Genomic DNA, 132,992 nt, shown 5'->3' on the forward strand with positions numbered 1-132,992 from the left:
CTCCCTCTCCCTAACTCTCTCCCTCTCTCCCTCTCTGCCTCTCCCTGACTCTCTCCCTCTCTTCCTAACTGTCTCCCTCTCTCCCTCTCCCTAACTCTCTCCCTCTCCCTAACTCTCTCCCTCTCCCTCCCTCTCTCCCCCTCTCCTTCTCTCTCCTTCTCTCTCCCTCCATCTCCCTCTCTGTCCCTCTGTCCCTCTCCCTCTCTCTCTCCCTGTCTCTCCCATCCTCACTATGTGACATGCCTGCTCCCCTTTGCCTTCTGCCATGATCAGAAGCTCCCTGAGGCCTCCCCAGAAGCAGATGCCACCATGCTTCCAGTACAGCCTGCAGAACTGTGAGCCAATTAAGCCTCTTTTCTTACAAATTACCCAGCCTTGGGTATTACTCTACAGCCATGCGAGAATGGCCTAACACAGGTGGTAAGAGAAGTCCGTGTGGGGGTGTCGGGAGGCTGGGAACAGCGGCACCCCTGGATGGTTCGATGGGCCGGTGCGTCCTGGGAGGTCCTGAGCCATCTGACTATGGAGTCAGTGATGGAAACCACGGGGGAAAGGAAAGGTCAGAGTGAGCCCGCAGAAGGGAGAGCCTCTTCATGACAGGTCCGTGAGGTGACTCAGATGCACAGGGGTAGGACACGGGATTCTCTTCAGTGAAAACTACTTTGTGAGGCCTTAACGCCATTTCTCTGGTACAGATGGGGGTCTGAGGAACCAAGTGCTCCGCCTGAACGAGGACGACCTGGAGAGGTCTGTTGCCTGAATGAGAGTCACTGAGTTTACACTGCAGGAGAGCAGCTCCCAAGACCAAGGCCCTGCGATTCCCAGAGGCCGTTGGACTGCCGCATCCCTTGGCGTGAACGGTGGGCGTGGAGAAGGACCCAGAGTCTGGAGCCTACATCCTGGAGGACTGTGTATCTTGGGAGGGGCCTGGGCTTGTTTGTACTTTCGTTGTTTGACTTGCTGCTTGCTTAATGGTAGTTTCCTGAACAAGGTCCTGTTTTACCCCAAGGGCCCTGAACTTTGGTTAAACACAAACAAGCCCCAAGAAAAGGGAAAGCGAAAACCAGAGGCACTGGAGGAATCACAACAAAAAGCACCTTGAGAAGCACCTACAAGACAGCAGCGCAGCGTGGCCAGCTCCCTGCCTCAAGCACCAGGCAGGCTAACCCAGGTTCCGAGAGGGGGCAGGTCAACACTGGATAAAATAAACTCCAGGAGGCCGGGCATAGTGGCTTACGCCTGTAATCCCAGCACTTTGGGAGGCTGAGGCGGGTGGATCACTCAAGGTCAGGAGTTCAAGACCAGCCTGGCCAACATGGTGAAACCCCATCTCTACTAAAATACAAAAATTAGCCAGGTGTGGTGGTGGGCACCTGTAATCCCAGCTACTCGGGAGACTGAGGCAGGAGAATCACCTGAACCCAGGAGGCAGAGGTTGCAGTGAGCCGAGATCGTACCATTGCACTCTAGCCTAGGTGACAGAGCAAGACTCCATCTCAAAAAAAAAAAAAAAAAGGAAACTCAAGGAAAGGAAATGCAAAGGGTGGAGAGAGGAAGAAAAATGTTGTTTACCAAACCAAGGCTGGTTCCAGAACTCCAGCTGATATAGCCCAGACTTCTAATCCAAAAGGAAGACCATTCTGGCCAGACAGGTGGTCACCATTAGATTCTTACTGCTTGACCCAACAGGTGCAGAGGCGTGTCTGTGTCTGTCTGTGTAAGAACACGTTTGAATGCTGTACAAGGCACATATGTGAACATTGTACCACATGTACAGCTTTCAAACATGCTCTTATATTCTCCCAGCCCTTTAGGGGGAATGTCTCCTACATACATTTATGCTTTGTGCCTTCCTACTTATGAAATTAACCCATCATTGTCACACTTGCTGATATGCATGCTGTATGCCCATAGCATGCCAGGGTCTGTATACAGTGCAACCTTGTAGTTTCAATGCAGTGATAACATATCCCTCACATTTGTAATCATGGGTTATTCCTTGATTACAAGGATTAATTCCAAGATTCCAAGATTTTCAAGGTTGAAAGGCCTGTGTCAAACAGTTCCTGAGTCACGCATGTTCCTTCAAGGGCATCCTATCTGCCAGAGGTGTCCGGTCGAATGGGACAACAGTGGTGTGTACCAGGGGAATACACAGAAGGTCAGGGCTCGAATTCCAGTCCTACGGTGCACCAGCTCCATGATCATGAACGCGGCTCCAGCTCCGTGATCGTGAACGCTGCACCAGCTCCGTGATCGTGAACGTGAACGTTGCCCACTGGTGACAAAGGTGAAACTCTTGGCCAATCCAATGGTTTTGTGTCAGTCAGTGCTCTGGGTTACATCAGAGCTGACCAGTCCTTAACGAGGACCAGAAAGTGTTTCAAATGGGGCGGCTGGGCCTCTGATTCTAAGAAACAATCTTGAGAGGGCTGGCATGAGAACCCTGGGGTGCAGTGGGGCGCAGCAGGCTTTGTTTGAATCCCAAAGGCCCACATCACGTGGACAGGACTGACCGGTTCCTGCGTGGCATTCTCCTTTTCAGGTTGAAGGCTGGGGCTCTGATCTTCCCGTTTAACATTCTCTGTGGGAGATGCTGAGTCTCCGCTTGATCAGGAATGGCTTCATGAGAGGGATGGACTTCAGGTGAGGTTTTAGGGCAAGTGCAGATGCAACTTCCACACACTCCATGCTCAAGAACAAAGGTGCCTGAACATGTACTAATGAATACACTCAAAGTTACTCATGCTAGACAAACATTTTGGCTCTTGCTAAATGACATAGTGGTTCTGGCCAACCATGATGAAATTTGAATGACTTATTAGAACAGTCAAAACTGCCAGATTGGCCACTTTTAATTGGCCATTTTTCACCATTTAAACACAACCCAGGTCTAGTTGAATGGCAAATGCAGTGAGTCACCTAATCCCAGTCTGTGTGATGGAAAGTGGATGTCAGCCCATGGAGACGGTAGCTCAGTCTTCTGCTTATGATGTTGACTGAGCCCAATCTACAGGGCAAGAGCAAGTCATTCCTGCCCCTGCCGCTTCAGAGAAGAGTGCCCCACAAAGCTTCCCTCTGCTTAGCAGAGAGGAGTCAGGAAGGTCCATCACTCCTTGGTGTCTTGTCCTGTTGTGGACACCTCTTCCCTGCGGGAAACGTCCTGCCTCAAAAGGGTGACACTTCTGTTCAGTACCAAGTGTCACTGACTCCAGGGTGCAATTGCAGGGTGGGGAATCGGAAGCTGCAACCCCCCAAATGGAACAGCCCAACGGGTTCACCTTGCCCACTGCCAAATTACCAAGACAGCATAATTGCAGTAGAGAAAGAGTAATTTACGCAGAGCTTGTGTGCGGAAGACTGGAGTTTTATTATTCAAATCAGTCTCCCTGAAAACTTGAGGATCAGAGTTTTTAAGGATAATTTGGTGAGTAGAGGCTCGGGAAGTGGGGAGTGTTGATTGGTCGGGTTGGAGATGGAATCAGAGGGGGTCGAAGTGGGGTTTTCTTGCTGTCTTCTGTTCCTGGGTGGGATCGCAGAACTGGTTGAGACAAATACCAGTCTGGGAGGTGTCAGCTGGTACATCAGAATTCAGGGTCTGCAATATCTCAAGCACTGATCCCAGATTTTACAACAGTGATGTTATTCCCAGGAGCAACGTGGGGAGGTTTAGAATCTTGCAGCCTCCAGCTGCATGACTCCTAAATCATAATTCTAATCTTGTGGCTAATTTGTTAGTCCCCAGGCAGGAAGGGGGTTTGTTTTGGGAAAGGACTGTTATCATCTCTGTTTCAAAGCTAAACCATAAACTAAGTTACTCCTAGAGTTAGTCTGGCCTACGGCCAGGAATGAACAAGGACAGCTTGGAGGTTAGAAACAAGATGGAGTCAGTTAGGTCAAATCTCTTTCACTGTAATAATTGTCTCAGTTATAATCTTTGCAAAGGTGGTTTTAAAAATATTGCTCCTAGACCCCAAATGTCTGAAGAATTGGCCTTAGCATGTTACTATATTATCAATATTTTGCCAGTCAGCAGAAAACAAAAAGGGGAGTGGAAGTCTGGACCGTCCATCTTGGGTGGTGTTAGTGTTGGTGTCGGTAGTGGTGGTGGTGTCGGTAGTGGTGGTGGTGGAAGTGGAGGTGATGGTAGGAATGATTGTTACAGTGGTGTTGATGTTGAAGGTGTCAGTGTTGGTGGTGGAATGGTGGTGATCATGGTGGCAGTGATGGGGTGGCAACAGTGGTGGTTGGGGTGATGGTGGTAATCATGGTGACTATGTATGGTATTGGTGGTGGTAGTAAAAGTGATGCTGGAGGTCGTGGTGGTAGTATTGATATTGGCAGTGTTAGTTGTGGTTATTATGGTGCTGCTGAAGGTGGTGATAGAGATGGTGATAGTGGTGATGGTGATTGTGATGGTGGTGGTATTGACATTGGCAGTATTGCTGATGGTGATGCTGGTGGTGATGATGGTAGAGATGATGGTGATTTCCATGGTGGATGTGTTGATGAAGGTGGTGACTGTTGTGGTGGTGGTACTGATATTGATATTGTGTTGGTGGTGGTGGTATTGATATTGACAGTAATCCTGATGGTGGTACTGATGGTGATGGGAAAGGTGGTGGTGATTTTGACAGTGGATGTGTTGTTGAAGAAAGTGGTGATTGATACGGTGATGGTAGTGGTTACTGCGGTGGTGCTGGAGGGCAGTTGTAGAGATGATGTTAAAGGTGGTGATGGCAATGGTGGTGAAGCTGGTGGTGACACAGATGGTCATGGTGGTAGTGGTGGAGCTGGTGGTGATGGAAGTGGTCGTGGTGGTTGATATGGTTTGGATCTGTGTCCCCACCCAAATCTTACGTGGAATTGAAATCCCCAGTGTTGGAGGTGGGGCCTGGTGGGAGGTAATTGAATCATGGGGGCAGATTTCCCCCTTTGGTGCTGTTCTCATGATAGAGTTCTCATGAGATCTGGTTGTTTAAAAGTGTGTAGCACCTCCTGCTTCTCTCTCTCTTCCTCCTGCTCTGGCCATGTAAGATGTGCCTGCTTCCGAACTTCACCTTCCACCGTAATTGTAAATTTCCTGAGGCCTCTCCAGCCATGTTTCCTGTACAGCCTACAGAACCATCAGCCAATTAAACCTCTTTTTTTTATAAATTACTCAGTCTCAGGGGTTTATGGCAGTGCAAGAATGGACTAATACAGTGGTGGTGGTGGAGGTGGAAGTGGAGGTGTTAGTGGTGATGAAGCTAGTGGTGGCAGAGATGGTGACAGTGGTGGTCATGGTGGTGGAGGTGGAGCTGGTGATGATGGAGGTGGAGGTGTTAGTGGTGGTGACGCTGGTGGTGGTAGAGGTGGTTGTGGTGGTGGGGGTGTTTGTGGTGATGAAGCTGGTGGTGGTGGAGGTGGTTGTGGTGGTGCAGGTGTTAGTGGTGATGAAGCTGGTGGTGGTGGAGGTGGTTGTGGTGGTGCAGGTGTTAGTGGTGATGAAGCTGGTGGTGGTGGAGGTTGTGGTGGTGCAGGTGTTAGTGGTGGTGAAGCTGGTGGTGGTGGAGGTGGTTATGGTGGTGGTGGAAGTGGAGCTGTTAGTGGTGATGAAGCTGCTGGTGGTGGTGGAGGTGGTTATGATGGTGGTGGGGGTGTTAGTGGGATGAAGCTGGTGGTGGTGGTGGAGGTGGTTACGGTGGTGGTGGGGGTGTTAGTGGTGATGAAGCTGGTGGTGGTGGTGGAGGTGGTTACGGTGGTGGTGGGGGTGTTAGTGGTGATGAAGCTGGTGGTGGTGGTGGAGGTGGTTACGGTGGTGGTGGAGGTGGAGCTGTTAGTGATGGTAAAGCTGGTGGTGGTGGTGGAGGTGGTTATGGTGGTGGTGGTGGAGGTGGAGCTGTTAGTGGTGGTAAAGCTGGTGGTGGTGGAGGTGGTTACGATGGTGGCGGAGGTGTTAGTGATGGTAAAGCTGGTGGTGGTGGAGGTGGTTACGATGGTGGCGGAGGTGTTAGTGATGGTAAAGCTGGTGGTGGTGGAGGTGGTTATGATGGTGGTGGAGGTGTTAGTGATGGTAAAGCTGGTGGTGGTGGAGGTGGTTATGGTGGTGGTGGTGGAGGTGGAGCTGTTAGTGGTGGTAAAGCTGGTGGTGGTGGAGGTGGTTATGGTGGTGGTGGGGGTGTTAGTGGTGATGAAGCTGGTGGTGGTGGAGATGGTTATGGAGGTGGAGATGTTAGTGGTGGTGACGCTGGTGGTGGTGGAGGTGGTTGTGGTGGTGGAGGTGTTAGTGATGGTAAAGCTGGTGATGGTGGAGGTGGTTATGGTGGTGGTGGGGGTGTTAGTGGTGATGAAGCTGGTAGAGGTGGTTATGGTGGTGGTTGTGGTGGCGGAGGTGTTAGTGGTGATGAAGCTGGTGGTGGAGTGGTTACGGTGGTGGTGGGGTGTTAGTGGTGATGAAGTTGGTGGTGGAGGTGGTTATGGTGGTGGTGGTGGAGGTGGAGCTGTTAGTGATGGTAAAGCTGGTGGTGGTGGAGGTGGTTACGGTGGTGGTTGGGGTGTTAGTGGTGATGAAGCTGGTGGTGGAGGTGGTTATGGTGGTGGTGGTGGAGGTGGAGCTGTTAGTGATGGTAAAGCTGGTGGTGGTGGAGGTGGTAGTAGAGGTGATGGTGGTTATGGTGATGGTGGTGGAGGTGGTAGTAGAGGTGGTGACGGTTACGGTGATGGTGGTGGGGGTGGTAGAGGTGGTGACGGTGGTGGTGGAGGTGGTAGTAGAGGTGGTGACAGTGGTTACGGTGGTGGTGATGGAGGTGGTAGTAGAGGTGGTGACGGTGGTGGAGGTGGTAGTAGAGGTGGTGACGGTGGTTATGGTGGTGGTAGTAGAGGTGGTGACGGTGGTTATGGTCGTGGTGGTGGAGGTGGTAGTAGAGGTGGTGACGGTGGTTACGGTGATGGTGGAGGTGGTAGTAGAGGTGGTGACGGTGGTTACGGTGATGGTGGTGGAGGTGGTAGTAGAGGTGACAGTGGTGACGGTGGTGGTGGTGGTGGAGGTGGTAGAGGTGGTGACGGTGGTGACGGTGGTGGTGGTGGTGGAGGTGGTAGTAGAGGTGGTGACGGTGGTGACGGTGGTGGTGGTGGTGGAGGTGGTAGTAGAGGTGGTGATGGTGGTTACGGTGGTGGTGGTGGAGGTGGTAGTAGAGGTGGTGACGGTGGTGACGGTGGTGGTGGTGGTGGAGGTGGTAGTAGAGGTGGTGACGGTGGTGACGGTGGTGGTGGTGGTGGAGGTGGTAGTAGAGGTGGTGACGGTGGTTACGGTGGTGGTGGTGGAGGTGGTAGTAGAGGTGGTGATGGTGGTTACGGTGGTGGTGGTGGAGGTGGTGGTGGAGGTGGTAGTAGAGGTGGTGATGGTGGTGACGGTGGTGGTGGTGGTGGTGGAGGTGGTAGTAGAGGTGGTGACAGTGGTGACGGTGGTGGTGGTGGTGGAGGTGGTAGTAGAGGTGGTGACGGTGGTTACGGTGGTGGTGGTGGAGGTGGTAGTAGAGGTGATGACGGTGGTGACGGTGGTGGTGGTGGTGGAGGTGGTAGTAGAGGTGGTGACGGTGGTGACGGTGGTGGTGGTGGAGGTGGTAGTAGAGGTGGTGACGGTGGTTACGGTGATGGTGGTGGAGGTGGTAGTAGAGGTGGTGACGGTGGTGATGGTGATGGTGGTGGAGGTGGTAGTAGAGGTGGTGACGGTGGTTACGGTGATGGTGGTGGAGGTGGTAGTAGAGGTGGTGACGGTGGTGACGGTGATGGTGGTGGAGGTGGTAGTAGAGGTGGTGACGGTGGTTATGGTGATGGTGGTGGAGGTGGTAGTAGAGGTGATGGTGGTTATGGTGATGGTGGAGGTGGTAGTAGAGGTGGTGATGGTGGTTATGGTGGTGGTGGTGGAGGTGGTAGTAGAGGTGGTGATGGTGGTTATGGTGGTGGTGGTGGAGGTGGTAGAGGTGGTGATGGTAGTTGTGGTGGTGGTGGTGGAGGTGGTAGTAGAGGTGGTGATGGTAGTTATGGTGGTGGTGGTGGAGGTGGTAGTAGAGGTGGTGATGGTGGTTATGGTGATGGTGGTGAAGTTGTAACAGAGGTGGAGCTGGTGGTGATGGAAGTGTCAGTGGTGGTGATGCTTCTGTCTGCACACCCCCTTTCCCATTTAGGCAAACAGCACTGCCATTTTTATCTGTGGGACTTCTGCCCTTGAACCCTTTTCCCTCAGGACAGGCCGCCTGGTAAAAGCTCATGGCATATGCAGGCCAGCAAATGCTCTCTCCCTAGGATGTGAGTCATGCATGGAGTGACACAGGAGGAGATGACCAGAGCTGCCTCAGGCCTGCAGCAGCACCCGGGCCTACCTGTATTAGTTCGTTCTCACACTGCTATAAAGAAATACCCGAGACTGGGTAATCTATAAAGAAAAGAGGTTTAATTGACCAGCAGTTCCTCAGGCTATACAGGAAGCAAGGTGGCCTGTGCTTCTGGGGAGGCCTCGGGAAACTTATAATCATGGCGGGAGATGAAGGGGGAGCAGGCACGTCTTACGTGGCTGGAGCAGGAGGAAAAGAGAGACAGGGGAGGTGCCACACACTTTAAAACAACCAGATCTCACAAGAACTCACTGCTGCCAAGACCACACCAAGGGGGATGGTGTTAAACCATGATAAACCACCTGCACGATCCAGTCACTTCCCACCAGGTCCCACCTCCAACAGTGGGGATTGTAATTCAACATGAGATTTGGGTGGGGACACAGATCCAAACCGCGTCACTGCCAATGAGTGCCGAGGCCTGAGTCCCATGCTCAGGTCTGCATCTGCATCTTTTCCTGACTCTGGGGGCTCCCTACCTTCCAATAAAGTCTTTTGTGGGCCCAGTTGCCAGACCCTTTCAGTCACCTGCATTGAGAGACTTGGTGACCTATGTAAGTCGGCAGGCCTCAGTCTTACTGTTATTAATAAACAGTCCAGCCATTGGTCATAAGAAAAATATCTAATTCCATAAAGCACTGACTAGGTGCCAGTGATTATGACAATAGTTAGGCGCCATTCTCATTCGCATTCCACACATGAGGAGACCAAGGCTGAGGTCTAAATCATCTTCCCAAGACCCCCACAGCCAGTAAGTGCTGGGTTCAGGGTTCAAATCCACTCGGTCTCACTCCAGAGTTCAAGGTCCCATTCTTGCCATCCCAATTCACCGAATTCTCCATTTGTGGATTCTATTAGCCTGAAGCCAGCACTTCTGAGGCCTCCTAACCCTAGCTGGGAGGGCAGCCAGCCCACTCAGCGGGGAGGTGACTGGCTATTATTCAGGGTGTGGGTGCAGAGGTGTCTGGCATCCGAGACATTTTGTTGCTTCTTTTACTGAGGCAGAGGGAGGGAGAAGCAACATGTGATAATCTCACCTCACCAGCATTGCAACTTAGCAAAAGTCATACTCTCCCGGCACACTGGTTAATGAATCTGCTGGAAGACATCTTATTCTATGGGACTTTCTCAGAATGTTCTAGACGGTACTCACAGGTCTCCCGGCAAAGCAATAGAAAAACCAAGCCAGAGTCTTGGGAGTTGCCCCCACTCCTGGCCATTCACACCAACATCTGTGCCTCCCCAGGGGGCTGGCCACTGCCCAGTTCACTCCATGCCTGCTATACCCACAAGCCACTAAGCCTGAGGAGGAGAACATCTGGCCTGCCTGGAAGCAGGCTCTTCCCCAGACCAGGGGCAAACACCGTGGAGCTTCCCGTCAGCTCTCCAGCCAGCTCTGCTCTCAGCGGGTTGGAGGCAACAACCTGTGGCCGGAACATGGCCTGATGTGCCAGCCTCCCAAGTAGCTGGGACTACAGGCATGTGCCACCACACCCAGCTAATTTTTGTATTTTTTTTGTAGAGATGCGGTTTCACCACATTGCCCAGGCTGGTAACTTCTGAGCTCTAGCAATCTGCCTGTCTTGGCCTCCCAAAGTGCTGGGATTATAGAAACGCGCCACCGCACTGGCCTATTATTTATATTTGATATAGCATTTAACAGAAATTTGTTATGTGATAATTTTTCACCTTTTGCTAAGTTGAAATGTTTTATTTTATTTTTTTGAGATGGAGTCTTGCTCCGCCACCCAGGCTGGAGTGCGGTGGCACAATCTCGGCTCACTGCAAGCTCCGCCTCCCGGGTTCACTCCATTCTCCTGCCTCAGTCTCCCAAGTAGCTGGGACTACAGGCGCCCGCCACCAAGCCCTGCTAATTTTTTTGTATTTTTAGTAGAGATGGGGTTTCACCATGTTAGCCAGGATGGTCTCTATCTCCTGACCTCATGATCCGCCCGCCCTCGGCCTCCCAAAGTGCTAGGATTACAGGCATGAGCTACCGCGCCCAGCCAAAATGTTTTATTTTTAAAACAATCTGTTAGAGACACAAACTAAGGTATTTGTGGGTCAAATTAGGTAAAGTCTGGGATTTGCTATAAAATATTCTAGCAACAAAAACAACAAAAGGTGAAGATCAATGAGATTGGTTGTACTATTTTCTCTAATTTTAAAAATATATTTAAACATAAGCCAGGCACGGTGGCTCACGCTTGTAATCCCAGCACTTTGGGAGGCCGAGGTGGGTGGACCATGTGAGTCCATGAATTTGAACCAGCCTGGGCAACGTGGCAAAACCCTGACCAAAAAATACAAAAATTAGCCGGGTGTGGTGACACGCACCTATAGTCCCAGCCACCTGGGAGGCTAAGGCAGGAGGATCACTTGAGTCCAGGAAGCCAAGGCTGCAGTGGGCTGAGATCACGCCACTGCACTGGATGACAGAGCAAGACCCTGTCTCAAAAAAAACACTAATTTTTCTGAATACAAGATCAACATAGATTTTTAACTTTTCTAGGCTGGGCGCAGTGGCTCATACCTGTAATCCTAGCACTTTGGGAGACCAAGGTGGGAGGATCACTTGAGCCCAGGAGCTCAAGACCAGCCTGGGCAACATGATGAAAACCCATCTCTATAAGAAGTACAGGCCAGGTGCAGTGGCTCACACCTGTAATCCCAACACTTTGGGAGCCTGAGGCGGGTGGATTACATAAGGTCAGGAGTTCAAGACCAGCCTGACCAATATGGTGAAACCCCCGTCTCTACTAAAACAAATACAAAAATTAGCCAGGCATGGTGGTGTGCGCCTGCAGTCCCAGCTACTTGGGAGGCTGAGACAGGAGAATCACTTGAACCCATGAGGCAGAGGTTGCAGTGAGCTGAGATCACGCCACTGCACTCTGGCCTGGGGTGACAGAGCAAGACTTCGTCTCAAAAAAACCAAAAAAGTATAAAAATTAGGCCGGGCTCAATGGCTCACACTTGTAATCCTAGCACTTTGGGAGGCCGTGGCAGGTGGATCACCTGAGGTCAGGAGTTTGAGACCAGCCTGAACAACCTGGTGAAACCCTGTTTCTACAAAAAATACAAAAATTAGCCAGGTGTGGTGGCGCATACCTGTAATCTCAGCTACCCAGGAGGCTGAGGCAGGAGAATCACTGGAATCCAGGAGGCGGAGGCTGCAGTGAGCTGAGATCACACCATTGCCCTCCAGCCTGGGCAACACAGTGAGACCCTATCTAAAAAAAAAAAAAAATTAACTTTTCTATTCCCTAGCAATAACTAGTTAGATAACACAAGAGTAAAAAAAAAATTCCATTAACAATGGCAAAAAAAATTGATTGTTACATGCTTAGTAATAAACATTACAAAGAATACGAAGACATTTATGAGAAAAAAGAAAACTTCCATGAAGCACATCTTTTTTTTTTTTTTTTGAGACGGAGTCTCACTCTGTCACCCAGGCTGGAGTGCAGTGGCGCGATCTCAGCTCACTGCAAGCTCCGCCTCCTGGGTTCACTCCATTCTCCTGCCTCAGCCTCCCGAGTAGCTGGGACTACAGGCGCCCGCTACCATGCCCGGCTAATTTTTTGTATTTTTAGTAGAGACGAGGTTTCACCGTGTTAGCCAGGATGGTCTCGATCTCCTGACCTCGTGATCCGCCCACCTCGGCCTCCCAAAGTGCTGGGATTACAGGCGTGAGCCACAGCGCCCAGCCGAAGCACATCTTTTTAAAAAAACTAATTAAAGAGATGCCATGCTCATGGCTGGGAAGTTAATGTAAAAACCATCCTCCTCCCCCTCATTAGTTATAACTTTAATGTAATCTCAATCAAAATTGCATGGGATTTTCTAGAACTTGGTAAACTAAAATTCATATGGGGGAGAAGGCAATCATCCTAAAAGTTTTAAAAGCTTACACGATATTTAAAGATCACCCTAAGACTCAGAGAAGATGAAATATCCAGGGAGGGAAGTCAATGTTGGGGCCACTTTTGTCCAAGGTGGTGTTTCCTGGCCTCGACGGTGACCCTGAGAGACTGCGTATGGGGAACGAAGGAGTTGGAGTGTGGAGCTCTCGTGGGCAGGGGTGGAACAGTCCCTGCAAACCTGCCCCATGTGAACTTCAGCCTGGCTTCAAGCCATCCCAATGCTCCCAGAACCCCAAACCCTGAAATTACAGTCAGGCGATTGCAACATTAAAACATGTTTATCTTCTTTAGACAAAATACTCTAAACTGAGATTCTTTAGTTAATAGGTGTGAACATTTTTATGACAACGGATATGTATCAATATGTATTTCAGTGTCATCATGTACTAATGTAAACCAGTTTAATGCTGCCCCAAAACAATCTATACCAATTACACCATCATTTTCCAGAAGTGGGGATTACACTTTTAAAAAACTGCTTTAGTAATTGAAAATAGTAACTGCAGCCTCAGACTCCTGGGCTCAAGAGATCCTTCTGCCCCTGCCCCCCAAGTAGCTGGGACTACAGGTGCACACCATGCCTGGGACAGGTGCACACCATGCCTGGCTTCTCATTTCTGTGCTAATTACATTTGTCAGTTGGCCTGTGAGTGTCCTGACAGTACTGGCTCCAGCAGCAGCTTCTGTTCCTGGCTTCTCAGGTAAGTTCTGATTCTCTGCATTCACCTGTCTCTCCAGTTTTCAGGATAGCAGTTTGCCCCATGACCTCATTTCTCTGATGGATCTGAGAAGAGTTGTTGATTTTCCATTTGCTGAGCTTTTTTCTTGTTGTGGGGACAGCAGTGATAACTTCCAAGCTCTTTACCTGTCAAATCATTATCTTTTGATATTTGAATGGTTTTAGTTTTACATGTGGATTTGTATTCCATCTGGAATATTTCTTTTATGCATTACATAAGGTAGAGAACTAACTTTTCTTAGTGAAAATCTGTCATTCCCCATTTATTTGGGATGGCTCTTCATTATACACAAATATCCCACATAAGTGTGTGTGCTCTGTGCTTCTCGTTCTCTTCCGTTGGCCTATTTGCCTATTCCTAACCACTTCCATACCGTAGCTTTTTAATACACCCTTCAATACTGGGTAGCGCAAACCCCCTCTGATTCTTCCTGGCGATTCTCTCGTGTTGCCTCTCCTCTGTGTTGGAACACATTCCCTCCCTCCTGTCAGATGTTAATTACTTGTGTTCTTTTTCTTTTCTCTGCCAGACTTTCTAGAAGTTTTCTAGTTGTTTTACTCATTTATTTTATCATATCTTTGGGAGTTTTTTTAAATTCATAAATGTATCCTCACATATTTACTCATTTGTTCCCTTTTTAGTTTTCTATTTCTTGCTTCTTGAATTAAATGCTCAATTCTTCTTTATTATACAAATAATACTACTGCATTCTCATTTGGAAAATGTTCAGTCTGTACAGAAACACACAGAGGAAAATGTGAGAGTTCCTTTACTTGCACCCCCACTTCCCAGTCCTCTCCCAGAAGTAAGAACCATCAGCAGTTTTACCCAAACACGCTGCTTACGCTCAAATGTCATTTTTAAAATAAATGACATCATACTCTTTGTACTGTTTTGACTTGCTTTTTTAAAAATTTTACTTTGCATATGACTTAGAGATATTTTTGTATCAGTATAGATATGTTTGCCTCATTTCAGGTAAAGGTTACATAATATTCCCTAGTACAGACAGGCTGTGTTTAAATGATATACTCCATTATTGAAGGATATTTAGCTAGCTTTCCAACAGAAACTCTTCAGATACCTGAAAAACAGTATCTACAAGAAACAACCTTAGCCAGCATGCGGACACATGGACACTTCAGTTGCTGAAACACCGGAATGCTTCCCGATCCATCGGTTGGTAGCAGGCCCCCAATATTCATATTTGACGACAATATGGTTCTCAACTTGGTACACACATCCCGTAAAAGTTCAAACACAAAACACACATGCAAAAAGTGGTGGCTTTCGTGCACCCCAGGAATTACCAATGAAAATGCAGTATGAAAAACCACAAAGTGAGAATCGGAGCTGATTATCTCTACTCCACCCCTCTGTGCAGACACTGTTCTAAAAGGTTTACTCAAGCATTAATTCACTTACTATTCGCAGCAACCCAAGGAGGATGTTCCATTATTATCTCCACTTCACAAACCGGCCCATAGTCACATCTCTACTGAGTGGGAGAGCCAGCAAGGTTGCCAGACAGCCCGGCTCCCGCAGATCTGTCTTCTGCATTGAAAACATCATATTTACAGCAGCTACCATATTCTGAGGCATGTTCCTAATGCCAAATGTGTAAGACGGAGGAAATCACATTCACTTAAGGGCATTATTTACTGGTGTTTGATAACCTCTCCCAAATCCACCCTTGGATGACACCCACAAAGCCCTAGGCCAGGAGTCTGCCAGGACTCAGGCGGCAGGTCTCTCTTAGCCCACGAGGTCTGGGCCTCACTGGGATGGCAGTGGGAAACCTGGCATTCAGGGTAATGTGTCATGGGCACCCAGAAGACGCTCCCACTATAAAACTTTGGGAAATAAAGCAGTGAGGAGATAGCCATCCCCAACAGGTACCCCAGTGCTCACTCCCCATGGGCAGCAGGTGCTGCGAACACTGAAGAAACGGTGCCTGATTCAACAAGGACAGAAAGACCCTGGAGCGCAGAGACCAGGCATCATTGCTAACCACTAAAGCAACGAGGGCACTGCCAGCTGACAACCAAGAGGAACTATGGGAGTCTCCACCTGGAGCACAGAGACCAGGCATCACCGCTAACCACTAAAGCAACGAGGGCACTGCCAGCTGACAACCAAGAGGAACTATGGGAGTCTCCACCCGGAGCACAGAGACCAGGCATCACCGCTAACCACTGAAGCAACGAGGGCACTGCCAGCTGACAACTAAGAGGACCCACAGGAGTCTCCAGGGGTTACTCACCAGCCCCAGGGCCGAGAACCTAAACAGCCAGGCAGTCTACCACATGCTTACCTGGTCAATATAACCAGAGCAACTCCAGGCCTAGCAAGTGAGGTCTCACTTAGGCCTAACAATGAAGTTACAGCTTCTCACCCATTTCCTAAGGAATCATCCAACACACAGAGCCTGGGGCTTCAGGAAGGATACAGATCATTTCACCAGCACGCGCTCTTTTAACTCCCTTCTCTTTCCCAAAGGGTCTGTGGCCATTTGCCAGAGAGCCTGGGCCTGGGAAGGCTGGCGTGAAGGGTGTCAGGGAATCTAGGACAAAGACCAGACTAATTCTAGCCCCTGCGAGGCAGGACACCGCAATGTCCTCCGGTCACAGTGGGCCTCCAAGCCTATGCTACATTATTTCTCAGGCACCCAGGTGTGTGGCTGGAATATTAACCCTCAATACTGTGCAGAACTACCTCTCAGTTCCCCAATAGGAGGAACACCTATTCAGGCATGAAGAGCAAGGTGACGTCTTAGAGCTCTCCCTCCTTACTTAAATATTAAATCAAAAGCAAGACCATGGATAAGCAATCTGTGGTATATTTTAAAAATGGAATATTGCTCTATAATGAAAAGAAACGAATTACTAATGCGTGCAACAAATGGGTGAATCTTAACAGTAGTGTGCTGGGTGAGGGAAGCAGACACGAGTGCCTACTGTGCGCTTCCCTCACGAAGCCCGAGAACAGACAGAGCCACCTCATGGAGACAGAAACCTGAATACTGTGCGTCGCATGGGAAAGGGCAGGCGAGTGCTTCCTGGCGTGGCAGAAACGTTCCCCAGCTTGACTGGAGCACCGGTCATGTGGTTGAACACACTGTTCAAACTCATCAAACTGTGCTTAATATCAGTGTATTTTGTAGTGTAAATTTCTATTCAAGTGACGTCAATTTTTCTGGTATTTCAGAAATTTGCACACCACAATGACTGAACGCTGCCAGTGGGGATTCCTGTCACCGGCCTGGCCCCAGTGTATCTTCAAGAATGACTCGTCTGGCACAGCGGGAGCAGGTGGTGGATACGGGGGCCACTGTTCCTCCAGTCTGGGATTCTTACCGGACAAATTAACACAGTACAGTCCCTGGTATGAGGCTTGTACCTAAGAATCTAACAAATTGTCTTTTCTATCCCAATTAAGAGAAAGCACTAGAAACTACTCCTTTTCTCAGCAGAGTCATGGTGCAGACTGCAGCTTTGTCTCAGGCTATGACACTCCGGCTTACTGTCAGGACTCAAACCAAACAGGACGCCTGGTCAGGCCTCCCTCTCCTCAACTTCCTCTCTCAGCATCGAAATCGCAGCGCACCTCTCCCACCCTCAGGGGCCCACTGCCCAGTGACACCTGCCCAGCCTCCTCCTGGTGGCTGAGGGGCACCGCCTCAGCACCCACCTCAGCACCCCCAGGTCTGCCCCTCTTTGGGCAGGTCTCTGCCTCCTCCTCTGCCCCACACCCACCTGCTCCATCCCCGCCCCACCCCAGTTCCCGTATGGCGGATGCTGTCCTGCAGCTCAGAGCCCAGCTCACCCTGAAAATCTCCAAGGCCCAGCCAGGGGTCTGGCCCAGGCTTGCAGCCCACCCGGAGGAGCCCAGGGGACCTCTCGCCTCTGCCTGAGCCACGCAGGCTTCATCTTCCGTGGATGAAGAGCTCAGCCTGGCCAGAGCCTCCCCATGCTCCGCACTAAGACGTGCTTCTGAGACACCATCCGGCAGGACAGGCTTTCAGTTGCCAAGGGCCCCACAGGCTGTCCCTGCTTCTGGAACTCTCTTCCCCTGGCCGGCCCCTCGTCCTTCAGCAGGAGGAAAACACTCTTTCACACGAGCCCTCCTTATCTACCAGCCTGGGCTGCACCCGCAAAGGGTCTGTGTTTCGGGTTCCAGTGTGTGGCGGCGTGTGGTGATGTGTGGTGGCATGTGGTGATGTGTGGCGGCGTGTGGTGATGTGTGGCAGCATGTCACAGTGCTCCAAGCTGTGAGTCGGGCGGCAGCGTGTGGTGATGTGTGGCGGCGTGTGGTGATGTGTGGCGGCGTGTGGTGATGTGTGGCGGCGTGTGGTGATGTGTGGCGGCGTGTGGTGATGTGTGGCGGCGTGTCACAGTGCTCCAAGCTGTGAGTCGGGCGGCAGCGTGTGGTGATGTGTGGCAGCGTGTGGTGATGTGTGGCAGCGTGTGGTGATGTGTGGCGGCGTGTCACAGTGCTCCAAGCTGTGAGTCGGGCGGCAGCGTGTGGTGATGTGTGGCGGCGTGTGGTGATGTGTGGCGGCGTGTGGTGATGTGTGGCGGCGTGTGGTGATGTGTGGCGGCGTGTGGTGATGTGTGGCGGCGTGTGGTGATGTGTGGCGGCGTGTGGTGATGTGTGGCGGCGTGTGGTGATGTGTGGCGGCGTGTGGTGATGTGTGGTGGCGTGTCACAGTGCTCCAAGCTGTGAGTCGGGCGGCAGCGTGTGGTGATGTGTGGCAGCGTGTGGTGATGTGTGGCAGCGTGTGGTGATGTGTGGCGGCGTGTCACAGTGCTCCAAGCTGTGAGTCGGGCGGCAGCGTGTGGTGATGTGTGGCGGCGTGTGGTGATGTGTGGCGGCGTGTGGTGATGTGTGGCGGCGTGTGGTGATGTGTGGCGGCGTGTGGTGATGTGTGGCGGCGTGTCACAGTGCTCCAAGCTGTGAGTCGGGCGGCAGCGTGTGGTGATGTGTGGCAGCGTGTGGTGATGTGTGGTGGCATGTGGTGATGTGTGGCGGCGTGTGGTGATGTGTGGCGGCGTGTGGTGATGTGTGGCGGCGTGTGGTGATGTGTGGCGGCGTGTCACAGTGCTCCAAGCTGTGAGTCGGGCGGCAGCGTGTGGTGATGTGTGGCGGCATGTGGTGATGTGTGGCGGCGTGTGGTGATGTGTGGCGGCGTGTGGTGATGTGTGGCGGCGTGTGGTGATGTGTGGCGGCGTGTCACAGTGCTCCAAGCTGTGAGTCGGGCGGCAGCGTGTGGTGATGTGTGGCAGCGTGTGGTGATGTGTGGCAGCGTGTGGTGATGTGTGGCGGCGTGTCACAGTGCTCCAAGCTGTGAGTCGGGCGGCAGCGTGTGGTGATGTGTGGCGGCGTGTGGTGATGTGTGGCGGCGTGTGGTGATGTGTGGCGGCGTGTGGTGATGTGTGGCGGCGTGTGGTGATGTGTGGCGGCGTGTGGTGATGTGTGGCGGCGTGTGGTGATGTGTGGCGGCGTGTGGTGATGTGTGGCGGCGTGTCACAGTGCTCCAAGCTGTGAGTCGGGCGGCAGCGTGTGGTGATGTGTGGCAGCGTGTGGTGATGTGTGGCGGCGTGTGGTGATGTGTGGCGGCGTGTGGTGATGTGTGGCGGCGTGTGGTGATGTGTGGCGGCGTGTGGTGATGTCTGGCGGCGTGTGGTGATGTGTGGCGGCGTGTCACAGTGCTCCAAGCTGTGAGTTGGGCGGCAGCGTGTGGTGATGTGTGGCAGCGTGTGGTGATGTGTGGCGGCGTGTGGTGATGTGTGGCGGCGTGTGGTGATGTGTGGCGGCGTGTGGTGATGTGTGGCGGCGTGTGGTGATGTGTGGCGGCGTGTGGTGATGTGTGGCGGCGTGTGGTGATGTGTGGCGGCGTGTGGTGATGTGTGGCGGCGTGTGGTGATGTGTGGCGGCGTGTGGTGATGTGTGGCGGCGTGTGGTGATGTGTGGCGGCGTGTCACAGTGCTCCAAGCTGTGAGTCGGGCGCCTTCCCTGGTGCTGCTCTCTCGGAAAGCTCTTCCTGCATTTCCTGCAGTCCAGGAAGTTCTCATCGGGACTGGCAGGGAGTTTGGAATTTTGAGTTTTTAAGAATCAGTTAGACATTTATGCAGCCAAAAGACATATGAAAAAATGCTCATCATCACTGGCCATCAGAGAAATGCAAATCAAAACCACAATGAGATACCATCTCACACCAGTTAGAATGGCAATCATTAAAAAGTCAGGAAACAACAGGTGCTGGAGAGGATGTGGAGAAATAGGAACACTTTTGCACTGTTGGTGGGACTGTAAACTAGTTCAACCCTTGTGGAAGACAGTGTGGCGATTCCTCAGGGATCTAGAACTAGAAATACCATTTGACCCAGCCATCCCATTACTGGGTATATACCCAAAGGATTATAAATCATGCTGCTATAAGGACACATGCACACGTATGTTTATTGCGGCCCTATTCACAATAGCAAAGACTTGGAACCAACCCAAATGTCCAACAATGATAGACTAGATTAAGAAAATGTGGCACATATACACCATGGAATACTATGCAGCCATAAAAAATGATGAGTTCATGTCCTTTGTAGGGACATGGATGAAATTGGAAATCATCATTCTCAGTAAACTATCGCAAGGACGAAAAACCAAACACCGCATGTTCTCACTCATAGATGGGAACTGAACAATGAGAACACATGGACACAGGAAGGGGAACATCACACTCTGGGGACTGTTGTGGGGTGGGGGGAGGGAATAGCATTAGGAGATATGCCTAATGCTAAATGATGAGTTAATGGGTGCAGCACACCAGCATGGCACATGTATACCTATGTAACTAACCTGCACATTGTGCACATGTACCCTAAAACTTAAAGTATAATAATAATTAAAAAAAAAAAAAAAGAATGTCAGGGAGATGGAAGTCACAGTATTTTGTAAGTTGATCTTAGAAGTGATTTCTGGCTGGTCACAGTGGCTCACGCCTGTAATCCTTGCACTTTGGGAGGCTGAGGTGGAAGAATCACTTGAAGCCAGGAGTTCAAGACCAGGCTGGGCAATACAGCAAGACCGTATCTCTACAAAAGATAAGAAAATTAGCCAAGCATGGTAGCACATGCCTGTAGTACTAGCTACTCTGGGGACTGAGGTGAGAGGACAGCTTGAGCCCAGGAGTTTGAGGTAACAGTGAGCTATGATGGTGCCACTGCACCCCAGCCTGGGTGACAGAGCAAAGCCCTGTCTCTAATAAATAAACAAATAATTTTAAAAAGAAAAAAAAAAGAATCAGTTACCAACATATAAAATTCAGAGGATTTCAAACAAAACTTAAGGCTTCTGTCTTCTCTTGGAACATAAGCCCATCATCTGGAGCCCACACTGTCTGCCCCTCAGAGGGCTGGGGACCCCCACTCACCCTACCTGGCCAGCTGTACCCCAAGTACCAGCTGGGACCCAGGTTCCTCCTAGTGCAGAAATAATGGGGAGCTGATTAAACCGTTCAGCAGAAGCTCCAGCCACTCAGTGTTTTCTCAGAATCACTGCACTTGTAAAAGGAGACCTAGGAGAGACAGCCATGCTTAGATTGGAGCAATACGTTGCTAACAAAGAATTTCAGGCATTGGCAAGAGAGCAATTGTGGGACAGGGAGTCTTTCTGAGCCTTTGAAAATGCTGCCTCCTCCTCCTTTAAGGCCAGAATGTGCTGTAAACCCAGGTAATTAGTGAGGCAACATTGCATAGCGCTCTCTCCAGCCTGAAGCCTCCTAGCACTCTGAACCTTTTCCTGGCTGGAGTTTCCAGACACAGAATAAAGGCCATCACTGTGTTGCCATCTTTCACCCGTGACGTTTGTGCAGACATCTCAACGATCCCAGGAGGTGCCTGTTGATGGCACCTGCACCTCTGAGCCTGCAAACACAAGGCTTCCTCTAGGCTTTCCTGCAGAAAATATCACATTTAATTTTAAAATCATGATTTTCAAAACAATGACCTTCCTCCAAAGACAGGAACCACACACCTGGCTGGTTTGGGCCAGGTGGCAGCTCTGAGCTCAGCCAGGTGGCCCGTGGGTCGGCATTGACTTTGTGGACTGTTGTGGGATCCCGCTGGTGAGAAAGGTGCTGAGCACCTAAGTGCCATCGACAGGTTTCTCATTAGTCCTGAGCAGCGAATGCAAGCCAGCCCCAGGCAGTGAGACCAAAGACTCTGTCTCTGCTGCAGAACGTCCCTTTTGTGAGGCAGGGCTGGCCTCAGAGGCAGCATTGTGTAGTCAGAGGCTTCTCTCCTATGAACCCCCATGAAGAGCCCCCTTGGGTTCCCAGGCCCCAGGTGGGTTGGCATCCATGAAGTTCTGAGAGTCAGCAATCAAGGTTCTGGTCCACAGAGCAGGTCAGGAAGGTAAGGTGATGGAGGATGGAGCAGGAAAGGGGAGAGGCAGCAGAGACGTAGAAGGAGACTGACTGAGGACACGTGGGCCCAAGACACCCAGTGCTGGCTTCCCACTCAGAAGCCAGGTGGGAGGAAAGTGGACCAGGGCAGCCCGCTAGCGCCAGTGGCCTCCAGCTCCACCCGGAGATGAACGCCAAGCTGAAGTACTGCTGATCAGCCCAGGCCGGCGGGAGGAAAGTGCCAGTGGCTTCGTCCCTCCTAGATGGTGCGGCAGGCACGAGATGCCCAGCCTTGATGCACCTGCCCCGGACGCTCAACACTTTCAGCAAACCTCCCGCTGCTCATGGGGAAAGTGCTGGCTCGCAGAGGCGTAGGATCTTCCAGATGCCGACCCTCACCCTCCACCCTTCCACCCGCAGATGAGTTCCTGGGATGGGAAGAATCACCCATGGTCTTCCAAAAGTGGCTCGCAGACCCCCGGGTGTCTCCACAACACCTTCAGGGGTTCCCAAAGTAGAAACTGCCTTCACAATTATTGTAATGCATTGTCTGCTCTTTACTGGGTTGCATTTGTGGCAATGGAGGGACCTAGCAGGGTGGGAGCTGGGAGCAAGAGCAACCGCACCTACGGGCATCCTGTTCCCCATGGCCCTTGCCACAGAAAACACAAGGTCAGTTTGGCTTAAGCATATCTTTGATGAGGAAATAAAATTATCAACTTACTAAAGCTTGACCCTGAGTGCACGTCTTTTTGGTTATCAAGGAAGGACGTACGAAATTCCTCTGCTGTAACTGAAGGAAGGAATTTGTCCCAAGAAGATTCCTACCATAATCTGGATGATGTGCGTTGTGGCTGAACCCACCACTTTTCATGGGCTGCCACGTTCCCTGCAAGGGTGCTGGAAGGTGATCTGCAGCTATTCATAGGTGGCATTTGGCACTTAAAAAAAATCAGGTCTGGGCACAGTGGCTCACGCCTGTAATCCCACTACTTTGGGAAGCCAAAGTGGGCAGATCACTTGAGCCCAGGAGTTCAAGACCAGCCTGGGCAACATGGCAAAAACCCATCTCTAAAAAAAATACAAACATTAGCCAGGTGTGGTGGCACGTGCCTGTAGTCCCAGCTACTCTGGAGGTTGAGGCGGGAGGATCGCTTGAGCTCAGGAGGTCCAGGCCGCAGTAAGCAGCCGTGATCGCACCACTGCACTCCAGCCTGTGCGACACAGCAAGACTCTGTCTCAAAACAAACAAACAAAAAACAACTCCTTCAGTTCAAGAACAAGTGACAGTATCTGTTGCTAATGATAACACTGAGCTTTCCAGCAAAAACTGGAATTTTGGAAAACATGTATTGATGATGTGAGCTTGATAGATTTCCAAAACTTAAAGACTTTTCTGAGATCAGTGGTGATATTAACAAATGTAATTTTAAAAAATTTTATAACAAAATGTGTCAACATTTGGGAGAGCTGCATAACTCAGGCAACCAATACTTCCCCAATGAACAGTTACAGAACCACGAACAGTAAAATATCTATGTGAAGTGCAGGTCCACCAACAGATCTTAGGGGCACAGACGGTGGCGATTTTATTGATGGTTTCACATTCCACACTGAACTAACTTTAAGGAATCCCCAATGCCAACACATAATGTAGCATCAAAGAAGAATATCCACAATTATCTAAAAGGCTAATAAATACTTCTGCACTCTCCAAATATACATCTGTGTGAGGCGGGATTTTCTTCATAAACTTCAACCAAAACAATAAATCACAATAGAGTGAATGTAGAAACAGATGTGAGAATTAAGCTGAAATTTGAAAATATGTAAGACAATAACCCTGCTCACTAGCTACTTTTGTTTGGGAAAATACAGTTTTGAAAAATAACACATATTCATAAAGAATGTTAGCAAGGGCTGGGGATGGTGGCTCACATCTATAGTTCCGGATACTCAGGAGGGTGAGGCACCAGGCACTCCAGGCTAAGCCACACAACAAGACCCTGTCCATAAACAAAAAATAATATTAGCAGGTAATAGATTTATTGTTTTTTAATAAATGTTTTAAATATCTCAGCTTTAATTTCTAATACATTAAATATTGATTGATGCAAACCACAGAAACAAACTCTTTGGGGTTTTCAATGCTTCTAGACTACAAAGGGGTGTGCAATGGTTACTTTTTTGTGAATATGACCGGTCCACAAGGTACTCAGATCAAACATGATTCTGGGAGTGTTTGTGACAGGCATGTGTCTGAGCGTGGGGAAATGTCTCTGTGAGAGGCATGTGTCTGTGAGTGGGGAGTGCGTGTGTGTGTGTGGGGGGGTGTCTGTGAGGGGGAATGTGTGAGGAGGGAGTTTGAGGAGAGAGTGTGTGTGAAGGAGGACTGTGTGTGAGGAGGAAGTGTGTGGGGGGAGTGTTTCTGAGGAGGGAGTGTGGGGGGGGAATGTGTATTAGGAGGAAGCGCATGTGAGGGGGGAGTGTTTGTGAGGAGGAAGTGTGAGGACAGAATATGTGTGAGGAGGAGTGTGTGTGAGCGGGAGTTTGTATGAGGGGGAGTGTGCATGAGGGGGAGTGTGCGTGGGGGGGAGTGTGCATGAGGGGGAGTGTGAGTGGCAGCGTGTATAAGGGGGGAGTGCGTGTGAGGGGGAGTGTGCATGAGGGGGACTGTACATGGGGGCGAGTGTGCATGAGGGGGAGTGTGCATGGGGGGAGTGTGTATGAGGGGGAGTGTGTGTGAGGGGGAGTGTGTAGGAGTGTGTATAAGGGGGGAGTGTGTGTGAGGGGGAGTGTGTATGAGGGGGAGTGTGAGTGGAAGCGTGTATAAGGGGGGAGTGTGTGTGAGTGGGAGCATGTGTGAGGGGGAGTGTGTGTGAGGGGAAATGTGAGGATGTGTTCAGGCGGAAGTATGTGAGTATAGTGGCTGAGGGGGAGTGTGTGTGAGGAGTGTGAGGAGGGAGTGTGTGAGGGGGGAGTGTGAGGATGTGTTGAGATGGAAGTGTGAGTAGTGTGGGTGAGGGTGTGAGGGGGTGTGTGTGAAAGGGAGTGTTTGTGAGGGGGAGTGTGCGAGGCGGAGTGTGAGGAGGGAGTGTGAGGAGGGTGTGAGGGAGGAGTGTGAGGGGGAGTGTGTGTGAGGCAGAGTGTGAGGGAGTGTGGGTGAGGGGGTGTGTGTGTGAGGGAGGAGTGTGAGGGGGGAGTGTGTGTGAGGCAGTGTGAGGAGGGAGTGTGGGTGAGGGAGTGTGTGTGTGTGAGGGAGGAGTGTGAGGGGGAGTGTGTGTGAGGCAGTGTGAGGGAGTGTGGGTGAGGGGGTGTGTGTGTGAGGGAGGAGTGTGAGGGGGGAGTGTGTGTGAGGAGTGTGAGGAGGGAGTGTGTGAGGGGGGAGTGTGAGGATGTGAGGAGGGAGTGTGAGGGGGAGTGTGTGTGAGGCAGAGTGTGAGGGAGTGTGGGTGAGGGGGTGTGTGTGTGAGGGAGGAGTGTGAGGGGGAGTGTGTGTGAGGCAGTGTGAGGGAGTGTGGGTGAGGGGGTGTGTGTGTGAGGGAGGAGTGTGAGGGGGGAGTGTGTGTGAGGAGTGTGAGGAGGGAGTGTGTGAGGGGGGAGTGTGAGGATGTGTTGAGACGGAAGTGTGAGTAGTGTGGGTGAGGGTGTGAGAGGGAGTGTGTGAAAGGGAGTGTTTGTGAGGGGGAGTGTGCAAAGCGGAGTGTGAGGGGGGAGTGTGAGGGTGTGAGGAGGGAGTGTGAGGGGGAGTGTGTGTGAGGCAGAGTGTGAGGGAGTGTGGGTGAGGGGGTGTGTGTGTGAGGGAGGAGTGTGAGGGGGGAGTGTGTGAGGCAGAGGAGGGAGTGTGGGTGAGGGAGAGTGTGTGTGTGAGGGAGGAGTGTGAGGGGGAGTGTGTGTGAGGCAGAGTGTGAGGGAGTGTGGGTGAGGGGGTGTGTGTGTGAGGGAGGAGTGTGAGGGGGGAGTGTGTGTGAGGCAGTGTGAGGAGGGAGTGTGGGTGAGGGAGTGTGTGTGTGTGAGGGAGGAGTGTGAGGGGGAGTGTGTGTGAGGCAGTGTGAGGGAGTGTGGGTGAGGGGGTGTGTGTGTGAGGGAGGAGTGTGAGGGGGGAGTGTGTGTGAGGAGTGTGAGGAGGGAGTGTGTGAGGGGGGAGTGTGAGGATGTGAGGAGGGAGTGTGAGGGGGAGTGTGTGTGAGGCAGAGTGTGAGGGAGTGTGGGTGAGGGGGTGTGTGTGTGAGGGAGGAGTGTGAGGGGGAGTGTGTGTGAGGCAGTGTGAGGGAGTGTGGGTGAGGGGGTGTGTGTGTGAGGGAGGAGTGTGAGGGGGGAGTGTGTGTGAGGAGTGTGAGGAGGGAGTGTGTGAGGGGGGAGTGTGAGGATGTGTTGAGACGGAAGTGTGAGTAGTGTGGGTGAGGGTGTGAGAGGGAGTGTGTGAAAGGGAGTGTTTGTGAGGGGGAGTGTGCAAAGCGGAGTGTGAGGGGGGAGTGTGAGGGTGTGAGGAGGGAGTGTGAGGGGGAGTGTGTGTGAGGCAGAGTGTGAGGGAGTGTGGGTGAGGGGGTGTGTGTGTGAGGGAGGAGTGTGAGGGGGGAGTGTGTGAGGCAGAGGAGGGAGTGTGGGTGAGGGAGAGTGTGTGTGTGAGGGAGGAGTGTGAGGGGGAGTGTGTGTGAGGCAGAGTGTGAGGGAGTGTGGGTGAGGGGGTGTGTGTGTGAGGGAGGAGTGTGAGGGGGGAGTGTGTGTGAGGCAGTGTGAGGAGGGAGTGTGGGTGAGGAGGGAGTGTGGGTGAGGGGGAGTGTGTGTGTAAGGGGGGAGTGTGAGGAGGGAGTGTGTGAGGGAGGAGTGTGAGGGGGAGTGTGTGTGAGGAAGGAGTGTTTGTGGGGGGAGTGTGTGTGAGGCAGTGTGAGGAGGGAGTGTGGGTGAGGGGGTGTGTGTGTGAGGGGGAGTGTGAGGGGGAGTGTGTGAGGAAGGAGTGTTTGTGAGGGGGAGTGTGTGTGAGGCAGAGTGTGAGGAGGTAGTATGTGTGAGGGGGAGTGTGTGTGAGGAGGGAGTGTTGGGAATGTGTGAGGGGGACTGTCAGTAAGTGGGGGGGTGTGAGAGGTTACTGTGTGACGGGAGTGTCTGTGAGGGGACAATGCGTGTAAAGGGGGAGTGTTTTTAGTGGGGAGTGTGTCTTAGGGGCAAGTGTCAGCGAGTGGTTTGTGTCTTTGTGGTAATTTCCGTAAGGGATCAGCATTTGAACTGGGAGACTCAGAAAAGCAGATGTCCTGCCCAATATTCGTGCCTCTCATCCAATTCTTGAAGGCCTGAATAGAAAAAAAGGCAGCAGAAGGTTCAATTCTACCTCTCTGCCTGACTGCTGACCTGGGACATCTGTCGTCTTCTGCTATTGGTTGCCTCTGGTTTCAAGCCTTCAGGCTCAGAGTGAAATCTACACCAGCAACTTTCCCTGGGTCTGTAATTTGTAGAAAGAAGACCATGGGATTCAGCCTTCATAACTGCAGGGACCCGCTCCTCTTTTTGTTTCGTTTTATTTTGTTTTGTTTTGTTTGAGATGGATTTTCACTTTTGTTGCCCAAGCTGGAGTGCAGTGGTGCAACTCGGCTCACCACAACCTCCACCTCTTGAATTCAAGCAATTCTCCTGCCTCAGTCTCCAGAGTAGCTGGGATTACAGGCGCGCACCACCACGCCTGGCTAATTTTTTGTATTTTTAGTAGAGACGGGGTTTCACCATGTTGGCCAGGCTGGTTTCGAACTCCTGACCTCAGGTGATCCATCCACCTCGGCCTCCCAAAGTGTTGGGATTACAGGCGTGAGCCACCACACCCAGCCCAGTTCACTTTATACACACACACTCACACACAACCTTGCCTTCTGGTTTCTCTGCAGAACCCTAATACAAGTATCACACACACACACACACACACACACACACACACACACACACACACCCTTCCTACTGGTTTCTCTGCAGAACCCTAATACAGGGTATGAGACCAAAACTTTTGGAAATCACTGCTTCACGAATACTGAATTCTGATTTTTCTTAGATTCATACGTTTTCAATCCATTCCCTTTACAGAATAAGAAACCCACAGGGCAGTTAGGAAGCATGCCCAGCATTAGCCTGACAGCTGTAACAGAAACAGCAAGTGTACCCCCTTTGCTGAGACCCACAGATGAACACGTGCATGGACACACATGTCCCCTGTTTGCACTGAGATACTTCCAACAGCTAGTTTTCAGAAAGATTGGGGTGGGGTGGGAAAAGTAATCTTATTCCAGGGCCTGGAAGGCAGGAGCAAAAGTTGAGTTGCTGTTTTCCCTCCCATGCACCAAAGATAAATTTGTTAACACTGTAGCTCAATAGGATGTCAGTGTTCTTCAGCCTCAAGTTGAGGAGACAGAAAGGCTGGGTTATGGCCTTAGGGAGCTACATTGTGATTTTTCACTTTCCTTATTCAATAGGAAGCAACCCTCTGCACCAACATGGACATCCTTGCTGACTTCATCACATGAAAACACAGTCGGCGCTTCATCAGCAGTAATTTAAAGCAGATCCAAGGAGGCTTTTAATAAGTTAAAGGGCTCCTGACATGCAAGAAGCCATTAAATGTAAGTCAGAGGTACTTCTTTTCTCTTTCTATAAAAAATGTGTACTAAAAAATGTCTATAAAAAATATTTCCAGGGAAAACCAATTCCAATTCTATCCAAAAAAGTTATTTTACTCACAGCTTCTTTGCATGGCCCTGGTAAGGGAACTGGCTGTGAGAATGCAGCATTGCTGCCACGACTCAGCCCTTTCCCAGGATGCACCTGCTGACGCTCACCACAGACACTGTTTCCTCCCGAACGTGATGACAGTGGCTGCCACCTAGGCATCTGCATCGCTGTCTTCAAGACTTTGGAGTTCTCAAAGGTACAGGGGGGAGGAGGGGTATACCAGCCGCTTCCATATTCAACTTCCAAAAGCTAGAGATGTCAGTTAAATAACCCCACACGTGCTGACAAGGTTCTGTCGAGGACCCCAGGCTTTCTGTCATAGTAGGCCAATCTCATTTCAAAAGCGGTAGCAAAACCACACCTATTCCTAACAACAGCAGAGCACAGAACTGAATTAAGGATGCTGATTATCAGCTAAAAGGTTCCAAGAGAAAGACCGAACCTGGGGCTTTCCTGACAACCCACTCATTTACTAAGCATCTTCTACAGCATACACGGACACAAGCCCCTTAAAATCAGAGTACGTGAGAATACTTTTCATTTGGAAATAAATCCCATGATACACCCGTATAGAGTACACCGACTATACTTAAACACTTTAAGCTTCATCACCATGTGGGACACTATGGAATTAGCTAAATCCGTTCTTGAAGGTTAGTTTCCCTATGGAAAAATGCTCTCTTCAGGGAAAAAAACTTGGGCGGAATACATTACTGAGATGTTACCAAATCAAAAAAAGTGAAGGGTACATGTGACAATATCAGATAAGGTAGCATAAAAATATCACTACGCCATGTTACATAATCTCGAAAGGATATACACACATAAGATCAATGAGGCTAAGTTAAAATATTGTCGTTATGATTAAGGTAACTTATCTCTACAAAACACACATCTCAACAAGGAAAATAAAGAAAAATGGATATGGTGAGATTTTACAACTTCTTCATGCTACTTTTCTGACTCAAAGAAAGGGCAACGCTGCAGTGACTCCCACAGGATGAGGCTCACCTGGGATGTGACAACACACTGGGCTGTGGGGGTCTCCGTGGGAGGCTACTGCCTGGGAAAGTCCCAGGCAACATGAAGTTGATGTCTCCCAGCACAAAAAACACCCTGAAGCACCCCCAAAATGTACTCAACCCAGTCCCAAGTAGAAGAATCCACACAAACCAGGAACTTTGCTCATGCTGAAGCCACGTGCTCTGGAATTGATTTGTGTTGACTGCCACAATTGATTCAAGTGAAATTGATTCACAACTTGAAGCAGAGGAAAAAACTAAAAGCAGTGCCCCTTTCAAACAGCAGTGCCCACCACAACTGTTACTCCAAGTTCTGAACTGTGCTGTGGAGGACCTGGAAGTGGGTTTTCTCCCCCTTAATCATGAAAATAGCTGACGTTTGTGGTGGCTTTCAGCACAGAAGTTCCTTTTGGATTCTTACTAAAGATGGGTAGATCGAACATAAGCATTTACCTCTGCTACCTGCAAAACCCAGTAAGACACGAAATGCTTTTTTAAAAAGGCATAGACCTGCAAGAACAAAGTGGGAGAACAGATACTAGCACTCATATTATAAAAGGGGAAATCAGAAAGAGCAGTCTCTGTCTCTGCATACTCAAGGAAAGCCAAACCCTAAGCTGGGGGAGCAATCCCACAAGGAAAAACACATCCAACTGTCCCCAGGCCCAGGGACAGATGTGGGTAGCACCAGCTAGGCTGAGAATGGTGGTAAATAAGGGAAAATCACTGAGTCTGTTCAACTACGCTGAGAATGGTGGTGAATAAGGAAAATCACTGAGTCTGTTCAGCTACGCTGAGAATGGTGGTAAATAAGGAAAATCACTGAGTTTGTTCAAAAAGCAGTTTGACTCATTCATCATGAAATGCAAATTAAAACTACACTGAGATACCATTTCTCACCTATCAGATTGGCAAAAATCCAAAATCTCAATGACATACTCTGTTGGCCAAGCTGAGGGAAACAGGCTTCTCATGCATGGCTGATGAGAGGCAAAATGGTGCAACCTCTAGAGACAGGAACTAGGCAATTATGCAAAAAAATCACAAATCCACTCCCTTTCCTCTAGCAATCTCTTTCATTACTCTATCCCAATTATATACCAGTGAAGGCCTGAGAAGAAATACACACAAGGCTGTTCATTGTGGTACTATGGCAAAAGCAAAAGTGAAAACACCCAAAGTCTCCGCAAGGCACTGGTTAGATAAATTGCTTCATGCACATAAGGGAGCACCAGTCTGCTGTGAAAAAAAATGAGAGCTCCATGTTATGTTACAGGTTGAAGAGGTTTCCAGAATATATTAAGCTAAAAACTAAAAAAAAAAAAAAAAAAAAAGGTAAAATACAATGTATCTGGTATGTTTCCATTTGTCTAAGAAAGGATGTTAGTATAACAGGCCTCGCTCTGTCACCCAGGCTGGAGTACAGTGGCACCATCATGGCTCACTGCAGCCTCAACCTCCCGGGATCAACTGATCCTCCCACCTCAGCCTCCGAAGTAGCTGCAATTATAGGTGCGTGCCACCACACCTGGCTAATTTTCGCACTTTTGTATTTTTTTGTAGAGATGGGTTTTGCCATGCTGCCCAGGCTGGTCTTGAACTCCTGGCTTCAGCGATCCACTCGCCTCGGTCTCCCAAAGTGCAGGATTACAGCTGTGAGCCACTGTGACTGGGTGGAGTACAGTGGCGCAATCTCAGCTCACTGCAACCTCTGCCTCCCAGGTTCCAAGCGATTCTCCTGTCTCAGCCTCCAGCGTAGCTGGGATTACAGGCATGTACCACCATGCCGGGCTAATTCTGTATTTTTAGTAGAGATGGGGTTTCACCATGTTGTCCAGGCTGGTCTCGAATTCCTGACCTCAGGTGATCCACCCGCCTCGGCCTCCCATAGTGCTAGGATTACAGGCGTGAGCCACCACGCCCGGCTGGCCTGCTTATTTTTTAATAGAAGAATAAACCATACATTTTTTAAAAACATTACCTATTTTGGAAATTCAGAAATATGTATTATTTGAATATACCTTTTTGAAAACTTGATGTTTGGTACCATATAAATATAAAAATATAGACAGATTTTAAAAACAACACCTACAAATTGGTGGTAAAACTAAACAAATATATCTGATTATGTATCCAGCTGGGGGCAGAACAGCCATACAGAAAGAGCTGTGTTTGTGTTCCCTAAGGGGATATACCCCTAAGGTCAAAAGAACTGCAAAAAAATCTTAAACTGTTTCAAGAATCACATTGATGGTGGCAGTGTTTGCAATGTTACTCTTAGACTACAGTGAGTGTATTGCTGAACCGAATGAGTAATCACATTGGTGTCACTGAGAACTCAGACTTTTGGCTCAGTTAAAAGGATATAAACAGCTAAGACCAATGAGGTTAAGTTAAAATTCTCAAGTCCTAAATTTGAACTGGAATGATCAGTATGAACTCACATGTTTATCCCCAAAAATTTCATATAACTATATTATCATAAAAATAATTCATGCATACAATTATATGCATAATTTTATATATGTATACTTTTTAAATGTATACTTATATAATCTTCTAGCTCTGATTACTGAAAAGCACTAGAAACAACGGTCAATGACCAACCCGTTAGCAATAACACTCCTAGAGGCCAGATCATGGTCTCCAACTGCCATTTTCCACTCAAACCATAAGTCCTCGGAGAAACAGTTGATTCTAGGTCTAGTGCACGAAATGTACAAGAGGAGCCTGGACTACTCAACACATCAGGAAGCAGGGAGGCTCCCAAAAACTGCTTGGGTCACATTATGAGGACTACAGGCCAAACTGAATGAGCTCTCACTGGCCAGAAAATATGGGCTCCAATAAGGACAATAACTACGATGGACTGAAACTCATCAAATGACACTAATTTTAACAATTCTCATTCGTCGCTTTTTGAAGATGCTCACTATTTTTGAATACTGGTAAATAATTCCCCTCCTTTCCTATACAATCTATACAAGGGGGCAAGCAAACCAAATATTCCAGCTGATAAAAAAGAAATATAATTCTCAGAGTATGACTTTTTGCAAACTTTTATGAATTAACAGATCAAGGTAATTATCATCAATAGCTAATAACATCACAAAAAGAGAGGCTATTGTGAGGTAGGTACATCCTAAGGGAGGAGCCAATATTCCCTATGAGGAACCCTGTCAAACAAAAACAAACCTGAATTTAATCAAATTGAGAAGTACAAACTATGATAAAGATTTAACGACAACTCTCAGGAAAAACAGAGACAGAGTAACATGTTAAATGATGCTGCAAGGATGCAATCAGCACCTCTGCAAGCCCACAGGACAAACACAAGTGTACAAAACAAGTACCAGCTGTATTTTAAAACGACGGAGTGGAATCCACAAGAAACATAAGACACTTGGTATATAAACCTTATTTGGATCTCATTCAAGCTAGCAAACTGTAAGAACAGATATCTACTGAAGAATTTGAGATATGGGATGATCTTACACAATTTTTATCATAATTGCCTATTAACATAGTTAACATCTTACTTACATAACTGTTTTTAGATGTAATAACGGTACTGTGGCTGTGTTTTTATTTGATATCTGAGACTTGCTTCAAAATCAGCCAGTGGGTGGGCAGTGGATGAGGGTACAAATAAATCTGTCATGCAGCTGATAAATGTTCCACCGTAATAAAATTAAGAGAAAGTAAAGGTGTAAACAGAGCCTCAGATCCCCATGCCCTCTCTGGTAGGCAACTAGAGATTTATTTTCCAGGGCATATGAGATAGAGGCTCTCTGAACTGAGGGTGCAGCACCATACTGAAAACAGGGGGTTAGTAAACACTGACACTGTTGAATAAGAAGAGTCCGTACCTCTTTCCCCTCACTCTGCACCCAGAATACCGGCTGCTAGGTCGACACTTCACCAAGCAGGAGATTGGAACAAAAACAATCTGGCCAGCCCAAGAGAAAAGACTTAAAACTACGAACAGGAAGAGTTTTCTGATTAAAAGATCTAACCAGGCTACCCTATTATGACCATATAGTTGACATGGTCAAGAGTTTCATTCTGTTTTTTAGTGCCCTGATCTTAAAAATGAGCAAAGATGACAAGACATTCAAGGAACGCCTCTAATATGAAACAGAGAGATGAGATAATACAAGCTGGGAAAAGAGAACGTGGAAGCAACGAGACTACAACAGAAGTTCCAGATGGAGAGAAAAAACAGAAAGCAAGACGGTGGTAAGGAAATCAGACAAGTAATTTTAAAAAATTTCCTAGAATGCAAAGATGTGACAAAGGGCACTGAGTAACCTGCACAATGTTGAAAAACAGAATCACCTCAGGGTACATCCCAGGGAAATTCAGATCAGTGGGTACAAGAAACAGATTCTGAAAGTTCCAGATAAAGAGGTGGGGAAAAGACTAAGGATCAAAATGGCATTAAACTTCTCAGCTGTTGAAAGATAAAAGATAATAAAACAATGCCATCATAAGTAAGAGGAAAAATTATTTCCAACCTAGAATTCTATACTAAGATAAACTAGCAAGCAAGTATAATAGCATATTTTTTACATTAAAGATTTCCCAAAATTAACTTTCCATACAACCCATTTCTCAGGAAGCAATTGGACCATGTGCACCACCAAAACAAGGGAGTAAACCAAGAAGGCAAAAGAGATGCATCCAAGAAAGATAAACTAAACGAAAAGCAAATTCCACTTCTGTTCAAAATGGAGTAACAAGGATTGCATTTAACTTCCCACTGTAACCAACTACAAAAATGGACAAAACAAGGCCAGGCACGGTGGCTCATGCCTGTAATCCCAGCACTTTGGGAGGCCGAGGTGGGTGGATCATGAGGTCAGGAGTTTGAGACCAGCCTGGCCAAGAGACGGGCCTGGCCAATATGGTGAAACCCTGCCTCTACTAAAAATATAAAAATTAGACGGGGACGGTGGCGGGTGCGGCTGGGGCAGGAGAATTGCTTGAACCCGGGAGGTGGAGGTGGCAGTGAGACGAGATCATACCATTGCCCTCCAGCCTGGGCGACAGAGCAAGACTCCAACTCAAAAAAAAAGAAAAAAGAAAAATGGACAAAACAATTAAATAGCTGCTTTCAGACACTGGGTGCAAGCATGCAGGATTGTGAGCCCTGTGGTCACCCTGGCTTTCACCCAGAGGCATTTCTGGGCCATGAACACAGCGAGAAGGACCACACACAAAGCCCAGAGGTCTCATTAACTTGAGGAGATGGCGACCCAGGTTTGTGGGATGCGGAGGTGGCTGGAGCTGCAGAGGAGAAAGCTGGGGAGAAAAAGGGCTGAGGAATCTGAAAAGGGTAAGAGGCCATTCTTGTGTAAAAGCTAGATTTTAGAAAAACAAAACTATCAGGAAGTTGTAAGACAAACAGTTCTCAGAACTCACAGAAATATGCAGTGGTTCACGCCTGTAATCCCAGAACTTTGGGAGGCCAAGGCGGGTGGATCACCTGAGGTAAGCAGTTCAAGACCAGCTTGGCCAACATGGTGAAACCCCGTCTCTACTAAAAATACAAAAAATTAGCAGGACGTAGTGGCACACGCCTGTAATCTCAGCTACTCGGGAGGCTGAGGCAGGAAAATTGCTTGAACCCAGGCGGTGGGGGTTGCGGTGTGCCGAGATCACACCACTGCACTCCAGCCTGGGTGACAGAGTGAGACTCCATCTCAAAAAATAAAAATAAAGAATTCACAGAAATGTGAGACTCTAATCAGCCACAGCAATGTCCTTAGTCATTCCCCACGTCATTCAGCCAAGATCGTAGAGGGGCCTCACCTCAGTAGGAGAGCTGAACTTCTGGTGGAATAACGGCTGCTCTAGCCCTGACAGTTATGTTTAAAAACAGGCCTCAATACCACTTCACAAACATTGGGATGACTGTTATCAAAAACATAAAACAAAATCCCCAAAATAACTAATGTTAGCAAGAATATGGAGAAATTTAAACCCCTGTGCACTGCTAGTGGGAATGTAAAATGGTACAGCCACTGTGGAAAAGAGTATGGCAGATCCTCGAAAAATTAAAAACAGAACTACCATATGATCCAGTAATTCTACCTCTGGGTACATACCCCCCGAAATTTAAAGCACACCTCACAGAGACATGTCTCCACCCATGTTCACTGCAACATTATTCACAATAGCCAGGGAGTGGAAACAAATCAAGTGTCCATGGATGGATGACTGGATTAACAAAGTGTGGACCAGCCATACAATGAAATATTATTCAGCCCTAAAAAGGAAATGCTGACACATGCTACAGCAGATGAACCTTGAGGATATTACACTGAGTGAAATAAGCCAGCCACAAAAGAACTAATATTTTATGATTCCCCTTACATGAGGTGCCTGGGTAGTCGAATTCATGAAGACAGAAAGTAGAATGGTAGCTGCCAGGGGCTAGGGGACGGAGGATGGGAGCTAGTGTTTAGGGCCACAGAGTTTCCGTTTCAGAAGACGAAAAATTCTAGAGATGGATGGTGGTAATGGTGGTACAATAATGTGAATGTACTTAATGCCACTGAGCTGAAAGTGTAAAATAGCAAATTGTTATATATATTCTACCACATTTTAAAAATACTTTTTATTAATATGAAAAAACAGCCTCAAATGAACCAAACTGATTCATATGTAACTACCTGCCAAAACAAAGCCCATAGCTATTCAACAATGTAACATCCATAATGTTCTAATAAAAAATTACTAGAATTATCTACTTTCAAGATTTTTCCTCTTCACATCATGGTGAAGTAGCAAGGGAGTGAATTTACCCTCCAGCCTGACCAAACAATAAACCACACAAATGTGAAATGAGTTTTCTGACACTGGATAACAGGCAGCAGGACTCAGGTTCCTGAGGGGACGAAACAAACGAGGTAGGTCCTACGATCACATCAGGTACTCTCTGGAAGCCGTTTCTAGGCAGGGAGGAGACACACAGGGTCTGGTGGCCTCATTATGTTAAGAAGAGAGAGACAGAATGGAGTTTGGGAAGGTCAAGAGAGCTAAAATCTACAGTGTAGGATACCCAAGAAAGGGAGCTAAGAACCATCTAAAGATCTGCAGAGGGGTTCACTTGAGTCTTTGGCTGAGTTCTGAACTCTGCAAACAGGAGAGAAACAACTAGACCAGGGAAAGAATCACCAGGCTGGTGCAGACACAATAGTTCCTGTAGACCACACAGGGCTAAGAACAGTTTACATACCCACTAGCAAGACCAGAAGGACCTTGCAATGTATGGGAGAGTTGGCCAGTCTTTAGTACCCAGAAGGGTATTCCTTTACTACCCAGAGGGTATTGCTTTAGTAGTAGGAATAAGCTAGTCTTAGAGTAAAGGTTGCTCTATACCGACACTAACAAAGCTTAAAAGTAATCCTCAAAAGGATCCAACTGATTCCAGGTAACTTAACCATATGCCATAACAAACTCTAACACTGTTTAAAGCTATACAACAAAAGCCAGCAAACAATGATATAAAATTTATGATGTCCATCAACTATTCAAAAATCTATTCAAAAATGTCTAGTAATTCAAAAATTGCTAGAAACACAAAACAATAACAACGACAAAAAAGTAACCAATAGCTAGGAGAAACCAGAAAAGATATAGACCAGAAATGACTGAATGAACAGACAAGGACATTAAAACAGCTATTATAAATATGTAGTATATGGTTTAAAAAGGTAGAGAAAAAAATGAACTTAATGAGGAGCTACTAAAATGACTCAAAAGTAGCTCCTGGAAGTGAAAAACACACAGAGGAAAAAACTGGAGAGAAATAAAAAGAGCACGAAGAAGCCACGGAAAATACCAGGCAGGATAACGCACATGTAATTGGAGCTAGGAAAGGGGAAGGTAAGGGAAAGGTTGTTGAAGAAATAATGGAGGAAGATTTTTTTCTTTTTTTTTTTTTCTTTTTGCCATTCGGAGTCAACTTTTATTGAGCACCTCCTATATTCCAGAACCAAAAACATGTTTGTTCCTTACAAAATTCTCAAAGCCACCCTTTAAGGTAAGTAATAGTATGTTCTACTTAACAGATGAGAAAACTAAGAATCAGACTGATAGAACTTACAGAACTTCCTCAACATCATAGGCAGAAACATAATTATATTGACTGCCAATTTTAAGAAAACATCTATTTGTCACATTTGTGTCATTACTAAAGTCTCTGCTTTTACAGTTTTCTTAAAATCATGTGAATATAAACAGCATTTTTATTTACATTACCATCACTTCTCTTTCCTAAGAGAAATTCTTTGTCTCCCTAAGATCATGACCACTTATGTATCATTTCTTGCTTATAAATTTTAATAAAATATACATAAGTGGGAATGTACAGTATTAAGTATTACTCTATTATTCTGGAATTTAACAATGAATAAGCACATATTTTAAAGGCCACACCTACTAAGAAACAGATACAAACTGTGATTTCTAAAATATATTTAAAATTAACCTATTAAAATTTTTGGTTTATAAATATAACTCTGTAAATACAGAACGTTTAGCTCAGATGACTATGTACTTGATGGCTAGCCACATATAAGTTACCGAAATACATATTATTTCAAGTCTGAAGTACCTCTTCTAAGAACTGGGCTAATGGGTGGTTCCTTAGTTTAGTTCAACTGGAATAAAATTATAGAAGTTCTATCTTGGCCAGGCACAGTGGCTCACGTCTGTAATCCCGGCACTTTGGAAGGCCGAGGCAGGTGGATCACCTGGGGTCAGGAGTTCGAGACCAGCCTGGCCAACATGGTGAAACCCCGTTTCTACTGAAAATACAAAAATAAGCTGGATGTGGTGGTGTGCGCCTGTAATCCCTGCTACTCGGGAGGCTGAGGCAGGAGAATCACTTGAACCCGGGAGGCAGAGGCTGCAGTGAGCCGAGATCAGGCCACTGCACTCCAGCCTGGGTTACAGAACAAGACTCTATCTCAAAAAAAAAAAAAAGGTTTATCTTCCTTTCTATTACAGATAATATAACCGTAATATGTAACTACAGCCAAAAGGTCAAACACCACAGAATTCAATAAATATTGAAAATACATAGTTTAATATCATCAAATTCTAGCCAACTTCTAGTATTAAGTATATATTATCTTATAGAAAATGTGTTCTAATAGAAATATCTTAATAAAAAGGGAAGGAACTATAAAGAAGCAGACAATTAGAAATCTAGTAAGTGCTTATTTTACAAATTAGGGACTGAGGCACAATCATAAGTAACTTACCCAAGTCACATGCCAGTGGTAGAACCAGGACTGAATCCTGAACCTGACTTCTAGTCTGTGCTCTTTGAACACTTCTTTGTTTTCTCATGTTATAACTGAATCCTTTTATGTGCTAAATTTTAATTTGGAAAATTATCAAGTAATAAAACTGCTTTTCTCTCCAGCCCAACTCTCTGGTCTTTCTTAAATGAGCATTACAAGAATAGGATACAGTTCATAACTTCACAACACTCTCATAGGTTCATTAAGATGAGAACTTTATACAGGAAAAAGTTCACTTTACATGTAGTTTGGTTTGGCTGGAAAAAGCTTATTTAACAGCCATAGTTTTAAAACCTAGTTATTCTATATCATAGTGACTTCATATGTTGTAAAACGGTTTTCTATAATCTTGACATTTTCTTCAGATAGCCAGTTTTCCTGCTTTAGCTGCCTTATAAGAGCTTCCAAAGACTTCAATCTACCTAGAGTTTGTTGCTCTTTGAACTCTAGAAGAGTTATCTTTGAATGTAGCTTAGAGACTTTCTGCCAAAGATGCTCCTTATTTATATCTTGTCTGCAGTAAGAATGTTCGATTTGTAAAACTTCTGTCCCATAGTCTACATCCTTATACAAGGAGTCTTCGATGTCTATGTCTTCCACTTCCGTGGTTTCTTTTTGTGCAGATATAAAAGAATTAACTGAAGGTTTAGAATTTTTGGCAGGTACAAAAATGGCAATAACAGATTCTTTATTTGTGTTTAATTCTTCAACTGTTTGATTAATTGTGCTGAATAAGAATGGATTTTCCTGTGCTGACTTTATTTCCATAGAATTACTTGTAAAGTTTGGATTAGCAAGATAACTAGAAGTTACTTCAAGAACTTCTTGGGTTTCCAAAGATTGATGAATACTTTCTGAATTTGAAATTGTCAAAGTAATAGTTGTAGAATTTAGATTATAAAAACATGTGTGAAAACCACCTACACCTGTATCTTGGTTAATTGATGTTTCCAAGGTAGATTCTGGTTTCCCAGTATGTTGTTTAACTAGATTAAGAGTTAACATGTTATTTTGTATACTTCCTGTTTTGGGAGCTGGTGGCTTTACCAAGGAAGATGAATGAAGTAATTCTGGATGTTGAGGGAGCACATTTGTGTTAACTATATTTTTCTTTGTCTCATTTAATACAACTGATTCTTCTGACTTGGCTTTTGGGCATACTTCTTTCTCATCTTCCAAGTTTTTCTTCTGGGATTTTTTTTTAGAAGGGTCTTTTCCCTGATTGTCTTCAGGCAAAGAAAATATTGTTGGAACTGCACTTTGTTTTAAATATCGAATACCCCATCTGATGTCAAGAGAGTCAGGAGTAAAATGGTCACTACACAGAAACTGGTATTTACTGGGAACCCATGAATCTCGCTTCATATTGTTTAACCACTTTTCCAGTCTTTCTTTGTCATGTAGAGGAAATGGATAAAAACTCAGCTTCCGGTCTTTATTGTTTCATCCCCGGCAGTTCTTACAACAAATCGCCGCGCAATAGCGGGGCATCACTCGGGTGAGGCCCTGGGAGACCGGGGCCGGCGACGGGTGCAGGGTGGCCCTCCTCACTGAGGCTGCACCACAGGTCCAGAAGATTTTTCAAATTTGATAACTAAAACCCAACACATTCAAGAATTCTAATAAAACCTAAGCAGAAGAAACATGAGAACCACACCCAAATACATCATAATCAAATTGCTAAAAACCAGTGATAAGCCGAGTGTGTTAGCTCACGCCTATAATCCCAGCACTTTGGGAGACCGAGGCAGGTGGATCACTTGAGGTCAGGAGTTCAAGACCAGCCTGGACAACATGGTGAAACCCCGACTCTACTAAAAATACAAAAATTAGCTGGGCTTGGTGGTGCATGCCTGTAATCCCAGCTACTCAGGAGGATGAGGCAGGAGAATCACTTGAACCCGGGAGGCAGAGGTTGCAGTGAGCCAAGATCACGCCACTGCACTCCAGCCTGGGATGACAGAGCAAAACTCCGTCTCAAAACAAAACAAACAAACAAAAAAGTGATAAAGAGATCATGAAGGCAGACAGAGACACAAAGGTGGGACTGGCAGTAGGATGCTCATCAGTAACGAAATAAGCCACAGTAAAACATGCTTAAACTCCTGGGAGAAAAATATCAACGCAGGATTCTCTTTCTAGCAAAAATACCTCAGAAACCAACCTAGGCAAGATGGCAAACCCGTCTTTTTTTTTTTTTTTTTTGAGACAAAGTTTCGCTCTTGTCACTCAGGCTGGAGTGCAACGGAGCGATCTCGGCTCACTGCAACCTCCGCCTCCTGGGTTCAAGCGATTCTCCTGCCTCAGCCTCCCGGGTAGCTGGGATTACAGGCACCCGCCACCACACCTGGCTAATTTTTGTATTTTAGTAAAGACGAGGTTTCACCATGTTGACCAGGCTGGTCTTGAACTCCTGACCTCAGGTAATCCACCTGCCTTGGCCTCCTGAAGAGCTGGGATTACAGGCGTGAGCCACCACGCCCGGCCCAAATCCCTGTCTTTACCAAAAAAAAAAAAAAAAAAGCCAGATGTGGTGGTACATGCCAGTAGCTCCAGCTGCTTGGGAGGCTGAGGCAGGAGGACTACTTGAGCCCAGGAAGTCAAGGTTGCAGTGAGCCATGATTGAGCCTGGGTGACAGAGCAAGACACTGTCTCTAAAATTTTTTAAACCTTCAAAAATGAAGGCAAAATACTCTTCCAGATAATCAAAAGCCGAGAAAACTCATAACTAGCAGATATATGCTAAAGAGATATTAAAGAAAGCTCTTTAGAAGAAAGAAAATGACACCATATGGAAATCTGAAACTGCACAAAGGAAAGAACATTGCCAGAAATAGTGAATACGTGGATAAACTTAAAAGACAATTTTCTCTCATGTTTAAATCTTTTAAAAAGTTAATTAACAGTTTAAAACAAAAATAATGACAATGAATTTTGGGAATAACATATGTAGAAGTAAAACCTATGACAATGAGAGCACAGTGAGCAGAAGGTGGAGGTAGGCTGCTAAGTCTGTTGCAACTCATGAAGGGATACAATATTTTTTGAAGGTAGATATGTTAGTTAATAGATGTGGGCCAGGCGCGGTGGCTCATGCTGGTAATCCCAGCACTTTGGGAGGCCGAGGCAGGCGGATCATGAGGTCAGGAGTTCGAGACCAGCCTGGCCAAAATAGTGAAACCCATCTCTACTAAAAATACAAAAAAATTAGCCGGGCATGGTGGCAGGCAGCTGTAATCCCAGCTACTCGAGAGGTTGAGGCAAGAGAATCACTTGAACCCAGAAGGCGGAGGTTGCAGTGAGCCAAGATCACCCACTGCAATCCAGCCCAGACAACAGTGCGAGACTCCATCTCAAAAAAAAAAAAATGCATAAAAAGGATTTGACAAAATTTTAACACCTACTCACGGAAAAAAATTCTCAGAAAACTAGGAATAGAAAGGCACTTCCTCATCCCGATAAAATGCATCTATAAACAACCTACAGTTTATTGAGCTGTGGAAGACTGAATGCTGTGCTATGGAGACCAGAACAAGGCGAGAGTGCCTGCTCACACCACTTCCAGGCTACATTTTACTGGAGGTTCTCACCGGCACAAAAAGGAAAAGCAATAAAAGCATCCAGACTGGAAAGGAAGATGTAAATGGCATTTATTTTTAGATAACCTGATCGTCTGAGTAGAAAATATGACAGAGCCTATAAATAAACTACCACAAGTCATCAATGAGCTTAGAAAAGTAGAATACAAAGTCAACATACAAAAAGAAACTGCCTTCCTCTATTCCAGTATAAACAATTAGAAGTTGAAAATTTAAAAATACTACCATTTACAACAGCTCTATAAAACACAAAATACGTAGGGATAAATTTAATAAAACATATGGAAGACCTATATCATGAAAATGACAAAATATTGGGAGAAATTAAATGTCTGAAAAACTAGACAATGGTCATGGATCAGACGACTCAACACTGTTGAGTGTCAATTCTCCCTCTGCCCGAGCAGCTTAGCAGCCTAGCCTCAAACTGTGTTTCAAACTGTTTTTTCTTTTCCTTTTCCTCTTCCCCTTCCCAGTCTCAAGATAAAACTTTGAGACAAACTGCGTATGTGTTACCTTTCATCTTGAAATACAGCCTTGGAATGTGCCGCGAACCTCCACTCCCTTTCATTTTTATTTTTGGAAACAGTCTCGCTCTGTCGCCCAGGCTGGAGTACAGTGGTGCAATCTCCGCTCACTGCAACCACCACCCCCTGGGTTCCAGTGATTCTCCTGCCTCAGACTCCCAAGTAGCTGGGATTACAGGCGTGTGCCACCACGCCTGGCTAATTTTTTGTATTTTTAGTAGAGATGGGGTTTCACCATGTTGGCCAGGCTGGTCTGGAACTCCTGACCTCAGGCAATCCGCCCACCTCAGCCTCCCGAAGTGCTGGGATTACAGTCGTGAGCCACCGAACCCGGGCCCTCCACTCTTCTTTCTTTTCCCACTGTATGCTCCCATGCTTTATGCACATTTATTTACCCAGATACTAGTTAAGCACACACCATGATCTCTTATCTGGCCATTTATTTGCTTAGAAGCTTCAGGGGTCCGGTCCTAAAAGGGACTAGGCAACTCCGGAATTCTCTTTCCAACAAAAGATTATTTCAAGGCCAGAACCCTCTCCTGGCTGAAGAGTGACTACAAGACTGACTGTGATTAATTTATAACCTGGTAGGATGCACAATGGTGCCGGCCCCTTCACCAAATGGGACAATAATTCAAGAAGGGCCACTGAAGCAAGTCACGCCACCTGGCACCTCTTAGCCCCCCTTGCCTCTTCCGCATTCCAAACCCTTTCTGTAAAACCCTGCGTTCCCTCCACAAACTGAAGAGTGGAACTGCTCTTCCCCTTGCCTGCACAAATAATACAGGAATATCACTCTTTCTCATCGTAACTTATTATTTCGCCTTCTTTCCATAAGTGGCCGGACTCTTTTTGCAAGTTAATCCCCAGCTTGATCTGTAAATTTAGTGTAATCACAATCAGAATTGTACTGCATGTTTTCGTCTGTAGAAATTGACAAATTGATTCTACAATGTATATGAAAAGGCAAAGGAGCTAGAAAAGCCAAAACCACATCAAAAAACAGAGAGCCAATTGGGGACTTGCAATTCACAATTTTAAGACACAGGTACGGCTCAAATAAAAAGGACCCTGGGAATTGGCGTAAGGATGGCCATAGCTCAGTGCACAGAACAGACTCCAGAAAGAGCCCACACATGTATAGCCAACTGCATCTTGGCGAAGATGCAAGGTGATTTCATGGAGGAAGAAAGGGTGCAGGAACAACTGGATAATCATATGGGGAAAAACCAAAAACGACAAACTGAACTTGGACTCCACATCCAAGATTAACTTAAAATGGATTACACACCTAATCATAACAGCTAAAACATAAACGTACACAGCAGAGCTTCTCAACATCACACCATTGACCACTGGGCTGGAATGACTCTTTGTTGCAAGGGCTGTCTCGTGCCTCCTACCTGAGGCATTTTGTGGCAACCCAGCCCACCAAGACACCTGTGCCACTGACGGAAAGAGGGGCAAACTCATGCCCAGCTGAGCCCTGCTGGTCTAGATGAAGGGCAGGTCCAGAGATGTGTCATGGAGTTCCTTGATAAAAATATTACCTTCTAATGGTGCAGGGACTACTAGATATCCATATGGCATAAAGAAATAAATAAATCCTTACCTCATACCATACATAAACATTAATTCAAAATGGATCACAGACCTAAACACAAGAGCAGAGCTTTTAGGTTTCGATAAGGAGATAATAAAAGCAGCCACAGACACCAATGTAGAAATAACAGCAAGATTCTTATCAGTTAACTATGTAAGCCAAAATAAAACATGTTATTTCATACAGGACAACAAATAAACATGGTTTTTTACAAGTCTTTTTATATAGAACACAAAAAGCACAAACTACAAGAGTATAATTGATAAACAGGACTTCTTCAAAATTAAAATTTCCTATTTGAAAGACACCATTTTAAAAAATTAAAATAGGGCCAGGTGCGATGGCTCACACCTGTAATCCCAGCACAGAGGTCAGGAGTTTGAGACTAGCCTGGCCAACATGGTGAAACCCCATCTCTACTAAAAATACACACACACACAAAATTAGCCAGGCATGGTGACATGCACCTGTAATCCCAGCTATTCGGGAGGCTGAGACAGGAGGACTGCATGAACCCAGGAGGCAGAGGTTGCAGTGAGCCAAGATCGCACCATTGCACTCCAGCCTGGGTGACAGAGCGAGACTCAGTCTCAAAAATAAAATATAAAATAAAATAAAATAAAAATAGGAGCCACATACTGTAATACCCTACCCTAATAAAAGACTTGTATCCAGAACATCTAAAGAAGGCTTAAAACGCAACAAGACAAACAATGCAATAATACAACAAAAACAGATGAGAGACTTGAGCTGGTATTTCACCAACACAGATACATAAGTGAAGTGTGCAGCATCAGTCCTCGGGCAACACAAATTAAAGACACCATGAGTTACCACTACACAACCAACAGAATGAAGATAAAAACACTGAAAATAACCATTGTAAGGGACATGTGGAGGAACTGATAGGAATATAAAATGTTACAACAACTATGGAAAACAGTTTGTGAGATTTGTTTAAAGGTTAAATGTAGACTTAACATATTAACCAGAACTTCCACTCCAAGAAACTGACCCAGTGAAACAAGCCCACACAGACTTGTATACATGAAGGTTCCTAGCAACTTTATCTGCAATAGCCAAAGGACCATCAATAAACAGCCAAAGGGGAATCAATAGGTGAGTGGGTAAATAGCCAAACAACCATCAACAGGTGAATGGATAAACAGCCAAATGACCCTCAATAGGTGAATGGCTAAGCCACCACAGTGTGGATGAACCTCAAGACTGTGACAGTGTGGGGCCGGGTCCCAGCAGCCGTTGTAACAAACGACCCTCAATAGGTGAATGGCTAAGCCACCACAGTGTGGATGAACCTCAAGACTGTGACAGTGTGGGGCCAGGTCCCAGCAGCCGTTGTAACAAACGACCCTCAATAGGTGAATGGCTAAGCCACCACAGTGTGGATGAACCTCAAGACTGTGACAGTGTGGGGCCGGGTCCCAGCAGCCGTTGTAACAAACGACCCTCAATAGGTGAATGGCTAAGCCACCACAGTGTGGATGAACCTCAAGACTGTGACAGTGTGGGGCCGGGTCCCAGCAGCTGTTATAACAAACGACCCTCAATAGGTGAATGGCTAAGCCACCACAGTGTGGATGAACCTCAAGACTGTGACAGTGTGGGGCCGGGTCCCAGCAGCCGTTATAACAAACGACCCTCAATAGGTGAATGGCTAAGCCACCACAGTGTGGATGAACCTCAAGACTGTGACAGTGTGGGGCCGGGTCCCAGCAGCTGTTATAACAAACGACCCTCAATAGGTGAATGGCTAAGCCACCACACTGTGGATGAACCTCAAGACTGTGACAGTGTGGGGCCGGGTCCCAGCAGCCGTTGTAACAAACGACCCTCAATAGGTGAATGGCTAAGCCACCACACTGTGGATGAATCTCAAGACTGTGACAGTGTGGGGCCGGGTCCCAGCAGCCGTTGTAACAAATGACCCTCAATAGGTGAATGGTAAGCCACCATAATGTGGATGAATCTCAAGACTGTGACAGTGTGGGGCCGGGTCCCAGCAGCTGTTATAACAAACGACCCTCAATAGGTGAATGGCTAAGCCACCACAGTGTGGATGAATCTCAAGACTGTGACAGTGTGGGGCCAGGTCCCAGCAGCCGTTATAACAAACGACCCTCAATAGGTGAATGGCTAAGCCACCACAGTGTGGATGAATCTCAAGACTGTGACAGTGTGGGGCCGGGTCCCAGCAGCCGTTGTAACAAACGACCCTCAATAGGTGAATGGCTAAGCCACCACAGTGTGGATGAACCTCAAGACTGTGACAGTGTGGGGCCGGGTCCCAGCAGCCGTTATAACAAATGACCCTCAATAGGTGAATGGCTAAGCCACCACACTGTGGATGAACCTCAAGACTGTGACAGTGTGGGGCCAGGTCCCAGCAGCCGTTATAACAAACGACCCTCAATAGGTGAATGGCTAAGCCACCACAGTGTGGATGAATCTCAAGACTGTGACAGTGTGGGGCCAGGTCCCAGCAGCCGTTGTAACAAACGACCCTCAATAGGTGAATGGCTAAGCCACCACAGTGTGGATGAATCTCAGGACTGTGACAGTGTGGGGCCGGGTCCCAGCAGCCGTTGTAACAAACGACCCTCAATAGGTGAATGGCTAAGCCACCACAGTGTGGATGAATCTCAAGACTGTGACAGTGTGGGGCCGGGTCCCAGCAGCCGTTATAACAAACTTTAGATGTTTCTGATGCATATTAAAGCCTGAAAACCACTGATCTAGAAAATCAGAATAATTTAAATTACAATTATTACTGTCTTTGGCCACCCAACAGCTATTTATTTTTTTGTTCTGGGATCTCTCCCCTTGAGTCTTGGTGAGTGGTGAAGAATGTCTCCTGATGCAGGGAATATTTAAATGTTTAAAGTGGTGAGTACTTGCCTTCGCGGCCATGCGGCCAGGATTCTGCCAGTCTTTGGCTGAGGAGTGAGTGCCACAGCAGGGGTAGGGCAGCTCCCAACCTCTCCCTACCCCTCTAACTGGGTGCAGAAGTAACATTGGTGTTGGAACATTGCAGGTGAATTCTGGGAGCAGAAGTGCTAATTAAAATGTCAAGTGCCCGGTGGCAATCACAGGGATTCATCCTCAGACTAGCTTTGAGTTATGGCTTTCAACTGTCAAGACTGAGTTCTCCCAAAGACACTGGGGGCTTAAACAATGTCGGCTCAGGAATGTAGCTCAAAACTGTAGATCCTCACAGTCCAACATGGCAGTGAGAGCTCCATCCATCACAACCCCATTCCAGGCAGAATGTAAGAAAGGTAAAGATACACAGATAACTTTTAAGGTGCCCATGACAACTTCACTATTATCTTACTGGAAGCACCTGGACACATGCCCACATGTAGGTGCAAGCAATGTTGGTGAATGTGGTCTTTATTCAGGAGGGGCACGTACCCAGAGACAAAATCATAGATAGTATTTCTGTGGAAAAAGAGGAGAATGAATAACAGGGGAGAGACCAGCAATCTCTCCCTCACATACTCAAGTCGCCAGTCTTAGATCTGCACTAACCCTTCCAAATAAACGACTCTATCTGATAGAACTATATTTCCGTTATCAATGTCACTCACGAATTCAGAATACGGTTTAGTCAGCCAGGATGTCTAGAAAGTCATATTTTCAAAATTATCTGAATTAAGCTGTAATATTATTCCACTCCCCACCTTCCATTTCTCAGATCCCTTGGCAAAACCTTACCCTGAATGCTCATAACTACAGTAAGTAGTCCACTTCTTGTACCCTCTCAGAGAAATACAGGCACAGAAACACTGGCATTTCTTTACTTTTTTGCTCAGGGGCTGAGGACAGAACAAGCACAAAATTTAAGCTGCACTAATTTCCAACCAACTATGAGGTGGTCCACAAGGGCCCACAGGATCAACCGTGACACAGAATCTTTGACTAAGAGGGCCAGGAGCATGGGGCCATGAAACAACTGGCATCCACCAGGTGGGCGAGAGGTCAGGGCGGCATAGGAGGCTGTCAGCACCACTGCTACCAGAACAGGTCTCAGAAAGAAAAGACCAGAGTAACAGTGGTTTGCCTTTAGGCTGAGCTACTTGGTGTCTGTGCTGCTCACGTTCACAGCCACAGGACCCATCCCAATACCCATAGAGGCAACAGGAAGGTTGGACCCAGAGACTGCTGTGGGCCCTGCCCTGGGCTCTCCACTCAGGGAGTATCACAGCACCTCACTCCTGGCCATAAAGGTGGATTTTAATACTTTCTCTTTTTTTTTTTTTGAGACAGAGTCTTGCTCTGTCGCCCAGGCTGGGGTGCAGTGACGCGACGTCAGCTCACTGCAACCTCTGCTTCCTGAGTAGCTGGGATTACAGGCATTCACCACCACACCCAGCTAATTTTGTATTTTTGGTAGAGACGGGGTTTCACCATGTTGTCTAGGCTGGTCTTGAACTCCTGACCTCAAGTGATCTGCCTGCCTCAGCCTCCCAAAGTGCTGGGATTACAGGCGTGTGCCACTGCGCCGGGCCCCTAATACTTTCAAATAAACAAATGGATGTTGTCATTGCTTTATTACTCATAGTTTCCAAGCAATATTACATATATAAAAGTCATTTTAAAAACAACCAGGTTTGCTAGAAAAGTGTTTTTTCTTGGAATCATGGATTTCTACACCATTCATACCTGGAGTCCTTTATATTAAATATATTATTTACGCAGGCACTAGGCAAAATTGAAGAAGTTTTGAGTTATCTCCTCCATAACCCCCACCTTCCCACACTCCCACAAAAAAATCCCACCCTTTCCCTATTATATGGGTTATTAACATTAAAAACAATAGGAAAATACACAGGCATTTCAATTTGAATCACTTTTCCCTATTTTTACATGTCTGGAGATGTTGGCTTGGTTATGAATTCAAAAGTTCTCCCAGAGATCTTGATGATGATTCATAGAGAAATCTGAAACACAAATAAAGAAATATTTAGCTACAGAAAAAAGTGACCAAATTATCCAAATGTACATTTTCAAAAATATAATCTAAAAATGGTTTGCAACCGTGCATTTAAAAACAAAGTTGAAATAATCTATAGATGTTTCATTAATTGTTTCTTGTATGTAAAATGGAGTCAGAATCCCCACAGGAGTCAGGACACATGGCACTGGAGCACAGGCTTGGGTTGACGGTGGACCCCAAGCACTGCCAGGCAATGAAACGTGCTCACTGGGCAGTGTGCTATGCTGGTGAGCAAACAGGACGTGTGCTCTTCCTTTCCAGCACCCACAGTTCTGAGCCTATTTCTCTATTACACAAGAAAACAAGATAAATAAAAACTATGTGACCTACCAAGATACTCTACTACCATGACATTTACCTACTACCTCTAATAACCTGAAGCCTTTAGAAAAACCTCTTTCCCACTCCCCTGCCCTGCATCCCTGTCCCTCAAGGCGAGACTCTTCCTCCTCACGCCCTCCCCAGCCCCACCTAGGCCGCGGCTTTGGCTGAGAGCACTGAGTACTTTTCCGTGCCAGTCGTTGTCCTCACTTCCCTGGCAGTGTGCCTATTTTAAGAATCATTATTAGACAGGTAGCATATCACTGTCCCTTCAAATACACATATTTACAAAGTGCGTGGCTCACCATGGCTTCCCTTTTTACTGTCCCACAACTCCTGCATGGCTCCAATGCTTGTTCCATTACAGGGCACTCCAAAGCAGTCTCCTCAGAGAAGCAATAAAGAAAAGCTCATCTCTGAATTCCTCCTGGACACAAATATCTACCTTTCACTCCAAATGAATCTCAGCGAGATTTAAAACTCTTACAATCCTATTGTCTTCCTGTGTCCAGCACTGCAAGTGAGACTCATGTCTACCTGGTCTTCACCTTTGGAGACAGACTGCTGTCTACCACAGCCCCTGTAATGTCAATGCCAGTCACATGCATCATTTTACATTTTCCAGTAATCACATTGAAACAGGTCAAAGGGTACAATGGATCAAGACCTTGCTTCTTTTTATTTTTTTAAGCAAAATTCATCTTAATATATTTTATTTAACCCAACATATCCAAAATGCTTCAACTTGTAATCAATATAAAATTATTTATGACATAGTTCACATTCTCTTTTCCATACTGTCTTCCAAACCTGCTTGCACTTTCTATGAGGGCCACACTCAGCTTAGACTCACCAGGTTTCATGTGTTCAGCAGCCACTGTATTGGCCTGCATGAATCTAGAAAAATTTTAAGATTTTCTCTTTATTCCTGGAATTTAGGAATCTTATCCATAATTATTTAGCTGTGATTTTTTTTCCATCAATCCAGAATGTAGTGAAAGAAAAAAGGGAATCTGCATATATTTCTTTAAGCTCTGGGGAATTTTTTCCTATCGTTGTTGAATCACTGCTTCTCCTTGCTATTAGGTCTCTCGGGCCTTTTCCCCCAAGTCTATCCCCATCCTCGTGACCTCTCCTCGTGAGTATTTATGGTCTATGTTCTGAGACATCTCTCCAAATTGACCTTTCTGGAATTTGACTATCAACAGGGACCATCTCTGTAGTGTGTCTGTGACACCTGAGCTCTAGACTGTCCTTTCGGGGTTACAGTTGACTCTTCTTCAAAGACTTATTACTCACCCACCACTATCACTCTGGAAGCGCCTGGGCCACCCTCTGTGTGGTTATTTCTGCCTGTGTTGAACCAGGGGTGAGGGCACAGCTATGTGGAGGCCGCCATGCAGCGACACAGGAGACTCTGGGTGCCCCACAGCCCCTTCACTCTCCCAGCCTCGCTGGGCCTCTACTGGACCTGCTGCCTCAGGGTTTCCTGCCCATTCCCTGAGTCCCCCAAGGAGAAGAGAGTGCTCTCTGTCCACAGACCAGGTTCCGCCCACCTGTCAGCCCAGCAACTGCCTGGCTCAGCAGCAGTGCAGCCAGAGGCAAGACAGAGGGGAACAGGCCCAGGAAGTCATGAACCCTCCAAAATCTAAAATTAATTTTTTTTTTTTTTTGAGACAGGGTCACGCTCTGTCACCCAGGCTGAAGTGCAGCAGTGAGGTCACAGCTCACTGCAGGCTTGACCTCTCGGGCTCAAGCAATCCTCCCAGCTCACCCTCCCAAGTAGCTGGGACTATGGTGCACACCACCACACCCAGCAGATTTTTTTGTATTTTTTGTAGAGATGGGGTTTCACCATGTTACCCAGTCTGGTAGTGAACTCAGCTTAAGCAATCTGCCCGCCTCAGCCTCCCAAAGTGTTGGGATTACAGACACCATACCTGGCCTAAAATCAATTTTTAATTACTCAAAAATAATATTGTCTCCTTAAGTGAACATGAATTTAAAAATACTTTAGAGAAAAATGTTACATTAAAAGTACAGTTAACCCTCACTATCTGTGGGAGATGTGTTCCAGGACCCCCCAGATACTAAAATCCACAGATGTTCAAGTCCCTGGTGTAGTGTTTGCATATAGTCTACCCACATCCTCCTGTATGCTTTAAATCATCTCTAGACTACTTATAATACCTAATACAAGGTAAATGCTATGGTAATAATTGTTATACTATATTGTCTATATACTATATTGTCTATATTGTCATACTATACTAATAGTTGTTATACTATATACTATATTGTTTATCCTATACTGTTATATTAGGGAATAATGACAAGGAAAAGTCTGTTCATATTCAGTACAGCCACAACCATCCATTTTTGTCCCAAATACTGTCAAACTATGATTGGTTGGATTTACGAACGTGGAACCCGTGGATACGGAGGGCCAAGTGTTCTCATTTACCAGGTAGTAAAGAGCTACTTACACTGACCTAAGTCTAGACTGGCAACAAGAATGACTCTTTATCGTTATCCTGTAACAGATAAGCTAACTGAGGCAAAAGTGGTAAAGCAAACTGCCCATGACCACTCAGCTGGGAAGGGCAGTCTGGGTTTAAACCCAGGCCATTTTTCTCCTGCTACTGGAACACTACTGCAACACAAATTTACTCATTCTTCTATTACCTGAAGCAAGAATTGAACACACTATGTAAACCAGAGAAATAAGAACTACTAAAGAACAAATGAAGAAAACAAAATGAAGGAATTTTAAAGTTGGAAGGGACAGTGACAAAAAGCTTAGACAAAAAGCTCCCTGGGCCAGGGTTCTCCTGATGTGTAACAAGACACACAGACCAGACCATGTGCAAGTCCCCTCAGCACTAACGTCTGTAAAATATGTCAAACACGAGGACTCAAAACTTCGCCACCTTTCCTTCTATGTCAGGTTAGGATCACATGTTGGTGATCACAGCCACAAGAAACACAGCAGAATCAATTTTCTGAGAAAAACCGTAAGATAAAAAGACAGTGTCTGTATTTAATAAAGGGTGGTTTTATACATGAATACTTTTAAATTATCCACACCAATTTCATTGGGTATGGATGATGGAAGCATACCACTAAATAAGCTATAAAAAGCATCCAGCCTCAAATTCGTTTAAAAAAAAGACTGTTAAAATTAAAGCAGAATAAAATGAATTGATATTCATTTATCAATACCTGATAACAAAAGAGAGGCCATTTTCAGGGAGTACTCTTTCCCTTCAAGGTTTAATGTTGGCACCTACATTATTTTACTATTAACGTTGCCTGCAAGTAGAGGCACAATTAATATTGGCAAGTAATTTGCTTGTAATATGATTAGTGGGGAAAATTCATGAGGTAACACAAACCTTAAGAAATATATTATTTATATTTGTAATTTATTTCAAATTACAAATTTATTACTATCGATACAATTTATGAAAGCAATAAATTTAACATACTTGACATTTAAATGCACCAGTGCATGGGCAAATGCATGTTGTTTCTCCTCAGAAAATGTCCAGTTTACAATATGCTATATGGGATGAGGCAATTAAAATGCAATGAGATGCCGATTTTTATTTAGCACCCAAAAGACCAGTCAACAGAATACTAGCCCTGAAAACTAGATTAGTTGTTAAGAAAACGTGCACTTTTAAATCAAGCTCCACTGCCTAAAATATTAATTGGAGCAAGGGGTTCCCAGATTCTTAAAGATGTTTACTTGCTTTAATGTCTCTAGTCCAACGTTAAATCAATAATATTTTAAAATACAGTCTTAAATCTTAATTGTTTTCTTCCATTAGATTGATTTTTCTTGTTTCATCAATTTGTCAGATTGATTTTTTTAGACACTGGTTTTTCTATAGTTTGCTTCTTGCATATTTAAGTAAGAAGCCATTATTTCACAGTCCTGACCTATTTATTTTCTAGGATGTTTCCTTCTTAAAGGGAGGAGCTCTTTTTTTCATCTGTGTATCATCTTAGTAGAGAGGATGGCATGCAGGTGAATAATGGAGAAACAAAACGCTCCATCCCCAGTGTTCTGCTCATGTCCTTTTCCACATTGTAAGTTCTGAATTTCTCAGGTCTTTTCTTCTCTCAATGTAACTAACATAATTCAAGTAGTTAGCCTGAAACTAAGTATAAGTGGAAATGGAAGGCATTCCTAGTGAGAAACCAATGTTCCTCTTCCCTTTCATCTTCAGAATAGTATACACTATTCTATATCCAAATAAGCTTTCCTTGGCAACATTATTTCTTTTTTTCTTTTTTTTTTTTTTTTGAGATGGAGTTTCGCTCTTAATGCCCAGGCTGGAGTGCAATGGCTCGATCTGGGCTCACCGCAACCTCTGCCTTCCGGGTTCAAGTGATTCTCCTGCCTCAGCCTCCCAAGTAGCTGAGATTACAGGCATGTGCCACCATACCCAGCTAATTTTTGTACTTTTAGTAGAGACGGGGTTTCTCCATGTTGGTCAGGCTGGTCTTGAACTCCCGACCTCAGGTGATCTGCCTGCCTCAGCCTCCCAAAGTGCTGGGATTACAGGCATAAGCCACTGTGCCCGGCCAACATTATTTCTAATAAAGAAAAATGCTTAGACTTTTGAGGTTGTTACTACATCCTGTGAAAACAATTTAACATTCTTACAGTTGGCAATTCTGGTCATCTTGTTTAATATTTGTGCCTGATGAACCATTTACATCATTGCCACTTATTTTCTGAAATGGACAAGTGCTCCTCTGTCATCCCCAAATCAGACCACTGCCCTAAAAACAAGCTCCTAAGGCCAATAGTCTATTGGGTTTCCTCTTCTTCTTCTTCTTCTTCTTTTTTTTTTTTTTTTTTTTTGAGACGGAGCCCTGCTCTGTCACCCAGGCTGGAATGCAGTGGTGTGATCTTGGCTCACTGCAAGCTCCACCTCTTGGGTTCACGCCATTCTCCTGCCTCAGCCTCCCGAGCAGCTAGGACTATAGGCGCCCGCCATCATGCCCGGCTAATTTTTTATATTTTTAGTAGAGACGGGGTTTCACCGTGTTAGCCAGGATGGTCTCGATCTCCTGACCTCGTGATCCACCTGCCTTGGCCTCCCAAAGTGCTGAGAGGGTTTCTTCTTAAAATATAAAGTTGCAAAGTCTAACCTGATTAAAACTAGCATAGTGGACACTCAATCATTTTTAGAATAGAGTACATAATTGAATGCATTTCATTCACTCAGTCGCTAGGAGCCCAAACCCACCCACCTGCTTTAGTGCCCAGTTCAACGTCCCATCACCATGGGGTGCTGGAAGGTCACTGGGGAAGGAGGGGACTTTCTCCAGGTTTCCGTAAGGCCCCCCTTTCTCCAGCAGACTCTGACAGCACAAGCAGCACACCAGACAACTACCCCACAAGCCCCCACCCCATCCGAGCCACACACAGGAGCCTGCAGGACTCAAGAGAGTAGGCTTTCCAGCTCCGGCTCCAGCAGCTCCCCAGCACCTCCCCCGCGATGGCTCCACATCCCCCCGGCCCACCACCCACCCAGGTGAGTGGACATCCTCAGGTCCCACAGAAGGCCGCTAACAATTTCTTCCACGTAGGAAGCCAGGTCTCCCTGTCCGAGTGGGGGCTCCTTCCTTGGCGGCGCTCACCTAGGGTTGGAGGTGTTCTCTTCATCTGCTAGTCCTGTATTCTCTAGAGTTCTCTTTAACTCTCACTAGCCAATAACCCATCCTGCCAACTCCCTATAAAAATCCCTGACACTCCGCTGGGCACGGTGGCTCACCCCTGTAATCCCAGCACTTTGGGAGGCCGAGGCGGGCGGACCACTTGAGGCCAGGAGTTCAAGACCAGCCTCGCCAACATGGTGAAACTCCGTCTCTACTAAAAATACAAAAATTAGCCGGGCATGGTGGCGCATGCCTGTAATCCCAGCTACTCGGGAGGCTGATGCACAAGAATTACTTGAACCTGGGAGGCAAAGGTTGCAGTGAGCCAAGATCGCACCACTGCACTACAGCCTGCATAACAGAGGGAGACTCTTGTCTCAAAAACAAACAAAAAAATCCCTGACACTGAGCTTTCCCTATCCGAATCACTGCGTGGTTTTGGTCTTCTCCTGGAACCTGACAAACACACAGAAAAACATTGTTTTTTGTTTGTTTGCTTTTGAGACAAGTCTTGCTCTGTTGCCAAGACTGGAGTGCGGTGGCGCAATCTCGACCCACTGCAACCTCCACCTCAAGCAATCCTCCCACCTCAGCTGTCCATGTCGCTGGGACTATAGGCACATGCCACACACCTGTCTAATATTTGTATTTTTTGTAGAGATGAGGTCTCGCTGTGTTGCTCAAACTGGTCTTGAACCCCTGAGCTCAAGCAATCCACCCACCTTAGCCTCCCATAGTGTTGGGATTATAGACGCGAGCCACCATGCCCAGCCAACATTGTTATCTCAGTACCTGACAAAGTGGAGTAAAGAGAGACCCTTTATTAAAATAAAAGGGTCAATTAATCAAGAACATACAGCAGTTCTAAACTTATATGCACCTAATAACAGGGCCATAAAATATATAATGCAAAAGCAGTCCTAAATACGATACTTGGACAAATTCACAAGCATAATGAGAAATTTAACACAAGTCTCTGTAGAATAAGTAACAAAAAATCAGTAAAAACATAGAAAAGTTGAGGTAACACAATTAACGAACGTGAACTGATCAGGTGGCACTCCACCTCTCTAAAACACACACTCCAATGCACAAGCACTCACAAATGCTGTGTGTGAGCCACAGAGCCAGTCTCAGACGTACAATCAAAAAAGACAAAAAAGAAATGGTGTTAAAAGCCACAGTAAACATAAACCTCATATCAAGTATAAAACCACACACACTTTGCTCTTCATCCGGACAATGCCCAAAATTATACTGAGGTATTGGGGTGGGCTGATACCTTCAAACAGGGAGAGAGGGGCCATGTTCAGGAGGTGTATTCCTTGATTTAGGTGGTGACTGAATTTTTTTTTTTTAAGACAGGGTCTCACTCTGTCACCCAGGCTGGAATGCAGTGACGTGATCTCGGCTCACTGCAGCATCAACCTCCTGGGCTCAAGCGATCCTCCCACCTCAGCCTCTTGAGCAGCTGGGACCACAGGTGAGTGCCACAATGTCCAACTAATTTCTGTATTTTTTGTAGAGACAGGGTTTTGCCACATTGCCCAGGCTGGTTGCGAACTCCTAGACTCAAGCAATTCACCTGCCTTGGCCTCCCAAAGTGCTGGGATTACAGCTGTAAGCCACCGCACCTGGCCTGTGAGTGCATTTTATGACAATTAATTCAGTGGTACACATATTATTTACATTCTTTTCCATATGTATATCTCAATGAGTAAATTCTATTCTATTAAAATCAATAAACAAAAACCACAAGCCATTTTGTTAATAAATTTAAAAATCTAGACCAATGCAAGAAATTGTAAATTACCAAAATTTATTCAGGCAGTAATAGGAAATCAGACCCAACTACTAACATAGAAGAAACAGGGAAAAGTCGTCCCAGGTTTCTAGGGGTATGTTGTTCCACAGCATCAGACGTGATTTAAACTGCTCCGCAACACTGAGAAGGGAGAAGTTACCAACTAATGCTGAGAGCAACACTGGTAGAGGGCCTACTGAAGAAACAAAAACAAAACAACCAACGACCATTTAATCTTATTTCAGACCTAATGCAAACATTCTCAAATAAAACACTACAAAACAAAACAACCAACCACCATTTAATCTTATTTCAAACCTAATGCAAACATTCTCAAATAAAACACTACAAAACAAAACGACCAACGACCATTTAATCTTATTTCAGACCTAAGGCAAACATTCTCAAATAAAATATTAGCAAACAGAATTCAAAAGTGCGGCTGTTTTGATAGAACGAAATATCCAAGACCTGTGAGACAACTGTAAAAGGTGTTAACATGTATAATAAGAATTTCAGAAGAGAGAAAGGAACAGAAGAAATATTCAGACAATAATAACTGAGAATTTATCCATGAAGCTCATAGAATACTGAATAGAATAAATGCCAAAAAAAGAAAAAAAAGAAAAGAAAAGAAAACTACACCTAGGCATATCATATTCAACCTACAGAAAAATCAAAGAAAAAGTATTGAAAGAAACCAGATAGGGAAAAATACACCTTATCTACTGAGGAGCAAAAAAGAATTATATCCTATTTCTCAGATACTACACGAGCCAAGAGAGAGTATAGCGAAATGTTTAAAGTACAGAGAGTGGCCGGGCACGGGGAGTAATCCCAGCAATTTGGGAGGCTGAGGCGAGTAGATCACTTGAGATCAAGAATTCGAGACCAGCCTGGGCAACATGGTGAAGCCCTGTCTCCACTAATACAAAAATGAGCTGGGTGTGGCGGCGATGTGCCTGTATACCAGCTACTCAGCAGGCTGAGGTACAAGAATCGTCTGAACTTAGGAGGCGGAGGTTGCAGTGAACTGAGATCACACCACTGCGTTCCACCCTAGGCAACAGAGCAAGACTCTGTCTCAAAAAATAATAATAATAAATTAAATAAAGTACAGAGAGAAAAAAATTCATCAACCTAGAATTATAAACTACATAACATTATCCCTGCAAAGAAATAAAGTAGAAGTAAAAGACTCTCTGACAAACCAAAATTAAGAGAATTAGTTGCCAGTAGACATGCCTTGCAAGAAGCATTAAAAGAAGTTCTCTGGACGGAAGGAAAAGAATATAGGTCAGAATTTGGATCAACACAAACAAAGGAGAAGCATCAAAGAAGGAGTAAGTGAAGGTAAATAAAAACTTTTATTTTTCTTATTCTTAAATGACCTAAGATGTAGTTTGTTCAAAATAATAATAGCAACAATATATTCAATTATGTATGCTTATGTCTGCTTATACCTTAGCAAAATGAATGATAGCAATGATACAAGGAACGAGAGGCAAGGATTAGGATTATTTTGTTATTATAGGGTACTCACCCTACCTGCAAAGTGGTATGGTGTCATCTGAAAGCAAACGTGGATTAGCTATAAATGAAAACTCCAACTCTAAAGCAACCACTAAGAAAGATAAAAACAAATAAAAATTCCAACTCTAAAGAAACCACTAAGAAAGGTTTAAAAAAAAAAAGTAAAACTGATATGCTAGGAAAGAAAACGGCATCATAAAATGTTCAGTTAAAACCACAAAAGACAGAAAAGGAGTGGAAGACAGAAATAGGAACAAATAACAAGGGGAACAAATAGAAGACAATAACAAATATGGTGGATATTAATCCAACTATATCAATAATCACTTTGAATATGGTACATATGCACCAATTTTAAGACAGATTGTCAGAGAAGATCAAAAAACATGACCCATTTATATACTGTCTATAAAAAAAACCACTTTAAATATAAAGACGCATATAGATAAAAATTACATTAGCTGGGTCTGGTGGTGTGTGCCTGCAGTCCTAGCCAGTTGGGACTGAGGCAGAAGGATAGATTGAGTCCAGGAGTCCAGGAATTAGAGCCCAGCCTGGGCAACATAGCAAGTCCTCATATCTTGGGAAAAAAAAAAAAAAAGGAAATGAATGGAAAAAGATATACCATGCTTATTCTAATCAAAACAAAGCAGGAGTAGTAGTATTAATTTTAGGCAGAGCAGAATTCACAGTAAGAAGAATTATCAGAGATAAAGAAGAGCATTACATAATGAAAAGATGGTAACAATCATCAATGCTTGGACCTAACAACAGAGCATCAAACTGTGTGAGGCAAAAACTGACAGAACTGCAAAAAGTAATAGATAAGTCAGTTATTATAGTTGGAGACTATAACACCCTCTATCAGATCCAACAGGTAGAAAATTAGGAAGGACATAGTTCAACCCAACAACATTGTCAATTGGATATAACGGACGTCGACAGACTACTTCCTCCAGCAACAGTAGAATACACATTCTCCTCATGCTCACATGAACACTCACCAAGAGAGAACACATTCTGAGCCATAAGACACACCTTCACGACTTTAAAAGAACAGAAACAATACAATGTCTGCTCTCAGGCTACAATGGAATTAAAACAGAAATCAATAACAGAAAGCTGGAAAAATCCCCAAACACTTGGAGATTAAACAACGCAACTAAATAGGTCAAAGAGGAAATCACAAGAGAAATTTAAAAATATTTTGAACTAAATAAAAATGACAGCACAGTTTATCAAAAATTTGTGAGATGCATAAAAGGAAAGCAAGAATGATGGAAAGGCCAAACATGGTGGCTCACACTGGTAATCTCAGAACGTTAGGAGGCCACAAGAGGCTTGTTTGAGCCCAGGAGTTCAAGGACAGCTTGGGCAAACATAGTGAGACCACATCTCTGCAAAAAAATTTTTTTCATCAGCTGTGCATGGTGGCACACTTCTGTAGTTCTAGCTACTTGGGAGGCTGAGATGGGAGAATCACTGGAGCCTGGGAGGTTAAAGCTGTGATCGTGCCACTACACTCCAGCCTGGGTGACGAAGCAAGACTCCATCTCAAAACAAAAAACAAAACAAAATAAAAACTGATGGGAAGAAAAAGGACAAAAAGATAAATAGAAAAAAAAAGTTTTTTAATGCGGAATGAAGCAGTGCTTACAGGAAAATTTATAGCATTGAAAGTACATATTAGAAAAGAAGAAAAATCTAAAATCAATCATCTAAACTTCTACCTTCAGAAAACAGAAAAAGAAGAGCAAATTAAATCCTAAGTAAGAAAAACAGAAACAGTAAAATCTAGAGCATAAATTAATATACTTGAAAATAAGAAATCAACAGAAAAAATAAACGAAACCAAAAGCTAGTTCTCTGAAAATATCAGTAAAAATTGATAAACCTCTAGCCAGGCTAACTAAGCTCTTCAGCTTCCAGAGTAGCTGGGATTACAGAAGCCTGCCACCACACCCAGCTAATTATTTTATTTTTATTTTTTATTTTTATTTATTTTTTTCAAGACGGACTCTTGCTCTGTTGCCCAGGCTAGAGTGCAGTGGCGCAATCTCAGCTCACTGCAACCTCCACCTCCCAGGTTCAAGCAATTCTTCTGCTTCAGCCTCCCAAGTAGCTGGAATTACAGGCACCTGCCACCATGCCCAGCTAATTTTTGTAATTTTTAATAGAGACAGGGTTTCACCACGTTGGCCAGGCTGGTCTTGAACTCCCGACCTCAGGTGATCCACCCACCTCGGCCTCCCAAAGTGCTCGGATTACAGGCCTAATTTTTGTATTTTTAGTAGAGACAGGGTTTTACCATGTTGGCCAGGCTGGTCTCAAACTCCTAGCCTCCTGAGATCCGCCTGCCTTGGCCTCCCAAAGTGCTGGGACTATAGGCATGAGTCACTGTGCCCAGCCTAATTTTTGTATTTTTAGTAGAGATGGGGTTTTACCATGTTGGCCAGGCTGGTCTCGAACTCCTGGATTACAGGCGTGAGTTACCGCGCCCAGCCTACAAACCAAATTTTCTAGTGAAGTGAGCATTAAGTGTATTGTGTCTATAGAACAAGCCAACAGTCTATAAAAAGCCACGCTTTGGAAGTTTATTCACAAATTAGGAGTTTCTGATTTGGAAAACCTTTCTCCAGAGGAAGTAGCTACGGAGAGTGGTTTGTTTCCCCGGCAAAGGTGAATTTCCTAGTGCAGAGCTTTACAACGCTTCACCTATTTAGCTCATAAAATAGCAAGAAAAAATTCTTTGTGGTTGATCTAAAAGTCAAACACAACTCAAAACCGAGTCTATAGTAAAATGCAGAGCATACCAAACAGCACACAGCAGCAAAAGCACCCAGCTGCAAAGCAGCCCTACGAATACACTGGTAGCCTGCAGGCTGTGCGTAGCAATGGGCTGTCCAGCAAGGGGGAAATTATACACATCTCAGAGGCTCTGGAGGGACCGCACATCCCCATGTGGGTATTTGTCCGCTAGGTGTCTATCCTTGGGAAACGCCCATGGTTTCAAAAATGCAGCAACCACCAAAAATAATGTCTGATTTTAAAACCAAATAAAGTAAGTTTGTATGCCCTCACTTTTCTACAGTAGAATTTTGCAAATGACAGTTTTGTTTTGTTTTTGAAGACAGAATTAGTAAGTAAATTAAACGTAAGCTAAAGGTCTTTGCCAACAGAAACATTTCTCTCCTTACAGTCCCCAGTCTCCTAACCACCTGGGTGTAAGTAGCAGAAATGAAAACACAACCTCATGCAGATCCAAAGAAGAATGAGCAGTTTTAGATGATCACATCTGGTGAATATCTCTGCTTTACCTTTCAATGCTATCCTCTTCCAAAGTAATTTCCATGAATGTCTTTAGTTTTCTGTGAACAGTGGCTGCAACCTCCCTCACTTTTGAGCTTTTATGTTTACCTGGGAAAATTATATTAAAAGACAGAAAAGACTTTAACATCACTACACAAAGACAAACACTCTGGTACACATGTGGTACAACTTCCCTAAGCTGGGCCTCCCTATCCTTCCCTTTGAGGTAACCTACATACTGACCCGAGGAATAGTAATTCTTCCTTCTTTAGGGATGTTGTAAAGATCAAACAAACGTTTACTGGGAAGAAGACTTCAAATGGACCTCACCCCATGAAGCCACGAGAGGAAGGATTATGTCCATGCCAGCAAACCAATCCTGTTTCAGTCCTTCCCCGTTTAACTATCGCAGGTAGTTAAGGATGTATTAAGGGCAAGGCACCTGGCAGCATCCAACATCCATCCTCAACATCCTCCTGGTGGTGATCTCAATGCAGGGGAGTCCCTGAGGGAAGTCTTTTCTTATGGCCAACCTGGGTCAAACTAGTTAAGGAGTATTCTTATCAATCTGCAGATATCCTATCCATTTAGGCTTACAGGGAGAGTTTGTTTCAATAGAAGCACTCCCTATCTACAATGTATCATCTCTGAAAATAATTTCAACGTTAGTAAAACTGAGCAAATAATACAGAAAGGTAAAGGCAGTCACCCTGCAGGGATGTTACTACTTTTTATACTGAGCTGAGCATCTTATACATATCTCCAATTATTTTCCCAGTACTATTTGAACTGGTTGGGATATTCAGAATAGGCAAGGCTAAGGCTTACGAGAAATAGTAGATAGGTCAAATATTAACACCAAAATATCCGTCATCAACCAAAATAAATTCAGATTTTAAGATACAGGTAACACATCAAATCAACAGAAATTCAATGCCGAGGCACAGAGAGGAACACTTAAATGGACCTAGTGGCAACAGGTGAAAATGAACAGGACCTCCACCACTGAAGAGTGAGCAAGCTGATATAAAAACAGATGCAGGGTGGGCTAAGGAGAGGAAGCCCAGGTGGACAGCACTGTGTCCAGCACATGAGAAGGCAGGGAGTGGAAAGGCTGGGGGACACCTGAGCTGGCCAGGAGTAGCCGAGTGCACGGGCTGATCCCCAGAATCCCATGACAGCACCTGTGAGGTGCACCAGCCACCTTCCAGATGACGGAGGGGAATGTAACCAACCTGCATTAATAACCAGGATAATATGCACAGCAGCCGTGAGGCACACAATGCCTTCAATATCATTAGAAGCCACACATGCCTTTAATTCATCCAAAAATGACCTGCAAAAAAATCAACAATCATCAAAATTACTGTATCATATAGACCCTAATACATTATAGCAGAAGAAGTACAGCCAAGGTTCAACCACAACCACAAACCCCAGTTTGCAGGGGACATGGGAAGGTGACTGAACTCACCCCATGCTTTTCATGGAGAGTGTGCCAGATTGTACAGTGAGATATTAAAACCAGAGGATGCTGCTGGGAACAGGGATGCTGTGCTGAGTGAAAAAGGCTACTCTGTATACCCTCAATGCACACAAAAAAGATTTAATATGTTGTTGAAAGATGACTCATAGCTGCTAAAGATGGTGCTTTTAAAAGTTTTCATTGAATGTATCTGCTATTAAAATTCGACAGGTACCAGACATCTGCAAAGCAATTCCCTCTGTAACCTGTCAGCCCTGCATGCACCACAGCAAACCCTGTAATTCTGATCAAGTGACATATGGACTGGAAAATGAGTAGCAGCTGCGTATTCAACGAAAATGGCACCGGTATTTAACCTTGTCAAGTGTTTTGAAAGAACACTTGGTAAGAAGTATTTTACTAAACATTAACATTCTATATTCTTCCTGAACTGAATTTATGAGAAGCATAACTAACCAGAGACTATTTAGATGAATATTCTTTACAGAAAGTTAGAATTTTTCTCTGTGTAAGTTTAATGTAAATATTTCTAATTACTGATAAAATGGAGAAAAAATTATATGAAACATTTTTCTCATAGAAAAGAATGTAGCTTTGAAAAACTTGAGTGTAAAAGGAATAGAACAAAAGCTGCTGAGCACTTACAGCCACGATGAGCGTTTCAGGACAGTAAAGAGAAAGTGATTACCTGACCACATTCGAAGACTTTATTATTATTCCTATTAAACACCTTGAAAATGGTGGAAGATCCGAAAGATGCTCTGGAGGGGTAAGCTCTTCTACGCCAGAAACCTAAAAAAGTTCCACATCAGCAAGTTGTAAACAGAGACTAGGCTACTTGCTTGTAAATTACATTGCTTTGGGTTTTCTTCAACACCTAAGAAAAACTTTCTAGAAATTCAAAAGAATTATTTTTATTAACTGTTGAAATGTCTACAATAATTATGAATAATCTATTATTATAAACATAAGTGTGCTGGGCGTGGTGGTTCACACCTGTAATCCCAGCGCTCTGGGAGGCTGAGGCAAGAGGATTGCTTGAGGTCAAGAGTTCAAGATCAGGCTAGTCAACATGACAAGACCCTGCCTCTCTAACAAAATTTTAAAATTAGCTGGGCATGGTGGTGCATACCTGTAGTCCCAGCTACTTGGGAGACTGAGGCAGGAGGATCACTTCAGCCCAGGAATTTGAGGCTGTAGTGAGCCATGTATCATGGCACTCCAGCCTGGGTGACAGAGCCAGATCCTGTCTCAATATGACAAAAAAAAAAAAAAAAGATAAACGAAAGTGTTTATTCAGTGAGACAAAAATAAAGAAAAACAGACATATTACTCAATGAGTCTTTCATCAAAAAGTCTTTATCTTGTTATCATCTACTGCAAATAATGTGCTTTTATGCTAAATAAATTTAACATTGTACTCCTGTCTAAATCGGCGTTTCTCAATCTCAGCACTACTGACCTGACCAGCTCGTTCTTTGGGGGATTGGGAGGCTGTGCTAGGTGCTGTTGGAGGCTGAACAGCATCCCTGGCCTCCACCCACTCAATGCCTGGGGCACGTTGCCCACCCCCTCACCCAGTTGTGCCAAACAAACATGTTCCTACACATCACAGTGCCCCCTGCAGGGCAGAAGCCCACAGTGAAGTACTGCGAGTTTAGAGCCACGAGGGCACCTGCCCGGACCTGTGCTCTTAATTATCAGCCTTGTGAGCTTCGATGAGCCTTTCACCACGAATTCCACATGCTCCTCAGAAAGTCCAAGTGCAGAATTCCTGCTCCAGGTGGAAACTTATGCCTTGGTTTTCCACCTGTAATAGCGAGACATGAATATGCCTATCCTACCCCTGTATCTCTCCACCACTGTATCTCTCCACCACTGTGTTAGGCCCGATTCTTGGCTATCTTAGGAGATTTCATTTAGGCATGACTAAACAACACTGCTTTTTTTTTTTTTTTTAAGAGACATAGTCTCACTCTGTTGCCTAGGCTGGAGTGCAGTGGCACAATCACAAATCATAGCTCACTGCAGCCTTGAACTCCTGCCTCAGTCTCCCGAGCAGCCAAAACTACAGGCATGTACCACCATGCCCAGCTAATTTTTAAATATTTTTTAAAAGAGGCAGGGTCTCACCATGTTGCCTAGGTTGGCCTCGAACTCCTGGCCTCAAGCAATCCTCCTGCCTAGGCCTCCCAAAGTGTTGGGATTATGGTGTGAGCTACCGTGCCTGGCCTAGACAGCACTTCCAATAAGTCTTCCCACACTTCCTCTGCCAGGATTATAATACAAATTTGAATATTTAAGTCAATCATCACTATACATCAAATAGCACTGTTTCTCATTAAAATACTTTACATCTTAAAGTGATTGTTGTAAATGCATTTCTTAAACAGTGAGACAAAAGACTACTGACAGATTAAAATAAAAATAATAACAACAGCATAAGGGATAGGAGAACACAACTGGAGATTCCTACCATGCAATGGACAAGCATAATTTCTGAAGGTACTGAGATAAGTTAAACATGCGTGCTGAGATCTCTAGAGAAATCACTAAAAAAAAAAAAATTACACAAAAGATAATATAAAGTCAACAGAGATAAAATGGCGTAGTAAAAACACTTAATTCATCATAAAAGTGACAGGAAAGAAAAAAAAACAGAAAGACTAACAGAACAGACAGACTGATAGAAAAGAAACTTAACATTAACTTAAACCCAAACCTATCAATAAATTCATTAAAGTCAAATGGACTAAAAAAAAAAAAAAAAAGAATGGACTAGAACCACGCCAAATAAAAGTCAGAGGCTGTTGGACGAGATTTTTTAAACCCATGTGGGGGTGGGGTTTTAAAAGATACGCTATGCAAACACAAAGCACAAGAAAGCTGGTTTGGCTGTGAAAATATCAAAGTAGACTTCATGAGGAGTCAGAGCCAGAGATACTCCACAATAATAGGAGTCAATTCATCAAAAAGAAAAAGCTCCCAAATACAAGAAAATACATGAAAAGAAAATTGACAGAACAAATGAAAAAAGAGACAAACCCACAGTCACATATAAAATAAGTAGACAAAATCCATAAGGAAATACAACAGCTGTCAGCAAACTTTTTCTGTAAAGTAACAAAATAGTAAATATTTAAATAATATAGTAAATATTTTCACCTTTGTGGGCAGAGTTGCAATGGTCTCTATCATAATTACTCAACTCTGCACAAAAGTAGCCAGAAAAAACACAGCAAATGGGCACAGCTATGTTCCAATAAGACTTTACTGATAAAAAACAGATGGTGAGCCAGATGTGACTCACAGGTCAAACATTTTTTTAATCATTTTTAGCTACATAGCTCACCGGAATAAATAAATCCTAGTTTTTATTCTATTGTGTAATCTGGTAATTACTTTCCAAACCAAAATGATCTCCCTTCAAGCTTTAAGGAAGGCCTTAAATTCTATTTGATGTTTTAGAATTTAGTTAACATCTTTTTATTAGTCATGATTTTATATTACAAAATTTATGATTCACGTAAATATTAAAAATGCATATAATTCAATGACCTTCCCTGTCAGATTTTATCTTTTCATACAGAGAAGGTTTTTTCTCTATATGAAAACATGATTTTTTACTATTTTCTTAAGAGGTAAAGAGGAAAACAACACCCTGAATATTCCATGTGGGAAAACACCACTTTTTGTTTTGGCTTGAATTATCATCCTGATTATAACATCCTTTAACCAAATAGACTAATAACTTCTGTATTAATAATCATCTTCAATTCATCTACAGCTACTGGTAGGAAAATAAGATAGTCAGTAATAATGAATAAATTGTCTGTTTAAACTGATATTAGCTACATTTTTTTTTCTTTGAGATGGAGTCTCGCCCTGTTGCCCAGGCTGGAGTCCAATGGCGTGATCTCAGCTCACTGCAACCTCCGCCTCCCGGGTTCAAGACTGCCTCAGCCTCCGAGCAGCTGGGATTACAGGTGCGTGCCATCATGCCCAGCTAATTTTTTGTATCTTTAGTAGAGACAGAGTTTCATCATGTTGGCCAGGCTGGTCTCAAACTCCTGACCTCATGATCCACCTGCCTCCACCTCCCAAAGTGCTGGGATTACAGGCATGAGCCACTGCACCCAGTCTAAACTGACATTAGAAGGTTGAATATCCTAGCTTAGAAATGAAAAAAAGGTGGGGGAGGCTAATAATATAACATGCAAAGATATGTGAACTATTCCACAAAAGCAGTCCTAGAGTAGTCTTGTATTCTGCTCACCACTGATTACAACTACTTCTATCCTTTTAGGAGGGAAAATAACCTTAAGAAACTTATCAACTCATTTAAATCTCCTGAATGTAGCATAAAAGCATGTTCAAATGTAAGGACTATATTTCTGTTTTAATCAAGAGTGATAATATCCTTGGTATATGTTTCACAATAGTCACGAGTCTAAAATACTAACTAGCTATCAAACTCTGAGGTGTAGCTGCTAGGAAAGTGCACCACTCACTCAAGTTTGAAAATTCTTAAAAAATACTTTGAGAAATGTAGAGAATGTACTGCTAGTAGAAACACCATCGTGTGTCATCAATAAGAGGCACAGCAGTTTCAGGATTAAAGCACTTCACCTTCCGTAGCTGGTGACTTATCTCAACCACAGGCCCAGCGATCAGAGTAGAAAGTACACCCCGGTGCACAGGGGTGTCTGTGTGCCGAGACTGAACAGCAGTAATGAACTCATGAAGAGGCCTCTGAACAGAATAAAGCAGCTACAAGAAAACACATACGTCACTTTTAATGACTAAAAACCATGGTTTTGAAAAAAACAAAAAAACACTTTAAAATAAGTATTCTTACTATCCTCCCCCAGGACTCAAGGAGTCACTGATCTTGTTTGCCTGCTACCAGTGCCCACTACATTTCACTCCCAGGCTGACTCAAACCTCCTATGCACCACGGCCAGAAGATGATAGACGGGACCAAAGCCCACTGGAAACTGCCCTGATGATATTCTTTCCCCAAAGCCAAGAAAAACCCTCAGGAATAAGGAGGGAGAGAGGCAAAACATCAATACATTAAAATAAGGCATCAGCTATGAGGCAAGGTATTCTGACTAAAGCTACACAGGTCTGATGGGAAACCTAAAGGTTTTGGCACAAATTACATAAAAGATCACAGACACTTGAAACAAATTCATCAAAAACAGGAACATTTCAAATTAACTCAAATTGAACTAGACTAGAAAAAGTATGGCCAACAACCTTCAATGACCTCTATCAGCACAGGACACTGAGTCTTCAATATTTCATAAATAGCTTCCCATTTAAGCATTTTTTAAAGTCTTCATTAAAAAATAATAGCTCATTGATATTTTTAAGCTACTACCTAGAAAAAGTAATGGCTCTCTCTGATAACAACATCATGTGGCACGAGAACTGACATGACATTGTTTTTAGGATGAAGCAAATCTGGCAGACAGGTTTTTATATGAAGTGCTTATACAACATTCTCACTTCACATCAGCTTTCAACCAGCAAAGGGAAGCCACGGGCCCCTTCAAGGTCTGTGACTCTCGTTTCCAACCTGGAGAAGGTTAACATAGGACAGGGAGGTAACTCATGACAGAAATTAGCATTTCACCTGGCAAGATGTCTGTCACTCTACAAGTATCAAAATTAGCATCTTTCAAAAGAAAGGTATATTTTATTTGGAAAACTCTGTGAACTTAACAATTATGCGCTCAGAACCCAGAGCAATCAGTCCTCTGCTTCCTGTCCTGCCGTCTGGTCAACCTGAACTCTTGGGATCCTGTTCTAAGACCATTGGGTAGAATCTAACAGCTGGAGCTCCCGCCCTTCCTGCCTCCAGCCCATGCACAGGGGTCACCATCTCCCTCTCAGTGTATCCACCACGGGGGACTCCCACACGGACTCCATCTCTCTCAGTGCACCTCGCCAGCAGGGACCTCCCACACAACACTGCACGTCACCCGAGCGTGAACAGCACAGCCAGGGCTGACGCATCTGTGTAGGTGTACCCAGCCCTGAAAAGCCCATCTAGCGAACCCCGTCCTGGGGAGGTCTGAGTACCCGCAGGCCTTCTTCCGGCTGCTTCCTGAAGCTCCGTGCAATACATTCCAACATTTTCTGAAATACTTTCTGGACTGTGTCCAACAGCATTGCAACTTCTTCATCTGAATCTGTTTTCTGAATCAAGGAACTTCCAGTTATCTCTTTCAGAATGTCAAGAAGTAATGAAACATAAAAAAATCCCTTCACTAGAAAGAAAATTGGAATATATCAGTTTTCTAATCACACAAGTTTGTTGAAATCATTACACATTTCTCACTTAACAATGTATAAAATGGTAACAAAAAAGAGATTATTACACTTTGGTATTTGGTGAGCCAATACCAAAAGCCAGGTTGATCAGGTTAACCTAAATTCTAACCAAAATAAATAAATAAGTATGACGTTTGTCCAATTTAAGTTAAAACTGATATCTTCAATAACAGTAATAGTGTATTAGTCACTAAACTAAAAATTGTGTTCACTGCACATGTGAACATACAGAAGTTCAGCAGTGTGGCTCCCTCAACACCTGAATTAGAGAACAGTGTTGTTGGTTCTGTCTTATTTTTAAGAGAACAGATACAACTATACAATGAAACTGGCTACACTGGAGATCTAGAATTCTAATTATAATTAGCTCCTCCAAAAAGTAAAATTTTTAAATAATAAAAGTAGATTTGGTCCTTACGGGAAAATAATTCCTAAATGATAAGTGAAGTTTAAAAAATAAATAATTTTGACTGTTGCAATCATTAAGCTTAAGTATAAAATGCTGTTTTCACAACAGAAGTGAATTATAAAGAATTAAACAGGCTAGGTATGGTGGCTCACGCCTGTAATCCCAGCACCTTGAAAGGCCAAGGTGGGTGGATCACTTGAGTTTGAGACCAGCCTGGCCAAGACGGTGAAACCTCACCTCTACTAAAAATACAAAAATTAGCCAGGCACAGTGGTGGGCACCTGTAATCCCAGCTACTCGGGAGGCTGAGGCATGAGAATTGCTTGAACCTAGAGGTGGAGGTTGCAGTGAGCCAAGGTCGCACCACTGCATTCCACTCCAGCCTGGGCAACAGAGAAAGACTTGGTCTCAAAAAAAAAATTAAAAAAAAAATAATAATAATTAAACAAAAAAGCTGAAGCAAATAATATTGGTCTATTTAATATTTACTCTTAAACTTTAGATCTGTTAAACAAATGATGGATGATTTTGCTTATAATTAAAGATTAACTAAGACACTGCCCAGTATCCTGGCTCCAGTGTTCTCCTAGCATCTACTTCAGTTGCAACGTCATGAAGACAGATACACTGGGGGTGTCCACACACACAGACCCCTCTGGAATCTGCCATGAAGATATTTAAGGCTATGGGAAAGAGACTACAGATGGATCCACTAGAAATTGGACTACCAACTTAATCTAATTTTCAAAACTTAATGTTGAATTTACTAAATGTTATCATTTTCAATCTCTTCTAGCAAATAACTAGGCTTAAAGAAATGTCAACATCAAATGTTGAGGCTTTTACAGATCTCAGTGAGAATCAAATGCAGCACTGGGATATTGGGATACTACTTAAAAACCATCCGGAAACAGGTTTACACAGCAGTCAGCTACACCACAGAAGCGGCTGGGGGGGAGGCTGGCCGTTAGGGGTTAGGGAGTAGGGGCTAGGAGCTAGGGGCTAGGGGCTAGGGGTCAGGGGCCAGGGACCAGGGTCCCAGCTCAGCAGTACTCTTCTTTACCAGACTGTGATCAGAAGGCCAAGGAGATATGGAATGACCCCAGCTGCACTCCCCCTGGCCCCACACCCTTTCCCGTCATCATCTGATGTGATTCAAGGGCTGTCCTCTCACTCACTGTTGCCATGGGTCACCCTGTGCTAACCCTTTCCCTGTGGTAACAGCAACTTCCGGGGGTCCTGGTGGGGTACCACCCAATAATGCCTGACTCACGCCCCCATCCACAGGAGCACATGACCAGAGCAGAGCAAAAAGGTGATGGTTTCCCACACAGATGCCAGGAAACAGCCACTAGCCCAATCCACAGGGAAAGTCAGCCTGGCAACGAAGCTGACCACAAGGACAGGCAGAATCCCAAGGACCCTGTCACAAACTCTGGATGTAGTCATGTCTGACACAGAAACACCTCTGAATTTCCGGGCTGCACCACCTAACAAATCCCTTTTTTGGGATATGCCAGGTTGCATTATAATCAGTCACTTAAAAGTGAGAGTTCTGAGCTACACAGTAAAGGAGGGAGGGAGGGAAGGACTGGTTCTGAGTATTTATTGCTCTAAAACAGCCCTGACTGTACCTGTTTGCATGATTCCAAGACTCCGCTGTAAGAGTTGCATCTGAAACTGATGGTCACCAAGGCCTACCATAACAACATCTTTACACACAGTCAGGTAGGTCTGTAAGAGACAGACACAGCTTAGCAACAAAGGCCATTTTAAAAAAGGGAGTAAATCCAGCCTCACAAAGCTTCTCCTATCCATGTGCTAGTTATCTTATAAAGCAGATTTTTATAAAGATGTTTTATAAAGGAATTTTCATAAAGATACATTAATTCTTGTTTTTGTAAGAAATCTAGAGACATATTTTATGTAATTCCACAAACATAATCGAACACCTCTTATATGTAATGTATAAAATTACACTGAAAGTATGCAGTTTACGCTTTGCAAAAAGATAAACTAGAAAGTTAGATAAATGTCACTGTAAGTTTTTAAGAATAACACTAATGTCTAAAATTACCACTCTAAAGTAGAAAATGAAATCCTGAAACATAACAAACTTGGTAAAGAGAAAGGTTTCTGTGTCTTAAGACTTCTAACCTGGATAATTTGCTGATAAATGACCCTATGAAGCTTCAGGTAGTCTTCTTCTTGATCTTGAATAAAAGATAAAATTTTGCTTTCTAACCAAAAGCCAGTGTCTTCCAACATGGACAAATACACCTTTCCTTCTGAGCAGAACTGTCCAAAAACAAGAAGATAAATCAGTAACAAAAAGAGCACTGTGTATCATCCTAATAGAGGGCCAGGAGCAGGCGCACCTTGTGCTGAAGATGGATGCTCAGGCGACAGTGGAGACCAAAGGCTCGCAGGGCAGCCGCTTCACTGAAGCCACGAGGCTTCCCACCCGGTGTCTGCAGAAGTGACTCCAGATCTGCCTGTAATAGAAAAAACCCAAGGGCCACATGCTGACTGACAAGGCACCACCACACCCCGTACAGCAAGAACAATGGGAAGCACCTGATCCTCAGGCGAGCTGGAAAGACCCCCGCTCTGGTGAAGCCCAGTGTCTGCTGACTCTGCACCCGGACATGAGGTGCTGGGTGGCGTGGGAAAATGTACAGCCACGTGAGCAGCCTCAGCTCACCGTCCACAGCCCTTGCCCTGCACACAGCACCACCCGTCCCCTCCCTGCCTCATGACCAGGCCCTGTCCTCCCCATCTGCCTGGCTCCACTCTGCTGGGGCTTTGCTTCTGGTATAGTCACACTTGAGGGCAGCGTAACAGGGTGTTCAGAGGGCTGGCTCCTGGAGGAGAGGAAGACATGACGGCCTCCGTGGGACAGCTGGGAGCATGATGGGTTCCCAGGAAATGCTCTCCAAACATTCCCAGAAAAAACTGCCAAGGACTGCAGGGAGTGAGTGTCCACATGAAAGGGTATGTGACACATCTCCTGCAGAGGGTGTGTTCTGAGAAACTGGGGCCATCCTCCTGAGTCCTAGCGCCCTAGCAGGTGCAACACAAATGTGAGATTTCTGAACACGTGTCAACTGGGACTTGACTCCCAACCTTGCCCTGGCCAGGCTCCATGCCTTGTACCAACTGAATGAAGTGACATGATCACTCTCAATTCTGTTCCAGCCAGAACACTTGCATAGCACTGTAAATATGAAAGCTTCACACCTTGATTTGTCACCCCCACAATCATAGGAAACCACTCAACTCTCAGGGCACAGAGTTACCTTTGATGTTTCAAGGGCTTTCAAAAGATGGTTAAGTTTCTTCCGAGGAGCAGAGAGCAAGCACTCGCGGTTCTTTGGATGAGTCAGCAGATACTCAATGTAGACCAATGCCAATTCAGGTTTGACTGGGCGTGTATCATGGATCTGCACCCTACGTTTAGAAGCTGTGTTGCTCTGAAAGAAGAGAGAGAGAAACTGAGAATGAAAACACACGTCCCTAGAAAAGCATGTAATTTCTAATACACAGTTATCCTCACTCACCTAATTTTAAGGAAACATGATGTCAACCTACCTTGGCCTGGGCATGCTCTGTGGGCAGCCAGTTGTCAACAAGCTCCAGAATGTGCCCCACCTGCCCCCAGGAGCAGAGGCAATCCAACAAAGTGCAGTAGCTCTTGTCCACAGCGCCCTCCTCCCGGCTTCTCAGCGTGGAAATCACACCACAGCTGAAAATGTCAGACGGAAAATCGGACTGAGTATTTCAACAGAGACTCCCCGACTTTGTCAAAAGGTGAGGAAAACCAAGAAGCTAAAATCTGACGGTGCATAAGCCCTTGTTATTATATTAGCACTTCCATGCTCTCCAATGCAGGAATAAATACAGTTTCCCACAATTGCTGCTCAGCTGCATCCCACCACAAGACCTGAGACCAGCTCTGGACGCTGAAGAAGCAGGGCACAGCAGCCACACAAGCCCTCATCCTTCTGTTACTGTGCCATCTGTCAGATTCTAGAGCAAGAGTTTCTACTTTTGAAGAACAATTTTTGTTTAGCATCAAAATATTCCTTTTTCTTCCATAAATATGAATAAAAATTATTTTTACTGAGATAATCACCAACATTGTAGAGCTCTAATGAAAAATATGATGAGACACAAAAGCCACAAATGTAATTAAAAATTTTCTAGTACCCACATTTGAAAACACAAAGAGAAACAGGTAAAACTAATTTCAATAACATAATCTTATTTAATCCAGTCTATCCAAAATCATTTTAACATGTAATCAGTATTTCAGACTCTTCTTTTTGCCTCAAGGCTGACTCCATATGTATTTTGTACTCACAGCACATCTCAGCTCAGATAGCCAAAGCCCAGGTGCTCAGGGCCACATGTGACCAACGGTGACCTTGTGCTCCAGAACCTCCCACACCAGGTGCTAAGAGTAACCCCAGACTTAAAGTGGAGTAACAGTTTCAGTTCCATGCAGTCTCTTCTTTCATCACGTACCAACTTAGGGCCCATTGAAAATCACATCCTGATATCTTCCCTACCACAGGGAGAGGGAAGGGCAGAAGGAAGAGGCCACAGTGAGCTGAAAGCTAAATGTTATGGTCTGCTGACATGAATTAATAATTCAGCACAACAATGGACAGGATTCCTACTTTTCTACCGTACCAAAAAACAGACCAAATACCTGAATGGAGGGACAGCAGAGGCCGGCATAAAGGACATTAGCATGAATAAAGGGATCTTGCAGCGATCATCCTAAAAGCGAAAAAAGAAAAACAAAACAAAGCATATGTAAGCACTATAAATTCTGAAAGTCTCTCTACGTAAATTCCTGATAACTTACTACCAAAATTGCTCAAGAAGAACCATGGCAGTCCTTTCCACGTTCAGAGGGAAAACTTAAACCAGTCTCATGTTTGAGGAGCAGAGAAAATTACTTGGTGAGTGTTATGGAAGTTTTATATAACATTTTACTACTTTGCAAATATTTATTAAGCACTTGCTATGTACCCAGTACCAATCTAGACCCTGGGAATATGCCAGTAAGCAGGATAAACAAAATCATATGCTGTCATGAATTGAATCTACTTTAAAAAACAACACTGATGAAATGAAAAAAAATTAACTCTATACACTTGGTATCCTGAACACAAATCTCAAAAGAATGAAATTATTCAGAGAAAATGTTATAAAACAAAATCAGAATATCTTTAGGAAGACAGTATAGTTCAAGGGAAAATGCAGCGGGGCATAGTGGCTCATGCCTCTAATCCCAACGCTTTGTGAGCCTGAGGTGAGAGGACTGCATGAGGTCAACAGTTAGAGGCTACAGTAAGCATTCACTCCAGCCTGGGCAACAGGGCATTATATCTATTAAAAAAAAAAAAAAAAAAAAAAAGGCCAGACACAGTGGCTCACCCCTGTAATCCCAGCACTTTGGGAGGCTGAGGCAGCTGGATCACCTGAGGTTAGGAGTTCGAGAGCAGCCTGATCAACATGGTGAAACCCTATCCCTACTGAAAATTCAAAATTAGCCAGGCATGGTGGCTCACGCCTGTAATCCCAGCTACTCGGAAGGCTGGGGCAGAAGAATCGCCTGAACCCAGGAGGCAGAGGCTGCAGTGAGCCGAGATTGTGCCACTGCACTCCAGCCTGGGTGACAAGAGCAAGACTCTATCTCAGAAAAAAAAAAAAAAAAAGAAGAAAAAAAAAAAAAGTAAGCTTTGAGGCTACTGAACCAAATCTAGACCCAATCAGATTCTGTAGCCCAACAGCCGACATAGCACAGAGGAGAGGAGTTAAGCTCTCAGAGTCAGTTTCTCCCTTTGCAAAACGAACACAGGACTGTTGGAAGAACCAAAGTGAACTACACCACACAGAATCCCAGTACAGTATTTAGAGTGTCCTCAGTGCTTAGTAAATTGCAGCTAAATTATTATTACTAAAACAATAAGTAAAAGGGGGTACATCCACCCTTCCTCAAGAACACTCAATAAGAGATATTCTTGGCTGGGAGAATGAGGACATGGTGAATCCTAAAAAAATAACAATAATAATAATTTTCCTGAAAATACATATGAAACAGAAACAAACCAAAATCAAAATTCGATTAGGAATTAATTTGCATTCACAGTGACCCATGCTTACCCCCAACTAACAATATGGGAAGAAAATATCTTGTTAATGGCTGGGCACGGTGGCTCACGCCTGTAATCCCAGCACTCTGGGAGGCCGAGGCAGGCGGATCATGAGGTCAGGAGATCGAGACCACCCTGGCTAACACGGTGAAACCACGTCTCTACTAAAAATACAAAAATATTAGCCACGAATGGTGGCAGGCGCCTGTAGTCCCAGCTACTCGGGAGGCTGAGGCAGGAAAATGCCGTGAACCCGGGAGGCGGGGCTTGCAGTGAGCCAAGATCACTCCACTGCACTCCAGCCTGGGCGACAGAGCGAGAAAAAAAAAAAAAAAAAAGAAAATATCTCGTTAATGTTACAAGTATACTGATAATGATGGCCAATTCCATCTGTGTGGCTCACCCATCATCTCTTTACTTAGAGAAGGAAGCAATTTTCCTTAGTGGTGGAGAGACTTCTTATAGACATACTCAGAATTTACTGAATCCCAAGACCCTCTAAGGGTTTCAAATACCCCAAGGCCACAACTGCCCTGTCTGCCAACCTACCTGGTGTCCTATACGGGCTTCTGTTCATATTCTGAAATAATGCTGGTTTCTCAGTCCCAGGTCATTATTTCAGCTTTCTTTTTTTTTTTTTTTTTTAAAAAAGAGGCAGGGTCTCACTCTGTTGCCAGGGCTGGAGTGAGTGCAGTAGTATGATCACAGTTCACTGTAGTCTCAAACTCTGGGCTCAAGCAATCCTGCCTCAGCCTCCTGTATAGCTGGGACCAAAAGGCACAGGCCATCAAGCCCAGCTAATTTTTTAAATTTTGTAGAGATGAGGTCTCACTATGTTGCCCAGGCTAGTCTCAAACTCCCAGCCTGAAGCAATCCTCCTGCTTTGGCCTCGAAAAGTGCTGGGATTACAGGTGTGAACCACCATGCCCAGCTAATGAGCTTTACCATTTACTGGTAAATTATGGTTTGGCTGTGTCTCCACCCAAATGTCCTCCTGAATTGTAGCTCCCATAATTCCCACGTGTTACGGGAGGGACACGGTGGTAGATAACTGAATCCTAGGGGTGGTTTCTCCCATACTGTTCTTATGGTAGTAAGTCTCACGAGATCTGATGGTTCTCTAAGGGGTTTCCCTTTGTGCTTGGCTCTCATTTTCTCTCTGCCTGCCACCATGTAAGACGTGCCTTTTGCCTTCCGTCATTACTGTGAGGCCTCCCCAGCCACGTGGAACTGTGAGTCCATGAAACCTCTTTTTCTTCATAAATTACCCAGTCTCAGGTGTGTCTTCATCAGCAGCATGAAAACAGACTCATACAATTTTGGCAACTAATACAATCTGCTTTCACGTCAGAGGCAGAATGAAGCTCAGAGCCTTGAAAGGGTTAGAAAAGCTACATGGTCCAAAGTCACATAAGTAGGTAGAAAAAGAGGCAAGAGTAACATTTAGGAAGAGAAATGTGGTTCATAAGACCTACGATCTTTCTATATTTAAACCACACTTTCTTCAGAGTTAAGAATATATTTGCATTTTTACATGCTGTTGGCCTATTTTTAAATTTAGTTTTGAAATATAAACTTCCTTCAGAAGTAAAAAGTCAAGGAATGAGAAGGTCCTGCATGCAAATAGAAACCACGCACAGAGAAGAGTGGTGGGGGTGGGAAGGGTTAGCTAAAGGATTCAAAATGGCAGCTAGATCAGAGGAGTAAGTTCAAAAGATCTATCCTATAACATGGTGACTCCAGTTAATAACAATACAATATATTCTTGAAAATCACCACGAGCAGATTTTAAGCGTTCTCGCCACAGAAATGGTAAGTATGTGAGGTGACACTGGCCAAATGGTAAGTATGTGAGGCTCGATTTGGCCATTCCACAATGTGTACATATTTCAAAACATCATGTTGAACACAATAAAGTATATACAATTTTTGTCAATTCAAAATAAATTTTTTTAAAAAAGAAATCACACACACAACTGTTTGCCCCAACAACACACACAACTCAAATACTTCAGGGACATATTTGCTTACTGGGTGCCTTCGGGTACCTAACTGCCCACAGAACTTGAGTACTACTGTACCTCCATGTTCACGAAATTCTTTCTTAAACCCCTGCAAATCAAATTAGATTCTGAAATAATGTCGCTGACCATCGGAGGCAGAAGAATCATGTGCTTACCCAAGACGTTTCTCTGGGTGCTGAGGATATGGAAGCAGACAGAGACACAAGATCTCCACCCTCAAGAGGGGCAACAGAAAGAAACTATACTGCAAGGTAAACACTAATCCAACCCTCTCATTTTACAGATGAGAAAACAGATCCAGGGAGGTAAACATGTTTGAGAACTTTTGTTAAATTCTAAACAAACGTAACCTTAATATACCTTGCTTACAAGTATAGTTCAAGACTTACCTTAAATACTTTCAGATACTCTGGAAGCACAGAGGCAAACTTGTTAATCGTGTAAAGTTTGGCCTCTTTATTATTTTCCATACTTCTGTCAATACTTTTCCAGAGAATCACAATGATTTCTAGTAAACCTGCCATGCATGCAACATCGTTTACTGACAGTGTTTTGTCCAGAACCTAAGATAAAAATAATTTTATTGTGAAAGAATCTAATCATAGCAACTACTAAAAGGTAACAGCATCTCAGAATTAGAGCTCTAAAGCAAAAATGTAGAGAACATCGGTCTTACTTTCACGTCTTCTACTCTCCACTTTGGAATCTTCTAGGGAGGTAAATTTATTTTTAAATGCCCACCACGATATAAATTCCAAACTGACTCTACATCCTTTAAAGAAACAGTTTACATGAAGAAAACTCCTCTAAAAAGGAAAACGTATCAACTATTGTCTCCATCTGGGAACATAACACCCTATTAAAAAACATGCCTTTTCTTTCACTGTATCTTCCGCTTTATTGACATCACTTTTCACCACAAATCTCGATGCAGGGGGAGGGGAATGGTGAAGGCTGCTTTCCTCCAAGGTGACTGCTACTGAAACTCAGCCGCCAAAACCCAGCCTATCAGGTCACAGAAAGGACACAGTCTCTGGTTGGCCAACTCCACCCTACAGGCAGGCAGAACACAGCCTGAGAGGCTGGAATAATGACTATGATCATGGGCTTCTTTAGTTTGTTTTAAAATAAATAGACCTACTTACACTTTCCTGAACATATGCTGATAGTGCACAGTACTCACCTGAATGTTCACTGTAAACTATAAACACACTCTAACAAATTCCTCTTCTACCCAGAGCCAGCAGTCCCACGCCGTCAACGCTGCAAGCCACACGTAAGTGCATTGTGGCTGCATGCCAGTAAGCGGACATGCCCACTCACCAGCACAGACACACAGCCAGACCCACCAACAATCCCTGCTGTCGAGGCCTGTCACGCAACTCTAACATATACTGAGGGAGAAGCCCTGAGAGAAGAAACTCAAACTCCACCGACCAAGAGCAGAACCAGCTCTGAAGCTCTGAACACTGGCAGTGAGGGTGTAATGAGCCCAGGGAGGTGGCCTGCCCAACGGCTGTGAAGACGGAAGTGGCTCTCACTCTCACTGAACTCTTCTCTCTATTCCACATCTATCTCCTGTATGTTTTTGGTAAGTGCCTTCTGAACAATTTCAACCCAGCATAACTGACTGAGGGGCTGGGCTGGTGGCCCATCACGGTGTGGCGGGAGATGGAGGAGAAAGCACCATGGGGCATGAGCAGGGCCTGGGTGAGCCATCTGCTGCCCCCGCTAGGAAGGACACAGTGGGGTCAGACCCAGAAGCACTTGGCTCAGGACCAGCTGTTAGGGGAGCACACCAACACTGTGCCTTAGCACACGGCGAACTGTGTTTTGTGATTTCCTTTTAAAGTCTAGTTTCTTAATGTAGTGGGCATTGCAAAATGACCCCAAAATCTTACTTTAGACGTCCACAAGCACAGGAGTTTAGAAGCTTAAGATAATGCTTATAAGTAACAAGTTTGTCTAAGTCTTAAACGTTATTTTCTTCTAATATAATTGGTTGCTTTGGATTCTGAAGAAATTGTCCCTTTAATAAATTATACTTTCAAAAATATGGGAGTACCCAGAATCCAATCCAGCCATGCTACACCCAGGATTGAACTGAAATACACAGAGACATTTAAGGTAAAGAAAATCTGGGACAAGATGCGACTGGTAAGAATTTTTCTTCTGTATTAAGTCCTACCTGAGCTCCAAAATGAACTACAAAGGATATATAGCAATTCTTTCACAAATGTTATTTATGACCTTCCAAAATAACTTGTTTAATTAACAATACTGAAGGAACAAAGAAAACATAGGAATATTCCTAACATAATGGCCCATGGGAGTGATGCCACTGAGGCACTATCTGCCCGGCCTGGCCCTGTTCTACTCACAGTCACATTCTCCTTCTCCCTTCCGTCCTCTTCCTCCTCGTCCTCTGGAGGCTCTCTCACTGCCCTCTGCATACAGGCATTTAAGCAATGACGAATAACGTGAATCAGCTTTGCTGAAATGTTTAGGATAAACAAGAATTAATGGATGTGTTTCTTCTACAAAATTAACTATCTGATAGTGAAATTATAATCCCAATTAGTCAAAAGTACTATTTTAAGGGAAATCATTCAGAAATGCATTAAAGTATGAAGCTTATTAAACTGACAAATACTGAACTCTGTAATTTGTATTGTGCTTTTGGGGGAAAACATAACAAGAACTGAGAAATAACAGCACTCCCTACCTATGTTGGTGCAGGCGGTGTGTTCGTGGGCGTACTGATAGAACCTCCTGGCAGCGGCATGGTTCATCTGCACCAGGGTGACACAGCGCTCGCACCAGACCTCCTCCGGCTGATTCACAGGCAGGAAAGAATTAAAGATGAGGCTCACCAGGCGCCGAGACACAGGTCGAGAATCAGTTTCCAGACGAACCAGAATGTGCTCCATGGGGCATATTTTCCAAAACTGTGCAAAAAGCACATATGCAGAAGGAAATAATCAATTGTGCCTGTAACCCTGGAAACAGCTTAAGAAAAATTTCAAGCATAACCAAAAAAGGAACTAATTTTTATATTTAAAAAAATTCACTTCGAATGACTACACCAAAATCTGGGACTTTCTGTAGAGAAATTAGAATTAATAAATCTATATTTTTAAAAGTACTGTTATATAAGGCACCCAAGTATTAGGGTGCTAAGAGGGTTAATTAAAATTACTTAACACCATGATTAACATACAGGAAACTCTCCAATGATAGCTATGATTGTCAATTAATATTTTTTAATTTCTTAAAGTACCTTAACTTTTGGCCCATTAATGTGAAAAGTGAGTAAAAATATATACAACGTTTTTGACGTGGACACTCCATCTCCTATCTAAGAGGCTGGGGCATCACTCCTGAACCCCTGCGGCTGCCTGTCCCATCCACAGTGACTCCTTCTCTGACACAAGCCTGCCCAGATCATCATGGACGCCCACAGCCTAGTCTCATCTCCCCGCACCCATCTCACATGCAGCCTCCAGACAACCTGCAAAAATCAGAACTGATCATAGTGATAGCGTCCCTCTTCTCAAAAGCATTCGAACTACCTACAGAAAGCAAGCACCAATCTTCTGCACAAGAAATCCAAGACAAAAGAAAAATGCAGAACATGACAAAGCAAAACTGAATGGCACCACATCAAGCCCTGCCTCGGGCTCCTCACCTGCATGGTGGGCGAAACCCTCGACCTTGCATTTTTCTCAAGAACCTTGCTCCAAGTACCAATCCTTCTTTCTAGTATTTTCAATTGGATCTTTCTTCTTTACATCATTCCAACTCTTAGAACAAAAACCCACACACAAAACTCAACCTGAAGTTCCCATCTCCTGGCTCCCACCTTCCCTCCCCCTTGTCAGTCGACCTGCTCCTAAGTGTGCCTGCATCCCACCTCCACCTCCATATCTCACCTCCCAACCCCATCGACACTGAAGTCCACCCTCACTGAAGTTGTTCTTGCCAAGGTCATGATCTCATACTGCAAATTCAAATAGACATATGAACGCCCTCAACTCAGACAAAATCTGCAGCATCTGACACTGTCATTACTACCTCCTGAAGCGCCCCGGGGATACTTCCACTCAGGCACTTCTTGGTATTTCTGAAAAAGTTACTGTAGTAAGGACAATAAGCCCAAATCCCACACGGGGCAGTTTACTCACATTCTAGCATTGGAAAGACAGAGCATTACCCCAGTACTTCAAGCAGCCACAGGACAGTGGACAGGGCCAAGGTTCCCAGCTCTCACCTACAGCCACAGGGACAAGAATCTTCTGCCAAACCCGACTGAAGCCTTGGAAATTAAGGGACTGGAGATTTCTTACCTAAGGGTGAGAGGCTGTGCTGTCACGGTTTAAGAGGACAAGAAAGAGAAAAATACTAGGACTCATATTCTGACCAGAGAACAACTCTGTCCACCTCCACCCTGAGCCCCTTCTGCACGTCCCAACACACGAAAGCCTCCTGGCCACAGGCTCCAGCCCCAGCGGGTGGTTACTTCTGACAGCGAGGCATCAAGCCCTGAACACTGCACCAGCGGGCCTGCAGGTGACAGTGCTGCTGGCAACCAACCTGTCTGGAAATGCCTGAGGATGTCAAGCACAGAACCAAGTGCCTGAGCCACTATTTACTGTATTTTTGAAACCACCCCCAGCATAGATATTATTCCCACTTTATAGGTAAGAAGCAGGCTTAGAGTGATTAAGTACAAGATCATAGCACTTTTATCTAGTCTGCCACGCTGCCTTTCATTATCACACAAATGCACAGATCAGAGCTGCACGGGCCACACACTGCTGTAGAAATAGAAGTAGACTTATTGGCTGGGCACAGTGGCTCCCGCCTGTAGTCCCAGCAACTCAGGAGACCAAGGCAGGAGGATCGCTTGAGGCCAGGAATTTGACGCCACCCTGGGCAACACAGGGAAACCCCGTCTCAAAAAAACAATAAAATAAAAAAAATAAAAAGAAGACAATGCATTGAAGGGAGAGGGTTGACATCTCCTGGCCCACTGGGCTCAGCCCAGCAGCCCAGGCCTACCACAGCTAACAAAGGAAACAAAGAGAAAGTATAACTCTCAATCCTTCTAGAGCTGCATGTACAAGACCCTCCACTGGGCCAGCGCACCCATTACTGAGGTGTGCACGCCAGGCCCGGCAGCCTGGCTTCATGCTGCCAGGTTGTTCCTGCCCATAGACAATGCCCGCCAGTCAGCTCCAACAGCTGTCCTCTGGCCAGCCAGACTGCCTCTTATACTCATGTCATTCTGTAACCTTAACTTTCAAGGAAAATTAGCTTGCATGCTCGTCACAAACCTTTCCAGACACCTCACAACCAAATGGCTGTCTGCCTTGCACTTGCAAAGATAAGGACTGAAACGCAAACGTTCTGCCTTCTTCCTCTGCTCTGGCGCCCAAACTTCCTGGTGGGCCAGAGACCCTGTGTCCCTCCGCCTTCCTCAGAGACCCTGTGTCCCTTCCTCAGAGACCCTGTGTCCCTCCTTCTCCCTAAGAGACCCTGTGTCCTCCTCCTCCCTTACCCGCTACTGTGTCCCTCCGCCCTGCCCCTTATCCACTACTGGATCCCTCCGCCCCCCTTACCCACTACTGGATCCCTCCGCCTTCCTTACCCACTACTGGGTCCCTCCGCCCTGCCCCTTATCCACTACTGGGTCACTCCGCCCTGCCCCTTATCCACTACTGGGTCACTCCGCCCTGCCCCTTATCCACTACTGTGTCCCTCCGCCCTGCCCCTTATCCACTACTGGATCCCTCCGCCCCCCTTACCCACTACTGGATCCCTCCGCCTTCCTTACCCACTACTGGGTCCCTCCGCCCTGCCCCTTATCCACTACTGGGTCACTCCGCCCTGCCCCTTATCCACTACTGGGTCACTCCGCCCTGCCCCTTATCCACTACTGGATCCCTCCGTCCCCCTTATCCACTACTGGATCCCTCCGTCCCCCTTACCCACTACTGGGTCCCTCCGCCACCCTTACCCACTACTGGGTTCCTCCGCCCTCCTTACCTACCTTGTGTCCCTAGGCCCTCCCTTACCCACTACTGGGTCCCTCCGCCCTCCTTACCTATTACTGTTTTCTGTTTTGTTTTACTGAAGAGTTATTCTTTTTTTATAAAATAATGGTAGAGTGGTTTTTAAGTGCTTATCTTTTAGAGATACATTCTGAAATACAAAGAAAACAATATGATGTCTGGAATTTATTTCAAAATAGTCTGGCAGTGTGGCCTGGATACGGTTTAGATAAAACAAGATTGGACATAGCAATAATTGTTGAAGCTGGGTGATGGGTACATCTAATTCACTATATTAGTCTCTCTGCTTTTATATATGTTTGAAAATTCAAAATAAAAAATTTTAAAAAGTAAAAATATTCACAAAAAGTTGTTTTTCTCCAATAATTGCCTTAAAGTCTACTTTGTTTTCCGGGTTTTTTGGTCCAACTTTTAAGTTCAGGGGTACAAATGCAGGATGTGCAGGTTTGTTAAATTGGTAGACATGTGCCATGCTGGTTTGCTGCACAGATCATCCCATTACCTAGGTATCAAGCCCAGCATCCATTAGCCATTATTCCTGATGCTCTCCCTCCTCCTACCCTCCACCCTCCAACAGGCCCCAGTATGTGTTGTTCCCCACCATGTGTCCACGTGTTCTCATCATTTAGCTCTCATTTATAAGTGAGAACATGCGGTATTTGGTTTTCTGTTCCTGCGTTTGTTTGCTGAGGATAATAGCTTCCAGCTCCATCCATTCCCTGCAAAGAACATGATCTCATTCCTTTTTATGGCGGCATAGTATTCCATAGTATATATGTACCACATTTTCTTTATCCAGTCTATCATTGAAGGGCATTTAGGTTGGTTCCATGTCTTTGCTATTGTGAATAGTGCTTCAATGAACATACGCAAACATATATCTTTATAATAAAATGATTTATATTCCTTTAGGTATATACCCAGTAATGGGATTCCTGGGTCAAATGGTATTTCTGCCTCTAGGTCTCTGAAGAAATGCCACACTGTCTTCCACAATGGTTGAACTAATTTACACTCCCACCAACAGTGTAAAAGCACAGAACTACAGTTCTAACAGGCTGTTTTTAAAAATGCCATCAAAATTGCAGCCAGTATTTTTATTGAAATTGACATGCTTGGCCGGGCGCAGTGGCTCACGCCCATAATCCCAGCACTTTGGGAGGCCAAGACAGGTGGATCCCCTGAGGTCAGGAGTTCGAGACCAGCCTGGCCAACACGGTGAAACCCCATCTCTACTAAAACTAAAAAAAAAAAATTCACCGGGCATGGTGGCACGCGCCTGTAGTCCCAGCTACTCAGGAGGCTGAGGCAGGAGAATCACTTGAACCTGGGAGGCAGAGGTTGCAGTAAGGCAAGATTGTGCCGTTGCACCCCAGCCTGGGTGACAGAGCGAGACTCCATCTCAAAAAAAAAAAAAAAAAAAAAAAATGGACATGCTTACTGTACATTTTTTTAAGAGACAAGGTCTCACTATGCTGCCCAGGCTGGTCTCACACTTCTGAGCTTAAGTGATCCTCCCACCTCAGCCTCCCAAAGTGCTGGGATTACAGGCGTGAGCCACCTCACCCGGCTGTTACTCTAAAGTTTATATGAAATGCAAAGGACCTGAAGTAGCCAAAGAATTCTGAAGGAACAGCAAAGCTGGAGAATGTACACTGCAAGACTTACTGTAAGATCCACACAGAACAAACGGATCAACACAACAGGACAGAGTCCAGAAAAGGACCACACACATGGTCAACGATTTTCAACAGAAGCATCAAAGTAACTCAATTGGATATGACACTGGGTGTTAATACTACATTGGTCACTCAAAATATCCTTTGTTTTCTTCTAATATAAAAAAATTCACAGATGAAAACTCAAAACACACAAAGTAATATGTACTACATTCAGTGACAAGATCCCCATCATTGGCTGGGCACGGTGGCTCACACCTGTAATCCCAGCACTTTGGGAGGCCAAGGTGGGCAGATCGCTTGAGCCCAGGAGTTTGAGACCAGCCTGGGCAACGTGGGGAAACCTCATCCCTACAAAAACTACAAAAATCAGCCAGACATGGTGGCACACTCCTGTGCTCCTAGCCACTTGGGAGGCTCAGGAGGGATGATGGCTTGAGGTTGCAGTGAACCAAGATCACACCCCAGCACTCTAGCCTGGGCATCAGAGTGGGACCCTGTCTCCCCCTCACCTCATCACCCTAAGCAACTGACACTAAATTCTCGTTCTCTTCAAAGGATACTTTACCCATATCTGAGCAATATTTACTTATATATATGTCTCCATTTTATTCAGCTGGTAGCACACCAGGTCCACATCTACACTATGCTTCTATACTTCCATATCTTAGAGGCCTTTCCAAGGAAGCCCGACAAAAAGTTCCTCCTTGTTCTTTTCATGGCCACACGGCACCGCTTCTCTTATGAATACACAAATCTGTCTGGCTGACCCTACACTCTGGCATTATCAGTCTGTTTCTGGATCCTGTGCCATAGCAGAACAGCACTCAAAGTAAATTTCTGAGAAGCTACTGTGTGGAGAAAGTTCACAATGGTACCAAATAATAACGAAGTCAAGAACATTATAAGCAATATTCTTGGCAAAAAGCTGAAGAGAACTAGAGCTGAAAGAGAACAATCACTTCAGTAGTTTATAAAACATCAAAACGCACATCTCTCATAGAGCGGGTGTCTCCCTCCACTCTGTGTGGGGCAGGGGGGTGGGGTGGGGGGTGGCTCATACTAGACACTCTCCTCATAAAGCGGGTGTCTCCCTCCTTCACTCTGTGTGGGGTCGGGGGGTAGGGGTGGGGGGTGGCTCATACTAGACACTCTCCAGAAGTGCTCACCAGGTGCCAAGTATCCAAATATTACACCAAATATCTCACTGAAAACCTTCATACACGACGAAAATACAATGGAAGGCAGGGGTGCTTACATTAATGTCTTTCAAAAAGAAAACACATTGATAATATTTCTAGAACCTTTGATGAAAAACACAAAATAACATTTTTGACAGAGATAACTGGTCAAATCATATCAGTTAGCAGTTTAAAATGTGGAATTAAAACTACTTTCTTTCTGTTTGATAAACACATGTCCCTATTTCATGTCATAAGTAAAAAAGCCCTATTCATCCTACCTTAGCAGCCCTCACAGCTTTGATCTTCAACAGCATGTCCACAAAAGCTACCCTTACTTTCTCCGAATTGTCGTGGAGACTGTATCTGAGAGCTGGAAGGAGCTGCTCTAACAATGGGTGGCTCAGTTTGTTGTCCAAAATCATTGGCAGACACTGCAACAGAGAGAAAGATAAACAATTCAAAATCAGAACATGCCAATGAAAGGTTCAGGTAGGAAAACTTCATTAAAGAAAACATTTGGTTCCATCTTTACTAGAACTACTAGTGAAATAAATATACCTATGGAAAATACCACTTCTTCTAGAACTATTTCATATAAAAGGCATACTTTTAATGAACCAGTATAGGTCCAACCACTGCTATTTGGTCCATCCATTGTTTTGTTCAAATAAGATTAAAGCAATTATAAAAGAAATCTTTAATGCTCTCTCTCAGCTAAATTTTAGAGAATTTTTGAGTTGAAAGAAACACAGAATAACTACTGGTCACATGGTCTCCAAAGGCACCAAGTCCAAGAACTCTGCATTTCCTGACTCGATACTGCATGAGGATTGGAGGGAACAGAGCCAGCATGTGTGACTCGAACGCACTCTCGGCTGACTACAGTGCCCACGTAGCAGGTGGCACTCCTCCACAGGCCAAGGCTCAGTCTGGGCCCCCAAGCTCCGGCACTGCTTAAGCTCTACTGCCTTCTCCATCTAGTTTCAGGAGAAAGGACATTTTCACAGGTTTTTATTAAAAGTATATACGGTATTCCAAAAACGTGTATATATATATATATATATATATATATATTTTTTTTTTTTTTTTTTTTTTTTTTTTTTTTTTTGAGACGGAGTCTCACTCCGTTGCCCAGGCTGGAGTGCAGGGGCACAATCTTGGTTCACTGCAAGCTCTGCCTCCCGGGTTCATGCCATTCTCCTGCCTCAGCCCCCCAAGTAGCTGAGACTACAGGCGCCTGCCACCACGCCTGGCTAATTTTTGTATTTTTAGTAGAGACGGGGTTTTACCTTGTTAGCCAGGATGGTCTCGATCTCCTGACCTCATGATCTGCCCGCCTCGGCCTCCCAAAGTGCTGGGACTACAGGTGTGAGCCATCGCGCCTGGCCACATATATTTTAATGACAATAATTTTTTCAAAAAATTTCAAGTATACATAGCTCTTCTTCCAAAGCACTCAAGGGCAGACTGATTTGAATCATCTGCTCCACCTGCGTCCACAGCCTCCTCTTGATCCTGCCCTCCCACTGGACACCGGCCACCGGCTACCACCTACCTTGCCAGTTCCCCCAATCCCACAGCCCCTGTAGCCCCTGCCATAACACTGTATTCTCCTAATTCTCCTTCAACTTCTCTGGTCTTTCTTCTGTAGATTCTCTGCTGACTCTTCCTCTACTCCAGAGCCCACTCATCCCTCCTCACAGATGACCCATCTGGGCAAGGGAGGCATCTCAGAGTGGCCCTGCAAGGGTTTCCTCAGAAGCATGAAAGCACCAGACTGTGGTCAGAAGGTCAGGACCAAGAGAAGACCGGCCAGGGAGCTGCAGCCACTTTGGGTGACAGCAACAGGAAGGAGCAGGTGAACCTCAGATACCAGGAAGGGAAAGACAGGACTTGGGTGAAGGAGGAAGAAGCAAGAACAGCACGCAAGTGAGTGACTCAGCAGATGGCATCATCACTTCAAGGAGAAAGAGGAGCAAGGGGGAGAGAGGAAAATAAATAAAACTCTTGGATGGCAGCAGGTTTGGAAAAGATGGTCATCAACTCAGCAGTGGAGACAGGGTGGTTGCTATGACGTACAACCAAGGCCCCATCAGAAATGAAGCACTCACCCCAGCTGTCCTGGGGCTGCTGAGCTGTCCTCGCCATCAGCATGCTTGGGGATGGCCTCCTGAAGAAAATGCCTTCTTCCCGGGCAGCCAGTGTGCAATAGTGAATCAGCATGGGCCCAGTCTGAAGGGCTCTGCTGGCTCCAGAGCTGCCTGTGGGTCTGCACGAGGCTTTCCCAGGCTGTGTCATGGCTTAATGTCCCTTCCCTTCCACAGGTGTGCACCCCAGGAGCACTTCCTAATCTGCATGCTGTGGATAGTCTGAATCTCAGAGCTACCTGCTGGTCACCTGAGCAGAGCTCTCAAGAAGACGCTTGTCTGTAAACTGGGACCAGCCGCATGCAAACCACAGTCAGAGCAAGGCTGGAAACCGGATCGCCAGGGGGAGCCCGTCACAGTGCAAGAGGCGCACAGCTCCCTGGCTCCTCAGCCAGCACTTGAAGAGTAAGAGTATTCAACCAAAGACCAGGAGGAAGAAGAGGGACTGAGGTTTTACCACAACATCCAGAAGGACAAGGGAATGGTGTAGGAATGAATTCTGCTCAGAGGTCAAAAAAGTCTAGAGAAGCGGTCATGTGAAATTCACCTTGGCTAGAAATGCTTTACTGGAGTAGTGGACATAGAAGACGCTTTATAGTGGACTGGGGAGTGGCAGGAAATGGAGATAGACTATTTAGGTGACCACTAAACTAAGACTCTTTTGAGAGTAAGAAGGTTGCTCCTAACAATTACTGCAGAGCAACAGGCATGAGCCCAAATGTCTGATCACTCAACAAACACAGATATGCTCCTCAGAATATCTTTCTCTGCAATGAGGAGAGATGGGGGAGCCTCTGCCTCGGATGGAGATGTGAACATGCTTACAAACCTATAGGAAGGACACTGCTGAGAGGGAGAGGTTGAATATGCACAGAAAAAAAAAATTTTTTTTTTTTTTTGAGACAAGGTCTGGCTCTATCTATCACCCAAGCTGGAGTGCAGTGGCACAATCTTGGCTCACTGCAACCTCTGCTTCCCACGCTCAAGCCATCCTCCCACCTCTGCCTCTCAAGTAGCTGGGACTACAGGTACACACCACCATGCCCAGCTACTTTTTTTTGTACTTTTTGTAGAGACAGGGTTTCACCACTCCGCTCAGGCTGGTCTCGAGCTCGTGAACTCAAGCAATCCACCTGTCTTGGCCTCCCAAAGTGCTGGGATTATAGGTGTGAGCCACTGCACCTAGCCCAGAAAACTTTTCCAATACAGAAAATAAGCAAGCAGGTTCCTGAGAAGTGGGGAGGAAGATCCACAGAAGCCCCCACTAGGGCATGGCCGTGAGTCCCAAGAGCTGCTCTGAAAATGTCTGTTTTGCACATGAGGGAAGAGGAAGTCACCTGCTTTGTGCTCAGGGGAGTCAGAGCTTCTAAACAGTTGATTCCAGTAGCAGGAAAGTGAGATCAGTTCTTCTTAGGTCATCTCACAGTCCCTCAAGAAATTCTCTGAATTGGCCTCTCTGAGAGCTTTACAGATTCTCCAAACCCTCTCTCCAAGAGCATTTGTTTTTGCAGCCTGGGTAGCCCCCTCCCTCTGGTTCATTCCACACCTGGCCGTTTCACATTTTCTCACCAAAGTCAGGGGGAAAAAAGATCAGTGGCCACCCCACTACCATCTAACATACATATTACAATTTCTATAAACCTGAAGACAGTTCAGGTTGCTTAGAAAATAAAATGTGAGTTCTTCTTGCAAGGTTTGAGCTACGATTGGTGTTGGTGATAGGTGGGAGATACTAAAAAATTACTTAAGTGAATCCAAATATATTATATGTACAAGATTCTATGCAAAGCATATTTCTCCAAGACATTACACAAAGAGACAAAAGAGAATAAATTCAACAATACTGGGACCCCTTCCCCCCTTACACTAAAAACTACTATTAGTTCAAGTCATCATTTTTTGTAGAAAACACTTTTAATTTGGTTTTTAAAAACCTTACTTTGGATATACGACAGGTCAAAAATGTTATCTCTGTGGAGTAGGATTACAGGTATTATTTTAATCTTTTTCTTTTCCTGTTTTTCTAATTATTCTACAATAAATAAACATTACTTACATAATTTAAAAAATCTTACCTTAAAGACAGAACAACGAACATCAGCTGAGCTCGTGTCAAATGCCAGTTCCCCAGTCACCTTCTTCAGGAGGTCAATAAGAATGGTTGGGGGCATCATTTCCCAGTACTTAGAAGTTATTTTACAAACACCAAGGATCCCTGTGGAACGGACCATCGGGTAAGGATCTTCTAAAAGGCTCTATAAGTAGGAGGGGAGAAAGGCTTAAAAACCTTGACTTATTTCCCGAAATCAACATCTGCTTCACACATGAGCACTTCAGGGATTCGTAACTTAGAGAAACTTTGAGCATAGAAATACTGGACACATATGGATTCCTAGACCTGAGATTACTTGCTATCGCTTCTAAAGCAGAGTATTTAAGATCAAGCCAGAAACATGGGGTGCCTCATGTGCCACATCCCCTGACAGCAGGGCCTCAAAACCAGCTCTGTCATTCAGTGAGACCTGCACACTCAGCTGACCATGGCAGGTGTTCAGATTAGGCATGGCCCACATACACCATGCTTTTGAATTCTAAAATGCTGTAATGCATTTTAGAGCCCAGAATAAAATAATTCTACTTGTAATGAACTAATCCAGGCCATGATCGTCAGTGGTACTAAAAATTCAAAAACAGACAATGAGGCAATAAGTACCCCGATGGGAGTATTCGACATCAACAGGGAAATAATCTCACGAAACAAAATCCCAAATATATGAATCAGATCAACTCTCTCATTTAACTACCAATTTATAGGAAACACAAAGGGCAGAGGGACACACTAATGGCATCACAGGAATGGGTTCTATAAAATCCAGACTGCTGGAAACGTCATAGAATAATTTGGCTTCTTCAATGACAACAAAAACAGCAAGTTTTAAGAAAACAAAACACAAAAAGATTATGGCGAGAGAGCTCGTGGTCCAGGAGACTTAAGCAACATGTCAGTTAGTCATAGCACATGGGCCTTAGTTAGAGAAACATTCAAACAAAACGAGAAAATGAGAGCAACGAATGGGTACCCAAAGACACTAAGCAATCATCGTTAATTTATCTTTAGCTGTGATCATGGCATGCTTAAAAAAAAAAAAAGATTATCTTTTACCAATACCTTCTGACCCATTTAGAGCTGAAATGATATGATGTCCCAAATATGTTTCAAGACAGGGGAAGAAGAAATCAGATTGGGATTAGTCAGCAATGAGTAAAACTGTGTTGTGGGCACACAGGGGTTATTACTCCAGTCTCTTTTTTATTATGCATGACATTTTCTATTAGAAACGTTGAAAAACACAACAGAATTCTTACTACTTTAATTAGAAAAAAAGACTTCAAGTTAAAATTAAGCATTTACCCCATCTCCTCCCCAAAATTTGACCAAAATGATCAATTTCTATTAGCAATAATAGAAACAAAAAGACTGAGAAATTTCTGTAAGACAGGGAATAAGGAATAGATTCATGGAGAAAAGAGCATAAAAGGTTGTAACCTAGACATTCCTAGGTAAGGGTGCTCTAAAGACAGGAGGCTGTGACCTCAGAGAGCTCACATCAGCCCCGAACCCAGAGCCCAGGTTACAGAGAAGAGTTTGTGGCAAGGGCTGCAAACAACCCCTGATGAGGCATACAGGCCAGCAACAGTTCAGGGGCAAGGATGTGCTCCCCAGGATAAAGTCTTACAAATGGTTTCTAAACCACGTGTGTCATCTGCCAGGAAGAGATACTGGGCAACAGACAAAGAAGAACAAAAAAAGAGCCAGCAATAACTCTAAGCCTCCAGAAAGGCAAAAGAAGGAAGAGCAATGCCACCCAGAAGGAAAGGGCCCTTTGTACTTGGGTACCGAGGGGTCACCTGCCTGCCTGCTCTTCCTCCACAGAAACTAAGGGAAGCCCTCCTGCTGTTGCACTCTGCCCATCTGGGCAAACCTGAGACACAACTCTACACAACTAGACAAGAACACTTGCTAACTACCTTACCAACCCAATCCTTTATCCAAACATAAGAATGGAAAAGATGACCAGTCATTTAAGAAAAAGCAAATAGGAAGAAAAAAAGATGATAAAAATAAAGCAAAAAAAAAAAAAAAACGAAAAGAACTTTAGGAATCTGAAGGCCTGTCCTTGGGATTCAGAAGTTTTTATACATTTTGTTTTCTATTAATTACTTTCAATAATAATCTTTAAAAATAATAAAAATATATTCCAGACAATCACCTTACAACCACATCCTCTCTGGACTCAGTGTCCAGACCTGTTTGCAATTACACCATCACCAGAGAAGCACTCAAAATGACAGCACATGACTTGCAATGCTGTTTCTGTCGCATCTCTTCATTTAAAAACATTCAAAGAATCCTTTTCTTTTTTGAAACAGGGTCTTGCTCTGTCACCCAGGCTGGAGTATAGTGGCACAATGTCAGCTCACTGCAGCCTTGACCTTCCAGCCTCAAGTGATCCTCCCACCTCAGCCTCCCTAGTAGCTGAGACTATAGGCATGCACCACAGTGCCCAGCTGATTTTTTTTTTAATTGGTATAGATGGGGTTTCGCCATGTTGCCCAGGATTGCTCAAGCAATCCTTCTTCCTCGGCCTCTCAAAGTGCTGGGATTACAGGTGTGAACCACTGCACCTAGACCATTTTTTATTTAAAAAAAAAAAAGGTTCTCCATATTACTCAGGTTTAAGAAATACCAATAAAGCAAAAAGCATGAGAGAACAGTTAAGGTACACAGAGGATATAGGAAATAACCACTGCTCTTACTTATTTATCAGATCACCTCCTTTGTCTCCTCATGATAGAGCCTAATTTCCATCTAAAGGTTGAGTTAAAGCCTCAAGAGGTGCAGCACCAGGGACAGGAGCTCTCAGCCAGCTTTGGTGAACAATGCCGCAGGCCAGATCCAGCTGGTACCTGCTCCTACACAGCCCACAGTACTAAGAATGGTTCATATTTCTTAATGGTTGGAAAAAATGAACAAATTAACATTTTATGGCACGTGAAAATTACATGAGATTAAAATTTTGTTGTCCACAAAATTTTTTTCTTTTTTTAAAATAAGAGTCAGGCTCTCGCTCTATCGCCCAGGCTGGAGTGCAGTAGTATAATCATGGTTCACTGTAGCCTTGACCTCCTGGGTTCAAGCGATCCTCCCATTTGAGGCTGCAGTGAGTGATGATCACGCCACTGGACTCCAGGCTGGGAGACAGAGCACGACTCTGTCTCTAAAATAAAATAAAATAAAATAAAAATTTAAAAATAAAGACTCTTAAAAAAAAAAAAGGAATTGTAGATAAATATACATAATGTACACAGCAAAATACTAATGACTTCATTTAGGGATGTGTGTGTGTGCATGAAGAAGTATACAGATATTTATTACACTTTTTTTTCTTTTTATTTTTTGAGACAGGGTCTCACTCTGTCACCCAGGCTGGGGTGCAGTCGTGTGATCATGGCTCACTGTAGACTTGACCTCCTGGGCTGAAGCCTCCCAAGTAGTTGGGACCACAGGCGTGTGCCACCACACCGGGCTGTTTTTTTGTTTGTTGTTGTTGTTGTTGTTGTTAACTTTTTGTAGAGACGAGGTCTCACTATGTTGCCCAGACTGGTCTCAAATTCCTGGCCTCAAATAGTCCTCCTACCTTGCCCTCCCACAGCGCTGGGATTACAGGCGTAAGCCACTGTGCAGGCCTATTATACTATTACTTCAACTTTCTGCATGTCAGGTTTTCCATAAGTTAGAAAAGAAAAAGAAAAAAGGGAGCACTTCAGAAGCACCACAGGCGACAGCATTACAACAGCACTTTGTTGTCATTGTTTCCTAAAACTTTACTACTTAGGACAGTAGATAGTATGCACTGCTTAAGTAAGCTGTGTTAGGAAATACAGACTAAGTAGATGAAAAGAATCCACAATACTCCTTGGAAATAAATGCCGCATCTTAACATCCTAGCACCTCATCTGAAAAATCACCTGCCACAGGCATTATTTGTAGGCTTGCCCTGAAATATAACCAGTGTTTGCTCATTATGCTACCCAACACCTTTAGGATAGGCAATATTGCAACCACACTTACAGAGAAAGACACAGAGAAGTTAAGTGACTTGCCCAAAGCCACATACCTATTAAGTGAGAGTGGTGGACTCTGACCCCAGAGAGCAGGGGGCTGACACCAGAGCATGTGCTTTACCCACCATATGACACCACCTCTCCACTGGGGAAACAACAGGCATATGCATAAAATGTTTAAAACCACACATAGTAATAAATAATTAAACGTCCCAAAAGTAGAAAAAGATACCACAGGTCCACGCTGTTATAGAAGGCCCCAGGGAGAAGTGGCATCTCTCTGAAGAACAGTCCAGGTTTAGAAACCATGCCATCTGGGAGCAGAGCTCTGGCAGTTACAGGGGAAGTGGGGACACACACAAGCAGTACATGCCACAGCCTGGACAAAGCTGATATCTGTAAGAAGCTTGACCACCTGAAGTACGTACATAGAGCTCTTCAAACTGTTTCTGAATTTCACTATCCATTTCAATAGCATGAAGGTTTGGGTCCCTAATAGGAAATGCTTCAACAAACAACAATGCAGCATTTGATCGAACTTCAGAGTTTCTGGCCTATAATAATAAAAGAAGAGTATCTCAGAATCCCAAAGAGTTAACATACGAAGGCTTAAAGTGTTTCCAAAGTAACACTTTAATTATCTTGATACAGATTTATTTTCAAATTACAGACAATTATAACGTTTAAATTGACCAAACATTGCTCAGTTCAATGTCAACAGGTGCTATGAAAAGATAAAGCTTCCTCACTTCAAAGCCCACTTCATGGCACTAAGAAGTGGTCACCCCACATCCTCACTAAAGATACCAGGTTGTCTGCACTGAAAGTTATTGTGTGTTTGTTAGATCTCAAGGATCTGGACAGCCATGGACAGCCCAGGCCAGCGCGGCAAATCACCCACAGCCTCAGCTGGTTTGCTTTACGGCATGCCTCTAATCTCCTTCCCTAAACATGGTTACTTAAAAATAACTGTGTAGTTAGCACTAAACCAATCCAGATTTCCAGTTAAATGAAACCAAGAAATGCTTTTAATAAAAGAAAAAAACATTTGTTCAAAAATTTCACAAAGCATTCAGTCTTCAGCCTTATCTTTACTATTTTATTGTAATTTTGACTTAGAGTTTGCTAAATTCAAAAGCACAAGTAGTACATTTCAAACACGGATAAACTATTTGAAATGTATACCTTTAATCCTCTCCAAAGGATGGGCTTATATAATCTATAAAGCATCTCTTCCACTCCCTGCCGAACTTTCTTTTGATGGTGAAAGTAACTCAGAACCTAAGGACCAAAAAAAGGAAAAGGAAGGCATTAACAAAAAAATAAATAAATAAAATAAAATGGCATTTGGAAAGAGCAACAGGGAGAATTGTTCTCTCCACCACAAGTAGGCTCTGGCTGGCATCCACATGTCATGACAATTCTTCAGCAGGAGTAACTTCAATGGATATAGGACAGTAGTAAATGCAGTCAATCACAAGAAAGAATCTACGGCTGAAATAAAAAGATTAATGGCCTTGGGCTATAAAATGGTTTGGGTTCTAGTTTCTGCTATTCTGCCAACAGCCACATAACCTCAAAAAAAGACTCGTTTAAACCTCTGACCTTCAGGATAAAATGGAAAAGGGGAGATTTCTGAATGGTTCTAAGAGCTCACGCTTGTTCCAAAACACTAACTAAACCTCTTTATTATCAACATGTGGTAACTGTTTCATAACTTTGTAACAAGGAGGTGTCACACTTAGTGACCCCTCACTGTACGAGATTAATTTAGGTATCAAGTTCCTCCCAAAACTTATGAAAAAATCAGAAAATGATCATTCTTGTAGCTTTCATTCTTCTTTTCCTACCCACTTCTTTTCCAGTCAGAATCTTCCCAAAATTCTTTGTAGACTCATGTCCCTAACAATTAATTTTGCCTTACTTCTCTATTCACACCTTTTGGAGCTAAACTTTATTAGTGAAACATGAAAATTTTGAAAGATTAAACAGGCTGTAAAAGAACAGCCTACACTTTAAGTGAGCTTGTATCAACTTACCCTAGAAGAGCTGCAGTATGGGGATTATTTTTTTCTGATTATTATTTTGTAGTTTTTATTGATGGTGATAAGTGACATTAGTCTATAGTTTGCTTTTTGTGTATAATACTATCAAACTTTGATATCAACAGTATACTTGCTTCATAGAAAAATTTTCTAAACAGCTTAAGAATTAATTCACATGCCACAAAATCTACTGTTTTAAAGTATACAATTCAGTGGCTTTCAGTATATTTAGAGCTATGCTACCATTGTTACTGTCTAATTCTAGAACATTTTCATCAATAATATTGAGATTTTTAATTTCAAATGATGTCTGAAGCACTGCCTGAAACCTCTTTCAATATCAATAAAATGACATCAGATAAATTTAATAGTTATCAAATAAAAACAATTTGAGGAAGAAACTATAATGTGTTATAAGTTGTGACAAAAACAATTACTTGGAGTTGAGTAACACGTTTCACTTGAGTGAAATCTAATATTCTCCCTTTAAATTCTTTTTGTGCATTTTTCCATAAATTTACCAAATAGTGATATCTATACTTATAATATCTTAATTACTCAGACTACCACAGCAGAAAATAACATATGAAAACATACATAGTTTACATATAAACTACACATATAGTTTACATAAACATAAATATAGTTTACATAAATACATAGTTTAATGCAATTCTACTAAATAAAATTTGAAACACCAACTCATCTATGTGAAATAAATAACCCAAACTGACTACAACTAAATAAAGCCACACTGGGATGGGGGTGGGGGGTGGGTAGGACAGGGAGTTCATTGAATATATTTATCCTAAATATATGCAATCACAATTTTTAAATCCTCTGGAAAACTCAGTAGTCTAGATAAATCTCTGGGTTCTTTATCCTTGTGTAACTGAAATTAAATCATCAATAATGCAAAGAAACATTTTCTTATCCACTCAAAATTAATATAATTAGTATATTTACATTCTATAAATAGCAGTAGTTTCACTATACAACAAAACAAAGAAATGAGTAGTCTTTATTCACTTGGTTTCTTGACATATGGTTGCCAAAACTAACAGCAAGCAAACAAGGCATCCCATGGGTTAGAACACTGATCAACAGCAGCTGCTTAATTTAAATAAACACAGCAGACCAGATTTTCCCATTCCTCCTGCCAGGATCCTTAAGATCCATCAAACACCTATCAGTGTAGTAATGGCACTGATGATAGAATCTTATCTAGTCAGTCCATTTACAATTATTAATATAAAGGTAAAGTTCATATCTAAATTCTGAGATTAATCTAAATTCTGAGATTACCTTTACAGAACAAAATATCAAAAGAAATAATCAAAACATTTATTCATTTGGTTTGCAGAACAGCAAAATTGGAATTTAATAAGTAAAATAATAAAAATAATTTCAAATACCCTCTAGGATCTTTGAAAAAAATGATAGTGGCCATTAGAAACCAATAATTCTGGAAAATCTCAAGACAGAGAATTGAATTTAAGGTCATTCAAATACAATACTAACCATCTCAACAATACACCTTTGCTTTCCTCATTAAAACTTTGGTGGCAGGAATAAAACTGCCAGACATCAAATATCAAGGTTCTGAGAAATCCCCCTAACTGATGTCTGTGAAAGCTTAATTTTAAAATTTAACCAAAACAATTATCTAAAAACAAAACAGAGGAAACATTATTTCAAAAACAATCTGTTCACAATCTTACCTCCCGCACTTTGGAATGCACTGGAGACCTCCTCGGAAGGTGTATCCCGTGGAACATGAAGTCCTGGATGCAATCATTTTCAATCGCCTGAAATAACAAATGCAATGCAAAGCACTTGGTGTGTGTGTGTCCTACTGACGACCTGACAAGCAGTGCAGCATTTGAGTACAAAAAGAGTCTGACCTGTCCATCTTACATTTCATGAGAAAAAAACCTGGACCCTTTTGTCCAAGCTTTCTTATTTTAAGTCCATGCTTCTTAGAATCCCTTTGGTTTTCTTATATCAAGGAGAATGCTTTGCTTCTCTTTCATTTGATGAAATATCAAATCTGTGCCAAATGGCAAGGTAAGATTCCACCTACCACTCAAGGCTAGTTCAAATCAGACAAATTTCAGAGACTGAGTGCATGGTGTGGAGCCCCCTCTTCTGACTCATCACTGACCTGGACAACCTTCAGAAGACTGGATTTGTTCCAACAGCCTCCACAGAACAAAAACAGAACTACCTCTACGGTGGAAACTGTAAATAAGATATTTCAGGGCCACTGTTGACAAGGGCTGAGCAAGGAAGGTGTGGGAAGCCCTTCATCAGCCCCATGCACTAATGGTACTCAGAGTGCAGCAACTGGGAAAAGGCCTAGCCTCTAAGAGTAGCAAAAAACCCCAGTGGACCCTATGTCTGTACCTGCACTCTGTGCCCACCCTCACACATGAGCAGGATTTCTGTGGCTTTGAGGAAGGACCTAAGGAAACGCTCCTAGGGTTAATACTAATACAAACCAGAGTCTGCAGATGCTCAAGTTCCTCTTCCCCATTATATTTGAAAATATTTCCTTCACCTGAAGTCACTTAGCATCACTTAATGTGGGACAACCACACATTGTCTGACTTGCAATGAAAGATGAGATACACAGCACTACCTGGGAAGTTATTTGCACCATAAAAGTTGAATCCAAACCTTTAGAGCTAACTATCAGTATGCCGACATTCTACAGGACAACTGGTCCAGTTTCCTCACATGCCAATGGCATAGATTTTAAGAAAAGGAAAGGAGGGAGGAATGCTCTAGAATAAGCGATTTTAATGGTATAACAAGCAAATGCCATGTGGGCAACTTGTTGAGTCCTAATTCAAAAAAACTCTAAGGAGACATTTGAGATCACTGGAAAAATTTTAATGTGGCTTGATTATTTTTGAAAATACCAAGGATTTACTGTCACATTTTTAGGTCTTACAATGGCATTCCATAAGCACATTTTTGAGAGATGAATAAAGTAGTATGTAGAAATGAAATGTCAGGTCTGGAATTTGCCTGAAAAACTTAAAGAGAGGGAGGGCAGAGAGGAATGGAGTGAGACTGAGAAATACACATTGTTGATACCAATTCTGTATACATCTAGTCAAATAGTTTTTATTTTGTTTATTTTTCTGTAGAGACAGGGTCTCGCCATGTTGGCCAGGCTGGTCTCAAACTCCTGACCTCAGGTGATCCACCCTCCTCGGCCTCCCAAAGTGCTGGGATTACAGGTGTGAGCTACCACGCCCAGCCTATTTTTTATTTTCTAGAAGTCAGTGATAAACCTTGGCAATACAAATCAAGTGTAAGTTGTGCAGAGGAGCAGAGAGGATGGAAGTAAACTCCAGACATGGGGCAGCCTCTGTCCACCCTGCAGGTTCCTCCCTCTGCCCATCAGTGCAGGGCCTGCTCTCCAAAGAGGAATGAAAAGTCAGGATAGAACACAGGGTTGTGAGAGGCTCCTTTCTGACCTAGAGTAAAAATTTTATTCTCAGAGAAAAATAAAATGATTGAGAACCTGGTATAAGAAAAATATAAGGGAAAACAAAGACACTTTTTTGTCCAAAAGGGTATCTGGATGTTGAGTTGGGATTGTGGATTACATAGCCCTATCTTCATAACATAAATACTATGTATTCACCAGAGTTACCCATAATCAAAGAAAATACCTTCAAATTCTCAAAAATAATGTAACTAAAAGAGGTGACTTGAAGTCCCTGAACGGCACTATCCAATAGAAACTGAATGCAAGCCACAGATGCGATTTTAAATTTTCTAGTGGCTGCATTAAAAACAGACAAAAGAAACAGGTAAAATTACTTTAATATTACACAGTCATCCCTTGGTATCCATGGGGGATCAGTTCTAGGACCTCCCTCAGATACCAGAATCTGCGGATGCTCAAATTCCTCATATAAAGTGGAGTAGTATCTGCATATAACCTATGCACTCCTGCACACTTTAAATCATCTCTAGATTACTTATAATACTTAATACAATGTCAATGTTATAGAAATAGTTGTGACACTATATGTTTAGGGACTGATGACAAGAAAAAAAAAAGTCTGTACATGTTAAGTACAATGCATTTTTTTCCCAGATATTTTCGATCCTTGGTTGACTGAATCCATGGACGCGAAACCCACAAAGGGCCAACTACCACATTTCGCCTAATACATCCAAACCACTATCATTTCAACATTAACTCAACATTTTTAAAAAGTACTGAGATATTTTATATTCTCATTTCCATATGAAGTCTTTGAAATCTGATATGTTTCTTACACTTACAACACATCTTGATTCAGACTGGCCACGTTCCAAATGCCCAGTGAGCACATGGCTGGAAAGATCAGGGTCAGAGCTCCCTCCCAGCTGAAAGAGCACAGTCCTACCTCCCACAGACCACACATCTTAGCAAGTGACTGGACTGCCCATCAAATAGATTTTCATTATTTGGCTTTATTTTGACAGAGTGCATAAACATGGATCTTAAATAACCCTTCTTTGACTACTTATTTAGTAACTAAAATATAATAAAAATAAGTGTTAACATTTAAAAAAATGAAAATACCTCCAGTATTTTCCCTGAAGCCTTTTTCCAAGCTCTGAAATAAATTTCTGCAATGTATACCATCAAAGACCTATATAAAAAGATCAAAATAGTTTTAATGCAAATTTAAAGAATTATTCTTTCAACATGTATCATTTCAGCTACTCTCCAACCATAATGAAGAAGAAACTCAGTTTAAACTAGTGCTTTGCAAATCATCTATAGAAATAGGTTATCTACCTGTAGCAAAAAGTAGAAAACGGAGAAGGTTTTGGGAAAGGAAACTGAAGCGACGAACTATTTCATCCTTCTCAGTCAAGGCTTACCCAAAACTTTACTATTTTCTGTGAAACTATGAGTGCATAAGTCCAGAACAAAATTCTAAAGTCAAAAATATTTAAATATAAATAAATTGTCGACTTCGAGTCATGTTGGACTTTTCACGCTACCAATTCCTGAGGTACAAGAAGCCCTAAAATACCAGTACCAACTTAAGAATCATAAGCTTAGAAATCTATTAGTTCAACTGAAATATTCTGAAGATGAGGAAATATGAAAAAGCAATCTAGTATACAACAGGAGCTTTGCAATCAGAGATCCAGAATCAGATCCCAACTTGGTACTTATACAGTTGCCTGACACTGGGAAATTTAGAAAGCAAAGCCTATCTCAAAAGAGAGTTGTGAGGATTAAATTTTAAAATGCAGACTAAGTACTCAGCGCTGGAGCAAATGAAGCACTCTGCCTTGTGCCTGGCAAACGACAAGCACACACTTGACATCTCCATCACGCAGGGAGTGGCAGAGTCATGACTGCAACGTTCCCTGCTGCTCCTGCAGATTCCACAGGCTCTTCCGAGAAGCCACCCTGGCCAGGCCACGTTCAACCAAAAAGCACACATTGCATTCAAAGTACCATGGACATGGCTTTATTACGAGCGAGGCTAAGGTTCAACTGGAAACTATTTTAACTATTTAAAGAACTACCACAAATTAAAACCTTAATTTCAGTGGTCAATACTGGAAAAGAATGATTTCCTATAAAAGGAAAAGGCTACCCAGTGATCCAATGGTACATGATAAGTAACGTATTTCTAAAGCTTCTAATCCATTACTATAACTTAAGAAGTCAGACCAAATGGAATCTTTCAAAACCAGATTAAGACAGCACAAAATCTTCAGTACTTTTAACACTTACTTTTGTAATCCCTGTAACTGGTTTTTAATGGTCCCGTGGATCATTTTGATGAAGTTGATATTCCAGTTGAAGAGACAACTAAGAAATCTTCTTCCCTAGAAATAAAAAAGGATAGAATGTTTACATTGCAACCAAATAAAAAGTGCCAAATAACAAACAATTATTTGAACGTCTAGTAAGCTAAACATTGCTATTGCTAAAAAGGAGGCACATGTAATTATCACTAAGAGCACACGCACGAGTTGAGCTGTCTGCGGGGCCTGCACAGCCAGGAGCCACACAAGCCGCCTCCCCCAGGGCCAAGCAGCCACTACACTGAGCGCCTCTGTCCTCAAGGGCCACAGGTGCAGAGATGGAGACCACAGACAGTAACCATGGGTCCATAAACATCTCATTCTGGCTCTGTCATGGATGGTTCCATAGTCTCAAATGAAAGAAAGCTTTAAATCTAGCATAGGTGGGTGGGAATGGAGTTGAATATCCCAGTTCATTTCACCTTCTCATTTATAGATGAGAAAACTGAGGACTCATATAGTTAAAAGGCTAAGTGTTTGTCAAGCTAGAATTTCCAAATACACAGTCTTCAAGTCATAAATACATCATGTGATGATAATTTATATGCATGCTACTAGATCATATATCTGAACCTAAAAAGAATGAATACAATATTCATACTCTATAGAGTGCATAAAATACATCTATCTAGAATTCTCTCAGTGAATAGCACCTTTATCTCTTATCAGCACACCACTGCACAGAACTGGAATCCTACAGAAATGCAATACATTTTGATTCAAATGCAGGGTAACCATGCTCACAACAGGCAAGTTAAAAAAAAAAAAAAAACAGTAATATTCACTGGAAGTAATCTGTTAGTACAGTACAAGATGTTTATGGTTTACCCAGAATGACTGGAAACTGACCTGACCAAATTAATGATTGACTAGGAAACCACATTTAGATATCTTAAATTCAAAGGAGACATCAATTTTTTAAAAAGGGTAGGGGTTGTAACACATACATACATTTATGCCTGTTATATATCTGCACACATATATAAGTTAACAAGTACAATTCATCAACTCCTTATGTATAAGTCAACATAAAATAGTTTATTGTTTGAATCCATCATTAATTTCTTCACTCTCCCATTTCAGGACAATCCTGGAGACATGTGTGGGGCACAGGCTGTGTCCAACATCTTTGTAATAACGATGGTGCTGACACAGCAAGGATGGCAAAGGGCAGCCCTCCCCAAGGGTTCTTTTCCACCAGCGCCTAGGCTGCGGTTTGATACATATTACCTCATCTGTTCCTCACAACAATCCTATGAAACAGTAACTGTTGCTCCTATTTTACAGAAGAAAACTCTGAGGCTGAAAGGCCTGACCAAGGGCACCACCTATAAAGTGAACAAAGATCCTGGGAGCCAAAGGTCTCAGTCCTAATCACATGGCCCTTGTCTAGCGGACTGCAGATGGCTCGCCGGGGTCCAGTTCTGTCTCTGCCGCTGAGCAGCTGTGACACCTGGAGGAAACTTATTCTGTACCTCAGAGCTGGTCCTCCTCCTCCTCTGAAGCCCTTCTCCACCTCCTTCAGGGAGGAGGGATGACTTCCTCCTTCTGCCTCAGAGATGTGCCTGCTGAGCCATGAGCATCCAAAAGCAAAGGCTTGTTCTAGTCTCCACTGACCCTGCCTGAGCATGTAGTCGACGCTCAGTAAACAACTGCAGAAGGCCCCTAACACAGAAGAACTATGCGAGCCTCTCTGTAATTCTTAATTCTCTAGTAGCCATGTTAACAAAAGTAAAGAAGATTAATTTTAATAATATATTTTATGTAAAGCAATATTTAATATAACAGACAATAAAAATATTGTCTATTATATTAAGTATATAACAAAAATTAATGAGCTATTTTATGTTCATTTCTTTCCCACTAAATCTTCAAATCCATGTGTGTTTTATACTTATGGCTAATCTCAGTTCAGATGGGTCCCATTTCAGGTGCTCAGTAGCCTCATATGGGAGTTGACCCCAAGACGGGCAGTGCAGCAACAGGCCAGAAGCCTCTCTGGATTTACAGGATGGGTAGAAAAAAGAAATGGAGGATATTATGGGATGACAGTTTTGAGTACATGGCAATTAAAATGGAATTAGGGCAGAAGGCCAGATCTCATTCATAGAGAAGTGCTTTCTCAACCTTATTTTTAATCATTCTTTATTTAAAATGTAATTACGGTTCCCCTAGGATTCACACAGCCACCTGTTACCATCCAATTTAATGATGAAATAAGCAAGGACTTGTAAAACGTCTTCTCTAGTACTGCCATGCAGTAAAAATCATGTGCAGTAAATAGCTCCTGGCAGCTAAGCTGACCTTCATGGCAACACCGAGCATGGTGCAGACGGGAACCATGTGAACACAGGAGAAACATCTATTAAGAAGCAGCTCACAAACAGATCAAAAAACAAATACCTATTTACCTCTTCTTTCTTGATATAATTAATATTTATGAAGCACTCAAGTAACATATCTTTAATTTCCCCACTTTCCTCCAAATCATAATCAAAGCAATACAAAGCTTGATGGATACGCCAAAGCCGACATACGTCTGCACCCTAGGAATGACACAAAAAATGTGATACCTTTTTCAATGAACAGTAAAGTCATATTTCAAATCAAGTATATTTTATATCATAAATAATGGCAATTCTAGTTGATTCATCAAAGATTAAAAAATGACAAATAAAAACAGATTTTAAAATTTGCAAATGCCCCCTATAGCTCTACAGAACATTTTTTTAAAACATAAGGAAAATAATTAAAAATCCAGCAAGTTCAAGAACTTCCTCGATGATGAAGATTTTATACATCTGAACTGTCTAGTGCAGTAGACATTAGCCACATTTCACTGTAGAGCTACTAAAATGTGACTAATGCAACTGAGGAACTGAATTTTCCATTATTTTTAACTTTAAATTTAAACAGCTTTCTGTGGCAAGTGGCTACTACATTGAACAGCGCAGGTTTAGAATGTTAGGAAGACGTTTAAAAATAAAGTCCTAGCTAGGTGGTGCACTCCTGAAGTCTCAGCTACTTGAGAGGCTGAGGCAGGAGGATTGCTCGAGCCCAGGAGTTTGAGGCTGCAGTGAGCTATGATCATGCCACTGCACTCCATCTGGGCAATAGAGAGAGAGACCCTGTCTTTAAAAAAATAAAAAGTGAGCATACTGTCTTAGTCTCCAGACTCCTCCTTAGTAACATGACAAAGGCTGTCTTTCCTGTGTCTTCCTTGGCAGGCAGGCCTTTCTCCCACCAGGTAACACACAAATCCTGAATAGAACTCTGTAGCTTTCGTTCAGACTCAGGTAATGCATATAAAATACCTAAAATACAGCACAGTAATTTTCCAATTAGTAAGGCAAATTCTTATTACTTCAGAGTCAACAGTTTAGAGTATCATGACTTTATATATTATTTAAAGCTTTGCTAAGCAAATAATATTAGTTTATGTTTAACTTGCCAAAGATTTATATACATTAATTATAAAATGCAAATAATGTTAATTAAAAAACTGTTTGACAATTGTTATAAAAAGACCCTCAACAGACATAATAGAAAAGAGATTTTTGGAACTGGAAGTCTCAGAGAAATCGTATCACCAATTTTAGAAAGGCAGATGCTGAGGCTAACCAAACCTCAGTGTAACAACACCAATGGTATCTCTGTTAACACCAGAGCCAAGACAGGTCTACTGACCAATCAATAATCCACTACTATCCCTCAATGTGCCAGCCTCAAATTTTGGCTCAGAGGTGAAAAACAGTCAAAGCAATTACCATAACGAATACAAAAACTGCAGTGCTTTTATTAACAGAAAAGCTCAATAATTAGATTAATGATACTAATGCTCATAATTATAATCTGTAGGTATCTGAATATCATTACACTAATATAACATTCCTGAATTAACTGGGAAGTTGATAGCAACTACAGTGTTAGCACTAATCATTTCACTAGTTATTTGCAGACCGTACAAATAAACTGATAGTAAAATTCACAAAGCATTTGGAAGCTATTTTCATTATGATTAGGGGTGACTTTTTAATAAGACACTGTATTTCAACTCAAGAATTCAGAATAAAACAATGTACTATAAAACATACATAAATCCAAGTGATGCTAAGAATAAGAAGCTTGATGAGATACTTTGTCACATCAAACTAATTACACTCGCACAGTGAAGGATGAGGGTATGTGAAAAGTTTTCTTAAAAATCATTAAGATATTTTTACATCTTTTGTAACTAAAATTTTATATATTTCATAATCAAATATTTTCATTAACTTAGACTAAATTAATAACTAGTTTTACAGTTTTGTTAAAACTTGAAAAGTACCATCATTTAAATTTCAATACAGTAAAACTCCCCTAGGAGTCAATAATCACTCCTCAGATCACGTTCACAACATACTTAAAGAAAAAATTCAGTGTCACAAATTCTTAGTTAAGTTGACACTATCTAGCAATGGTAATCACATAATCAGGTATTTTCTTCTCAACAAGTTCTTGATCATTGGTTCAGTAAGTCAGACTTCCCTGAAAAACCTGTAAATAGCAGTTAGTTGCTGAGTACTGCCCATCTCACCATCTATAACATCTGAATGGAGCTTAAATTAAACTAATTAGGCCAGACACAATGGCTCATGCCTGTAATCCCAGCACTTTGCCAGGGCAAGGTGGGAGGATCACCTGAGCACAGGAGTTTGAGACCAGCCTGGGCAACACAGTTAGATCCTGTCTCTACCAAAAAACAAAACAAAACAAAACAAAACAAAAAGCATGGGCCATGGTCCCAGCTACTAAGGAGGCTGAGGTGAGAGGATAGCTAGAGGCCAGGAGGTCAAGGCTACAGTGAGCTGGGTTCATGTCACTGCACTCCAGCATAGGCAACAGAGCGAGATTCTGTCTCTAAAAAAAATGATAAATATAAAATAAATAAACTAAGTATTCAGGACAACTCTTATGTAAGTATGCTCCTATTCTAGCTGAAGAAAAAGAACTTGACTGCAAAGCTATACCTTTATACCACTTCTGCTACTGAATTCAACAATGCTCATGAAAACAACTAGTTTCCTTTTACAAAGTATCATTTCAGGCCAGCCGCGGTGGCTCACGCCTGTAATCCCAGCACTCTGGGAGGCCGAGGCGGGTGGATCACCTGAGGTCAGGAGTTTGAGACTAGCCTGACCAACATGGAGAAACCCTGTCTCTAATAAAAATACAAAATTAGGCAGGCGTGGTGGTGAATGCCTGTAATCCCAGCTACTAGGGAGGCTGAGGCAAGAGAATTGCTTGAACCCGGGAGGCGGAGGTTGTGGTGAGCTGAGATCGCGCCATTGCACTCCTGCCTAGGCAACAAGAGCGAAACTCCGTCTCAAAAAAAATAAATAAATAAATGAATAAATAAATAAAAACAGAAAAAAAACAAGTATTTCAACACCCACTTCTAAATATGCCATTTATAACAAAATCAACTCACCATTTAATATAATAACACATTCCAGTAGGGCTTCGTAGTTCTCACTTTCATTTATTACAGACACAGAAGCAAGAATCACAGATGTAATTGCATAAATTATTTCTATGCTTTTTCTCTATAAATGAAAAATCAAAGCATGAGTGAATTAAAATCATCAACTTAAAATCAGTTTTTAGCAGAAATTTCAGTTACAAATTTTCTAAAAATCAAGCCACAATTCTAGCTTATTCTAAAAAGAATTAAAGTTGAATAAAAGTAAATCATCCTAAAAGAACAGCAATATTTAGTATTAGATTAATAACAGTAGGGTTGAAAAGTGAATAAAACTACAACAGACTAAACTTCTAAAATTCTTGACTTCTAACTTCAAAATCTGTCTTAATGTAAAATTCAATGTTACACAGTGAAGTTATTTTTTGACAAAAAAAAGAGAAAAACGTTTCTTATTTTTGAAAAACAAATACTACCATTTTTGAGCCATGTTCTGTTTCCATATTGTCTTCACCCTGGGCTTCCACTACCTGCCACCCATCCACTGGGCTTTCTAACAACACATCTGTCAATAAATTCTTCAGCCTTTGCCATAATTCTTCTTTCTGTTTCCTTGATAATTCATCTAGTAATTCATTTAGGCTGAAAGGATCAGAGGCCTCTTTCTGTAACATAAATAGCAAGTGTCACATTTCAAATACAAAAAATTAATCATATCCTTTTCATAATGTCATCAAAAGAAAAGTTAAGTGTTAACTTCATTACAAGTTCAAGAGTTTGGTTGTAGTATTCAAAATCCATTCCTAAAAGGGAAGAAGCACAGGGATTCTCCACCTATTCTTTCCTAGCATCCTAATCTTCAGAGTTTTTAAAATTTCACCCACTTAGCAAAACCCTCCCTAAAAGGGACCCAAATGTCCACCATCTCCATACCTAGAATTAGGTTACAAAAGTAGGCTAAAGTTCAATAACAATGGCAATAATAATACTGTGGCCACAGATTCCAGCCCCACGTGGGCCCTCAACACCACCTTCTACTCATTCCTCAATATCATTCTCTCCCACCAGCCAACAAGATGATTTCAGATCTCCTCCAACAACCCTCTAAACCCATTTCCTCTTATCTGAGATGACCTCACCTACTCTTTGATGAAGCAAATAGCGGCCCTCATCAAAAGGGCATAGAATCCAATTAAAGGGACTCCCTATAGCCAAATTTGGGACAATGTGAGCACCAAAACAGTGACAGTGATTAATTATAACCAGTTGAATGAAATAAGCATAAACGAGGCCAAGCCAACCACTCTGGGAGAGAGGGCTGCAGTGAGCTGTGATTGTACCATTACACTTCAGCCTGGGCAACATAGCAAGAGCCTGTCTCTAAAAAGAAAAAATCAATGACAGCATACTGATAATAAATATAAAATCATTAATTAATAGCACCTGCATGCTCTAGAATGTCAGTGAATAAACATAGATGCAATACAGGGTTAGAAAATCGCTGTTTTATAGCCATCACAATAATTATGGACTCTGGCAGGAATTATCAGAAGATGCTGAAACAAGTGGGTGGAAGCCTGGTGAGCAGCAGGACATTACAGTGTCACCACTTTCCCACAGAGGCAGGCTCCCAGAAGAGACCTGGAGGACACCTACCCACACAAGGACGGACAGACCACGCCATGCGCTTCCTGTCTTGACCGTGCCGAGGACCTAACACTGCTAAGCAGTTCCTGCCAAAATGCACACTAAAATTTAATCAGATCCTCAACAGATGCAAATTGAAGGCTATACCACAAAAGAGCCACTTGCACTCTTCAAAACTGTCGGGGTCATAAAAAACACAGTAAGATGGAGAAACTAGAGTAAAGATACCTCATAAGCCCTCCATCCCCCCAGCCTCTCTTCCTGCTCTCCTAGCTCCTCTCCTGCCCTGGCGTTTGTTTTCTCCTCTTCTTAGTGCTCCTTCGTTTTTCATCTAGCTTTTTCCACCTCCGCTTGTTCACTTCCATCTCCTCTCTTTCCTCATTTCCTTGACCCTCCTCCCCTTCAATTCTCCTCTCCATTTTCCTTAGGCCTTTGCCTGTCAATCACATGCAAACACAGACCAGCTCTCAAATGTTTGACCTTAGACGGTATCTTGATCTACCTATAGACCCGACATTCAATCATGAACAATTGAATAATTCTTTACGCCTCAATTATGCAGAAAAAAATAAGTTAATGGCCCGTTTAAGTCCATTAATGGTAATTTTCCAGTATATTAATGGACAGTTTTGGTGCTGGGGTCACTCGTCTGGGTAATGGACCACAGCTACTGTGTTCAAAGATCAAGAGGTTCTATTCAGGGCAAACTCTGGTGACTGAAGGTGACCAGAGAAATGACTGGGCTGATTCATGACGCTTACATCAGGAAATACTAGTTGACTGATGGTTAGGGCACAGAAACGAATCAGGTCCCACCCTGCCCTGAGTAAGTTCACAGTCTAGGGGCAAGAATAACAACCTACAGATTGTTAAAATCTATTAGAGGTGTATGCTGAAGGATATAGCCTGAAGGAAAAGAAATAGCTGCCCATCCACCTATGTGACAAACTAGGATGGGCTGCTAACTCCTTCCTGAAAAATCAACCCTGAAGAAATGAGAGTGAGAGAGGTTCCAGTAACAAACTATAGCAACAAAATGAGACACACACCCAGCTTCACTGAAGGCTGTTTGGAGCTGGGGATGTGAGAAATGAGTGGCTGTTGCCTAGGGCACTGAAGAGCTGGCTGGAAGGGCAAGGAAAGGATGGGGGACAAAAGCTGTTCAAATATCAAAATGTTCTACCTCTCCCCAGCATGGCCTTGGGGTGGTCATTGCCTGGCATTGCCACGACATTAGCAGTGACGGCCCAGGCCTCTAGGGCCGTAGGACACTGGGCAAAGGCAGGGCAACACAAAAGCCCAGCAGTTAGAAAGAACACGTGCAGACTAGCGAGCTGCCTGTGGGCATCCCTCCACAACCACCTCCAGCCCCCGGATGCAGAAGCTGTGCAGCCCTGTGCTGTACAGAGCGCACCAGGATGAGGGGCCGGTGGGGTGGACATCCTGCAGGGCCTCTCCTCCCTGTGTGAGTGCCCTGGCCACCTGTGCCCCAGCAAGGTGCCTTTTTGTAGTCTATATGCCCAGAGGGAGGTATTCTCTTGTGACTGGCACAATGTGTATGAAGCAGGGGAAGTCTTGTTGCGTAGCAAAAAACTTGGTAGCATAAAGCAACAATTTTACTGTATCTCATGAATCAGATGCTCACTCTTGGGGACACATGCCTATGCTTAAGGTGGCAGCTGGGTGTTGGATGTCTGGCACTTTGGTGCCCACTAATGAGGTCTCCCTCTGCAGTCTCATCCTCCAGCCTTTGTGTGTGGTCTCTCCCTCCAGCAGAGGGTGATCCTGCACTTCTTACATGACAACCACGGCTCCGAGAGGAAGTAGAAGCTGCCAAACTTTCTGAAGGCCACTTCCTCAATATTCCATCCATCAAAGCAGGCACAAGCCCAATCCAGATTCAAGAGGAGAGGACATAGGCTGCAGAGGGTTATTTAACAGGATTATCCACAATGTTAAATTTCCTGATTTTGAGGATTTTAATGTGATTATATAACAGAATATCTTTTAGAAAAATATGAACTGAAAAGTTTAGAGATAAAGAGGCACAATGCCTACAACTGACTCAAGTGATTCAAAAAAATGTAAATACAAAGGATGATAAAGAAAATGTGGCAAGTGGTAACAACTGGTAAACCTGGACGTAGGGTATTCAGGATTCCTTTGAATTCCTCTTGCAACTTTTCTTTTAACTTAGCAGTTATTTCAACAGGAAAGAAATTACTTCTCCACCCTAACCCTGCCACCCTCCTCCTCCTAAGTCCACACCCTTAGCTTCCCAAATGTGCCCTGCCTCAGGGGCTCGGCCTTTCCCATTCCTTTTGTCTAGAATCTTCTTTTCCCAAATCTCTGCATGGCCCATTTGGATCTCTGATCAAATATAGTCATGCAATGCATAGTGATATTTCAGTCAATGACAAACCACATATATGAGAGTGGTCCCGTAAGATTATAATGGAGCTGAAAAATTCCTATCACCTAGTGATGTCATGGCTGTCAAAACATCATAGTGTAACAGATTAATCACATTTGTGGTAATGTTGGTGTAAACAAACCTACTTTTTATCATTGTTTTAGAGTATATTCCTTCTACATTTTTTTAAGTTAATTGTAAACTAGCCTTAGGCAGGTGCTTCAAGAGAAATTCCAGAAGGCAATGTTATCATAGGAGATGAGATGACAGCTGCATGTCTGTTATTGCCCCTGAAGACCTTCCACTGGGACAAGATGTTAAGGTGGAAGACAGTGATACTGATGATCCTGACTTGGTACAGGCCCAGGCTCATGGTGTATTTGTGTCTTAGTTTTTAACAAAAAAGTTTAAAAAGTAAAAATAGATGGCTGGGCATGGTGGCTCACACCTGTAATCCCAGCACTTTGGGAGGCCAAGGCAGGTGGATCACCTGAGATCAGGAGTTTGAGACCAGCCTGGCCAACATGGCGAAACCCTGTCTCTACTAAAAATACAGAAATTAGCCGGTGTGGTGGCGTGTGCCTGTAATCTCAACTACTCAGGAGGCTGAGGCAGGAGAATCACTTGAACCCGGGAGGCGGAGGTTGCAGTGAGCCGAGACGACGCCACTGCACTCCAGCCTGGGCAACAGAGCAAGGCTCCAACTGAAAAGAAAAAAAAAAAAAAGTAAAAATAGAAAAAAGCTATCAAATAGGGGTATAAAGAGAGTATTTTTAGCAAAGACATGGAATAAACCTAAATGCCCATCAATGATAGACTGGATAAAGAAAATGTGGTACATATACACCGTGGAATACTATACAGCCATAAAAAAGAATGAGATCAAGTCCTTTGCGGGGACATAGATGGAGCTGGAGGCCATTATCCATAGCAAACTAACACAGGAACAGAAAACCAAATACAGCATGTTCTCACTTATAAGTAGGAGCTAAATTATGAGAACACATGGACACAGGGGGAACAACACACACTGGCCTATTGGAGGGTAGAGGGTGGGAGGAGGGAGAGGATCAGGAAAAATAACTAATATAACTAAATAACTAAAAATAACTAATTACTAGGCTTAATACCTCAGTGATGAAATAATCTGTACAATAAACCCCCATGAGACAAGTTGACCTATGTAACAAACCTGCACATGTACCCTTGAATATAAAAGTTAAAATAAAATAAAATGAAGAAAGATTTTTTGTAAAGCAAAATAAGTTTGTGTTTTAAGCTAAGTGTTATAAAGGATTTTAAAAGTTTAAAATTTTTTTAAAGTTTATCAAGTAAAACAGTTACAGTAAGCTAACGTTAATTTATTATTGAAGAAAAATGTTTTTATAAATTTACTGTAGCCCAAGTGTAATGTGTTTATAGTTTACAGTAGTGTACAATGACGTATTAGGCCTTCACATTTACTCACTACTCAGTTATTCACCCAGAACAACTTCCAGTTGTGCAAGCTCCAGCTACACTAAGTGCCCTATTCAGATGTAGCATTTTTTATGTTTTACACTGTATTTTTACTGTACCTTTTCAATGTTTAGATACACACCATTGTGTTACAACACTGTGCCTACAGTATTCAGTACAGTAACATGCCACACAGGTTTGTAGCCTAGGACGGTAGACTGTACCATCTAGCCCAGGTGTGTACTGAGCTGCTCCATCTGGGTGTATGTAGGCACACTTTAGGATGTTCACACAACAATGAAATGACCTAATGATGCATTTCTCAGAACCTGTCCTCATCAAGAGTCATGTGACTGTACCAACTCTGTTCAAATATCATCTCTGAGGTTTTCTTTAGCCACTCCATCGTTCCCAACTTCCACTTCCACTTGCTTTATCAGTAGTAGTAGTATTTTTTTTTTTTTTTTGAGACAGGGTCTCACTTTGTCACCCAGGCTGGAGTGCAGTTGCACAATCATAGCTCGCTGTAGCCTCAAACTCCTGGGCTCAAGTAATTCTACTGCCTCAGCCTCCCAAGTAGTTGGGACCGCAGGCACAAGCCACTACACTAGGCCAATTTTTTAACATTACTGTAGAGACGGGGTCTTACTATGTTGCCCAGGCCGGTGTTATCCTGGCCTCAAACGATCCTCCTGCCTCAGCCTCCCAAAGCTCTGGAATTACAGAGGTGAGTCACTGTGCCCAGCCTCCACCTGCTTTATTATTTCTATATGTGTCTTGTTTTTCTTCCTCTACCACTAGAACATAAACCCCCATTTGTGCAGAAACTTTGCTTTGTGTGTACTATAACCCCAACTCTCAGTGCAGTGTCTGGCACACAGAAGGCACTTAGGACATGTTTGTTAAATGATGGAATTCTCCTCAGTGCTGTGTCCTCCTCCCCATCATTGATTCTCCAAGAAGGACAAGGGCATACAGTATAATCAGCTCCACTCTGGAACACTTGCTTGAAAATAAAAATTTGTTCCAACATTGTCAATACATCAAGGAACAATTTGACCAAAGGCAAATTCCCATTTGCTTATGTGGGATTTCATAGGCAAGAAATACCAGGTGAATGCAGAAAACTGCACCCACTGACTGGAGCCACGAGGATCCCATGAAACACATCTCAGACACCTACCAGCTCAGTCCATTCATACCTGGGCCACACATTGTGCCCCTCACCTGCTATGACCCAAAGGCCCCAACCCCACTTCACTGCACCCTCCCCAGGCCCACTGTGCTCTCTAATGCTCCATATTCCCCTCCGCCTTGCTTGCCTTTTTCTCCTCTGTTCTACCTCATTTTCTTCCTCTTACACACAGAGGGGCAGGTGTACCTTGGGAGCACAGGCACCCACTTCCAACTATAGAGTGTAAATATTTTTCAAGGTAAAGTGCCATGCTTACTATAGTATTTATGCATTTCTTAGTGATTTAACATATAAAATTATGCTACTGTTTTATTAGGTTCCTGTTTTAACATGTCACTGGCAAAATTTTTTAGTGTTGTCCCTCTAACTCCATTTTCCCCATAATCTCTCTGGGTTTTTTATTTATTTATTTATTTATCTTAACCAATTCTGCAGAGTGCAGTGACTGTTGGTAATGCATGTGTGGGATTACAGCAGAACTAACTGTACTTGGAAAGATCTACCTGATAGGCCTCAAACTGATTTAAGTTCTTATCAAATTGAACTATGGGAAACCATCATTATATAAAATGGCATTTATGTCATTCAACTTGAAACCACGTGATGCACAATCCTACACATTTTCATTTTTACATGTAAGAGCCACACGGTGACTAGGTACTAAGCTGAACTGTTAAGTGTTAATAAAGCTTATTGATAAACTAGAGTTAATCCTCATTAGTATAAGGACTAATTCAGTATTCTCCTGAGATGTCTGCTGGCTGCCCAGCAACACTGCAAAGGCTGGCTGGCACACAACGGGTGGCTGGAAACAACGCACCCCAGAAGGGCACCTGTCATTGTGGCCACCAGTGTGATTTTGAGTTGCTATTTTTACCTCTGATTTTCAATTTAGTTTGCTGTGATTTTGTTAACATTATGGTATGCACTTTGCAACAACAATCTTTTAGACTTTAAAATATGTATGTACTGCATTTCCAATACAATCCATATACACTGCTACTGCTAAAGCAGACATTTATATATTATCTAACTAATTTGCTCTTATAAACACTTCTATGGTGATGAGATGCCTATGAGTTTGTGATTATTTTTAAGTTTACAGGATATCATTTTATAATACCAAAACATGTTATAAGCTCATTTCTCTTATAAAGAAAAATGATTTCTTAAATGTTGCCAGTAACAAATTCATTATTAGATTCCTCTCTAATTCTTTGTTGTCATTAATTTGATTTTCACCACATAATAAGAACAAGTGAGACAAGCGTGCCAAGGGTCTCCTGCCCCAAAGATACTTTCGTATTTCAGAGTCAGTGCCTCCAATGCTGGCTTCCTCAGAGATGTGTCCTAGGCCCTTTTATCTGAAACTCTACAGAGATAACTGCAGGCATTCCCACGACTTAGGCTTCCATGCCCAACCTGTCTCTAGCCCAGCCCTTTCCCCTGGTATCCAGACGTGCATGTCTGACTACTGGCCATCCGCTGGTGCACATCCCACCACCAGTCATCTGGTACCTCCAAAATGGAGCCACATTCTCCCTTGAATCTGCCCTCTTCCACGTTCATGAGCTTGCTGAATGGTACTACACAGTCAGACGCCTGGGCCCTTCCCCACCATATCCATATCCAATCAATCAGTCCAATAGTGCCATCACTTCACTACCAAGCAGCTTCCCATTTCCAGTTCCTAATTCAACCATCATTATGAAGAGCACAACCTAAGAGGTTAGCCTTAAATATGTCCCTTTGACATATTTCTCACTTGCAGTCAGAGGACTATTTCCAAAAGGCAAACCATATTTTTCTCCTTACCTCTATTTTGTCCACTAGTTCTCTCTCCTCTTTTGTTCTCTTCCTCCCTTGCCTACAGCTCGCTCCCTGCTTCAAGCACCCACCATTCTCAAGATAAAGTCTGAATTCCTTAAAATGGTAAAGACTCGTGTAGCCTAGCCCCCAGCCTCATCTTCTGCCTTCCTGCTGAACTTCAAGTTCAAACACAACAAACCTTCTCTAGTCTTCAGAGTGACCTTCTTTGTTAGATGGGTCCTTTCCCCCAACATCCCTCTTTGACTGGTTAACTTCGGTTTATCTTTTACATCTTAGCGTAGCCCACCAGCAGGTAGATTTGAGTATAAAGGGTTTTGTTTTCTTCTTTCAAATAAACATTGGTCGCTAAGGATTCACTGAGATAACTATGTTTCTTTTGGGGACATAATGACTTTAGAACATATTTCATATTCACAGTCAAAAATCACAACAAAACTAAAACATGAAACTTACATCAAGTTGAACAAATTGCAAAAACTCTCCAACCAGCTCCTTAGACACGGCTTGTACAAATGTCTCACGTTTTTCCATGACAGATGGCACTGTTCAAATGGCATTTATTTTGTAACCCTAATGGAAAACACAATCATACTGAAACACTTGCAAATATATCTTTTCCTGTAAGATTTCATTTGATATTAACATCCAAGAACTGCAAGAAAATTCCTGAACCACGTATGGCAGACAGTTTCTAAAAACATTCTGACATGAAACACGCTATAATATCTGAAAAACAATTTACTTATTTCCTTTACTGGGGATGTAAATAACATGATATTAATGATATCTTATCAACAATTGTTAATAAAATTACCAACTAAGGAGGGAGAAATCCAAATAGCCTTAGGAAGCTCACCACCATCTCTCCCTTTTTAGTACCTTAGCAAGATGCTGGCTCAGCAGAGCTGAGTTGATTCAACAAAAGAACAATCTGATCCCAGCTGCAGATTCTGAAGATGCTCCCCTTTCTAAAGGCCATTCCTCCATCAAAAAAATCTCACTGTTAGTGTCATCTTGTTATTCAAAGTGAGATGGAAAACAGTGGCCCCGGGGGTCACCTGGGATCTTGTTAGACTATGCATTAGGCATGCTCAACCACAGCATCCTCCTCCCACCCCTTCGGGATAATGAGAGCTCAGGGGACTTTGTATACCCTCCATCCTGCCTGTGTTTTTCCAGGAAATTCTATTTCGCATTCACAATACCTGGTGCTACTGGTGCCCTACTGAAAAAACATCAACCTAAAGATGAGGTAATAGCAAATGATGGAACACATTTGCAGTAGGAGCCCCCTCACTTTAAAAATAAATGAAAACCACCTGCACCATTATAAATAGAGCAATATGGAAAACTACTGCCAATAATTATGGGGACAGAGAGTCATCTTAAACATATAATATTAGATTTTAATGTCCAAATTGAACAAAGCAAAAATAACCTCAGTTTAATGACTCCCCAAATAAGTTAACAGTGAAGTCTGGTCATCTCATTCCTCAACTCAAATGGCTGAACTATGAACTACGGTCATGGACCACATAACATTTCAGTCAACAACAGACCACATGTATGACCGTGGTCCCATAAGATTATAATGCCATATTTTTACTGTGCCTTTTCTATGCTTAGATATGTTTAGCGATGCAAATACTTGCCATTGTATTACAGTTGCCTACAGTATTCAGTACAGTAACACTCTAGGAGCAGTAGGCTACACCATACAGCCTATGTGTGTAGGCTGCACCTCTAGGTGTAGGCAAGTCCACTGTGATGTTCATGCAATGATGAAATTGCCTAACAACAACGTGTCTCCCTCTTTAAATCAAGCATGACTGGCACATTTTTCACTGACAAAGAAAATGGGGAGGTAAGGGAGAGTGGCCAGTAACAAGCATAATGAATAGTGGTTAGGACAAATTCATGATTTTAGAAAAATAATCCAATAAGGTGCAGCAAACACATGGAATCATACGTCTTCGCCCGGCAAGTCTGTGAACACTCTCCACTTTTTCATAGTTCTGGTCACTTTTCTTGTTTGCTCTACTTCCAAGTGTACCTCTTTGGCATTTTAGTCCAACCTACAGTAATACACTTCCTCTAGACTACCAAACTTATTCCTATATTTCCCATTTTCCCTCTTATATTAGTGACTGTAATTTTTTAATGGTTAATTTTTCAATCTATCTCCCAAGGTGGCGATATTCCATGTTTCTTGTACCATATGTGCATGAGACCTCAGCCCTGCAGCCAGAATGCTACTTTCAAGGTAAGGAGTCATCTCACCATCCAGTTATCAGTCCGAAGAGCAGGTTACTCTTCGCACAGGAGGTCTGGTACTAAATCAAGATGAGCATTAAAACGAAGAAATCCCTGTTACCTTCTCACCACCTGTGACTTCCCACTCCGTCCCCAAACTCCTTCCTCAGGGACACAACAAGAGGCACCAAACCAGCAACAAGAGTTCAGGAGACTGATGTCTCTGAGGACAATGCCCACGTCCACAGCTGGGGAGATACTCTCTGAGGGCAGTGCCTACACCCAGGGCTCAGGGGGACTCTCTCTAAGGGCAGTACCGACACCCAGGACTGAGGGGACTCTCTCTGAGGGCAGTTCCCATGCCCAGGACAGAGGGGGTCGCTCTCTGAGGGCAGTGCCCATGCCCAGGACTGAGGGGTCGCTCTCTGAGGGCAGTGCCCATGCCCAGGACAGAGGGGGTCGCTCTCTGAGGGCAGTGCCCATGCTCAGGACTGAGGGAGTCGCTGAGGGCAGTGCCCATGCCCAGGACTGAGGGGACGCTCTCTGAGGGCAGTGCCCATGCTCAGGACTGAGGGAGTCGCTCTCTGAGGGCAGTGCCCATGCCCAGGACTGAGGGGACGCTCTCTGAGGGCAGTGCCCATGCCCAGGACTGAGGGGACACTCTCTGAGGACGGTGCCCATGCTCAGGGCTGGGGGGTCGCTCTCTGAGGGCAGTGCCCATGCCCAGGACTGAGGGAGTCGCTCTCTGAGGGCAGTGCCCATGCCCAGGACAGAGGGGGTCGCTCTCTGAGGGCAGTGCCCATGCTCAGGACTGAGGGAGTCGCTCTCTGAGGGCAGTGCCCATGCTCAGGGCTGGGGGGTCGCTCTCTGAGGGCAGTGCCCATGCCCAGGACTGAGGGGACGCTCTCTGAGGGCAGTGCCCATGCTCAGGACTGAGGGAGTCGCTCTCTGAGGGCAGTGCCCATGCCCAGGACTGAGGGGACACTCTCTGAGGACGGTGCCCATGCTCAGGGCTGGGGGGTCGCTCTCTGAGGGCAGTGCCCGCGCCCGGGGCTGGGATTTTCCTCCGACACGGACAAGAAGGACGGGCGTCGCTGAGCTGGGTAGGGGGGATGGCCCGGGGTCGCCAGTTCCGTCCAGTTCCGTCAGAGGCAGCACTGCCCGCACGCAGGTCGGCCGCCTCCTTAGGGGAGTGGAGGCTGGGACCCCGACCAGCCGAGGAGGGGCTTCCCGCCCGATCCCTGCTACTTCCCAGCCCCTGCTCCGAACCCAATCCCGGCTCGGCACCGCAGCTCTTACCTGGGCTCGGGGACCCGCCGTTTCCCGCGCTCGGACCAGATTCAAACGCACCCGCCGGCGCCCCAGACGGGCCCCGCCCTCCCGGTCGTCATCAGGCGCCGCTCTCGCGAGAGCTGGGGCGCCGCGAGCCTCGGGCCTCGCCCACACGCCCGCCCCGCCCCGCCTCCAGATCGTGCCCCGCCCACATGCCCGCCAGTCTTCTTCCTGTCTATGCCCCGCCTCTTAGGGCGCGGCCTCGAGCAGCTAAGCCCAGTGCCCCACCGGGCACTACGGAGCGCGCACGCGGGGCGCCACAGCTGCGGAACCCATGCACGGTCCGCGCGCCGACGTCCACTGCGCGCTCGTGCGCGTCCTGGGGCCTCCGCGGAGGGAGTGCGCGGTCCAGGAGAGGGCGGGGCGCTGCGAGCGGGCGGTGTTGTGGAAAGCAGGAAGGAGAGGAAGAGAGACACGGGGAGAGAAAGGAAAGGCTTGGGGCGGGGAGAGGCCACAGGGCCGTGTCTGGATCCCCGGGAGGACCCCACCCCGACCTGGCCGGCCCCCGTGACCGCCCTCCCTGCCGAAGGGGCACCTGTCCGGGTGGTCCGCAGCCTGCACACGGTAGGTGCACCCTGGGCAGGTGCTTCCCCCGCAGGAGCCCCCCCCCCCCCGGCCAGGTGCGACCCCTAACAGGTGCTTCTCCTGCAGTTGCTCCTCCAGCAGGTGAGGCCCCCGGCAGGTCAGCTGCCCATAGGGTGGAGAGGGAGAGGCCTTAGCGGGGACCCTCGGAGGCACCCGTGTGAAGGAGGAGTAGCAATGTCATTCAATTCTTTGGACTTAAATGCCAAAATCACATACTGATGTATCAATCTCTTTTAATTTGTGTCAGCGAATAACTTGATTGGGCGTTCCCAATTTTTGTTGAAAGCAAATTCTTAGAAAACGGTGCTCTTTACCACCGAGCTCTGCATCCCTTCGTGAGGACTTGGCCTTCCCTGGAGCTATGTTCTTTCATGCTTGAGATGTCTAGAGTGGTATCTGTTTTCCTGGCTTAACTCAAGCCAGAGGTCTTGGCGAGATTGAAGTCGTTGCACTGTGGGAGCACAGCACCACCCAATAGGAACATCATGGGAGCCACAAGTGCACTTGTAAATTTCTAGTGACCACATTAGAAAAATGAAGATAAATAGGTGACATTAATTTTTAAATGTTTTATTTAGCCTAGTATATCAAAAATATTTATGTTACTTGTTGGAATATCGTTTCAACAAGCAATATAAAATTATAGCAGGGAGAAGACTGGTTTACTAGGAAGCTTGCAACAGTGAAGCAAGGCAGGCTGCAGAGGGAGGGAGAAGACCCACTCAGAGGATGCTGAGTCTGGGACCCTTGTCAACAGGTGGCCGATATCTAACATTGCCTATTTCATCCTGGGGCTCCAGCCACCTCTGACCTCCTCCTCCCTCCATACACAGATCCTTCCCTGCCATTTCTTGAATTTTGGTGCCCTCATCTTCTCACTGCTTTCTTCTTAGCAATTTCCTTCATATCCAAGGTGCAAACTGCCACCTTCAAGCAGTGACCTCTGCATCTGGATTTGCAAGACACGGTTATTTCTGAACTCCAGAATTTTCAACAGCTCACTGCCTACTCCCACGCTGGTGCTGACATGCATCCAAAACAGATATCGACTTCCCCTCCCACCCCTGAATCCTGCCCCTTTCCTTATGCTGGTCCCTCCTCCAATCAGCCATCTGTTCCTGGGGGTTCCACTTCCTGAGTAGGAATAATGTAACAAGTTACGCATGTGAGCTCTGAAGCTGTACCACCTGGGCTAACCTGGTTCTGTGCTCACTAGCTGGTGACCTTCAACAAGCCGTGGGCGACTGAGCCTCAGTTTCCTCATCTATCAAATGGGACCTACTTAAGTACTGAGCCTCCTCTAGGAGGTTGTTATGAGGCCTAAATGTCTGTATAATGCAGAGCTCAGCCTCCTCTAGGGGGTTGTTATGAGGCCTAAATGTCTATGTAGTGCAGTGCTCAGAGGCGCGTGGAAGCAGGGCAGCAGGAGCGCCCAGTGCGCCCCCAATGCACCTGCCCATGCAGCCACTAATGTCATAGGATCCTTTGGGTATCGCTTCACCAGCTAGAAACCTCCGTGGCCAGCGGTGCCTCTGCTAGAGTTTTGCTCGAGCCCACTCAGCCCAGCAGGTTGCGCTCGGCTTGCACTACCAACCCAGATCCCACGCCTGCCAAGGGTGAGCCAGGTGCAGAGCAGCAAGGGGTATGTGAGCAAGCGAGCATGGGGTCCAACCACTGCGCACACCCAGCCATGCAGCTGCTGTGGTAGAGCAGGCAGCTCTAGGTGCCTGCACAGCTGCCGGCTCCATGCAAGGCTGTGGCTGGACCAGAGGTACCACAAGTGGCTTCCACTGCAGGCATCAGCATCTGGACAAGGGGAACATGGTGGCACCCGAAAGCTCACAGATGCCAGGAGCCACAGAGCCCCAAAGGGGGGTTATAGTGTGTCACAGCCCTGGCTCGGGGAGCCCCGAGGTCTGGGCTCCCAGAAGGGCCACAGCTCTTCTGTCCTTCTCATCACCCACAGCGTGGCTAGCAGGGGGTCGTGTTTCCGGGGCGGTATGTTTCACCTCATTTGTGTTACAGGTCTTTTGGTCCTGCCGCCCCACACCGGTCCACAGCTCCTTGGCTGTCCCGGCCCCACCGCTGCTTCCCACTGCATGGGGTGGCCACTGGGCGCCAGCAGAGGGTGGGAGGGCTATAGCATTATAGCTCTGGCTTGGGGAATCCCAAGGCCTGGGCCTCTACAAGGGTCACCACTCTTCACTCCCTCAGTCTGGGAGCGTGTCACCACCCGCAGCTCAGCGACCCGGCCAGGAACCCGTTACAGCCACTTTGGCTCCCACCTGCAACTTGGCAAGCTGGCCAGAAAAGTATTACAGCTCGTTTTGCTCTCACCATTCAGCAGGTTCCAAGTTCTTGTCCCATGTCCAGGAAGAATGAGGTTTGGCAGACATCTGGAGGGTGAGCAAGGCAGAGAACAGCTGACCAAATAGCTCTCAGCAGAGAGGAGACTCGAAGTGGGTAGCTCCTATCCACAGGCAGGTATGGGCTCAGAATGGAGGAAGTACATGTTGATTGGTCCATAGACAGGAGGAAGTGTGTGCTGATTGGCCCATGGGCAGGCCTGGAAAAAGCACCACTTGATTGGCTGAAAGGCATCAAGTACGTAAGTTCTCTTTCTGGAACTCGGACTTCACCAGGAACTGGCATCCTGGCCCAGGAACTTCAGGCTGTCCCTGGCTTGAAAGTGGGGTTTCACCAGGGACCTGCCCCTTCCCACCCAGGAACCTGCCTGCCTCCTGCTGCCATCACCATTCACTGGGAATGTGACCTTCCCTGCAAATAGATGACACTCCTCCAGAACTCAGCTCAAGCTTTACCTTCTATAGGGGTTTATTTCCTGAACCCCATAATCCTCACTGTAATGCAATCTCTTAGCCCCCTACCACAGGCCTCATCATCTCCTCCATGTCAAGCACTGTGTCATCCTTAGTCCTATATCCGTGGCATAAGGCCTGGCACATTTTAGATGCTTGAAGAAAATATTTTCTGAATAAATGAATGAATGAGGCATGAGATCATCTGTGTTCTTAAAACCTTACAATGTGGTAAATTAGAAAAGGTTTATAGAATTAAAGGTGGACCACATGGCAAGGCAATATAAAACTAAGTTTCAAAGGGTATAAAACTTGGCAAAAATATCTTTGATAAAAATATGATATCTTTTTTTTTTTTTTTGAGACATAGTCTCGCTCTGTTGCCCAGGCTGGAGTACACTGGTGCTATCTCGGCTCACTGCAAGCTCTGCCTCCCAGGTTCACGCCATTCTCCTGCCTCAGCCTCCCGAGTATATGGGACTACAGGTGCCCGCCACCACGCCTGGCTAATTATTATTATTATTATTATTTGTATTTTGTTTAGTAGAGACGGGGTTTCACCGTGTTAGCCAGGATGGTCTCGATCTCCTGACCTCGTGATCCGCCCGCCTCACCCTCCCAAAGTGCTGGGATTACAGGCGTGAGCCACCACGCCCGGCCAAAAATATAATATCTTTCATAGTGAGCCAAGCATAGGGTTTGCAGGTTTTTTTTTTTTAAGTTTATTTTGAATTGCACAAGTAACACAATCACACGGTTCAAACTCACATGGCAAGAAGAGGTATACAGAAGAGTCTTCTGAGACCCCCTGGACACAGCCCTCTGCTCCAAAGGAAACCATTGTTATCAGCTTCTCAGAAACCCTTCCCCTGCCTGTATAAGAAAATACCAGATTTATAATTTAATTATAATAATTGTAACATGGAAAATAAGCTAAACCAACAAGAAGTCATTAGCTAGGAACTTCATGGAGTCCTAGTTAAAATAACCATTTCAAAGCCACTCTGGGCAAAACCCCCCAGTGCAGGGCAGCTGTGAGGGCTCTGTCACACCAGCCGGGGGCCCAGAGGAGGGGTCTCCAGGGCCACACAGGGCCTGGCCCAGCAGAGAGCCACTGGCTCCAAGAAGGGGAGGAGTCTCTCCGGCACATAGGAAGCTGTATTAGTCTGCTCTCACACTGCTATGAAGGAATACCTGAGGCCAGGTGCAGTGACTCACACCTGTAATCCCAGTACTTTGAGAGGCCAAGGTGGGCAGATCACCTGAGGTCTGGAGTTTGAGACCAGCCTGACCAACATGGTGAAACCCCGTCTCTACTAAAAATACAAAAATTACCCAGGCATGGTGGCGTGCGCCTGTAATCCCAGCTACTCGGGAGGCTGAGGCAGGAGAATCGCTTGAACCCAGGAGGCAGGGCGGAGGTTGCAGTGAGCCGAGATCGCGCCACTGCACTCCAGCCTGGGCGACAGAGCAAGACTCCATCTCAGAAAAGAAAAAAGAAATACCCAAGGCTGGGTGATTTATAAAGGAAACAAGTTTAATTGACTCCCAGTTCTGCATGCCTGGGGAAGCCTCGGGAAACTTACAATCATGGAGGAAGGGGAAGCAAACACATTCTTCTTCACAAGGTGGTAGGAGAGAGAAGTGCAAGGAGCAAAAGGGAAAGAGCCCCTTATAAAACCATCAGATCTCGTGAGAACTCACTCACTATCACGAGAACAGCAAGGGGGAAACCACCCCCATGATTCATTTACCTCCACCTAGTCTCAGATCTCGTGAGAACTCACTATCACGAGAACAGCATGGAAGAAACCACCCCCATGATTCATTTACCTCCACCTAGTCTCAGATCTCGTGAGAACTCACTCACTATCACGAGAACAGCACGGAAGAAACCACCGCCATGATTCATTTACCTCCACCTAATCTGTCCCTTGATACATGCAGATTATGGGCATTACAGGGATGACAATTCAAGATGAGATTTTGGGTGTGGACACAGCCAACCATATCAGAAGCTGTTGCAGAAACATTTTTTTCCTTTTTGTGGTTTTTGTATTGCATTGTCTCTAAACGTTTGAACCTGGGAGATGTGGATGTGGATGTTTGATCCCAAAAGTACAGTAACTACAGAAGACTCGAAAGTGCTCGACAGCTGGGAACCCACATTGCCCCTGCCTGGGTGCTGGGCCAGCAGCCCTGCAGCACCTCCTGCTAACCCAGGAGGCACAGCCACACTTAGGGAGAGCTTGGGAAGGGGTGGAGGGTGACAACTGGGGGTGCTGAGACAGATACCACTCACCTGGTGTCCCCGACAGTGAGGGGAGGGGAATGGTGGGGCGAGCCGGGCTCTGCAGGGCCCTGTGGACCAGGGCCCTCTGGACTTCTGGGGAGCTCCTGTTCAGTGTAAGTGGTTTTCTTCCCCCTCTTAGGTTGTAATTCCTCTTTAACATGATCCCCGGCCTTTCGATAAAGGAATTTTCATACACAACCTGCAGCTGTGACCTAGGGAAGACTGCAGGGGCAAAAGTGAAGAGGAAAGTGAGCAGCCCCCCCCCCATCCCCCTGGGGTCCTCGGGGACGTCGCAGCATGGGTCCAGGGATGCGGAGCTCAGGCACGGGAGGTGAGCTCAGGGGTATCTCCTTAGTGGTTACTCAAAGGAGAACAAGATAAACCATCGAGGGCAAACGTTTTCAACCATGGCTGCCCATGAAAACTACTTCAGCTGCTTTAAAAATACTAAAGGCTAGGCTTCCTGGCCAACTCAATCAAATCGATCAATTCAACCGGGGATTCCCTGGGCATTCTTTTTTTTTTTTTTTTTTTTTTTTTTGAGACAGAGTCTCACACTGTCGCCCAGGCTGGAGTGCAATAGCGCAATCTCGGCTCACTGCAAGCTCCACCTCCCAGGTTCATGCCATTCTCCCACCTCAGCCTTCTGAGTAGCTGGGACTACAGGCGCCCGCCATCACACCCGGCTAATTTTTTTGTATTTTTAGTAGAGACGGGTTTTCACTGTGTTAGCCAGGATGGTCTTGATCTCCTGACCTCGTGATCCTCCCGCCTCGGCCTCCCAAAGTGCTCGGATTACAGGCGTGAGCCACCGCACCCGGCCTGCATTCATATTTTTTAACCTCCCCAAGTGATCCTAATGCACAGGTTAGAAGAAACTGATCTCAGAAAACATGTAAAAAGAGGAAACGTGAGTGACTCAAGTATAAAATCAATAAAGCTGAGGTTCCTGCCCCAGGCTGAACCTGAAACAGCTGAGAATCAGACTGCGCGATGAGTGGCTCCTCAGCACCTGCCCAAGCCAGGCGTTAACGCGGGACAATCACTGGCCTCTTAAAGCTCATAGCATGACTGAGAAAGTGGACACAACCCAAGTGTCCATCAACAGACAAATGGAGAAACACAGTGTGGTCTTTTCCCACAATAGAATATGACTCAGCTGTAGAAGGAATGAGGCTCTGACACCCCTACAGTGCAGATGGCCCTTGAAACATCATGCTCAGTGAGAGAAGCCAGACACGGAGGTCACGGATTGTAGGACTCCATTTATATGGAATGTCCACATGACTGTAAAATCCACAGAGGCAGGAAGCAGATTAGGTGTTGCCAGAGACTGAGAAGAGGGCATGGGGAGTGACTACTAATGGCTGTGGTTTTGGGGTGACGAAAATTATCTAAAATTAGATAGTGGTGATGGTTGCACAACCTTGTGGGTTTACTAAGACCACACAGTTGTATGTTTAAAAGGGTAAATTTTATGGTATAAAACTGTATCTCAATAAAGCTGTTATTAAAAATTCGCGGCCGGGCGCGGTGGCTCATGCCTGTAAACCCAGCACTTTGGGAGGCTGAGGCAGGCGGATTACGAGGTCAGGAGATCGAGACCATCCTGGCTAACATGGTGAAACCCCGTCTCTACTAAAAATACAAAAAAATTAGCCAGGCGTGGTGGCCGGAGGCTGTAGTCCCAGCTACTCAGGAGGCTGAGGCAGGAGAATGGCGTGAACCCGGGAGGCGGAGCTTGCAGTGAGCCGAGATCGCACCACTGCACTCCAGCCTGGGCGACAGTGCGAGACTCCCTCTCAAAAAAAAATTTATGACCGGTCATGGTGGCTCAGGCCTGTGGGTGGATCACCTGAGGTCAGGAGTTCGAGACCAGCCTGGCCAACATGGCAAAACATTGTCTCTACTAAAATACAAAAATTAGCTGGGTGTGGTGGTGGGCACCTGTAATCCCAGCTACTCGGGAGGCTGAGGCGGGAGAATCACTTGAACCTGGGAGGCAGAGGTTGCAGTGAGCCGAGATCACGCCATCACACTCCAGCCTGGGCAACGGAGCAAAACTCCATCTCAAAAAGAAATTAATTTACTAAAAATAAATAAATAAAAATTTACCAGCAAGAGTATGAATAGAGAGGAGCCAAGGTGGGGATTCGGATCTGGTGAGCTGAGGGGAAGGGGATGCAGTGCTGGTGGCACCGGGCACAGTCAAGCCCATATCCATGGGTCTGGCCTCAGGGACAACGTGAGCCAGAGTCCTGGGTGGTGCCACAGGGCAGAAAGATGTTATAAAGGCTTCCTAAGGGTCGTGGTATCTAAACAGACTCGAGAACAGTCACTGTCAACCCTGAACACAACTTAAAATCACCGAGTTCTTAAAACCAAAAAACCTAGCCCTACCCCAGACCAATTAAGTCAGAATCGCTGGCGGTGGGCTGGACAGAGTGATTCCATTGTGTAGCCAGAGTATAGGTTTGAATGCTGACGGGGGCTTGAAGCTGGAAGGGAGAGGGGCCTGCCAGGCAGAGGGCGGCATGTGAGTGCCAGGCAAACACGGGCATTGCCAGCATAGACTGGCAAGGGGTGAAACAAGCTGGAAACAGGAACTGTCACCCAGGTTCACACCGGGAAGTTGGGGTTTATTCAATGGGTGGTAGAATCTCTCTGAAGTTTTTTTTTTTTTTTTTTTTTTTTGAGACGGAGTCTCGCTCTGTCGCCCAGGCTGGAGTGCAGTGCCGCGATCTCGGCTCACTGCAAGTTCCGCCTCCCGGGTTCTCGCCATTCTCCTACCTCAGCCTCCCGAGTAGCTGGGACTACAGGCACCCGCCGCCATGCCCAGCTAATTTTTTTTGTTGTTGTATTTTTAGTAGAGACGGGATTTCATCATGTTAGCCAGGATGGTCTCGATCTCCTGACCTCGTGATCCACCCGCCTCGGCCTCCCAAAGTGCTGGAATTACAGGCGTGAGCCACTGCGCCTGGCCCTCTCTGAAGTATTTTAAGAACGAGTGTGACGTGTCTCTGAGAAATCCCTGGGGGCAACGGGAGGACACATTGGCCCAGGTAGGTGCTGGCGGGAGGGACCCAGCCAGGCAGCCACGGGTGACAGGCATGACTCCCAGCCAGGAAAGTCCTTCCTCGGATGCCGCACTGAGGAGTGAGTTCTGGCTGCTGCCTCCACCTCACAGCAGGCAGGGGTCTTCACAGCCACTGCATGCCCAAGACTACCCAGGCCAATGAACTAGAATGTCAATCTTTAAAATGCCTGAAGGGGGCCAGGCGTGGTGGCTCACACCTGTAATCCCAGCACTTTGGGAGGCCAAGGCGAGTGGATCACTTGAGGCCAGGAGTTCAAGACCAGCCTGGCCAACACGGTGAAACCCCATCTCTACTAAAAATACAAAAAATGAGCCGAGTGCGGTGGCATGTGCATGTAATCCCAACTACTTGGGAGGCTGAGGCAGGAGAATCGCTTGAACCTGGGAGGCAGGGGTTGCAGTTAGCTGAGATCGCACCATTGCACTCCAGCCTGGGCAACAAGAGCAAAACTCTGTCTCAATTAAAAAAAAAAAAAAAAGTCCGGGTGCGGTGGCTCATGCCTGTAATCCCAGCACTTTGGGAGGCCAAGGTGGGCAGATCACAAGGTCAGGAGATCGAGACCATCCTGGTCAACATGGTGAAACCCCGTCTCTACTAAAATACAAAAAAAAAAAGTAGGCGTGGTGGTGCACGCCTGTAGTCCCAGCTACTTGGGAGGCTGAGGCAGGAGAATCGCTTGAACCTGGGAGACGGGTTGCAGTGAGATCGTGCCACTGCACTCCAGCCTGGCGACAGAGTGAGACTCCATCTCAAAGAAAAAAGAAAAAAAAAGATTGATAGTACACACTAAGCAATGAACAGAATTAATTAAGATAAATCCATACCTATGTAAGTTACAATGGAATTGTAGAACATCAAGCTATTTTTAAAAGCCTAAAACCTTTCAGACAGAAAAGACAGATTGCTTAAAGAGATGTGAATGATTTAATAATTATTGGATGTGAAGATTATTACAAACAATAATCATCAACAGTAAATACCAGAAGGCAAGTGCTGGAGAAAAGTAACTGCCAACTCAGAATTTTAAAACCAGCCAACTAATTATTCAAGGAAAAGGGCAAATAAAGACATTTTCAGTCCTTAAAAGACCAAGGGAATCAGTACCCAGAGACTCTCCATAAAGAATTATTAAAGAAGAAAAGTCAACTCAAGGAAAGCTATGGAATCCAGGAAATAAAAACAAGCACAGAAATTGCCAATCTGCACCCTTAGATGTTATTAACAATCACTATAAAGTGATAATGACTTTTTTGCATTGAAAAAGATTGGAACTGGCCGGGCGCAGTGGCTCATGCCTGTAATCCCAGCACTTTGGGAGGCCAAGGTGGGTGGATCACGAGGTCAGGAGATCGAGACCATCCTGGCTAACACAGTGAAACCCCGTCTCTACTAAAAATACAAAAAATTAGCCAGGTGTGGTGACAGACGCCTGTAATCTCAGCTACTCAGGAGGCTGAGACAGGAGGATGGCGTAAACCCGGGAGGCGGAGTTTGCAGTGAGCTGAGATCGCGCCACTGCACTCCAGCCTGGGTGACAGAGAGAGACTCCATCTCAAAAAAAAAAAAAAAGTTAAAATATTGGAACTAAAACTCTGGAAGAGCACACACTGAGTTGTAGTATCAACGGTCCTTTGTGTTTAGAAAGACAGATACCGAAAGAGTTTAACCAATCAAATAATATCACCTACAGCTTCCAAACAGCAAAGGAAAAAATATATAAAACTCTATCAATCCAAAGGTAGGAAAGAAGAGCAAGGAAGCAAAAGAAAAGGTAAAATAAAACATCAAGTAAGATCATAGAAATAAGTGTAAATATGCCACTAATCATAACTAATGTAGAAAGATTAAATTCTTAATTTTAAAAAAAGATTAAATTGGATAACATAACAAATTCCAGCTATGTGTATCTTATTCAAGATATAATTAAAACAGGCCAGGTACAGTGGCTCATGCCTGTAATCCCGGCACTTTGGGAGGCTGAGGCAGGCGGATCACGAGGTCAGGAGATCGAGCCCATCCTGGCGAACAGGGTGAAACCCCGTCTCTACTAAAAATACAAAAATAAATAAATAAATAAAATAAAAGATATAATTAAAACAAAGCTACACAGAAAGGTTTAAAATAAAGGTGTGAAAAATACCAGTTAAGTACTAATTAATGGAAAGCTGGTATGGCAATATTAATATTAGACAATATAGAATCCTAGGCAAAAATATCTATAGAAAATAATGAAGGGATAATAGGTAATAAATGAAAAAATCCATCAGGAAGATATATTAATCATGAATCTGTATGCCCTTTACAACCAAACCTTAAAAATATGAAATAAAAAATGAAAAACTTACAAGGAGAAATAGATGAATTCTCAATCATCACAGCACCTTTTAACATATTGCAATCAGAAACTGAACTATGAAGCTACAAAAGATAAGTAACGCTAAGGAAAAGATGAGTAACACAATTAGCTCGATTTAAAAAAAATTATAGGCCGAGTGAGGTGGCTCATGCCTGTAGTCCCAGGACTTTGGGAGGCCGAGGTGGGTGGATCATTTGAGGTCAAGAGTTTGGAACCAGCCAGGCCAACATGGTAAAACCCTGTCTCTATGAAAAATACAAAAAAATTAGCTGGGCATGGTGGTGCGTGCCTGTAATCCTAGCTACTCAGGAGGGTGAGGCAGGAGCATTGCTTGAACCCAGGTGGTGGAGCTTGCAGTGAGCTGAGATCGCGCCATTGCACTCCAGCCTAGGTGACAGAGGGAGACTCCGTCTCAAAAAAAAAAAAAAGAAAGAAAGAAAAGAAAAAGAAAAAGAAAAAGAAACTTCCTCTTATCCAGAGATGGTGGCGCATACCTGTAGTCCCAGCTACTCAGGAGGCTGAGGCAGGAGAATCACTTGAACCTGTGAGGCAGAGGTTGCAGTGAGCTGATTGTGCCACTGCACTCCAGCCTGGGTGACAGAGCGAGACTCCATCTCAAAAAATAATTTTTTTTTTAAACATTAGGCATGGCAGTGTATACCTGTAGTCCCAGCTACTCGAGAGGCTTAGGTGGGAGGATCCCTTGAGCCCAGGAAGTTAAGACTGCATGAAACTATGTTTGTGCAATGTGTTACTTCAGCCTGAGTAACAGAGCAAGACCTTGTCTCAAAAAAAAAAAAAAATCCATAGGAAATAAATGACAAAACTCTGATGACTGAAATCA

The 132,992-nt window shown here is 44.5% G+C and overlaps 2 protein-coding genes and 1 pseudogene across 6 annotated transcripts; all 3 read right to left on the reverse strand.

Annotated features, from left to right (window-relative positions):
- Nucleotides 1-4,159: 4,159 nt before the first annotated feature.
- Nucleotides 4,160-9,814, reverse strand: LOC134730798 (basic proline-rich protein-like; annotated as a pseudogene).
- A 23,900-nt stretch (nucleotides 9,815-33,714) lies between these two features.
- On the reverse strand, nucleotides 33,715-48,626 carry LOC117981169 (THAP domain-containing protein 5-like). The gene has a single exon (XM_055115582.2). It carries the CDS (start codon nucleotides 39,858-39,860, stop codon nucleotides 38,799-38,801), a length of 1,062 nt encoding a protein of 353 aa, XP_054971557.1. The 5' UTR covers nucleotides 39,861-48,626; the 3' UTR covers nucleotides 33,715-38,798.
- A 154-nt stretch (nucleotides 48,627-48,780) lies between these two features.
- On the reverse strand, nucleotides 48,781-121,109 carry NCAPG2 (non-SMC condensin II complex subunit G2). Of its 5 annotated transcripts, XM_003816335.5 has the most exons (28): nucleotides 120,965-121,109; nucleotides 117,866-117,982; nucleotides 109,346-109,534; nucleotides 108,879-108,993; nucleotides 106,568-106,722; nucleotides 105,820-105,954; nucleotides 103,335-103,429; nucleotides 102,159-102,228; nucleotides 99,289-99,375; nucleotides 96,708-96,803; nucleotides 95,951-96,076; nucleotides 91,472-91,651; nucleotides 87,528-87,680; nucleotides 81,038-81,260; nucleotides 80,694-80,806; nucleotides 78,702-78,875; nucleotides 74,836-74,906; nucleotides 73,713-73,866; nucleotides 73,421-73,594; nucleotides 72,500-72,616; nucleotides 72,279-72,419; nucleotides 71,756-71,855; nucleotides 69,461-69,648; nucleotides 68,000-68,140; nucleotides 64,059-64,162; nucleotides 63,120-63,220; nucleotides 61,893-61,992; nucleotides 48,781-49,185 (listed from the first exon to the last, which is right to left on the reverse strand). In XM_003816335.5, exons 2-28 carry the CDS (start codon nucleotides 117,941-117,943, stop codon nucleotides 49,134-49,136), a joined length of 3,432 nt encoding a protein of 1,143 aa, XP_003816383.1. In that variant the 5' UTR covers nucleotides 117,944-117,982; nucleotides 120,965-121,109; the 3' UTR covers nucleotides 48,781-49,133. The 5 variants fall into 5 exon arrangements, 4 of the variants coding, with proteins under 4 accessions (XP_003816383.1, XP_008967650.1, XP_034821262.1 ...); XM_008969402.5 differs by lacking the exon at nucleotides 95,951-96,076 and having other exon boundaries at nucleotides 120,965-121,090; XM_034965371.3 differs by lacking the exon at nucleotides 78,702-78,875 and having other exon boundaries at nucleotides 120,965-121,090.
- Between the last annotated feature and the right edge of the window lie 11,883 nt (nucleotides 121,110-132,992).

This window comes from Pan paniscus, chromosome 6, assembly GCF_029289425.2.
Source record: "Pan paniscus chromosome 6, NHGRI_mPanPan1-v2.0_pri, whole genome shotgun sequence".
Classification (NCBI taxonomy): domain Eukaryota; kingdom Metazoa; phylum Chordata; class Mammalia; order Primates; family Hominidae; genus Pan; species Pan paniscus.

What these genes read in the sequence shown, in the direction of transcription:
- LOC117981169 (XM_055115582.2), bottom strand. Translation starts at nt 39,860, where the DNA reads ATGAAGCGAGATTCATGGGTTCCCAGTAAATACCAGTTTCTGTGTAGT.
- NCAPG2 (XM_003816335.5), bottom strand. Translation starts at nt 117,943, where the DNA reads ATGGAAAAACGTGAGACATTTGTACAAGCCGTGTCTAAGGAGCTGGTT. An exon ending in CAGTTACAGGGATTACAAAA is followed by an intron (nt 102,229 to 103,334) that starts GTAAGTGTTAAA and finishes CTTTTTATATAG; the next exon opens with GTCTTTGATGGTATACATTG. An exon ending in GAAGAGGATAGCATTGAAAG is followed by an intron (nt 49,186 to 61,892) that starts GTAAAGCAGAGA and finishes TTTGTGTTTCAG; the next exon opens with ATTTCTCTATGAATCATCAT.